Here is a 144,179-nt window from a genome sequence, read left to right on the forward strand (position 1 = left end):
TTTAAGTTGTTGGTTTATTATTATTATTATTATTATTATTATTATTATTATTATTATTATTATTATTATTATTTCTATTATTATTATTAATGTACAGATGATATTTGTGATCTTTAATTTGTAGGATTTGTATGCAGTGCAAGTCATTTGTTTTCTCTAGCATAACATTCAAGGACAGCCTTATTATGCAATACTAATGGTCTATCCAGGCCAGGGTCTTATCCTTGATACTAAGGGGAAGCTATTAACACTGGGATTTTTATAGTAATCCTTCCCTAGTAGACATTCTTTGCATCTGGCATTTAGTGTTTTATAAACTTCAAGAAATGGAAGTTGCATCTGGGCCATCTCTTTAGGGTCATGGCTGGTCCTGTCTTCCCTGAAGTTGTCAAGTCCATTTAAAATCCTTTTATACATCGTCTTCCTAATGTTCTGTGTTAACAAGAGCTGATTATGGTGTCAAGAAATATTTTGTTTTGTTCATTTTAAATCAGATGCTTGATAATTACAGAGATGCCCACTGATTCCCAGATGCTGAGAAATTTAATCATTTTGTCTTTGTATTCTCTATAACACTCATGATTTTAAAGTTGCCTACCATATCTTCTCTGAGTTGTTTTCTTTCCAAGCTGAAGACTCATATACTAGCTGATCCTTCACCAAATGGAGGCAGTTTAATATATGTGTTCATCTCTATAAATTTTGTACACTTCCTGATTTTGCTGTGTCTTTGAGAGACAGGGCTCATAGTGTCCTGAGGCTGTGCTATGCGTTGGTCATGATGATATTTTCTCTTTTTATTTATTTTATTTTATTTTATTTTATTTTATTTTATTTTATTTTATTTTATTTTATTTTATTTTATTTTATTTTATTTTATTTTATTTATTTTCCACCCCCTCCTTCCCCCTCCCCCTTTTTCTCATGTTGACTGTCACTGAGCAGGGAGATAATGAAATTTTTATAACAACTTTGTGTCTATCATTACGGGTTTTTACGTGGTCGTTCTCCTCTCCCTTGCCCATGTTACATATACTAACATTAAGTTACATTTGCTCCTCAGTTTCTCAGATATTCAGTTTCTTAAGATTTTTTTTTTTTTTTCCAGTCAAGTCCATGCCCTGAGACCCTCTACAGCACCAAGTCAACAGCTGTAAACAGTGGAATTAATTTGCTAAGCTAAACACCAACCAAAAGGCTGTACATGTATCTATGTATGGGTGTGTAGGTGCTCATGCACTCTTTAAAGGATGAGACTGAAGTTCAGAATTGTTTCCAGAGGAGTTCCTTTTTAGGTCAGAGCCAGGAATGATCATAGCTTGCTCTTACAGATAAGCATTCAGCATATTTCAGAAAAATCCAGGCATCTTCCAGGAGTATACTAGACTACAAGAAATATTGAATAGTCAGGAAAAAGAAAACATAGGGAACTGCAAAGCTGAGAAGATGTAAAAAAGCATCTCCCTCTTGTCCAGCCCAGTATGGACTTGTCCAGTATGTGAAACGTCTTTCTTTAGACCTACATTTGTAGGTACTTACTAGTTTCATCCCAGTCTTCCAGTGCTATCCCATGTACTGAACTTCTGGTGAAGGCAGAGCTGATAAACTCTAGATACCCACATTGTTCAAATCAGATGAGAAGTGGCTTGTGCCCAGTGTAGAACTCACAGTTTTATAGTTGAGCAAAATTCTGCCATGTCATTTTGTGAAGAGATGGACTGCAAAGTATTACCCTTCAGTTTAAAACTTTCATCTCCGGGAAGAAAAAAAATATTTGCTGTGCTGCCACCTAGCGTTTGAAACGTGCTGCTTCAATTTTGAGTGCATAAAGTGATTTTTTTTTTTTCTTTCTGCTTTTCAAAGTTTCCTTTGTCGTGAAAAACACTGGACATATAAAAAAGCCTTTCTGTTAGTTTGAAAAATGTAAGTGAAAGTTGATCTCATTATCCACTACAGGGATAATAGAAGAAATACAATTGGAAGATGATCATGGAGGAAGATGATCAGACTCTTCTGCAAATGACCGTATAGCTAATGGGGGACAATCTGTACAATCCCAAAGGAGACCTCTTGTTCTGAAGTGATGGTTTTGGTCTGTGGTTTTCTTTTTACAGTTTTTCAATCTACTGTCTACATCCACTTAGTGAGTGAAAATGCATTCTGGATATCCAAAGAAGCAAGCACAGATGTGTTCCATGACTCTTTTGTCCTTTCTTTCCTTTTTTTTTTTTTTTAATTACTTTTTATTTTTATTTTTAATTTTAATAGCAGATACCATACAAAACAGAGCTCAAACTATTTCCCGAGGTTAAACAGAGTTGCAGAGAAGAAAATATAGAAGGGACATATAGCATATAACATACAGCAGAGTGCAGTGTTAATACAGTTTCCATTGTGGTTTCCAGGCTCTTACTTTGTTAGGGCTCAGGATAGGCTAACGGCATCAGAAAACAAAAAGACAGCCTGATCTGTTCTCTGTCTCTTGTGTCAAATCTGCTGGGATGTCCATAAAGGGTGTATGCAGGCACCTGTGAGACCCTGAAAATCCTTCTGAACTATCTTTTTAAAATTTAACAGTACACTAGGTCTAACTGCAGTTTATACTCCCTGGTCCCCTTCAGAATCATAAAATCTCAAATTGTACAAGACTGTTTCTGCCTCCCTCCTAAGAGGTCAGTAGTTGTTGCAGGAAAGAAAGGTGGGATCCTTATGGGTTTTATAGTCCCTTTGCACCTGCTGAGGTTGGCCCAGGTTTGGACCATGCCCTTGAGTACTGCTAAACTTTCAATGAAAATTGAGTGGAACTGGTGGCTACTGCCTTTTTTTTTTTCTTTTCTTTCTTTCTTTTTTTTTTTTTTTTTTTTTGAAATGAGAGAATGAGCCAGTCAAATGCTACTGCATTGTTGGAAGGGAGAAGAGACCTGGAAGGGTACTAAAAAAAAATAAATAAAGTTGAAGTGTTTTATTTCTAGTGAAATCTTCAGCAATATTCTTGCTATGTCCAAAGGTTCAGTAAAGATTTGAATGCATTGTCTACTCTGCTGGCAGCACACTCCTTCATTCTTTACCTGTACTTTTTTGGTATGTATTCCATATTCATGTATTTCTGTCTGGAATTCTGATCCCTTTATATATATATATATTTTTTTTTTTTAACATTAGTTGGAGATACATGAGAAGACCCAAGCACAGAAAGCATAAGGGATAAGTTGGTACCTATCAAATATTTTATTTGTATTTTTCTGTTTTCAGACAAAATTCATCCAGAGAGCAAACGTGTCTTTGATACTTAAAAATAAAGTTTAACTTTTTATCTCCCTGTTTTGTTGTTGTTGTTGGTGGTGGTTTTCTGGTCAGAAGAATGGCTTTATATACGTGATATAATCCTACTTGTAATGCATCCTATAGTTAGATGTTCTTATCCTATTACACTTTAAAAAATCAATAAAAGTTATTTTAAATTAGGAAAGTGAAAGGCGAAACCTTAAGCAAGACTTTTTCTCTACAGTCTCTCTGAGCAGTTTGTGCGTTCTGCTACTGATATGGACAGGAAAAAATAACACTTAAGCAGATAATGAATTATATGACTTTAACAGTTTATTAATTGTCAATATTTTAACATTTAACTTTAAAGAGTTAAACTCCACCCTTATCCTCAGGACCCAACTTCTGCTTTATGTGAACTTTTCAAATCTAAAGGAAAGGAAACATCTGGTGTATCATCTGGCCAAAAAGGCCATACACATTTCACTGCAATAAGTCATGACAATACAATTGATGTTTTTATTGCATATATGAATAATGTATATTGCTTTGTCTATATATTTGTCATTATAATTTTCCTGCTATAATTAACCCACAAATCATGTTGCAGAAATATTTATGGATGACTGAATTAGTCAAATGTCCTGCTAATAGTTTGTCATCTGAATAAGAGAGTTGAATAAGGTTATGTTTGGAATGTATTGTACCTTAATAATTGTTCATATATCTCAGATGATAAATATGGATTTATCCCGTAATGTTTTTTTGCATATCATCAGTATTGCTTCTTAGGCAACTTTTACGTCTTCTTCAACATTAAAACTACCTCATCCAGTGTTATCCTGTCTGGAATGTGTTCTTCATAGGACAAAGGCAGATTTGCCCTTCATACATTCTCATGGATGAAAAATGGGAAATTGTTCTTGTTTCTCTTTCTAGCTTCATGGATATCCACAATAAGGCCCAACAAACTAAGTCCTCTGAGTAAAAGATGTTCTGTGTATGCTTAATTAAATGTAGTTCCAGCTTTGAGGCACTTACAAGTGCAAAATATTGCTGTGTATGTATTTCTGTTGATGTAGCTTTTTTTCTTTCTGGAGACTGGAAGTTGGTTTGAATACAATGAAGCACAACTTACCAGAGTGTGGAATTTATGCACATTATGGAATAGGCCATAGTAAGCACTTCTGTTCAAATGCTACTACTACTACTAATAATAATAAAGACAAACCTACTGAAAATATTTATGAGAATACAAAAATGTCATGAGGTCCAGCCCTTTGGGCACCTGCCCTCTATCTGAACTGGCTGGGCACTTACATAAATACACAGGTCTTTGTTAAAGCAGTCTGCTCTAGATGGCTAGTAAAACACATTCTTTGTGGCCAGAAGGCCCACAAAGATAATTTTATAATTGCTGAAAATGTAGGTGCTAGAACACTGAAGTGACAGCAAAACCTTGAAGCCATTATTACTGACACAGACAGATGCAGCCAAGTCTTTCATATCCAAAAGTCATAACTAATCATTAAAGTAGCACTATTTAATTATATTTAATAACTTTTATTTATTTAGGATTTCCCTTCAAAGTGAAATGATACATTTTTTTTTGCATATTTGACAGTCATCTCAGAAACAGCTACATTCAAACTCTATTTATAAGTCTTGCAGTGGTTTGTCATCTCAAGACAGCTAAAGTAAACATGACAAATGTCATTTTGTAGTGCTTAATACTGTTAATCCTTAAAGCATGGGACCAGGAAACCCTTATTCGTACTGGTATTTGAAACCTGTAAGCAATCTCAAGTTTCTAATGCTGATTTTCTTTTTATTCCACAAAGAAAACAGTATCAAGGCCTTTTTCCTGGAATATTACTTGAGGCCATTCAGAAAAAAAAACACACAACAGGAAATTTGGCTCTTTAGCCCTAATAATGGTCTCTTTATTGAATGGAGACTTGCTTTTTTTGTTAAACAGATTTTCTTATGAAAGGGTTAGAAGTGAATAAACGACAAGTTCAAGCTCATCTGATTTCTTTTGATTTATGTTGACCTTGAAAGAGAGAGAGGTCATGCTGTTGGCAGGCAATAAGAACTAATCTGTTACTAAGTGAGTAATTAAAAGTGAGGTCTTATATATTTTTGTAATGAGTTGACAGCAATTCCATCCCCCTGTCGTACAGTTGCTGTAATCAACATGGTCGTTGCATTTAGTGCCAAATGAGAAGTTTACAAGAAGTCAGATGACAAACTCTGAAAAGTGCAATACTTTCAAATGTGCAGATGAATAGACTGACTATATCGTAAACGAGGAAAAAACTCCAATAAAAATTAATGTCAAGCTAATGTGTGCAATTAGGAATATTAATTTTTTTTTACTAATGAATTGGAGTGGATGCTTATTAGCATGTTCAAATGAAAGATGTAGAGTTGTGTTTAATAAAAAAAAAAAAAAAAAAGAAAACACTGAATTTTGGCAGCTGAGACACAGTAGGTTTCTACTATTTAACTGGAATGACTTAAGACTATTCTGATATCAGACATGGCAGTATTGACTTCTATGTCACCAAATAACCTATAGAACAGTCCATTTTTCAAGACATATTAGGGAGTCTGGTTTTTTAGTTCAGGGTAATTTTCAAAGTTGATTCAAGGTCTGGGTACTCCTGCAAAGTACTGAATGCCTTGGCCCCAGTCCAGCAAAGCATAGTGGCTATGTCTTCACTGTCTTTTAAGAGTGTCCTGGAGGCTGGGTTTGAGGCCAAATTCACTGTTCATCCATACTGTTTACTGATAGGAACTCACTGAAGTCAGGCTTGGAGACAACTGGGAAAAGAACAGGTTTGTTCACTGTGTTTCCCACCTGGTCCTGAATTTATATTGCACCACTGATGTTGGGCAGTAAGGGTGTCCCAGAGACTGGACAGGACAAAGTCACGAATGAAATCTACAGTAGAAAGATTCTACTGTTTCCTGTTTAGAAATTAGGTAGGTTTTACAAGCAGCTGAAATTGCTGTAAGAACAAAACAGACTGGCGGAGCTGGGCGTTAGGATTACCTTGGGTCTTTGACTCTTGGGTCTTTTTCACTCTGTCAGAATCAGCTATCTGAGTATGGCTGCTACTTACTTACCTATTTTTTATAATTTATTTTTCATTTTTAAGCTAATAGAACTTCCATGCAAAATGTGCACTGAGATTTCAGACACATGCCCGTATACTTTATCAAATTTGGGCAATCCTGACAAGTGTGAGTCTCCAGAATTATAGGATTTTTGTAAAAAATAATAGTTGATGGTTATCAGCATGTGCTACAGGCAGATCCTGAAAGTACCCAGCAATGGGACTGAAAATTCATTCGTTTTGTTATTGTTGTTGTTTTTACAGCTATACTTTTTGGTCTAATTAAGGTATTAACTTATTCTGCAAATTTTACCTCACCAAAAAGAGGGAAGAATACTCTCTCCCAGAGAAATGATAAAAAATATTTCACTTCTGGATCATATGGATCTGTTCTAAGTTTATCAGATACCTGTCCTCTCTTTTTTGAGAAATTTCTTAAGGAGAAAACTAGTGAAGACATAAATGCTAATAGTAATTATTTATTTAGCATCACTGTTAAATCTGGAGTTGCATCTACCTGTTTCAAAGAAATAGAAACAGCAGTCATATAGACAGTTTTGCTGTTGAGTGGGACTAAAATATGATTGTGGGTCTCATTTGGTCATTTAGCTTTGACGTACATGTCCCATGCCTCCATTAACAAGGTTCCATCCTATATGTCTATGTAATATATTTTCAGGCCCTGTGTCAATGCTTGCACAGCTGATGGTTTGTTTTCATGTTGCCTGTGACCACATGAGATTGGAATATTCAAACTTAAAGTCTGATGTTGCTGAAGGTGAGATTAGTTGAGTATCATCATTCATTGATCAGCAAAAGCTGAGGTCACTTCTTTATCTAATTTCCCTACATTACTAGACAGATTCTATCATAAAACACTGAAGCTGCAAGTGCCTATAAAGCACTTTTCCCATTATCCACTCATTGTTCATTTTGGCTGTAAATTCTGCTGTGTGTGATAAAATCTACAGAAATATGTGGAATCAGTGTGATTGGCATTACAGTCAGGCAAAAGATATTTCCTGCAAGCGACAACAGCACAATTCCATATCTCAGCCAGCTTTTTCTTGGGTTCGAAACTATTGTGAAACAGGTTGAAATGGTTTGCGAATGGGTGATTCTGCCTAACAGATGGTTATATGTAAAGGCAGCCAAGAAACCATGCATGAGCATTTTGTGTTTGTGGGGGCATGAATTGTAGCCAGAAATGTCTATAAAGAATCTGCTCTAAGCTTTCTGGTCCAAGATTAAGCAGATATGTCATTTCTAATCTAGTTTTGGGATAAACTTCTGAAGTAATAATAATAAAAAAAAAGGTTTCTGCAGCTGTTTCTGCACCAGAAAAATAAAAATATATAAATAAATAAATAAATAAATAAAAGATGTCCAAAACAAGAATTCAACAATTTTCTGAACTCAGCAAAATTCAGGGAGCTTGAAATGATTGTATTTTCAAAACTGCATTTTTGTATTTCCTAGTTAGACCCCTGAACCCAAGCCAGTTTTCTGCTGAGTAGGTTGGCAGGGTACAGGAGTTGGATACACAACAGTCTGCTGCCTTCCATGGCCTCCCCCATGTATAGTGTTCCTGCTGCATAAAGCCATTAGTGACCAGATTACAGAAAACATAGGGTTTTGTTTCATAGCTTTTATTTGTTGTTCCATTTCCTGTTTCATTCCTAGTTAACCTCTGCTCTTTCTAGTTCAGACATAGTATCAAAGTGAATTTGGAAATGAACTTCATATGGATGAGAATGAATTGTAAACTATACATGCTATATCCAATATCTTTTTTTTTTTTTTTTTTTTAAGAAAAAATCCCTTTTTTTTTTTAAAAAAAAAAGAATCTTATTATTTTTTAATAAACAGAATGTTTTCATTAATCGACAAAGTTTTAATAACAGTACATTTCCCTTCACTCTACTTTTTTTTTTTTTTTTTTCCCCAATCAAAACAATCCTCAGAATTAATTAGGAACTACATGTTTAGTTGCAAAGTCTTTTGGGGTCCAGATGCCTTTTAATTGCTTATTTAGAAATTCTATGGATTGGGGAACTCATGTTTTGATCCTCACTTAATGTGCTTTCCTATTATAAATATATCTCAATGTTTGGATACCTGCAGTATCAGAAAGTCACCTAGAGTTAGATAGAAGGGAGCCTTTTGAGAACTGCAGTGTTGGAGAGAAATAGGCAGGAGAACACTGAACATTAGCAGAAGGAAGTGCAGCTACCACTCACAAGTAAAATTTTCTTTACATGTTCCTTTTTTGCAAAGCTGAATTAAATGTGATTGTAAATTGGCATTATGGTTTTATGAATCTATCTGTTTACGATTTTCAGAGGTACCATACTGGCTCAGACGTTTGCTCCAAGGGGATAGATCTGAGAGCTGTGAGTTCCAGATGTTTCAGAGAACAAGGGGAACACCCCACAGTAGGTAGAAATAGTACCGTCTGCCACATAACTGGATTTTATTTTACTTACTATCATTTAAGAGATTGTTTAAGGCCTAAAGTGTGATATGCTCTTCATACATTTTTTAACGTCTTCCAAGGGAATTGTTTCTGACATAAATACCTAGATACATTTTCATATAATTTCTCAATCTGGTTATCCTTCTGTATGACAAAAATCCCAATGTCTTTTTTTTTTTTTTTTTTTTTTTTTTTTTAATTTACTGAAGTATTTATTTTTGTTACAAGACATGACACAAATTCCACAGGTATCTGCTACTTTACTACAATTTTTTTTTTGTTCACCTCCTTTTGAAAAAAAAAGTAATTATAGTCTTCTCTAACTCTTTTCACAGATTTTCCAGGTCTGTGCTTATTGCTGATATTCTTTGCCTTCTTTTAAATTTCACAGCCTGTCTCTTTATTCTTTTTCTTCTCACCTGTTTGTTTTGCAAGATCCCTTGAGACGAATGTTCAGAGTATATCAGATGTGACCTTGATCCTATAAAGATTGTTTGCTCTGTTCCATCCCTCATGCAAAATAGCATCTGTGTTCTTGTCTGCAATTTAGCTGAATTGTATACAGTGTGTCAAAGTGCTTTTCTCAAAAAGTCACTTTAAATTCAAAACACTCTAAAAAAATCACATATAGAGAATCTTTATTTTTCTTTTAGAGCATATTATTACATGTGGATATTAAAACTGAAATCTGTTATTTTACATTACCAGGAAGCTGAGTAATTTCAAGGTAAAAGATGAATATTTTGATTTTTTTTTTTTTTTTTTCAGAAAACTTATGTAGCCAATGAAGAGATGGGAGGATGCATGTGACATTTTTATGGTAGCTTGTACTGTTCATAGGATGCCTAGTAATATGTTTTGCAGTTGAAGCTTAAAAAAACAAACAAACAAACAAACAAAAAAACACAACATAGTTTCTTACCAAGTATAGAGGACTGGAAATAGAGTGAACTCATGCAACTTTGAAAGTGATAGTTCTAGGGATGAACAAATGCTTACTGATGTGTCTCCTGACTTGAGAAGTCCAGTAACTCTGAGAGTATTACCTGGACTGCTAGTCTTTCTCATAATGTGTCTGTAATATTTCACACTGAGTTATGTATTTATTGAATCCTGTGTACCTTTACAGAAAGAGATAAAACCTCATTGTCACTAAACTGACATTTTCAGTTCCTGGTCTTGAATCCAGATTGTGTAGTATGTAGGACATAATCTGTTCAGTGATTCTGAAGATGGTCTAGGGTTAGCTCTCCTAAGAACTTGCTCAGGAATGAAAGGTTTGAACTGTCATATCAAGAAGTGTTTTCTTATTTCTGTGTCCATTGAACGTTTTAAAGATGAAGGACGTTTTTTTCTGACAGACATGGTGACTGCTTCAAGACCTGACACACACTAGATTCCCTGCTTTGTTTTATAGGTGAGGAGAGACATGGATTTCCAGTGCTTGCTTCATGATTTCTTCATACTGCTATATTCCACTGCATAAATTGTTTTGATCCATGAGATACATATCTTCTTGTAAGTGCCATGGACAGACAGTTCAACTGCTACATTGGCGGCTGATGGGATGTTTTCCTTGGCTTGTGATGCAAACTAAATCATATATTTTGAGGAATTCATTGTATTTTATCATGCCTATCTCAGCTCTTGTTCTCTGCTATTACCATTTGAATGTAATTTTTTGTCTTCAACTGTCATACACCTATGTGGGTAATGAGGAGATAGGGAGTTTTTTGAAGTTGGGTGATGTGGTTTATACACAATAATAATGATTTACCAAATCATCAACTCCTTGCTGTGTGGATTCTATATTTCTACCATCTAAGTAGACTTAAAAGTGTCCTGCATTTTTTCACATCTGGAGTGTGTTGTTTTCCTTGAAATGAAAAAGTGATGGAGTCCATAAGTCTTTATTTGAATTATGTTCTTATTAGATTCTTGAATGTTTCTTACTGTCTGGGAGATCATTCCATAATGTCACCTATTAATGCAGTCTCTTCCTAGAACTGCAAGACAAATCAGTTATGGCTTTGGATTTCAGTAGAATTAATCTGATGCACAGCCAAAAATAAAAAATAAAATTAAAAAAAAAAATCTTGGAGAAAACAAAATTCGAATGCAAAGTAATTCTCATCATTTGATGAAACAACTCAGAGAAACTAGTCAACCAACTCAAAAGGCTGAAACCAAGTGAGAAAAGTGCAAAATCCTTCTTGTTGGACAGAGAAAATCCTACACAGAGATATAATAATAAACTTAGAAGAATAGGTCACAGTAGAACCTTGGGACCTTGGGATTATTGGTTCATTAAATTTAAGTCAAGTGTGTGATGTCTTTTCAAAAGAAGCAAAAGGAGTTCTGGAATAAATTTAGCAGAGTGGCATATGTAAGAATAAGAAATAGTTGCTTTCTTTTGGCATTGGTGAGATCTCATCTGGAGAACTGTCCACTGCAGAACATCACACTGTGAGAATGACTAGTAAAAAAGCTAAGGGTGCCCAGAGGTGAAAAATAAAATAAATAAAAGATCTAATCTCAGATCTTACTCTATGCAAGTCTAAGAAAGAGAACAATTAGGAAAGATGTTGCAATTCTTATATATTACAACAAGAAGGATAACATTAAACTGACTTTGTTTTAAACAGTAAATAGTAAATCAGTTTACACTGAAAGGAAATTGAGATTAAATATTAGGAACAACTTTATTTTTGTAGGTTATTTTAATATTGAGACAGGTAAGATTAAGATTTTGGGGATTGAGGAATCCCCATAATTAGACTTATTTATTTATTTTTAAAGAACATTTGAGTGTCAAGGATTACTCTCTCTTTTTTTTCAGAGCTGGAGATTAAAATGGATCTCCTGTGGTCCCTTCTTGCCTAACATTTCTATTGTTTGATGATCTCTATCATCTCAATGTTTTAAAGGCCTATCAAAGACTGTGCTGGAGATGTAGCACTGGCAAAAGCACGGATGTGAAAGGCCTGCTGGGTTGGACTAGAGGTGCCTTGTGAAAGTAAGAGTGAGAGAAGTGAACTTTGGAGTTTAGACATCTGGCTTCGATAACATGTGTCTTGAACTTGCCCAGAATGACAGATCTTTCTTGAGTATCTCCATTAAAGTATCACTGATCTCACCTTTAAATTCTTTATTTTATGTTTGTCTATAATTTAATGTGATTTTACATGAAATTTGTTTCTGTTGTTTAGTAAATTAATCCAGTGGTATTTTTCTTTCATAAGGGAAACCATTCTTTTTAAATGTGATTTTTGTGGAGAAGACAGATAGTGTGTTGGGAGATGTCTTGTCCTGCCCGTGTGGGGTGGAGAGTAGTTTGGTTAGTACAGGGCTTGAAATGTCATCTAGCTGGATCTCTGTGATGCAAGCTTCATTGGGTGATTTGATGCCAATGAGTCAGATGTTTGTTGGTTGCAGATCTCCCATGGATTGTCTTTTTTTATTTTTTATTTTTTATTTTTTTCTTTTTTCCATATCTGTTTCTCTTCTGGACTTGTTTGTTTCTTTGTTCAGAGCTGCACATAAAGTCAATCTTAATTTTGGGGGCTTTTTCTGTTTACAGTTTCAATACTGCTTAGCCCTTTTTATGTTATCTATTTACTGTTGACATAAATATAATCATGATCTCTTCTAGTTAGCCGCTCAGGTCTTACATTAATTATAAGTAATACATATTAAATAACTTCAGAAAAACCCACCTTCTTAAAACTAGCAGTTTCAGATTCCAATAGCTTAATCTCAAATGTGAAAACCTTTTTCACTAGAAGGTGGCTGATTATTCTGATGAATCTCTTATTAGAACTTAATTCCTATTTCTCTTAAATAATCAGTACTTTATTACCGATTTTGCAAAGCTGTGTAAAGAAATGAAAATCAGGGCAGGCAGACTGGGGAGGTGGCTTATGTAAGTGCATCAACAAGACTTCAAGAAGACTCCTCCTGTGTAAAGTAACTATGTTACTGAATGCCTTGACTCAGTTCCAAAACTACTATCATATAGTAATGCACAAACACTCATCAATATTTCAGTGGCATAAAGTGTGTTTAGTCAGAAGCTATTAAGATCAATTAAGATGTATTTTTGAATTGATCTTCATGATTTCACATCTGTCTCTCCTCTCGTTGTAACTGCATTGTTTTCATACTCTCATAGTGTTTCATAAATATCTTAGGGTGATGTAAGGCCATGCTGCTTGCAGTGTGCATGCCCACCTTTGCCCTGGCCTTGTGCTCCTTTACATCAGATCTAGAACTCGTGAGGCTGTGGAAGAAGTTGCTCATCAGGCTGGAAGTTAACTGGAAATTGAGAAGTGTTTCAAATCCAATCAGTGAGATGATCTGGTGTGCAATGAAATTGAAACATTGCTAAAGCTGAAAAAAGCAAGGACTTGCAATAGGACCTGCAAAAAAGGGTGGGACTGACCCTTTTGCAGTAGCCTGCAGGTAGATCAATTTAAGGTAGTTGTGAATTTATGTCTATAGTGTGCTTAGCATTTTACGTAACACGCTTGGTAAGTGACAAAAATTCTGTTTGAATTTTATTTCTGTGTGGGTGATATAATTGTAGATTTCTTCTGAATGTTTTAGAATATTTTTATAATATTAATCCTGCAATTTGTAAATAATCTTGCTAACTCATTTTTGTCAGATAGTTATATCTCTTTCCATGATCATACTGCTACATGGAATTAAGTCTCTCTTGTTTTGAATCTTACTTCCTTACACTTTCCCCCTCATTATTTCTGTTTAATAAAGTTTATTGTCTGGATTAACACTGGTTGTTTTTTTGTTGTTGTTGGTTGTGGTTGTTTGGTTAGTTGGTCGTGTTTTTTGTTTTTGTTTTCAGGTGAAAATGAAACAGCTTTTGTGAGAAATTGTCTCAAATTATCACTCATTAAGTGGAAGCCCGTTTTTCTATTATGCCAGGCAGGATTTGTTGCTTGGTCTAGAGAGAAAATTTATCCCAGATTATGTATACTATATTGCCCTATTACTTTGTTTTCTGTACTGCAAGCTAGCACCAAAACTCAGGAGTCTGAATAACAGCTACTACATCAGGTAATGGAAGCTCCTGAATTCTAGTCATAGCTCTGGCAAAGCAACGTAGTTACTCAGTCAAGTCACTTTCAATTCTCTTCTACATTATGTTAAATATTAGTAATATATTTTTTCTGCTATATCCGATGTTTCAGTGACTGAAAAATGTCAATGCTATGAGATGCTTTAAAGATGAAAAATGAAATTGTTACCACAACTTTTTAAAGATTTGCTTTTTAAGGATTTAAAGATCTATAATAATTAATTTAAAGGTTTTTTTTTTTTTTTTTTTTTTTTTTTTTTTTTTTTTTCCTCCCCTCTACATTCCATTTCTGTGCCTCTTTTAATTCTTCTTTCCAGATTAGTCCAAAAGAAAAAGTGTAAACAGAAAGTTAAGTCCTACCAGTATCAGTAGCAGCAGAGCAGGTGTGTAAGTGCATTGCTGGGAAGCCTCTTTGCTTGGTTTTTGCAATTGAGCCATATGAGTGCTTGGAGGGAGAAAGTCACCTTGGTGCGGGTCTGGGAAACATCACAGTGTATTCTTTAGCCAGGCTATTAAGTCAACCTAGAATGCTCCGAATGAGAATAGCATGTTTAACAGAATACAAAGTTGCATTTCATAGATCTGGTTATTTTAATTCAGAATGAGGTCATCAGTGTGAATTTTTCCTTCAATATGGTGATGACTAGAAACAATTGCCTATAGTACTGGAACTGGCCTCTACCATTTGTGGTTTTAACAAAATTTCAACATTGTACGTCTGTCCTCTTTTATACCAAATATTAAAGCAGAAGTATTTTACTGGTAATATCTGCTCACTTAGAATAAGAAAGGCCCTAGAAATTTTGAGAGGAATAATATGGGCTCATTTTCATATATATTTTCCAACCTTCAGCAAGTTTAGTATAGCATGATGACTATTAGGCATATAATTGAACTAAATTTCTGGTATCCATTTATCACCTTATTTCATGGTAATCATTTAAAATAACTCATAAGAGAAATCAGCTGAAATGAAGCTAGTTTTTAAAACAACATCCAAGCTTAAGGCCAGGAACCCCATGAATCTTGACTGTTATGTTCATCTTTAAGTGAGAACACTAGTGAAGATGAATGACAAAATTTTTATTTGGAAGTATTATAATGTTCTTGGACTCATGCTTGTGCAGTTCCTGGAACGTTTGCTCTGTGAGACTGTTCTTTAGCAACTTCTGAGTGAAAACTTGGCACTCTACCTGAGTACAGTCAAAAGAACCAGGAAAGAATATTCAGGACTCTTTTGAGTCTTCCAGAACCTAGTAATCTATTCTGAAGGAATTTCTTTTCAAAAGGTAAAAGAGACTTCAGCTTTTTCCAACAGGAAGGGGGTAGCTGAGACCTGGAAGTCATGTCTGGAACATTTTGCAAGAAAAATAGGTACTGCTTATTGAATGTCATGAATGAATAATTTGTTTTGGAGAAAGGTTTTGGAGATTGATGTTCCTGAGATGGGAACCTGAAGTGACTGTTTCTTCTTAGTAATAGTGGAAGTTGTTCTGTCTAGGCAGAGAAACTACCATGTTCTAGTCTTTCAGAATGGAAGAGATCTTGACAAGTGTAAGAAATAGAACATCCTGTTAGATTTTCAATTTGCTTTGCTTGTGAGACCAAGCCAAAAAGACTTTTCCTGTTAAGTTCATTTGAAACTATTGTATATGCACCTCATATAGGTGGTTAATTTCTTTTCCCCAGTGATTTAATCTACAATCTTCTGTTTTTACATCTAAATGACCCATGTTTCATTACATGCATCTCAAGGATTTTAAGTCTATAACAATATCTGTTTCATGTGATTCCAATTAAACCTCTTTATCCAGGGAACAGGTTTCAAGTCTTTGTCATTTTGCCTCAAGCTATTGTGTTGTGTCTTTGGAAATTATTTTGGTTACTTTTATTTCCATCTGTGTTAGGGAATGTGAACAGAGAAGCTGATACAGCTGATACAGGAATATCAACCATATCAGCTGTGCAGACAGTTCTTTTAAACAGTATCAAAGGAATAAAATTGAGGGATGTTCTTGGTATTTCAGACTTTTAAAACTAGGTTGTTCCAAATTATTGCATAGTTCAGAAGATTATGTATATAGCTCTGAGAAAGAAAATTTCCAAGTACCTAAAATTAACTCCTCATCCCAATCTCATATAATAAAAAAGCATTTCTCTCTCCATGGCTGGAACTCCCACTGTTATCTGTTCTCTGGCAGCCCCTGCACTAAGAATGAGATGTAGAACCCTGGGTGGTGACAACCGTGTGCCCACCTCTGAAGCCAAACCTGCATCTGTGGCAGCCCACAAAAACCAGAGGCTCCAAGTCTGATTTATCGGTCAGTATCTTCTCCAGATACCATTCTGATCCTGTATGATTACGTGTCCATATCACTATTTGTAAGTTCCCAGCTGAAACATGTTTCTCAAAAAAAGGAGGATTTGGCACTGCTGTGTCACATAGCTTGTTGGCCCGAGTTCTGGTTTGTTCTATAACTCTCAGTTCATTTGCTTGGATGTTACCCTGATAGTGCTTAAATTACAGAGCCAGGTGCATGAAGATGAAATGCAGGGCTTCTGATAGCCTGCATTCACATTCTTGTTTTTAAATGTATTCATGCTAATTGTGGTCAATGAAAAGTGTGCAGTTTAGCTAGTCTATCTTGCTCCCTGAATACAGACTCAGATATATATGCCAAGCTCAGTCATGAAGGATTTTTTCCAGCAACAGCACGTGGCTCTCTTTGGCAAGCTCCCACCTACCATTTTGTTGGCAGCTACTAAGTAGCCTCTTGATTTCTAATGCAGGAAGGCTGCTGATGGGCTTCTGATCTATGTATTTATATGGAAGAAGTTTAATTTGACCTACCTTTCAGTTCTGCGTATGTTCATTTGCTTTATATTTTTCTGTTTGGTTCCAAACCCCACATATGTCTCTAAATGCATATAGACCCATTTGCAATTGAAAGAACAATTTTTCATGCCAGAAATTCATGCTGTCCTTTGTCCTTATATTTTTTACTCATACACCATCTTTTCACTGTGTAAAAACTTTGTGATCTCCAGAATTCATGTCCTGTGCTCCTTTCTCTCTTGGTTAGGAGTTCTGAAAATGATGGACTAGATTCTGGCTGCTTCTGCATACTGTCTTGAGGGCTCAGTATGATCCTCCACCTTTTCTTGTACTTCTACAATGGCTAGCCAGTTGTTCCCCATGACTATTAGCATAGCTATTGATGACTAGAGAAGGTGGAACCAGAGTTAACAAGAGATTTTCTTCCTGTCTTGGTCAGTGTTAACAAGATTAAGCCTGATGGCACTGCACCTGTCTAGCAAGATGTGTGTTGTGTATCATACCCTTTTTCAGGCGACACTTTGTCCTTTCCTTCTTGGCATAGGGAATGCAAACACAAAGCTAACTGCCCAGCTCTTTCATTTGTACAAGTCTGTCAACTTGCATTTACAGTTGGCAGCCACTGCTCTGCTCTGTGCTTTTATTTGTTATTGCACAAAACATTCTCCCCATGGCTGTCTGCTCCTGCAGATATGTAAATTAAAACTGAAAATACTTCTGTGACTTAATGGAAACAACTCTAAGTTACATATAAGGGAAGATGGAAGTGCTATGGAGGCACAAAATACGTATCAGGCAGGACTTTCTGACTGGGCAGAAAAAAGTTTATCTCTGAGCAGAACAGTGTTCCCTCCATCATGTTGTGTCCCCCCCCCCTCCTCCCCCCTTCCGCGAAATAAGGCTGGCAGTCTCTCACAGTCTCTGTTGACCACAGCATAGTGATAAACACTCATCAAAAAGCTGCTATGCTGTGTCTTCCACCACAACAGGTACTTTCTGAGTCATTTTTTTTTTAACAACCGTAACATAAAAGTACTTCCACAAACCATAAGAAGGTCTTGAATACTGAGGAAAGGAGTTTCCCCAAATAGTCTCAGAGCTAACCTGTTGACTAAAGTTTGCTCTGAGTTATAGTTCCATTAACTGAAGGTAGAAGTAGCTTCTTGGGTGAAACTGAATGGACTTTTCCCCCAGATCCCATCCAGTATTGTGAGATTTAACGTGTCAATTGTAATAAATGGTATTGATGTTGATAAACGGTTTTGAATAAATTCTTTTAATTTTGTCCATATATTGGAAAAAGGGATCATGTGTGGCCTTAGATTGTATGTGCACATATAAGAAAACAGGAAATAAATGGAAAAAGCAACAACATTTTTTAAAATCAGGTATTTGGGTGGAAATTACTGCATCTTTTAAATATAGATTTCAAGGTGAGTGAGGGCAAATAATGCTATCCCAGCATTTTTACAGCTCATATATTCCTGCTGTTGACTTTTCATATGCATATAGGAGAAAAAAGTAGTTTTCCATTGGATTTTTGTGAGCTTCAGGCATGTTGCAGGCAAAAAGCAGATCTGTCACATTTCCATCCATCAATGCACTACTTCAGACCTGTTATTGTGTAAAATGTTGTTGTTTAACATGATGCTGTCAATAAATACAATCCCTCCATTTCAAGCAGTTAGTTCCCACATAGACTTTGGATTCTCATTTTATCTTCCCTACCACCACTTTTTTTGCTGGTCTGAATGAAAATATCCACATTATCATTAAAGTATTTTTACTCAAATTGAGTATAGTTTTGTGAGGTGTAAATTTTGTTTCTTATGATGCAGCAGAATTGTGCAGTTCTAGGAGTTTGGAGTGGTTTTATCATTGTAACATTCTCCTTTTAGTCTCTCTTCTCCTTTTGTGATTTTCCAGAACCTGTGCTTTGTTTCATTTTTGATACAAAGAGCTGCAAAAGCAAGTATCTAGCAAGCAAGTGAGCTAGCAAGTGTTTCCTTATAAAGGGCTAGAAGCACAACATGAGGTAGCATAGCTGAGATGATGACTGGTATGTTGTTAAACTGGGATAACTCAGTTGGTTTTGTTCCTTTACTCACACCCCAAGATTACAGGGTCTTAATATCTGAAGTGAAAAACAATTTGAATTAATAGTAAACAGTAATTTACGAGTGGAATAAAGAAATTGAAAGTTTCCATCTGAGATATTACAAAACTATCTGTACCATGCAACTTCTTGAGTTCCTTTCACAACAAAAAAAAAAAAAAAAGAAAAATGCCACACACTTGCCAGTTTTTGAAATTCCATGGAAGTAAAAAAAGCACTCAAGCTACAAAGTGGAAAGCTGCTGTTACTGTGATCATAGTGTGGGAGTGAAACTAATGGTTTAAATATGTATTAACTAACAATTACCCTGGCTTAAGTTAAAATTATTACATGTACTATATAGGAAGATCACAGATGTATGTTTCTTTTATTGATTTTGCAAATCTTATGATCTACATGCAAGCAAACATCCATGGAACAACCCATTTTGCAAAGGGAACAATCAGTCTTCTAGGTCACTGTAGTATTAAAGACCAAGAAAACTACTCTTGATCAGCAACATCTTATCTGAGGAAGAAAAATCAAATGAAGTTGGGAATGATATCATAAAGTGTTTGCATAATAATGTAACAAACAAACAAACAAACAAACAAACAAAAACAACTAACAATATAAAAATACAATGAAATAGGTGAATTATTTTCCAGAATCTCATCCCCAAATGAGTTTTCAGTAGAAAAAAAAAAAAAAAAAAGAAATGATGCTATGGAGTGTTTAGTAGAAAAAGAAAGTTTCTGAAGGAGGAAACTTAGGAGAATCGGTGATTAGGCAAGTGAGAAAGGTCACATGGTTCCATTTTGGGAATCTGACATCTTATGTTTGAAATCTGGAAGCTCTTGAAGGAAGTGGCATAACTTCTGCTGTTATTGGAAAGACTGGAATCTTAGCCACATGGCTTATTAGGCTCAGTCTTGCAAATGGTTCCAAATGAATGTGTATTCAAATGTGACCATACTGCAGCACGGTCTCTTTTTGACACCATACTGCTTATTTTTTAAGAGCAAAGAGAGGGCTGGAAGGGGAAAGGAACAAGTTGGAAAAAAAGATTTTAGTCATTCTTAATTAAAGGATTTTTGGGAGGAAGCTGTAGAATCTGTAGACCCTTGACAGAAGTTGGTCTGATAACAAAAAAACAACCAAACAAACAACAAGAGAAGCTAAAGTTCAGATTGATATCACTCAGCTAGTCAAAATAATGTCAGTTGAGTGGCTATCTGAAGAAACAATGCACAGTAAAAATTTTTACTTAATGTTTAGATGATGTTATATCCTAATGTGTAAAGTTTAGATCTTGCCTGAGAACATACATAATCAACAGCTGTAGGGTAATGGCATACTGTACACCTGCATTAGTGGAGGAAAACAGTCAGAGTTGCAGAACCGCTTTGAAAACCCATTTGGGAGCACTCTTACAACCTGGTTGTTGCCTTCATTATATTTCCCAACGGCACCTTTTTGTTGAATCTGAAGGGCTGAAAGTAGAAACCCAGCAGGAAGGAATGCTGCTATACTGAAGCTTTTTGCAGTTCATGTAATGGAGGGAGGAATTTATTAATCAAAAAGAGAAAGATACAACTACTTTTTTTTTTCTCAGGGGTATTCTCCAGAGGCTAGGACCAGGCTGTCATTAATGTGTTCAATCCGTTTGTTGCCCTGGGGCAGCAGTGGGGAAGGCTTTTTACCTTTGGTTAAAAAGGTAAATGTTATGATGAATATTCTGCCTGTAGTACTTTTCCCACTGTGCTCAATGGAAATTTCTTGACCTCACTCTAGTCAGGTAAGAAGTTAGTCTACATAGCCATATAACAGAGATACTGGCAGAGGACATCCTCTACAGCTGGTTTTACATAGCTCTTCTTCTTTCCCAAATGATTCAACTCTGTATGGAAAGTACAGCCAGGCACACCAGAGGAATGCCAGAGGAATGTTTTTTGAGATGTCTGATTGATTGTTCTTTCAGTATTTTCTGGCTGTAGAATAGAGTCCAACCAGGCTAAACATTTCCAAACAGCAAATCCTTCCAAAACAGGGAAGATCAGCTAAATGCAATTTGAAGTTGTATGAGGTCCTGGCTTTCTTGTATTTCCACTTTTCTAGAATTAAATATGATTCACTTGGACATCTGAATGAAGCAGTTCAAGAACTTTGACATTTTCCTACTTCAGGAAAGAAAAATGAAATGGTTCTCAGAGGATCCTCATAAAAACCTTGTGCAGTGTTCTTAATCGTAGGCAGCAGGAGGTGCAGAATTCCAGCAGTGCCTGGGGAGTTGCACATGTTGTGTTTTCTCTGCCCTTTATACACTGACTCACAAGCATGCACACTTCCATATCGCTTCCTGAGCACTACACTGCTACTTTATTATACTCAAATTGTCTCAGCAACAGCTGGAAAGGGTAAAACAACAACCAGAGAGATAAAGGTAGAGGACTGTTTTTAACAGTATCAGCTGATAACCTTAATTTTATGTTTACTTTAGAACTGAATTATCAAAAAGGACTTATGCTCTTTACAGCTCAGTTTGAGACATTTAGGACTTTTTAAGTTTTGTTTGCTGTTTGTATTAATTTACAGCTGAAAATTTGGGGGCTCCATATTTTTAAACAGCATGTCATTGGTGCTTAACAGTAACTAACCAATGTCTGCAGATACTGAGTTATGTATTAGCCTTTTTAATGTCTCATGATTTTAAAGCAATGTGAAGTAATTTTAAAATTTAATAATTTAATCACCATTCTTTACTAAGTTACTTATATTGTGAATCATATTTACAGTGACCCCTCACCCCCCTTTTTTTTTGGTGTTATGTTGATTTTGTTAAACATATCTGTTGAACAGATAATTACATCTTACTTGATCCCTTGGCTATTGTACTTAAAAGTGGTTGGTTTTGCTTAATTCACTTTTAATGTACCAGTTGCCTGCAGCCTACAATAAAAATGAATGCAAACTATGTTTAAAAGCTTTAGAAGGCAGATCTGACAAATGCAACATAGGATTTAGAGACAAAAGGCAATTGGCCACTCTTACCAAATCATATCCCAACTAATGAGAGGGTTGGAGATCGACAGGACTCTTTGCTAATTTGGAGTCTCCTGACAGGCAGCTAAATCTGCTCCTGTCAGAAACTGGGCACCATGTTGAAGTCAAAGAGGAACATTCTGGGAAATGTGGGAACAGAGGACTAGAAAGGGTTGCCTGGGTCATTAAATTCAGTTTCCTACTGTTGTAGATGTCCATGTTTCATAATCCCTTTCATTAAGTTACCAAGATCTATCTTAAAACTAGTTTGCCCCCACAGCTCCCCTTGGCTGGCTGTCACAGAACCTCTTTCTTCTGATGGTTTGAAGCCTTCTAATTTCCAACCTAAATATATTCATGGTGAGCTGACGCCCATTTATTCTGTTGCCAACACTGTCCTGAAGCTGAAAAAAAACTCTTCTTCACTTCAACCCCTTGATGCAGGAGATAGCATGTCCCATCTATTCATTCTGCTGCACTGTACAAGCTGAGTTCTTTGGGGTTTTCTCTTGTAAGGGCGTCTCCACTCTCCAGAGACTCCCTTCCCTGAACGAGCTGGTCACAGTTTGAGTTCTGTCTTTTTGACTATGAATAGCCAGGTCTGACCATCATGTTTCAGTGTGAGGTCTTACCAGAGCCTTATACAAAAAGAGCAGCACACCCTTTGCTTTGTTGTAAACAGAGTAAGGGTTCCACGTTAAACAGGTAACTCAGATGTGAAAGAGCATGCCTGCAGATGTGACAAAATGATTATATTTCATAAGCAGAAAGACACTGCAAGCTAAGACATAAGTTTTACCATGCATCCAAAACTTTCAGGCTTACTATATGAAAGTTTTAGTTTAAAAAATGTGGCTTTGAGATTTTTCAGTAAAATCACAATAAAATCATCATTCTAATTAAAGCTGCTGATGGATTAATTTGTCCTATATAATGCTGCTGATCATCCTCTGACAATGTGTATGGGATCTTCTTTATCAGACAGATCATATGTAGAATTGCATGCAATGAACTAATATTTGTGTAGGGTGAATAATAAACTGTTTTAAAATAAATTGTATCTCTGTAGTAGATACAATGTATTTAGGATTCAGAAAACCTTTCTTTACCAGTAGATGGCACAAATCAGCTTGATTTGGTCTCAGAACATGTATAAAGAATACATTGAACAAACACTGAATCAAAATTGTATTAAAATTCTTCTATTTATGGTGACTGGATGACAGGCAAAAATTATGATCAGGAAAGCAACATTGATATTTTTCATTATGTTACCCTGGTGGCTTTTTGGTTAAAATAATTTATCCACCAGTGCTCTATACTCTTACTCAGGGATTTTTACTTGATCTTGGCCTATTCAGGCCTAAGCAGAAATGCCAAGGCAGTCAGTGGGTTTGGATCTGGTCCTGATTTCATGAGTATGAACCCTTTTCATTTCTCTAAACACTTTGTCTGAACAGAGTTGCAGATTTTGGTTTGCTTATTTTGTTGGTAGGGTAGTTTTTTTCTTCTGAGGGAGAATGCACTCTTACACTAAATCTTTCATTCTAGCCATTTAAATACCAGTTTGCAAAGTGTTTCATCTATTAAATTGCCAACTGTTTTAATTGGGCTGATTTTAGCTCAGGGCATTTGGTACTTGGAGGATGGCTCCGTGGAAGGCACATCCTACACTGAGACGTAGAGGAGTGATTCCAATAAAACTCTTGCCTCATCCTCCACCCCTCCCTTGCCAGCCATTTGGCCATGTTTTCCATGGGGAATTCCAGCCCCGGTGACTGGACAAATTGACTCCTTGCTTTATAAAACAGGGCCATATTACAGAGCAACAAGGCAGTCACAGATCTGCTGACAGCCTCCCTGTCCTCCCATGTGTTTCCTCCATCCTGCTGGCAACCAGGAGAATCATGATCCATTTTCTCTCTGTCTCTGTCCCTCTCTTTTCTTCTACCAGGTCTCTTCACTGTTGATGTGCATCACAGCACATTTGCTTCAGGTTCTGTAAGGACGGTAGATTCTTTTTTAAAAGGCCACAGCCTCTTTATGACTTAGCTGAAGCCGTTTCTTGCAGTAGGAAAGAATGTAAGAAATTTAAAAAATCAATATGTTAATTGCCTTTATTTGAAAGTTTATTTTGCCAGGTTTATGAAATTAATTTGATTTGCTTATTCAGCACAAAAAGAATTCCAGTTCAGCCTAGCTTTCTGTTAGAGATCATCAATATTATGATTAAAAAAACAAAAACAACAACAACAACAACAACAAAAAACTTTTTAGAGAGAAAGACTTGGAACAACAACACAGGATCTGGAAACAATTTTATATTTTATTAACTGAAGGGCTAATCAATAGTTAATTATAAGAGTGACTTTCTTCCCTCATGAATAAAATTACAAAAAAAAAAAAACAACAACAAACTCCTTTGAACTGTAATGAGTCAATATAACTTGGACAGATATTTACCCAGTTATGAGCTATTAAATAAGGAGGTTTTCTTACTGGGGAAAATGGCACATGATGTTGAATAACAGAAAAAAAAAATGTTTATCTCTTATTCTCTAACTTCTTTTTATGTAATGAATATATTATACCTTGGCCAAAGAAGTCCTGGTGGGAAGGACCTGGGGGTGTTTTTGGATGTGAAATTCAACATGAGCCAGCAATGTGTGCTTGCAGTCCAGAAAGCCATCCGTATCCTGGGCTGCATCAAAAGAATTGTGACCAGCAGATTGAGAGAAGTGATTCTCCTCATCTGCTCTGTGCTCATGAGACCCTACCTGGAGTGCTGTGTTCAGCTCTGGGGCCCCCAGCATAAGAAGGACATGGAAGTAAGAGGAGGGCCACAAAGATGATCAAGGGTCTGGAACCCCTTTCCTATGAAGACAAGCTGAAGGAGTTGGGGTTGTTAAGTACTGGGGAGAAGAGAAGGCTCCATGGAGACCTCACTGTGGCCTTGTAGTACCTAAAGGGGGCTACAGGAAAGCTGGGGAGGGACTCTTTGTCAGGGAGTGGAGTGATAGGACAAGGGGGAATGGGTTTAAACTGGAAGAGGGGAGAGTTGGGTTAGACTCTAATCTAGACTCTAATAGAAGTAATTATTCACTCAGAGGGTGGTGAGGCACTGGCACAGGCTGTCCGGAGAAGCTGTGGGTGCCCCATTCCTGGAGGTGTTGAAGGCTAGGCTGGATCAGGCTTTTAGCAATCTGTTCTGGTGGGAGGTGTTCCTGCCCATGGAAGGGGGTTGGAATTAAATGATCTTTAAAGTCCCTTCCAAACCAAACCATTCTATGATTCTGTGATTTTATGAAGTCAGTGGGGAAAGCAGGAGTTAGCCAACAGCACATGAATGTAGGGTTTGAGGTATGTGCTAACTTGAAAGTTCTTTTATTCTGAAGTCCTAGAGGTAGCTGTTAGCCAGTTTGTGTCTATCAGTTGTGAAACGCTGTCCTGGAGGAGGTTAGGTGCCAATGGAGAGGTGTTCAAGACCTGTGTTCATCCCACAGTGATTCAAAAATCCCCCAAAGAGATAATACAAGCATGAGAATGCTGCTGAGAGCAATAACCTGGAGCAGCATGGATCTTCCATAGCTCTTGGAAGACCACTCAGGCTTATCTCAGCTTTTGAGAATTGGTCTTTGAATTCAAAAGAGATTTGAAACGAAAGAAGAGGGCAGGATGTGTTGTTGTAGGAGCTACAAAAACAGTGGGGTGAAAAAATGTCATCACTTATGTGGGTATCTCAGGTGGCTGCTAGATGGCACTAGAAGATGGTTGTGTTGCAGAGGTGATAGGACTCTACAGAAGGATTCTTCTGGGAATCCTGCCTGGCTTGTTCCAAAAGCACAAGGAAACCTCAGTTACATATATACAGAGATAGGCTTCCTCACTTGTCAGTGTTTTTGTGAAAGGATTTTAAGGATGGGAAAATGGCTTTTCTTTTATGCAAACTATAGCCTGTATTTTCATGTTTTGAAATTTCAAAGATTCTTTCTGATTCTTTACAGGTAAATAATTTTGTTCAGATTTAATTACTATTGTGATATTGCATAGAGTCTACAAGAAATTCTGCATGGGTGAGATTGAGTTTACACATGAGAAAAGCCCTTCTGTGTACAGCTTTGGATATTTTTATCAATGAGATTATTTTTTAAGTGCTGATAGCAAGCAGAGAAAATGAAATTCAGTTGTATGAGACTTACTATATAAATGAAGAGAGAAAATAGACAAAAAACTATCTGGATGATCATCAAAGCTTGGTAATTATTTTTATTAGTTGTGTAGCTCCACTTCTGATTACATTGGCAGGCTCAGTAAAAGGCGGTGTGTATTTTAGAAGGGATTAAGATGAAAAGAGGGTGTCTGCCTTTCCCTGTCCATGAGCTAGAATGAGTTTCATGTACAAGGAACAGCTGGGAAGTGGAGGCAGAGGGAGTTACCAAGGAAGCAGTAATGCCAGAGGCACTGGATTAATAATGGAAATGAAGAATAAGAGGAATTAAGAGTGGGGGTTTAGGCAGGGATGGACTTGTGCAGGGTCTGGAAGATTCCATCTTGCCTCTCATGTTTTCCAGACTAATGTATACTCATTTAACTTTGGCTATGGAGTATGAACATCACTCTTAAAATTTCTGGCTGTATCTGAAAGCACTGCTTCATTCTCCTTCCACAAGACTGAAAATCCAGACTAGGTTATGCAGACTAGATACTGACTTCCTTTCAAATCTGCTTCTGAGCACTCAAACCATTTTTACATACAACTTACAAACATGCACACCTTACACATGAAAGGGGAACCCATGGTACGCATGGCATCTTTGTCTCTAATGTTGTGCTCACAACATCTTTTCTGCAGTGTAATGTTCATGAGGTTAATTCAGATATTAGCTGTCTGGTTAATACAAGGGTATTTATTTAAAGGAGTAAATGGATTTACATTGATGATGAACTCAACCCTGGTCATTCACAGAAAATGATATGGCAACCAGCTTTGGAGGGTGGTTTTAGAAGGGGACTAAGATACCCTTTGGGGAGATATCACCTTTGACATTTCAGTCAAAATAAATAAATAAATATATACATATATTTTAAAAAACAAACAAACAAACAAACTTGAGTTCAAGTAACATTTAGAAAACTTCTAGAAGTCACCAAAGAATTTGTCTTGCAAAGGTAATGCTGTCTCAGCTATACTTTAATGCCTCTGAACACTTGCCATTCAGTCTTCTGCCACAGGGCAAATCTGGAGAAGCAGGATATCTTATAGCAGTGTTAAATTTGTAGCTCAAGGCTGTCTGCATGTTTTTGGGTCAGGTTTATTGTAGTTGTAAATGACAACTTGGTGAAGATACTTTAGGGTTGTCTAATCATGATAGGATGGATTTCTGTCCTTTTACAAATTGAGTACTTTTAACAGAGAACTGATACAGGATTTGTAGTGAAGTAATTTTGATGCTGTTATTGTCTCAATATCCATCAAAGAGTAAACACCATTTTCTTCATCCAGGATGGAATATCTGGTCTGAAATTCTCCATACCCAAGTAGCCAGCTAGTTAATACTAACCAGAGAAGCTCTACCAGAGCCCTTCCTGGGAAGAGAGGAAGCTGGAACTTGGTAAATGACTTCCCAGGATACTCTGACAGCAGCCTCCCCAAGCCTGTTTGTTCGTGGTCATTTGTTTTAACCCAGACTGAAACAGGGCTTGTTACATTCAAGTACTGTTTTCCATACATTTTCTCTTTCTGTGATCTCCCATCAAAATGAGAGTCTTATATGCACTTATAACACTTGGCTAGAAAAGAGTTATCTTCATTCACCTTGTACGAAAGGCCAGGGGACATAAGACACAAAATTTTGAGACATTGTTAGGAAGTTAGTTATGGATATATGTGGTATATATATATGTAATATATATGGATATATGGAGTTATTTATAGATATGTGTGGTTAAAATACTGTTTGTGTGTGTGTGTTAGGGGGATAAATATAAATTTAGAAGATGGTTCTCTCTTAAAATGGTTGATAAAGGAAAGTGTGTAGATTTTTTTCACAAAATGTGCTTTCCAAATGGTTTGTGTTTTTTCAGTTTTGATATCTTGTTTCCTTCATATTTTCCTTTCCGTCATTTAGTAAGTTGAGTATTGTCAAAAGTATGGGAGTTTATTTTGCATCCTTTCCCTTCTTTTCTTTTCCTTTTTTTTCCCCTTCATTCCTCTCTTCATTTTTGTTTTCTTTTTCCTGAACATTCTAAAGCATTCAAGAATTATTTAAAAGCTTTTCTGATTCAAGAGGAGATACAGAGAAGTAAGAGAGTATTAATTTTATAACATTCATTACATAACTTTTTGTAATTATTATATATTTTTAAACCTCTGGAAGAGCAGAATTAGTTTCTCTTTCCCTGAAGGTTTTAGAGTTTTTATTTGTATGTTTCCAACTCAAGAAAGTATTCAAAATCCATCAGCCTAAAAAAAAAAAAAAAAGCAAGAGGAAGGATGAATCCCAAAACTCATTTATTGTATCACATGAAAAAAAAAAATAGGGATGGAGAAAAGAAATTAAAAGTTAGCAATCTTTTTTTTAAAAAAAAATATCTGAAGACTTTTTAGAAAGATAATTGGTTTCACAATTGCAATATTTTCTTGAAATTACAAAATAAAAAACAAAACAAAACAACAACAACAACAACAACAACAAATAATAATAATAATAAAAAAAAATATGTGGTTTGTTCATTTTTATGATCTCTAACACTTTAGAAAAAAAAAAAAAAAAAAGTAAAGCCTAATCTATAGATAGTATTTGTAGGACTATAATATTTGTAAATATAATTTAAAATAAATGATAGTAAAATTTTGAACTGGCATATTCCAAATCAGATTTTACTTACAGTAACACAAAAATATATTTAATCCATACAAACTGTTACAAAATTGTGCCTAATCAAGATGCATTGCATTGAAAGGCTGTACTGGTACGTTTAAAACTACACCAGTTTATTTTGTGAAACTATTCATATGCTAGATGTGCTATGAATGTTCCCATGGTATGAGCACACAAGATCCTCCTGTGTAGATTAGCTGTTAAGTGTTAGGTACACACCGGGTCTGTTACTGAAGTCTAATTTCCATAAATAATTTTGTCTATTTGTCACTTAATCGTAATCTATCCAATCTTAAATTGTATTTTATTTTTAACCCACTTTTCTATTTATTATTTTTAAACTGTTTCTTATATCATAGTCTGTTTTGGAAGATCTGTGGATTGATTAAGGTAGAAAATTTCCATATTTTGTAGTATATTGTAGTGATTGTCTATAAATATTATGTGCTAATACTTAAATGTCAATACGTTTAACCAGCAGAGAATAATAATATATCTCATTGTGCAATAATTTTAAATTAACACAGGTGTTACATATAGTACACATAAAAAAAGTATTATACAATGATTTTTAGGTATTCTAATATATCCAGGATTATGTGCTAAGACTAACCATTTGATATACTCTGCCTAGTACTAACAGCAGCACAGCTGACATGTTGTACTGCTACTTGTTTATTTGTTTTGTCCACCTGTCATCTTCCATATGTTTGTTTCTAAGCTCTGAGGAGGAAGTCTCATCAATGTACTGAAATATATGAAGGATGGCTGTAAAGAAGACAGATACTTTGGAGCTGTTGAAGATGACCCTGACTGAGTCTGGGGATTGGACCAGATGACCTCCAGAGGTCCCTTCCAACCTCAGCCGTTCTGTGATGCTGTGATTCTTAGAAGAGGAAAAGTCCATGGGGATTTGTTGAGGAAGCCTGGAATATGGGAGAAAACTTAAGCAAGGTAAAAGGCAATCTTGGAGAGCAGGAACGTGAAAAGTCAAGTGCAGAAACCACTCTTAGAATTTTGTGATCGCTTTAGTCCATCAGTAGCAAAACCAAGCATGCTTGTCATTGTGCCTATCAGACACAATTCTGTATCCCAGGAGCTGGGCCTTCCCTGGCACTGTTCTTGCTCCAGAGCATATATCCAGGGAGCAAGGGATAAATACCTTAGCTCCTAGTGCCCCTGAAGTGGTGAAGTAAGGTCAAACAGTGCTTGACTTTCTGGTTAGAAGGGTTCTGCAGGAGAACACTGAGGAGCTTGTATGTAAGTCATCCATAGATGAGCAATGCCAGAGTTTAGGAATAGCAGTGATAAAGCCTTGTAGATAACCAGTGATGAGACTACGCCTAAAGAAGAAGAGAAAACAGGAGGTACAGCTGCCAACAGTATTGCTCCACCCAAAGGTTCCAGTTGAACAGGATATCCTTGAGTCTTTTCTACGCTGTATGCAACAAAAGGGTTTGCAGAACAGAGTAAGAAGGAGAATGTCACACAAATACTCAGTAGAACTCATAGGAAGTGCAGTACAAAGATTGTGCATATATGCGTATGTGAGTATGTACACATACGTACAGTATAGAGCATGGCAGATACCATGAAATCTTAAGTAAAACTGAACAATGGGTCATATGGGTATGTTTGTGTACCAGGGTTCATTGCAAGACAGGAGAACATCCAAAAAATAATTTTCACTGTGGGCACCATTATTACAGTAAAAAGATCTGCATAGATATTCTGCAGTGCCCCATGTATCCCTTCTCTCTTAAAATTCAAAATAATAGATTTGCAGTTATCTGGAAATGACAACAATTACTCCTTCCCGGTAGGCTGCTAGCAGCAGGCTGAAGAGACTTATTGGTAACATGCAAGAATCCTCGTGTAATGCCCATCTCTAATTAGTTCATTCGTATTGTGATGGTGTGGTTATCCAAATGGCAACCAAACTACACGTGCATGATCAGCATCTTCATTATTGTCTCTGCACTTGTGTTGTGGTCTAAACTCTCATGCCAGATCAGATACAGGTTTCACAAAGAAGTACGTATCAAGTATTGAATGAATGGTGAGAGAGGAGCCTACTTCTTGTCCTTACTGTCCCTTTAAAAGTCTACTCTTTTGTGGGACTGCTTGCTGAGCTTCTGTTTGTTAAGGCCATCTTATTCACTAGACTTCTGCAGTACAACTTCTTTTCTTATTGTTTGATGTTCATGCATCAAATGGTTATAGGGAACCTCTTTCTAACTAATGAAGATTCCAATGTAGCTCTCTTCTTCTTATCATAGTAGTCTAGCTGATTGAGCTGCTGTAACTGAGTATCAGACTGGGCGATGAGACGCTGGAGAGCAGCCTAGAAGAGAGGGATATGGGGGTCGTGGTAGACAGCAAGTTGAATATGAGCCAGCAGTGTGCCCTGGCAGCCAGGAGGGCCAACCGTGTCCTGGGGTGCATCAAGCATGGCATCGCTAGTAGGTCAAGGGAGGTGATTGTCCCGCTCTACTCTGTGCTGGTGCGGCCTCACCTCGAGTACTGTGTGCAGTTCTGGGCACCACAGTATAAAAAGGACATGAAACTGTTGGAGGATGTCCAGAGGAGGGCTACAAAGATGGTGAAAGGCCTGGAGAGGAAGACGTATGAAGAACGGCTGAGGTCACTGGGCCTGTTCAGCCTGGAGAAGAGGAGGCTGAGGGGAGACCTCATCACAGTCTACAACTTCCTCGTAAGGGGGTGTTGAGAGGCAGGAGACCTTTTCTCCATTAACACCAGTGACAGGACCCGCGGGAACGGGGTTAAGCTGAGGCAGGGGAAATTTAGGCTTGACATCAGGAGGGGGTTCTTCACAGAGAGGGTGGTTGCACACTGGAACAGGCTCCCCAGGGAAGTGGTCACTGCACCGAGCCTGTCTGAATTTAAGAAGAGATTGGACTGTGCACTTAGTCACATGGCCTGAACTTTTGGGTAGACCTGTGCGGTGTCAAGAGTTGGACTTGATGATCCTTAAGGGTCCCTTCCAACTCAGGATATTCTATGATTCTATGATTCTATGATCATCCTTTCACCTGCTAGTGGTTGGATGTAGCTGCATGTCCTTTTATCCTTTGGGAAGAAAAAGGACCTTCAGAAAGTGATAGGAAGTTTGTAAAAGTGGCCAGATCCCTTTTCTTACTGAAAGGAACAGCTGAGAGCAAGGAAAAAGGCAAGTCTTTCCACTGAAACTGTCTTACAGACCATCTTCCTCCCTGTTGTCTCCCAACACAGCTTTTTCACACAGCAGTCCATGGAAAATGACTGGCACCAGGAAAGCTGATTTTCTTCCACTTCTACAGGTGAAGAAGTAGTGAAGCAGTATGATAAACAGTGAGCCAACACACAGGGAGGAGAATATATTAAAAACAACAGATAGATTACTCTTCGGTTGTTTTCATGCACAAATAAATCTGTGGTGCATGGTGTTTATATTTGGTCAGTTCATTTTCTTTGGCAGACAGGAGACATTGAATAGATACTTTTTCAGCAGGTGCATGCAAACTATTTGACTTAATTTTGTGCATGGTAGGTAGCTTTAGCTCAGGAGGTCTGGTTGGTTAAGATGTTTTTGTGTACCCAGGATAAACATCAGATGGTGACAGCAGTGATATGGTGTTTTGATAACTGTATGGGCATAGCTCTTATCACCAGACTTGACTTGTTTCATGGCTTTTGATGATATTATCAACAAAGGGAATGCTGAGAATTGCAAGGTTTTCCAACAAGCATTGTGTGATGCACTTGAAGCATTTAAACCTCCATAGAAATATACTCCTTTCCTCTAGCAGATCACATTCTTCCCTCACCCCCAATATTTATGACATATTCTCAAATGAATCTGTAAAGCACTAAACATAACAGCTTATTTTTTTTTTTTTTTGGAAGCCAGTGGCAGAAAGCCTTTGCCTTTATATTAGAAGCAGCATGGAGATGGCACACATTGCTTGTTTGCAGTTTCCAGCTCACCATTCTCTGGGAGATGAGAAAAGAAAGATCAGGGAAAGCAAAGGACAGGGAGACATTTGGTTGATGTTTTTTCTGAGACCATGGTAAATTAGCCTTAGGACTCCTAACCATCCCAGATGATCACTGTAGCTGCAATAGGTTCAGGTCATCTTTCCTTAACTCCTGCAGTCTAAGGCATAGCACAGAATTTAGCCCTCTGCTCTTAATCACAATGTTATTCCTTGGAATTCAGTAGGTTTACATGTATATGCCTGTGGTGGGTGAATTAGGAAATAGGGCATGTTAGCAACTTGTGCACACATGACTACCTTCACCAGTCGGTTGTGGAGATTTTGTGCCTTACACACCATAGTCTGGGAGAAAGCTGGTGTAACTGGGCAGTTTTCACATAGCTGACAGTGCATGGGCAGTCCTTAGGTAGTTTTTCTGTGACACTGATCAAAAATCTCTAGAGAATAAATCTTTTTTTTTTTTTTTTTTTTTTTTTTGTAGTAGTAGCATAGTAGTAGCATGGCCTTCCTTGTCCCCTGTATAATCATGCATTGCTGAACATGAGGATAGTGTATAAAGTGATGACTGAAGACAACATGCTGTTTCATTTGGGTTAGCGAGAAATCAGAGACTGAATCACTCTTTTTCTCTCTTAACTTTTGTGGTATTCCTTATTTTGTAGATTTTATGCCCCACATATGATTGGCTATTGACTCTCTTCAGGAGACAACAGTAGACCATACACATTCTTGTCATGGAGAACATTGCTTCTGGAGGCCTTGATGGCCTAAATAGATGATTCATTTAGCTTCTATCTGATTTACTTCAAGTAGAGGCTTTGATGAAACCAGTTTTGTAACTAAAGAGCCTGTTTTCTTAAAAGCGATTAGACACACCATCTTGTTGGTTGTTTTACATCTAACTGACTAAGATAAAAGGTACATGGAAAAGAAGGGACTTTCCTGGCATTGTTGGTCAGATCTTGCATTCAGATACTAGTTTCTATAGATCCTGTATAGTGGTTGCCTGCTGTTGAGTGAAGCTGCAAGCTCCTTCTGTTCATTTCCCATGTTTGTTACAATTCTGTACAGACTTGGTGCTGTCACAACTCTGATCATTCTATGCATGCACAATGTTTTAGTTCCGTACAGTGAGATGACAATGGGTACCTTCTTGGAATCATGAATGCCTTCATTATGTTAGTAGCCCCATCACTGTTAAGAGCACCCTGGGCTAGGCTAATTATGACATTGTCATTCACCCTTAATTAACTAACGTATTTTCAGGTGGAAGGTGGGGGAAAGGGAGGGGATAAACCACATAAATGCTGACTGTTACTTTCTGAGCGCATAGCACCTGCAGCATCATTTAATTTTCATTTATTTATGTTATCATGGTGATTGATGTTTACCATTCCCATAGAATAGCAAGATGCACAGAGCACTTGACTGAAGTGCAAATTATCTGACCCAATAAATTTGTAGTCCAATTTAAGGCATGTGCCACAATGAATTAAAATAAATAAATAAATAAATAATAATAATAAAAGATGAAGCTCCATGTGATGTTTTGAAGAAGCTTTTCCATGTGTGCTTCCTTCTCCTTCTCCCAGTTTACTTGGATAACATAATAAAAAATGGGGCTGTAGAGAGGGTCTAACTGAGCAAAGAGTATTGTGTTGAAAAAGGATTACAGTGAGATTGCATTAACATTCACAATGTGAAAAACAGTAAGATTATAACATAGCAAATAACAAAATAATTAGCAGACCACAGTGGAGAAGAGAGTGCACAAGACTCAGGGTTGTCTTGGTGATCTGCTGCAGCAGTATAAGAACTTGTCAGGTTCCTGTGTCCTTTGGCTGTCCTGCGCTTGCTGTCACACCTCGATGAGGACGGAATTCTTACAGATGTTTGTTGAAGAAGGTGGTAATCACAACAGCTACCTGTAATATTCTTTATCAACAGACAGGTAGGAATGAATCACAAAGATGCTTGCTCATCTGAATGTTGTTGCTGCTTTCGAGTGTTTAAAGATGCCATCTAGCAATATTGGTATCAGTTAATTTCCCTTTCTATCTGCAGTGAATCAGTCAGGGTTCTTGTGCCATATATGTTTAGTGTACTTACACAAATCAGTTGCTTCTAGTGCATTATATGTAGTAGTATCTCATAACTATTGTGGTTTTGACTTTGCTAATCACAAATGCATACATACAAGAATGTTCATGTTATTCAGACAAGAGAGGAAAGGTGAATGTATGATGATGAGTAGCAGTGGCAGCAATGAGATCCTACTGCCTAGTATGATTTAGAGTTTTCACTCAAAATCATAACAGTATGAACAGTGTAATCACTTTTACAACACTACCTTAGAAACACTGTAACAAAGGAATGCATAAAGAAGATTTAAAGAAGAATGCCTAAATGTTTGTTGTGTTTGATAATTATAGGGAACTCCCTCAAAACATTAGTGTCAAGATGGGAGATTATATGAAAGTGCTTGTTTGAAAATTTAATGTGGGAGTGACGGGGAGGGGCACAAGGGCTTGTCAGGGGCAGAATTTGTTCTCTTGACACTGAACAACAGATTTTGGGAGCAGAAAGACTGTGAAAGGCTCTTAAAGAGAAGACAATCATTTTATATTTGGTATAATTAAAAGAAAGAGAGTGAAGAGATGCATAGAGAAGAATGGTGTTACTCTCTGGAAAAAAAAAAAAAAAGAATCTTATGGGATTGCATTTCTAAGGAACAGAGAAACGAAGTTGGTGGTATACCTGAGTAAAATTACCTGTGTGCATGGACAACAAAGGCAATGTTATGCTAAAAAAAAAAAAAAAAAGAGAGAGAGAGTGATCTCCAGGACTTAAAGTGCACTGCTTGTGAAAGTCCTAGGGAGATCAGAGGAAAAGAAGCGGATTATAAGTCTTACTAGCAAACAAGAATTAGATTCTAATGGTGCCCAGGCACATATTTCCTGGGACAAAGGACTAGGGCAATTTTAATCTCCACAGTAGTTTTAGCTTGCATGGTGTGTGCTTCCATCTCTCCCAGTAGAGTCTTGTCTTCATGGCTGCACAGACATTTAAGACTATAGCTGTCCCTGCCCTGGTATTTTCATGGTAGGCAGTAATAGAAATTTCTTTTGAGAAACATTCTAGAGTATTTAGTTATTTTTGTTGCTCTGAGCTTGATGTGGAGTCTAGACAATAAGTCAGAGAGACAAGGTTAGATTCCAAATTGGCTGAAAAGGGCAGATCTCACATTCAGTAGTAGTGTATCTACTATTATTTGTGAATGAAATATCCCATGAAAAGGCACAGAAGAGAAGGAAAATTAAAGCCGTTACTCTATAAAATCCGTATTAGAAATTGGAAGGGTGATAGTATTAGGTCACAGACAAGTTCCTCAAGATAAAGTGTTTCCTTTATATCATGAACTCCCTGAATTCATAACTGAGATTAAAAGGTTTATTTTTAGCTAAGTGGTGATCAAGATCTTCCTGTCTTTTCTCTGAATTCTTATGGGGCTCAGGTTCTTAGGAGTGATGGCACAAACACAGTAACAGAGGATGGTTAGACAGAGTTAATATTAACACGCTTTATTAAAATCCACTGAATTAGTTTCAGAGACCAGCTTTCCTGACAACAAATTTACTTAAAAATGCTGTAGGAAAGATTTTAGAACACTGAGTCATTTGGAAAATGTGGAACAAATGGGGAAAATGAGTGGGAATATCACCACACCTTCATCCAAATACAATCCTAATCTTTAAAGGGTTTTGTGTAGATTTCTGGGAGGATGCAGGAAAGTGAGCACTATCAAGTATAAATTTTATACCAAGCAAGTTATTAGAAACTATAAGACAGGATAAAATTAGCTGACATATAAATAATTGGGATGCTTTGTGGAAGAAGCAGTGTGGTTTATTTAAAAGTGAATCATGTTTCACAAATTAATACATCTGGTTGACGTACTGTATTTGAACTTCTAAAATGTATGTGACAGTCTCTCAGTAAAGACATTCATTTTCTTTAAGCTATTGTCAGTTAAGAGGTCTAGGTAAGGTCTTTCATGGTTCAGGTCTTTCATGCAGAAACTTACGCAATGAAGGAAGGGGAAGGTTCAAATAGCTGGGAGGATAAGCAGGAGTGTAATCTGGGAGCCATCCCATTTCTTCCACTCAAATTTCTCAGAATATCTTTTCCTTTGTATTTTCTCTACTACAAGAACTAAAGGTAACACAATTAAATTACTAGGTGCCAGGTTTACAATCAAAAGGAAATAGTTCCTCAGACAACATGGAATTAAATTGTGAACTTTCTTGCGACAGGAAGCCAGAAGTGTAAATGGGTTCAGAAATTCTTTGAAAAAATTCAGATGCTTTTCTTCTGCCAAGGACTAGTCAACTCTGGTGGCAACCCCTGACTCAGGAAATCCTTAAAATACTGATTGCCACAAGGTGGGAGGATAAACCAGGAAGTGTTAGCATTTATTTGACCTCATTCTTATGTTGTATCTCTAAAGAGCCAATGCTAATCATAGATCATAGTAAGAGAAAGAGTAGTTAGTTGCCTTTGATCTTACAAATGGTCAGCTGTATATTCTTATGAGAAAGCAAATTCAAGGATAGGTTGAAAAAAAGAATTCCTGAAAACAAATGGAGCTGTTTTCTTTCTCTCCCTCTCTCTCTCTCTTTTTTTTTTTTTTTTTTTTTTTTTTTTTTTTTTTTTTTTTTACAAGAAGTGCTCAGGTGTTCACTACAGGATAAAAGAGCTTTGGTGAGCACAGTTGGACTTTCTGGAGTTTCTGAAAGACAAGGAGAATTAGGAGAGGAGTCACTTTGTTTAGTTAGTTTTTCTTAGGATTTATAACCTTTGGGTGTCTCCTGATAAGCAAAACAATGATGTGTAAAAGCTTAGTGAAACACTTTTATCTTTTCTGTCTCTTGTTTGGAGCAAAACTGCAAACATAAATACTTGTACTGCCAGTAGGAATCTGTAAAATGGTATCCTTATCCTTACGTAATAGAATAATTTTAAAGGCATGTACCTTTGGGACAGGCTAGTGAACTGTAATGCATCGACTAGATTCCTCAGGAATTTGTTAAGCCAAAGATCTAGTGTTTGTGACTACAAACATCAATTTAGTAAATAGCCAAAAGCAGATGTGAAGCTAGATTTTGTTGTAGGATGTCTTTGAGGGACATAGTGAAGGAGTGTTCAAGGAGGTAGGAAGAGAACCGGGGGAACTCAGAGAAGTCCAAAGAGAAGATTATCTTTTGCTCTCAAGCTGTTCTGACTTAGCTAAGTTTCTGCAGCTACATGGAACCCACCACCCCTGTCAAGTTCCCTGTTCATTACTAATGTCAATCTATCCAGCCTCTAAGTCTGATTTCCTTCCTTGAAGGCCTGATTTCTTTTGTTCTCCTCCTGGGGATTTTCCACTCTGTATTTCATGCAGGGTAGTTATTCAGCTGATTTCGTTAGACTTCATCCAACTAATTGTCCTAGGGTTCTTTGAATAGGTTATCATTAATGTTATAACAACCCATTATTGTGCTTTGTCTGGGAGGGATGTGATACAGCCTTTGTAAACAAATGGTGGATTCCCTATTTAATGAGGCCTTCCATGATTCAAGAGTTTCATAACAACTTTATAGCATCAAGTATAAGGTACACAGATTCCCCCCACCCCCTTCCCACAAATCACAGGTTACTGATGTACTTCTTGACTACAGAAGTATTATTAAATTTTCTGGTAAAAACAACTTCAGTTGCAGAAGGAAGGAGTGACACAAGGAGAGAAACCACCAAGTAGAACCAATAAATGTTTTGCTCTAAAAGCTTCAAAACAAACAAACAAAAAATATGAAGTGATAGTGATGAAACAAGCTGGCTTTAAGTGGGATGTTTTTATAATGGGAGTGACCAAAGCAAGCTCATGTGAGGAAATAATTGGAAAGAGAGTGAGAAGTTACATGTGATAAATGGGAAGTGATGAGGAAGAATTTGATGGGGATCACAGAAGACCATGCTATAAAAGCAAATGGAGATAGGAGCATACAGGAAGAGGAAGCAGGTTTCCCCAGCAGTTTTTTTGTTCAAGCTGACCTGGACAGTTTTGTTTTCTCTGCTTTTGGAGTAGTACCCTTGTCTCTCCAGGCATACATCAGTTTTCACCACAGTCTTGTTGGTTTGGAGTTATCACTTATGGGAACCACGAATTCCTTTATTAAGGAACATACAGACTACTTTTCTGTTACTGTATTATCAACAGGCAAGCTACGGTCATTTACTGCGTCAGATGATGTCTTTGGGCCTGATGTTGGTGCCTTACATTGCTTTATCTCATTTGAAGTTGATAGTGGCATTTATTTTTACCATTTGTTTCTATTACAGGCATTATCTTGTGGCTTGACCTCTTTTCATTTTCCTTGGGCTGTGCCTTCACCCATGACAAGTGTGTGGGCAGGCCTGTTAACTTGTGCCATAAACACATTCCTTCCTTCAGGGTGGTACTGAGAATGAGGCAAGAGTTTAATAGGAACTTCTTCAAATAACTATGGAGTTTTGTCTGTCGGGATGCGTACTGTGCTGTTGCATTTATCCTGCTGTACTGGCCCTGCATGCCTCACTTAAGTAAATCTCTCTCCAGTCATTGATGTTGGGTGTGTCTCTCTCACTCCTGCATCAGGAGGGAGTTATAGCTGATCCTTTTGTCTGTATGTAGGGATTGCCTGTCTAACTGTAGAGCCTGAACCTGGCTCTTAGTTTGTTGCTTTATACCCTTGTATTGACACAAAGCAGATGATTCTAGCTTTGTTGAGGTCATGGCAGGTTTTGCTCTCTTTGGCCTTCCATACTATGGATCTCCATGTAGTTCAAAGTAGTTATTGTGTTTAGAGCTATTGCATCATGAGGTTTCCTGAATGACCAGACATTTATTTGCTTTTCAAGCTACAAAATTCCAGCTCAAAAAGAGAGAGTTCTTGGAGCACACGAAACTAATCCTCATGGAAAAAAGTCAAGTTAACAAGTGAATGCCATGATGTACTTAGTCAGACAGTTTAAGACTGTGTGGGCTGGAAGATTCAGGTATTCAAATAAACACTCTTTTACTTTTCTGCTAATCCTTCTCTGTTCCATCTTTTATTTTTCCTGACTTCCTTCACCCGTTAGCTACTAATTGGTGTAATACTATGCATAGTATGTCTTTGATCTGAGATTTATGTTGAGGAAGATAAAACACAGTATCACATCACTCCAAAACTATATGGAGTGGTCTTTTTCTGTGACTCTACTGTCTTTTCTACCTAAAAATATTCATTACAATTCCTGCAATTCTTACTTAGCTGAAGTAGTTGCTTTCTCAAGGGTAGAAACTATCTAAAGAACTACACACTGTTAAAAGACTGATCATGGGAGTTTGATTTTTAATGGGAAAATGATCTTAGAACTAAATTTCTGCAGAATAAAACTTAAGATAAGTATATCAACAAGACATATACATGTATAGCTTTAATTGCAGAGTGAACATGAAACACAGAAAAATGAACACATATACGAACACATATACTGATAAAGGTACTCATTTCATACATGTCAGTGTTGATTTGGAATGCTCCACTTACAAATTAAACTATGTTTGAAAACTAGAGTCTCTTTTAGCTTAATAAAGTTTAGTTTAAAAAAAAAAAAAAAAAAAAAAAAAAAAAGAATCAAAATAGTCCCAAACCAAAAAAACACCCTCTCAGATCTTTCTCTTTGGGTCATTTATGTGATAAAATATATACACAAATCATAAGGAAAAAAAAAAAAAAAAAAAGAAAAAAAAGAAAAAAGAAAACTGTATGGTTTGCATAGTTAACAGAGTTCCAGAATCCCAAACTCTATTTACACTACGTTTCACTACATAGAGTAGCGCTAGGCCATTCAGGTAATGACTTTGTTTCATTTTTTGAGAGGTCAGTCCTGAGGTCCTTGCTCATCTTAGCTCTATTTCATACAATGGAGTTCTGAGTTCAAAACTATTTTAAAATCAGACCTTTACTTTTGAAAATTAGACCATGGATTTCTATTAGAAGAATTTAAAATCAGCACTCATTTTTAAAAGAATAGAAACTAATCTATTGTTTTAAATAACTCTGCTTATAGCTAAATTTTTCAAATATTGTTTCTAACCTTTCAATTATTTGCAATAATGGATTATCTTGTATTTCTATAAACATTTCATTTTGTCTTTTACCAGGCAGAGTTTCCTTGTTTCCTTTAGACAAGGAAAGGATATCCATCTCCAGACTACCAGAGGAATACCTGCATGGATAAATTACCATGAGGCAAGTTGGGGTGTGGATTTACAGCATGTTACGTACTCCACCCAATGGCTTCTCTTTAAGGTACATGTAAGGTCTTTGCCACCCATCCATTGAGGTGCAAACTACATTTCACTCAATGGGGGTAAGATTACATGGGCATTCAAGCAGCTGATGTTAATGTACCATAATTTCACAATCCATGTTATCTCTTAGCAACTTGTTTGTGTAGTATACATTTACCATAGCAAAAGGTTGTATAAACAGAAAGGGAACTTAGAAGGGTATTACTTACAACCCAGTACTCAGTATCATCTTAATAAAAGGCAAAGTGTTAGTGTATTCTTTACTGTGAAACTCCTTTGTGTCATGAAATATCCACCAGGAGTATTTGGAGATGAATGTTTTAGACAAATATTATTTTGTGTTGAATTTTTACGGAAATGTTTTTCTGCACTTAAGTTGGAGGCATCACTGATTTATTCAGGAAGACAAAGGAAGTAGTTAATATTATACTTCATGAATTATTGAAAGAATCAGAGGGAATTCTGCCTCTAAAAAACAAAGTGACCTTTAATTTTATTTTTATCCTCTTTTAGAGAATTCAGCACTGGATTTTTTTTTTTTTTTTTTTTTAAGAAAGTAACGTAACTATGAATAGTTTGATGTTATTGTGTATAGACAGAAAGTTGACTGTGTGTACTAGGTTAACATATTTAACTTCTTTTTGCAAAGCTCATTGTCTCCTCTGCCTTCGAACTTTTCCCTTATTTTTCTGTTATTCACTCTGATTTGCTATTGCTCACTTTTTCTGGTAGTTTCACTTTGTTTTCATCTGAATTGTTTGTATACCACTTGCCTAATGTTGTTTGATTCATCAAGCAAGAAAACTGAGATTTTTGTTGTTAGTGCTGATATATCTGTATCTGTATCTTTTGATTATTAAACCCTTCATACTGCAGGTATCTAATTGCTAGAACAGTATTTATAATTTCAATTTTCCTTTCTTTATTACATTTTTGTTCTCCTTTACTTTTGATAGGCCGTAATGTGCCAATAAAATATTTTAATATTTCAATATTCAATTCTTTAAAAATTGGAACTACAGTTTTTAAAAAAAAAGATTTTTGAAGACTTTAATGGATGTAAAAATAATTGTTATCTTTTTCTAAAGTACTCAAATTGTCTACTAGCCTGCATATACACTGCTGAAACTCAAATATTTTTGTTTTATTTGCTGCCTAAATACCTTTGAAAGTGAGTATCCTTAGAACTTCATTCACCTTTAAATATGGACATTGATTCTGAAAACATTTTGGCTTTTCTGAAAATATTGTCTTACGCCTTCCAATCAAATTTTATCAAGTTGAACCAAACTGCAGAAAATCACATTGAAGGGACTGCTGACAATGGTTGCTCTATCTGGAGAGTGTGTACCTTGGCAAGCACAGGTCTTTCAGCAAAGTACAAAAATTTGAAAGGTATTTTTAGAAGAGTTATGAAGGGAATCCCATCAAACTTCCAAAGCCATCGGGTACGTACTTTAAAACTGGCTGGAGTAAAGAACAAAATGCATCTTTTAGAGCTCATAGCTAGTTGAAATTTAAATTAATTATGACTTGATGTAAAAATAAATAAATAAATAAATAGTGTTACCATAGCTTTTTATGTGTGAATGTACAACTCATTTTCTTCAGGAGTCAGTAAAAACAAAACCAGTAACTCCAGAACTGATCTCACCACAAAAGCAGGAGCTGGTGCCTGCTTTTTCTCTGTGTTGTATTGTTTGCCTTGCAATTTGAGAGCCACCTTATTGGACACTATCCAACATATATTCACTTGAGTGCCCACTGTTACCCTGCAATAATTGAAAGGTAACCTGCTCCTACATGAAAGAGAAGTAAATTAGTGCATTTTTACTGGAGGATTTGAGCATACATGTAGGGAATTACAGGAGAGTATCCAGCACATACAAACCTGCATCCTTGCTTATCTTGCAGTAACCTGTTCTAATTCCTGTAAGTTCAGAAAACCATTGCAAAAGGTAAAATTATAAAGAAAGATTATGAAATATGAAGGAAACTCCAAGCGGTTGGAGCTTGATTCCCTTTATGAGCTTGAAAAAGCAACAACTGGAGTTTTCTTTGCTGACTTCATTTGTGTTTAGATTAGGCCCTTTCTTTTGTCCTTCAGTAACAAAAGTAGGCTATGGCAATCTTGCAGGAATTTAGAGATAATGTCATGATATTGCATCAGGTGATGCAAACTGAGGCAAACATAAAGTTTTGGCATCATTTTGTCATTGCATGAACAGTTTTGTGAACCTGTAGTTTGCCCTGAAGATGGTGAGAAAGCGTGGTGGGGTGCAGTGGGCACTGCAGCAGGGACCTGATCTAGATCCCACTGAAACTGGGAAGGAAGGCTCCTGTTGTCGTTAGCTTGCTTGGATGAGGCTCTTTCCAGGAAGCAGCAGCTGGTATGGGACCAATCCAGAATGAGAGTTCCTTTATATTTTTTGTGTTCCATGGTTGCCAAAGCTCTTCCTGTTTTAGTAGCTATTACAAAGTGTCTCCTCATTTAAGAGCTCTTGAGCAACTGTTGATTTTTTTTCTTTCCTTTCATGCCACAGCCCATTATTAAGCAACTTTAAAAATGCATACATATATATATTTAATATATACATGTCTTCAATGACTGGCTTGTACATTGATTGAAGAGGCAGAAGTGACACGTGTCTGTGGGAGGTTTCAGTCTGGTTATGACCCGAGGAAAACAAAGTTACTTGCTGTTTTCTGTTTTCTTTCTCTAGAAAGTATGTCTTTTCCCCTTATGGTGCTGTTTCATTTTGTGTTGTTTTGTTTTCCTAGCGAATCAATATTTCTGGTATCCACGTGTGTTAGTCTTCTACAGAGGGATAAGATTCATCCTGAATCCATCAAAGATGTGCCACACAGTGGGCTGTTCTGTATCATGCTTGTCAGATAGAGGAGCTGAATGCTAAAGGTGCCATATGCCCAGCTCAGTGAGGCAGTACATATGCGTGCAGGATCTGACAAAGGGCATGCTGTTTGTGGAGCATCATGTCTCCACAGAACATCTTCAGCCAACTTATATTCTCATGTCCAGTGTTGATACACTTACAATCTCTCTGCTTTCCAATAGGTTTGAAGGAATATTTAGCTTTTGAAGGTTTTCATAGATTGCTGTCAAAAAATAAAATAAATGTATAACAATTGAGCTGTATCATTTGGAGTATATACCATCTAATGTGTGTTATGTGGCCGTTAAGGTGAAGGCAATTCCCTTTTATTGCCACAAGTGGTAGCTCACACCGATTCTCCAGTGATACACCCCACACTATTTGTGTCTACAGAGCTGAACCCATATGGGTACAATTTTCAGCAGCTTTTATCCCCACCTCAAATACATTAGCCATGCAGTGATGTTGCAGATAGTTCCAGTTACCCAGAAGCAGTTTAAATGGACTGACCAAGTTCAGTAAATCTCTGTTGTGCTTTGCCTTCTGGACCTATAGCTCCCTCTTCCAGTACCAGGACTATTGATTCTTGTTGTTTATTGTCTTAGAGCTCATTTTTTTTGCACTGTGGTCAACATTGCCTAACAGAAGCCTTTTCGGGAAAAGCTTTTTTTTTTTTTTTTTTTTTTTTTTTTGCTAAACAGTGCAAGGTCAGAATTCAGCTTTTCAGTCTGTCAGAATGGAGGTAATGGAGTTTAGCCTTCTGAATACAACTGCAAATATTTGCAATAGCGTAGCTGGAAATTGTGTGTTTGCTGAACAATGGGCCCAGTGCAATGCACCAATAGAACAACTACCTGTGCAGCTGCAGTATTTCACCCAAAGACTATTTTGCAGAAGTGAAAAATAATCATTTGAAACAAACAAACAAACAAACAAAAAACAATCTTCACCTGCATCTTCCCAAAAGGGAAGAAAGTGCTTGCTGAAGTATGAAGTGTGTCCTGTTAAGAAGTATGTTTATTTAAGTCTGAAGTATGTCTGGTTGAGAGGTCGCTTCTCAGATCTAATCTGTATTCCAGTGAGAGCTCTGTTCTAGGAGACACAATGAAATTTTTTTCTCAGTTGTTCTGTCCTATTTCCCTTTCCAGTTCACTTAATTTATGAGACCAAGGATATGATATGTTTTTAAAGATTCTACTTTCAGGAAAGAATACATTATTTTTCCTCCATTTATTTATCCATACCTCTACCTCTAATTCACACAATTTCTATTTACACCAGCTTCTTGGTGTAAAGTTTGAATTTTACCTCTTCAATTTTCACTATCCATAGTTTTTTCTTTAGTTGTAATTTCAATCTCCATGTGTGTCTGTGCACCAGGATCCAATTTACAGTGAGCGACAACCTGTCTTCTAATTATCAGTAATTCATCTTATGGTGCAAAGTTGTCTAGTGAAAAGATATTTCTGAATTACTCTTAAAGAATGAGGATCTTACTGTACTATACAGCTGCTGTGGCTTGTAAATTCTTCCAAAGCAGTTTATTGGTTAAAATTTTGTTTCTTTTTTATTTATTTATCTATTTATTGTATAATAACATCTGTATTGCTTTGGGCTCATGGTCACAAGATGCATCATGAGTTACTCTTATCAGAGTTGCTTACTTCCCAGAACTTGCCTACACTGTGCAAAGCAGATGTTCACAGATGTGTCTAAGGCAATCCTGGATGAGCTAGGTCAGATATCAGAAACAGTGGAATCATGTTGCTTGGAACTCTGTTGCATGCTTCTTCCCAGGATGTGTCTTTCTAGTTGGACCTCATTTTTTTGTTAGTACTCTGGATTCTCAGGCATGTCAGAAACAGAGTATGCAAAGTACTGTTTGTGTTTTCCAGCTTAATTCTGGACCGTGCAACTTCCTTTAATGCAATGCTGGAACTGCTGCCTATGGCTAAGTCTCAGCTCTCTGAGCTTTTTGTGCATATTGAACTCCACTCAGAGTTGTGGGTGTTTTGTGCTGCTTTTGATGAGAGAGTTGGTGTTTGTGATCAGTTTGTGCAATGTTAAGTCATGCTAGACACCTAAACTTGTTCTGAATAAACTGGCATGAGTCTATGGCATACCAATATGCTGTGCAGAGCTGAGTTGTCATGTCTGAACAGTAGCACAACAGCAGCACAATTAGCTTGACTTCTAGAAGTCTGCACCACTTCAGCGTTGTGTTGTCTGCCTCACTTATCTTGCTCTCGGTTCTGGTGCCATCAGGTAATCTGTTGCACAACATAGCAATCTCTAGGACTAGCTCCCAAAATGGAAAAGTTTGCTTTCCAATCCTATTTTCTCACAGCTCTATTTTCTTTTTTAGTTTTATCTTCCCTTTGATCCCAGAATGAAAATTCTCCTTTCCATGATTAAGTTATACATGAAGGATGGTGGCACTTACTTTCTGAGACTGCTTAGTTGCCCTCTTCAGTCTACAACCTCTGATGTCTTACTGCCTGTCTAGCTGGAGAACCTTGAGAATGCATGCTGCACTTTATGAACTCTTAGGTTCTCCTCCCTGCTCTCATAAGAATTAACTAAATTGTTACACCTGCTGTCAGAATATTTAGGTAACTGGTAGTCAGCAGTATTTAGGTAGCCCAGTATTTAACCAAATGAACCTGAACTTGATTTTGTCCAATAATAATCCATAAAACAAACAGTATTTCTTCTGACAACCGTCCTGTCATCCTCTTTCATGGTTTCTGTTGTTTGTACTGACAACATGCATGTTTCTGTTTACATGTTCTCTAAAAAACGGACGTTGATGTACCTTTGACAACACGAAGCATGTTGAGATTTATTGATGAAAAATGTGTTAGTGTCTGGTGCCAGAATAAACAATTTTTTTTCTTCATGTACATGTTTCAAGAGTTCTACAGCTTGGATTGTCATTAATGAAGTGGTGGATTCACCATCCCTGGAAGTCTTTAAAAGATGTTTAGATGTAGAGCTTAGGGATATGTTTTAGTGGGGACTGTTAACGTTAGGTCAGAGGTTGGACTCGATGATCTTGAGGTCTCTTCCAACCTAGAAATTCTGTGATTCTGTGTGATTCTGTAATCTCTATCTGTGTAGGACATGAAATTCTTTAGTTTTGTGTATTTTGAGACATAATGCCTTGCAGAAAGGAGATCAGCCCAGGGAGGAGGAAGTGAAAAACAAGACTGAAGACATTATTGGGATGGTTGCCTATGTTTATGGTTTATTAATTTAATATTGATTCTTTTTTCTTTGTGCTGAACTGTGAATCTCATTTTAATATAGAATGATTTTCTTTTCTATAGTGTTTCTACCTCTTCTTTTAATTAAAATTTTAATAGCTGGTGATAAGGACTGACCATAGAATGTCAATAACCTTGATGTCTGATGTTCAAGGTGTTAGTGTTTTGAGACAATGAGACGGCTGAAGCTAATGGAAAAACTGAATTATGCCAATTTTCTCAGCAGGCAGAAACCTAAAAGCAGTATAATTTCATAAAAGATTGATCAAGGAAAATTTGTAAGGGCAAGCCATTAAAATGGCAAAAGTTATGAAGTGTGAGACAGACTGCATAGGAGGAGAAAAAAGAAAGGAATTTTCTTTGGTAGCAGGAAACTCATAAATAGCTGAAGGACCTGCTGAGGTAGATGGGAACTAATTCAGAAGAAGAAATAATTCCCTGGCTTTGAAGAGAAGCCATGAACAGTAAATTAACACCAGAGTTCTTCAGAGTGATGGTTCTTCAGTTTTCTTGAGATAAACTGCTATTTACTTCTTGTCCTCACCTCTTTGTCTCCTCTTTTCCTCTCCTGTAGCCTCTTTGATTCTAAAAGACATGCTGGAGGTGAGGGCAAGAGGTGTTAGTGGAGTGGAGTTACTGGAGTGGAAGGGGACTTGGAAGGAAGGGACTTGGAATGAAGTCATTTGAGAAGGTGGTGATTGTAAAGGTGTTGTGCGGAGGACTTGTGGTATGGGGTGATGGGTTTGAAGGGGCACAAGAAAAGAGGGCTAACAGGACACTGAATTTCAGGGTAAGGTTGAGTGTGAGAGACTGCCCTCTAACTCAGGAGGAGAGGTGTTGCACTGAGGAGGTCTGTCCTATCTAACATTTTTGCCTTACTCTTCCTGCTAGCTTTTCTGGAGCCCTTACTTCAGGCTAGGAAAGCAAGAATACTTAAAAGAGTAGAGGAGGCTCAGGAATATGATATGGCTCTGTTGAGTCAGAATGTTTGAACCCTCAACAGAAGGGATGTCAGGAGAAGCTGGGTGGGATCTTTCCCTCCTTTCCAGCGAAAGAGAGAGGTGGGGAGCGAGGCAGGAGGGAGAAGAGCTACGAAACCACAGCCACTTCTATCCTTTTCCTGAAAGGTGTTCCCATGTCTGAAGAAACACTGTTAGGTTTGAGGATAGCAACCTCAAGAAAAGCTATTATTGAAAGACTTACATACATCCATGCATTCCCAGTTATAGGTTAGGTAATAGTAAGTATTTTTAAGGAATGCTGAAGAATAAAGTGGGTCTACTTATTTGTGATTACCATCGGCCCTTGGAGAGTGAATTAGGACAGCATGTGACTTTGAATCTGGGGCTCTGGAGAAGAGGTGCTCTAGAGGGGAAGGAGATTGAAAGCTGAGATATTGACCAGGATCTTGAGGACATAAGATATGTGGGTTGCTGTCTGTTCCATTGGCAGATGAGAGAGAGAGAAAGACTGAGCAAGATATTTGGAAATATAATTAAGATGTTGAAAGAAGAGAACAATTTAGCCTTTATTTATTTATTTATTTATTTATTTATTGCTTTTTTTTTTTTTTTTTTTTCTTTCATTTTTTAAAGGCAGCTTAGTGTATGCAAATCCATTCTACTGTACTCAAACACTGAATGCTGGTGACACTACCCCAAATTATGCTGTCCAGCCTGTGATAGAGATCTGCCCCATAGCTTTCTGACATTTTAAGATATTTATGGTTAAATGTTTTCTTCCAGGTGGACAAACACTTCAGATGATTTTGGGACTAGCTGTATGCTTTCTGGAATTGCCAGCCCACTCCAAGTTATTTCAGTCTTGGTGAATTCCTCATCCTGTTTGTTGTGTAGTGCAATGGTAGGAACTAAAAGGATTATTGAAAATCCCAAAACTAAACAGAGATGCCTTGGAATGATTTCTATCTATGTAGGTCATCACTAACAGTGCTCTACCTCCTGAGCAATCATTTTTGAGAAATCCTACAAGCTCTGAACCACTTTTAAAAGCCAGTATTTTTGCTGTTGCAGGGAACTAGGTGTCCTAAATTAGGTGTAACCGTACAGATTATGCAGTCTATATACTCTAAATCTGTTAAATTTTCTGGAGAAAGTACTGACAGTTCCAGAAAAGTACAACTTAATATGAATCTGTTTTCCAGTCCCCGTTGCCTCCCTTTTTAATTATGGTGCTTCAGTTTCAATGGGACAACAAATTAAGAGATTCCTCTGTCCCTTTGAAAGTATATACGCACCTGGTATCTGTGGTTTAATACAGGCTAAAGAGAGGCTTTCGGGCCTTGTTTATGAAGTAGAATTCCCTACTCATGCTACCAGTGGTTGCTGGGTAGCAGAGAGGACCATAAATAAACCTCTTGATTTCAATATCTTTGTTTCAAATAGATGTATTTACACTAAATTTTGCCAGCAGGTGCTTAATAACATATAAACAATTAAGTGCTAGCTCTGTTAGGAAACGTGGGGACTTTTGAAAAAGCTCCAAGTATAGATGAAACAATTTCCTCTTTCACTATCAATATCACATCTTCAACACATTCATTATTACTCTGGAATATCCCAGTCTTTGAAATTGAACTAAATGGTTGAATTCTTTTTAAACCAGTGTTCTGTTTATTATAAAGATATAAATAATTGTTTGTGGTTCCATTTTTTTCATCAAATACAGAAATTATACAGTTGGGTTAGAAACTGTTCCTTTATATGAAGTTCTTTGATAGCTTGACACTAGAAAGATATGATAAACAGGTTTGGACATTCTTTAGTACTAGTGTCAAGAGATTTATGTTCTTCATATATATATATAGTGTCAATCCTGTATCAGTTTTCTTTGCTTTCTTTCCAATTGTAGGGCAGGATTTTCCATGTCCACTAGTAGGCTTTCTCCTACAAGTGTCCTGAGGTGTGGTCTAGGTGTGTTCAAATCTAGCTTAGTCATTCATCTGTCACCTTGTCATTAGCATGGCGTCTGTATTTAATTGGGCTTCCTTCCTTCCTTTCTTCATCAGAAATCAGTTTTCAAACACTTCAGCCCATTATTAAAAGGTAGTTCTAGGTGAGATTCTTGACTCTACTAGAAACATTGAAAATAATATATTAAGTACTCTTTCACATGAGTATTATGCCTAAAGAATAAAAAGAATAAATTATCTTTTCGGTCCAGTATATAACCGCAGAGCCTTCTATTTCTCAGACTTTACTTTATACACCACCTGTTTAAGAAGTTTTTTTTGTTTGTTTTTTTTTTTTGTTTTTGTTTTTATTTTCTTCTTCCCCAATCTACGAGTTGCTTGATAAGTGGTAATCATCAATGACTTTCACTGGTTGCATCTTTCCTCCCAGAAAATGTTACTGAGTTATTGTTGTGGTTAGTATTTTAAAGGTGTTTAGAAACACCATTGAGATCAGCACTCAATCTATTTTGTGCGTAGTAAAGGTTAATCCCTGCCCTAAAATGCTTGCTTCATTATGAAGATCATCACCAACAGGTCGTGATTTGGCAATGCTTCCCCTCTGCTTGTGCACACATTTGAAATGCTGTGACCAGTGCTGGGCTCCCTAGTACTAGAAGGACATGGGCATACTGGAGTGATTCCAGTAATGGTCAAGAAAGGTGATCTGACATATGAGGAGAGTCTGAGAGTTCTGGAACTGTTTAGCTCAGAGAAGAAAAGGCCTGGGGGGATCCCACATAATAAATACCTGGTTGGTGATGGGAGGAGTATAGAAAGAGCCAGCCTCTTCTCCGTGGCATCCAGTGACAGGACAAGCTTCAATGAGCATAAATTAAGATAGAAAAAATTCTATTTAAATATGTGAGAAAACCTGTCTTATTGTCAGTGTACTTAAACACCGAAACATTATGCCCAGAGAGATTGTGGAGTCTCTGTCACTGGAAACAATCAAAACACTACTGGACACAATCCTGAGCAAACTGCTGTACCTCCCTACAAGCATCAACCCCCCTGCCTTGAGCAATGGGTTGTACTACGTGATCTCCAGAGGTTTCTCCTTCAACACTGCTGTCACTGTGCTCCCACTGGCTTGCCACAGCAGTCACAGATTACTGTAGTGAGTAGGGATGAGCTCAGGATACCAGGCTGTCTGATCTGACCCAGCTGAACTTGGCACATGATCAGAGGGGCCTGCTCCCCACATGCCAGATCACAAGATATTAAGCTGGTCTAAAGGCTTGTGCTATTCAACACCCACGTTCCCAGGCTTCCACCCCCTGTCCCTAGGCCATACTTGTAACTGGGATCACCTGCATACAATGGCATCCTGGCTGCATTCCTTTTCACTTGGGCACACGGCTGTGCAAGTGGCCCCAGAGTTGCTATAGCAGCTCACACTGCTAGCAGTTCCTCCATGTGGGAGTGTATAGTGAGGTACATTTATGGCTGCATTTGTTAATGTAGCAAAACAGTGTTTTAAACCCTGCAACTATTAGAATCATCACTGAGATCATCCAGAGACAATCATGCCCAGGCATGGATATGCAGGAGACAAACAGGCTAGTTCACACACACACACAAAAATAAAATAAAATAATAAATAAAAAAATTGTCCCAGTGCATCAAGCCTAGTTCTCTTACCTTAATGGCACAAATGTTATAGTGATTGGAAGTTGTACTCACGATCTATCACTGATTACTATTTCTGGTGACTCTCTTGTTCATAGAAAAAAAATAAATTTTGGCAATTGAGCTGTGTATCAGTGTTTGATATTAACAAGCAGCAGGTTCAGTTTGAAGAAAAGTGGTTTGAATCTAACCAGGGTGATCAGATATTCATGAATAATAAAATGTCACATGAGACATATATTCAGCAAAGTTAGGTGTCCAGTAAAACTAGTTTCAACGTTGTTTGCTCTGCCTAATCTCTAAAATTATAATGTGTGAGTCACAGCCCTTAGATGATCTTAACCTTTACTAGAGGATACCCTGCTTTGTGTTCAGCAGCATAAACAACTGAGCAAGGACCTGTGCAGACCTGGTGAACACAACAGGAGACCCTTTGACTGTACCGTAAGTCATGCATATTTTTTGCTGTGGAATTACTGTCAACTGTTACAACTGTTTCTAAATAATCAATTGATAAATTGTATTTTCTTATTCAAAATACATTTTAAAGCTTTTTGCATTTTTTTATTAGTTTATTTTTTAAATATTAAAGATATACCCTCTGTGAGGGCACATTCATATAGCATAAGCCTCTTTTGGAAAACATGTTGAAATGTTTGAGAGAGTTAAATGAAGTAAAGGTGTGATAAATAGCAAATATGGTGCATGAAATGAAGCAGAAGTGGGGATTTAAGTATTACTTTCTAAAGCTTCTAGAGATCTCAGGAAAAAAAATGGATAAAGTGAAAGGTTAAAAGAATTAGAATAAGGGTAACAGTGGAGCAGGTCACAAACAAATCAGTGTACAGTTTTAACTATGTAGATATAAAAACAAACTTTCTGAAAGTGGTTTGGCAAGGGGTTCAGGTTGGAACAGATGCTCTTCCTTGCAATAGTAGTATTGTTATAACCATAATATTCAAAGAGTGTCGATATATAAACGTAGAGATCCGTATTCTGAATTCACTGAATATTGGAGAACCAAGACATAGGAAAGTGGAGAATGCAAATGCAGAGTCATGTGGGAGCTGGTAAAGATTCAACAAATCAACATGATTTTACAAGGCATGAGAGTCTAAATATAATTTCACTTAGGTTTTCCATTTCAAAATCCTTTTATTTTATTCTAGGGAGTATTTTATTTTATTAAAGATTCTGTAGGTAAAGCAACATACTACAGGAGGATGTTCTAGATTTCTAAATATGTTCCACCTCTTTACTTTCTTCTGTCTGTTGACAAAAGTTGTTGAACTAATTAGGGAACCATTAATACTAATTTCTAGAGTTAAAGGTATTGCTACAGATGTGAATGGATTATTTTCTTGTTAGTTTGGAAAAGGCTTTCCTGTTCTGTGGGTATCTTTTAGTTTTGTTCCTCTAGATTTCACTCATTCATCTTAACATTTTGCCATTGCAGCCTTTTATCCTAAAATCACCTCTTACTGGATTTGTGATGATAAAAGCATGATTGGTCTCGTGTTTCCTCTATCTTTTTGTTTGTTTGTTTGTTTTGTTGATAATTTTCAGTCACAAATCTGAAACTTTGCATGCAGCAGGCACACTTGATTCCATTTGCTTTTCTGCATAGTTAACTCAATTTCCCTTTTTTAATAAACAATATTGTCTTTCAATGGTCTTGATGATTTTCTAATTGCTCAAAGCAGATTTCTCTCTTTCATTAGTTATATGGAAGTTTATTTGGTTGCTTGCTTTTAAATAGTGTTTATTTGTTCAAGCTTTATGGAATTACTGTGAATTTTCATCTCTTCCTCATTAAGAAGTGCATTTACTTTCTCTCTGGTGCCTCTATGTTTACCCATAGCCCATTTGAAAATGTGTGTAATATTTTGATTGTCACAATGGAGGAATACTGTGTGTTTCTTTCACTTTGGTTATTTATTTATTTATTTGTTTATTTTCATCTTGATAAATTTAACTGACTAGTCTTGACTGGCCCCCTTGCCTGTGTATAGACCTGTACTTTTGACTTACATTTTTTTTTTTTTTTTTTTTTTTTTTTTTTTTAATCACTTGAAACCACATTAAAAACAGAACTCTGGGGAGACAAAAAAAAAAAAATGTTTCAGAGAAAATGTAGCCTAACCTTAATGAGGGTGCTTTTCATATTACTTCTCTTTGCTTTGATTTAAATTTTTATTCTTTCATAATTTGTTCAGTAAATTGAGTAATATTCAAAAGCCTACTTCCTTGAAATGGAAAGCTGGTATCTCTGAATTCAAATGGCCTGGAATCACTGGTACTGAGCTAGTTCTGTACAGTGAAGGGGCTGACTTATTGCAAATTATGAGGTAAAAAGATCTGTAAGCCAAGTGTTATTTTTATTTTCTTCTTTTACAGATTTATACAAACATGAAGCTGTTTTTCCTGTGCCTTTTAATTGTTGGGATTCATTCCAACAGTTATCTCTATGAGCCTAATCGCCAAGGTGTAAGAAACCAAAATCAAAGAGGCCAAGAAAATCGATATATGCTGCAGCAGACTGTAGGGAACAGCGTTTGTCAGTTTGCATGCTGTTTCTACAAGGAGATTTCTTCTCGTGAAAACAGTGGGAATATTTTCTTTTCTCCCTTGAGCATCTCTACTGCCTTTGCAATGCTGACTCTCGGTGCCAGATCTGACACTCTGACACAGATTCTTAGGGTCCTTAGTTTTAACCCACGTGAAATTTCTGAAAACCAAATACATGAAGGTTATCGTCAACTCATGCAAATGGTAAACAGAAAGAATGAGGCATTACAACTGAATATGGGAAATGTCCTGTTTGTGCTTGACCAGTTGAAACCACAAGATAAATTTTTAAATAATCTCAGAAACTTCTATGAAGGAGAAGCTTATCCTATGAACTTCAAGAGGGCTAATCAAGCCCAGATGAAGATCAATGAATATGTAGCAGGAAGAACCAATGGGAAAATCAGGGACCTCATAAATAACCTTGATCCACTTACTGAAATTCTCCTCATTAGTTATATTTATTTTAATGGTAAGATATACATATCTTATTCTCTTACTTCATGTACTATTTCCTCAGGTCAGTCTTCGACTTCATCACCTTTTTTTGCAATATGTTTATCATAGGGAATCATATCTTGTTTTACTTTTGGTCCTCATTCATGTTTAATTATAAACAAAGCTATTAGAAATTATTGTCTGCTTAATGCTGATGATAATTTTAGCAAAATTTAAGGCAAATTTTCCACATATATTTTAATGTATACATTTCTTTCTCAATAAAAAGTGAAATATACTTTCAGGAAGGCATTTCTATGCAGTAAGGTATGTAGTCCTTTACAATCTAGTAAGATTTATTTTTATACTAAGACTTTTTCCTTCTCCACTTAGGATTTTTGGTTTAACACCTTTGGAGATAAATTTAAAGAACACTGTTAAAGTAAAACAAGATGTTACGTAAAAGCAAAGCCATGCACTTACTCAATATTTCTGCAGTTACGGACTATAATTATGTATCCAAAGCTAAATGTGTAAAAATAGTTTTAGTTTCACACTGATGTTCTGTTTTCAGTATGCCTTCAATAATAGTGTCGATTTTTTTTTTTTTTTGATTTGCAGATCCTAATATTTTCCAGTGAAGAAATGGACTCCCCTTCCCCCCTCCCCCCCTCCCCCCCTTCCAGAGTATCAAATACAAGCCTTCTGATAATAAGCTTGTTTTTCTTAAGTAACTTACGGAGTTTGCTTAGATACAGTCTACAGATCTTTCCAGAGCTTTTCAGACTGCTATAATGAGAAGAAGAGAAGCAAGGTTGTAAGGCTTAAAGAGTTATCTAATAATAGATACTGTATCTTCTTTTTAGGAGCACATCTGAAATGCTTGTATCTCAACGCATGCAGTATGAGGAACAAAGGAAATGAACTGGAAGCTTTGGTCCTCTCCTAGAGCTGTGATATCATTGGTATTAGTGAGACTTGCTGGTATGAGTCCTACAGTTGGAGTGCTGTGATGGAGGGCTGTTCAGGAGGGATAGGCAGGGTAGGCGAAACAAGGCATTGCACAGTACGCAAGAAGGAGATCAGAGTGGATAGCCCTTGTACTTAGAGATAATCATAGAATCATTAAGTTTGGAAAAAACCTTCAAGATCAACTACTCCTTCTGAGAATAAATTTTTCCTAATTTCCGACCTGAAATTAGGTTGGAATAATGTGGTAGAGAGCCTCTGGATGAGGTTTTATAGGGATGGATAGCAAAGCAGATGTCTTTTTGGGTGTCTACTATCAACCACCCACCCAGGATGATAGCACTAATATCATATTCGCTGATTCTGTAGGTCTTGGGGGAGATGTGATGGTATGTGGCTGTCTTGACCATGGTGGTTATGAAATAGTTGAGTTCAAAATTTTTGGTGGCATGAGAAAAAAAGGTCAGCAGATTTGCCATCCTGGACTTGAAGAGAGTAGACTTTAAGCTTCATAACTGGTGGCCTTTCCATTTGTGGTCACCAAAATTGCAAGGGACTTGTTCTATCAGCTGAATGTTCATAAGTTTGTGGGGCCTAATGTTCACCCCAGTGTACTGAAAGAGCACTGAAGAAGTTAGTGGATGTTATAGCTGGACCCCTCTCAACAATTTACCAAAGGTCATGGGAGTTTGGGGAGGTCTCTGATGTCTAGCCATTACACCATTCTACAAGATGGGCATGAGAGAAGCCCCAGGAAATGATAGACATCAGCTCCTGGAAACGTCATGGAGAACATTGTCCTGAGTGTTATTGAAAGTCATTTAAAGAATGTCAGGCATAGTCACCATGGATCATGAAGGGAAAGTCCTGCCTTAGTAGTTTGATAAGATCACCCACTTAGCAGATGAAGGGAAGGCAGTGGATGTAATCTTTCTGTATTTCATTAGGGTCTTTGATACTGTCCCTCACAGTATCCTTCTGAAGGTAATGTCCAACTGTGAGATAAACAGGTTCATGCTGTACTGGGTGATGAACTGGTTCAATGGTGGAGCCCAAAGTGTTGTAATGAATAGAGATAGCAGATAGTCACTATTCTGCCGTATTTATCACCAGTCTTGCCTCTCCTTGAATATTGTGTGCAGTTCTGGGCTCCACAATATAAAAAGGATGCTAAGATACTTGAATGCATCCAAAGGAAGACAAAAAAGCTGGTAGAAGAGTCGGAAGACAGGTTGTATGGGGAGAGGTTGAGGACACTTGAAATGTCTGATCTGGAGAAGAGGAGGCTCAGAGGTGATCTCATTGCTCTTTACAACTTTCTGAGAAGAGGAAGGGCTGATCTCTTTGTCTTAGTTACCAATGTCAGAATGTGAGGGAACTGCACAAAGTTGCACCTGGGTAGGTTCAGACTAAGGAAAAATTTCTGTTCTATGAGGGTTGTCAAACACTGGAACAGGCTTCCTAGAAAGAGGGTTGATGTCCCATGCCCATAAGTGTTCAGGGGCATTTGGGCGATGCACTCAATAATATGCTGGAACTTTTGGGTAGCCCTGAAGTAGTCAGGAAATTGGACTTGACAATCTTTACAGATCCTTTCCGACTGAACTATTCTAATTCTATTCTAATTCTTTCAAACCTCTCTCTTACTCATTTTATCACATTCTGAAAACTAAGCAATTGCAGAAAAATAATATTATGCAATTTATCTGCTAAAAATATTGTCAAGCTTTTAAACTGAAATGGAGAAGGCATGCATTAAAAATTATATTCTTTCAAAACTATTAACTTAGGTGTTTCCATTCCTGTCCTCAGTATGACAATTCCCCCCAAAGTAACTCATAATCAGATTTTTATTGTTTTACTTTTCATCTGTGCCCCTGTTCCTTGTGTTAATCTCTGAAGGTTTGGCCAGAGTTAAATGAAGCTCTTTAGAATCCATATGACTAGTATTTCTTAATTCTCTTGAGTACATACTCTTTTGTCTGAAATAACGTTTTCAAGAGAGGTTTTTAAGTACCATATGTCATGTTTTTAAAAACTAGCAAAAAAACAACAAAACAAACAAACAAACAAACAAAAAAACCCCACATTTTTTTCCCCTGAAAGGTGTTTGCAAACAGAGCAATAGATTCAGTAAAACCTCAAATGTTCTAAGAGGGAAAACTTGATACACAATGGGGAAAAAAGCCAGAGAAATTTCGTATTATCAAGACTCTTCTGGAGTCTTGTTCTCTCTATATACATTACAGCTTTCCTTGCACAGTACTGGTGACTGTCCTTTCTGTTTTTTTTTTTTGTGGTATAACTTAGTTTAGAAGTCCTTCCCTAAGGACAAAAGTCTGGAAATGTTTTCCTGTTTCTCAGCCAGTGGACATGCTATTCTACCACAGTACATGGGTCCCTTATCATTCCCTAGTTGAGCAGATCACCACAAAGTATCATACGGTGAGATTAATTTTTCCACTTGAACTCTGTAAAGCATTTGAGAAAGGTGCCATCCTAGAAGGTAACCTCATAAGAAAGAGGAGAGTGTAAGGAATGAGAGTTCCTATGAAAGAGGAGGAGAGGATTACTGAATATCATCTCTGTCAAACCTGTGTGTTAAATTCTAACATTCTACTCAGTTTTTAATCAAGTAAAGCTCATTTTGAAATCAGTGGGTGTTTTCCCTAAGTTGAGCATTGCGTAAAGGTTGTTGGAGTGTTTCAGGAATTGTGTCATTCACATTTTTGTGATTCTTTTTTTTCCTTTTTTTTTTTTTTCTTTTTTCTTTTTTTTTTCCTTAAACCTTATCAAGACAAAAATCCTGCCTGTTACATGTTTGATGAAAGAAGTCAGCCAATAACATCAGAATTGTGTTATTGTGGTCAGTACTAATGAAGAAGCATGAAATCAGTAAATTTTCTTGTCTTAAGAGTAATGATGGTTGTCAGTTTATATTTTTGTAGCCCAAGACATGCAGTAACTAAATCTCATTTCACTTTTTCAAAGTAGGATGTAAGTGCTGTTCATGGCTATTCTGCAGATGGTAGAGACAGCAGGTAATAAGTTCATTTATACTAAGCTGCCTAGTAATCATTGTTCAAGCACAAATCAAAAATAATACCATCTTGTTTCATGATTTTCTTGGTGGCACTTCATTTAATATTGTGATTCTGCTTTTGCCTGCTAAACTTGATCAAAAGTGACCTTTGTTATTCAAAGCAAAATTTACTACAGAGAAATGCCTTTCTTTAAAAACAAAACAAAAAGCAAGCAAACAAACAAACCAAACAAGCACCATGAAAACCAAAAACCTTCTTCCTCCTTTTTTATATCTAGCTCGGCCTCTGAAATGGATGAGGTGAGTATCTAGAATTCAGTTTAGAAATTTCTTCCCAGTAATAATCCTTCAAAATTTCAATTTAGACAGTTTGTTTCACTATGACTAAGTGAAAAGCATTTGGAAATTTAATGTTTTGAGTTTATTTATTTATTTTATTTTTTACCCCAGCAGTTTCGTATGATTAGGTTCTTTGTGTTTTTAAATACAATCAGGTAAAGTGTCATATGAAACCCTTCATTCTGGAAGTAACCTGAATCTCATTATTTCTCTAGAGAATTTAACCCTCATTTCTCCCTCTACAAGTCCCTTTGGTGGGAACAAGCAAAAGGGACAATCTTTCTTCTTAGCTCCTGTTTAAAGGCTGCATCATATGAGGGCTTTATAGGCACCTTGAAATGGTTGTTTTGAAGGAAAAATGCACACGTCCCTTTACAGATTAGAATATTTGGTGAGAAATTTAAATTAAGTACAATCAGTCCTGCTGAAAGAAATGAGGGGGTTTTGTACATCACAGTCTTCTTCCTATTGAACTATTATGAGTATTCAGTAAGACCAAGTGCTTGTTGCAAACTGGTTTATCTTTGAAGCTGATCCAGGTGTAACAGTTTCTACTTCTATGAATGTGTCCTATGGTTTCATGTGCTCAAAATATCCTATAACTCTGTGTCTTGTATTTCAAGCTGAATGGGAAAAACCCTTTGACCCAAAGTACACTAAAAAGGAAAAATTTTTTGTGGATGGGAACAAGGCTGTTGAAGTCCCAATGATGTTTGGAATGGGCCTGTTCAAGCATGGCTATGATGAACAGCTGTCTTCCACAGTCGTGCAAATGGATTATAAAGGAGGTGCTTCAGCATTTTTTGTTCTGCCTGATCAAGGAAAAATGAGGAAGCTGGAGAAAAAATTGTCTTGTGAACGTATGGCAAGATGGAGGACATTAGTCTCAAAAAGGTAAAATTCTGAAGTTCTTGGGTCAGAGAGTAGGCAAGGAAGCCCATCAGTTTTAATCTGCTGGGCTACGATACAGATCAGGATGTTAATTTTAATTCTATTTTAATCTGTGGAAGAATTCCCACAGAAGGCTGAAATTTGTCTCTCTGGTGCTCCTGTGGTTTTACATTTAGTACTGCATGAATTGGAAACTTTCACTGCTATGGGACTTTTTTGATCCTGCATTTTATTTCGTGTTTTCCACTATAGCTGCCAATTCTCTGTCTTAATACCTCTTCCATCTTTTTTTCTTTTTTTCTTTTTTTTTTTTTTTTTCCCCCTCTCTTGTCATCTGCTTCTGTCATCTTCTGTTTACAACTAAACTACTACCATTTTCCTTCATTTTTTTTTTATTGGCTTTTTCTTCCTTTCTCTCTGCATGTTTTTTGGTAATCACACATTAAATGCTGAAATGGTACCTTCCATTTGGCCATTGTGCGGACAAAAGTAAGTGATAAGTGTATAGAGCATCTGACTTGGCAAAGCCAATGTATTCATGCTCTTTGAAGACAAAGAAAGGTGATATTGTATTAATACATATCTGTTTCAAGGTAACTTTGAGAGTAGAAGACAATATATATATTATTTATATATCTAATATATATATATTTATATATCTAATAAAATAGATTCCTGCTTCATTAGTTTCACATGTAGGAGTAACCTTTGATAGGACAAAATATGTGTACAAGTGTAGGCAAAACTTTTACAAAATTAAACCCTTGTGTTCCTCAGATTTATGAATACGTCATGTAAGAGACCTTCACACATTCACATTTGGAAATGGTGTTTTAAATTATCAGTTTTCAAGTTGCAAATGACATCCTAATACGTCAAATTGTGTCATTCTCTTTACTCTGATTCACAGTCAAAAATTTTCAAAGAATTCTGAACTATTTTACAGAAGGGAAAAAAAAAAAAAAGACATAAAAAGAGTGTGTGATTCTCAGTGTAGCTTCACAGTTTTTAATTTCCTTGGAATAGCTATGTGGTTGGTCACTAAAAGCACTATAGGACAAATCAGAAGCTGAATCAATTTACTTATGAATCATTTCTGCCAAAGAAACACAATTTGCTTTTAAAACCAGCAAAAAAGTGCTAAATACAAATGAGAGTTTTTGCTTCCTCTCCCAATCCTTCCCCCCCACCCTCAACTGAAATAGATGAATAGGCGTACACCTTACATTATAAAAAAGGCAACTCTACCAAAGACCTTGAACTTCTTTCACACAGGTCCCCATTTTTCATTATGCTACCTCTCTCCTGCAAACTAATGAGACAGACTTCTCCTTTTCCCTGTAGTTTTCAAAGCAACTGATGGCATTTTTTTCTATCCTTTGGAGCCTATGGGATGTCTCAATAAATGGCTTTAATGGTAGAATGTGGAATGATGTAACAATTTGGGGCAAGTTATTTTTGTCCCTGTTTCTCTACCTGCAATCTGATGTTGACACAATTTGCAGAAGTATTGTGAGGAACATTGTTCATTATTGTTGAGTTTGAAATGTGAGATAGTGCCAAGGTATTGACACAGCTGAGTACAGACAGCTTGGATCTATTTGATGGTTGAACTGTGGAGAAAATATTCCTTTCTCTTCTCAAAAGTATATCGCAGTGCTTCCTGTCCAGTCACATTGTTGCTATATGCTTACAGCTTTCCCTTTCCTGCATGTTGAAAGCAAGTGGGGGCTTGTAAATGAGTGTCTTTATGTAATAGATAGACAGATGATGCAATGATTGTTGCATCCTTACTTGAGAGAGCAATCAGTGCCATCACAAATTAAGTAGAAGAGATCAGCAAGCCATTATCAATCCACCAGCACTCTCATTTTTGGCTACCAGCCAGACTTTGAATTAGATATATGGAGATGCTGTGCTGTGAAAGTATGAGCCCTTCACTTTCCACCTGCCCACTGGATGACTTGCTCTTTGGCAAATTTAATTAAGTACTCCACATTCTCCTTTCCCTGGAATCCTGGACAGTTTTTCTGGTTTCTAACCAGAAAACAGTACCTACAATCAACATCGTCATCTCTGTCTCTAACTCAAGTGCTGCTTCTAGCTGTGAATGTTCCTTTTAACCTTAGAAAAGAAACTGTTAGATCCTTACTAAAAGATCAAGGAAGAAATTAGTCAGAAATATGGGGGTTTATTAATTTATTGAAAGCATCAAACTAGTCACTTTCCCAAATAAAATAAAATAACTTCAAGTAACTCAGACACCAGACTTGACACAGATAAATAATTATCTGTTTAGTAGCTGGACTCTGTCAAAGTGCTTTTGTTTGTTATTTTGTCATCTGTACAATCTCAGCCACATATTGTCCTTCTCTGCTATATCTTCACTGTCCTTGATTTTGTATTATAAACTTACAAGGCCAACGTTTCTTTCAAAAGTGATCAGTGAACTTGGATGTGCTGGATTTTCTGTGTCCAGCCTGGGACACCTGAAAGAATATCTTTTTCACAAGGTGAAACCTCTGCATCCTCCAGTAATGGGGCATGTTTAAGATCTTTCCAGCAGAATGCACAATGCATCACTAACTTCTGAAAATGTCAGATGAAGAACATTAAAGAGGTACATATGTGCTGTTGTGTTGGCTCACTCTGCAGACTAGAGACCTTAGCCTCTCAACTAGCCTAGCAACATCGTTATAAACCTTTTCTTCTCCCCTAATTAATGCTATATAACTCATGACCTCATGATGTTCAATATGGTCAAATGCCAGGCCCTGCACCTGGGTCAAGGCAATCCCAAACATGAGTACAGGCTAGATGATAAGTGGCTTGAGCAGCCCTGTCAAGAAGGACCTGGGAGTGTTCATTGATGAGAAGCTTGACATGAGCCAGCAATGTGTACCTGCAGCACAGAAAGCCAACTATATCCTAAGCCGCATGAAAAGTAGCATGGCCAGCATGTCGAGAGAGGTGGTTCTCCACCTCTACTCTGTGCTCATGTGCCCCACCTGGAGTGCTGCATTCAGCTCTGGAGCACCCAGCACAAGAAGGACATAGGAGTATTAGAATGAATCTAGAGGAGAGCCACAAAGATGTTCGAGGGTCTGGAGCACCTCGTCTATGAATACAAGTTGAAGGAGTTGGTGTTGTTCAGCCCTGGAGAAAAGAGAAGGCTCCAGGGAGACCTTATAGTGGCCTTCCAGTACCTAAAGGGGGCTACAGGAAAGATGGAGGGCGGGGGGAGGGGGCTGGGGAGGGAAGCTTTTGTCAAGGCATGTAGTGACAGGACAAGAGGGAATGGATTTAAACTAAAAGAGGGTAGATTTAGATTATATATTAAGAATAAATTGTTTACTATAAGGGTGAAACAGGTTGTCTAGAGAAGTTGTGGGTGCCCCATCCCTAGATGTTCAGTGTCAGGTTGGATGGGCAACTTGGTCTGGTGGGAGCTGTCCCTGACCATGGAAGGGGGGTTGGAAATAGGTAATCTTTAAGATCCCTTCCAACCCAAACCACTCTATGGTTCTGTAATCTCCCACCTAGGCTAGAGAAAGCCTGCAAGCAAAATGAGTTGTGTTTCAGGACTGTGTTAAACTGTGATATCTGACCAAAAGCTTCATCATACTCTTGTGCTTCTTTTCTGGCAGCTCAGCAAATTTTTATCTTCCGAAATTCACTCTTTATGGGAGGTATAACCTAAAAAATATGCTATATAGAATGGGTATCATGGATGTATTCACTGATAAGGCTGATCTCTCTGGGATCACTGGACAGCCCCAGCACAGAATTTCCCAGGTAAGTCATACTGCTTTTTATTTTATGGGCCCATGGTTGCTGATGCTCACATCACTTTACTTTTAAACACTCATGATGCAAAACTCACATAAGAAGGGTTCACTTCACATGAAAAGGCAGAATTTGACATGCAGAGTATTTCACCCATGTTACTTGGGCTGTCATTCACATTGCAATGGAGCAGGTAACAAGTCCATAACTTTTTAATCCGGGAGTTATTTTTGTTCTGCTGGGAACCTCCTTATAAAACAGACAAGACCAAGTTGTCATCTCCCCACACCTTGGTGCCCTCATGCACTGTGTTGTTACAGTTCTGTCTCTACTTTCTTTTGCCTGTCTGTGGGTAAAAAGGGACTGTAGGATGTATTGTTGCTTGTGTTTTATGGTAGGAAGGGGAGAGGAAAAACAATGCTTGTTTTTAAACATTTTGGGAGAAAGGAAAATGTATTTCCTGAAAACAATTGGCTTCAAGCCTGTGAGCAATGAGTTCCATTAGTGTCAGTTTCAGGCAAAAGCTATAGATAAGTTATACTTCAAGATAAAGAGAGTTTAAAGTTGACAATCAGCACTAACAGGCAGTGCCAATTTCATTGTCTAATATGAGAAAAACAACAAACTGCAGGTGGAAGTCAATGAATTAGGATTTGTGAATGCCTTGATTTTGGAAATTAAAACTTGAACTTTTCTCCATAAGTTTCAATTTGCAAAATCAAGACATTCAGAGATCCTAATTCATTGACTTCCATTTCTAGCCTCCTCCTTTATTCCCTTTTTTTTTTCAAAGACATTAAAGAACATGAAAAAAATAATTTCAGGGTGCTATTCATTGTGTTAAACTGCATGTTAATTCTTCAACTATATGAACTTGTCAAAGACAATTAAATGTGATTTTGCTCTCTTTTAAGCTTTATTCTAGCTCCAATGATCTGCATTAGAGACAACAGGAAACAGGAAAAGAAACAAAGCAAAAGTTTTTATGAGCAGAGAGATGTTCTTACCTCAGAGTTGAGCTCTCTAAGAAAACCATGCTTTCTGGTGATAATTTCTTACTAACATCTTCACAGACTTCTAGCTCAAGTTCTTGTTTAGGTAACTAGTTTTGTGCCCCATTGACTTGTAACATGTCTGCTTCTTCACAGGCTATACATCAGGCTGTGGTGAAGGTGGATGAGACTGGCACCGAAGCAGCAGCTGCCACAGGCATGGAAATAGTGCCTATGTCTGTTCCAGTTACTATTAAAATGAACAGGCCCTTCCTAATGGTCATAACTTTGGAGAACAATATACTTTTCATGGGAAAAATTGTGAACCCTCTGAAAAAAGATTAAGTTGATGTACATATTAGGTACGCAGTTATCAACACTGTTAAATCTAACGTTTCACCTGATGAGTATAGCATAGCTACAGAGAGGTCTCCACCTCTTAACTATGTTATTCACTGTTTTTTTGTAGATGAGACACTTCAACAATTTGTAATAGTTGCATGTTTGTTTGGGTCTTTTTTTTTTTTTTTTTTTTTTTTTTTTTTTTTAATAAGTTTAAATTAAGGCAAAACTGTCATTAGATCTGGAACAAAGTAGGCCTGTGTAATACCGACAGCATACATACATTTTCTAGCAGGGAAGATGAGGAGCATATGAGCATGTGGGTGGAGAGGATTGTGTAAGCCTGCTTCTTCCCTCATGGCTGCCTTCTCACTACTATTTTTTTTTTTCATTGACTAACAAATGGGTGCAAGTTATCGCACTTTATTACTTGTTCCTGTTTTCCTACCAACATGAAGTTCAAATTTAGAATAGATTTTAACATACATAGTGCTTACTACCTTGCATAATACCATTGTTCAGTGAGTCTGTTAGCTCCTTGCCTTTCAGATGTTCTGGCATCTAAGCTGCTGCAAAGGGGGGTCATAGAGAAGGTGTGTTTTTCCCTTGCAGATATATCCTTTTCTATCCACTGTTTCTGTAAGAGTTCCCAATCCAAACTCATTCCAGAGTAGATGTTTCAGAATTGGGTCTAAGAAAAGAAGACATAGATCAAATCTCTACAGCTTCCTGGATCAGACCTTTGTAAATCAGATATAAAGCTTAGAGCAGCCAGAGTATCTTCTGGCCTGTGCCTGCACCTAAACCAGCTACTAGAGGAAAAGTATGCCATCTCTTTGTGGTGCCAGTGCCTGTAGCATTACCATCTGGCTCTGGGAGATTACCCATGGTAGTAAGCACCATTGCAGTATTGTTTGTAGGACTGAGCACCCTACCAGTAGCACCTTATACCCCATTGGTGACTTTTACCATGTCTTGATATAACCCCTTCTGTTCCCGGACTGTCCAGTAACACAACATTGGTATTCTATTTATCATCCACTTCATAGTTAGTATAGCAGCAATATTATAGGATCTGTTTTCACTATTAGGATACACAATATCAAAAGCCACATTCATAATGCACATGCTTATTTATTTTTTCTTAAGTTTACTTTCCTATCTATTTTTACTTGTTTCAGAACATCTATCAGTATTTTATTTCTGTGCTCATTTTCATGATATATATCTGATTTCTGGTTGCAGGAGGGGTAAATTATTGACTAAAATGGGTTAGTCTGTTAATGGGTGTTAAGCATTAACAACAGTCTTTGTACGGTCTTGAAATACACAGACAAATGTACTATGGTAGAAGAACAACAATGAATAAATATGTCATTAAAAGTTTCTAATTTTGATATTTTATTTCTGTAATTTAGAGTTAAGAATTAAGAAGCGTGGTTCCAACATTTTTTTTACCAGTATCAAGAAACATTTATATATTGTTCATATTCCAGTATATATTGCTCAGCATGATAATGCCAGTAAAAAGCTTCAGAAAGCCCTCTCTCCTTGGCCTGAATATTAAATCTCTTTCAGCATATAGCAGGTTATTTCTGTTAGGAGGAGCAGTTACTGGGAAGGTTGGGCATTTCTTTGATACATCAGTGTTTATTTTAAAGGCTATACAAAACATATTGCTTCTACTTTATCAAATGTATAGATTCGTGTGTGTCCCTCATCGTCTCTGTTCTGAAAAGGTCTCACTTGACTCTGATTGTTATGTTGCCAGTCTTGACTTGTGTTTTGTGCTGCAGTTCTTGTTCCTTCAGCTACTTTATTCCATAAACAAAATATGTTTGCTCCTAAATTCTATACTGAGTGATGGAGAGATATTCTGTCAGCCACCTAGATCATACTTTTTTTTTTCTTCTTTAATAGATTATGACAGAAGAATGAAAGAAATACTTAGAATCTATCAGTTTTTTGTATTTCCATGTAATATCACAGGTATACAGCAGAGAAGAAAAACTCATCTGTGTGATATTTAAATTGGGCACTAAGGAAGAATAAGCTCATTATCTCACACATTAAAAGTTAGATATACTCAACTTGTTTTCATTTGTCTTTGACTACATCACTGCATTTACAGCAAGCCTTAACAGAGGACATTTTTCTACAGGTTCTTGCAGACCTTTGTATTCTAATATAAAATATTCTAATTTTGAAATTTGTATTCTAATGTAAAATATTATTCCAATTTTGCATTCTAATCTCATAATATTTATATTCTAATATAGAATACAAAGAAAAGAAGGCTCTGGGGAGACCTCATTGCAGCCTTTCAGTTCCTAAACAAGGAACAAGGAAACTGTGTACAAGGAAGCAGAAGAGGTACTCTTTGTCAGGGAGTGTAGTGATAAGACAAGAAGTAATAGTTTTAAAGTAAAAAAGGATAGATTTAGATTGGATATTTGAAGAAATTCTTCACTATGAGGGTGGTGAGACACTGGAAGAGGTTGCCCATCCCTGGAAGTGTTCAAGGACAGGTTGAATGGGGCTTTGAGCAGTGTGGTCTAGTGGAATGTGTCCCTGCCCATGGCAGGGGAGTTGGAACTAGATGGTCCTTAAGGTCCTTTTCAACCCAAACCATTCTGTGATTCTATATTTATCTACAGACACTGCAGACCAGGTCACAGTGTTCTGACACAACCAGATCTTCCAGCTTTCTTTCCTTAAAAATGTGCAGTAGGAATGGATGTACATCCAAAATATCTGACTTAAAAATGAATGGCAAAAAAAAAAAAAAAAAAGGAAAAAAAAAAATTTGGCATGTTCACATGACAAAGTAAATGAGAATTATGAAGAAAACCTTCAGAAAATGGAATACCAAATCATTAAATAGAAAACTGCAGTAAGACAGGACAAAGACCACTTTGAGAAAAAAAATAAACTGCATAAGTTTATTAGCTACCATAGCAGCTAAATAATACATTTATTTTCAAAGAAATCAGAAACCTACCAGAGAGCCTGAGGGGTCAATTGATGTTCAAAGTGTAAAAGGAGTGCTCAAGGGGAGTAATGCCAGAGCGGGAAAGCTCAATCCATTGCACAAGTACTTCTTTTGCAGTGGTTGAGCCTGAGGAACTATTTCAAGTTGAAGTAACAGTAGAAGAGATTTTAGGGAAGAAAAAAAAATAAGTCAGAGCAAGAAACAATGAAGCATCAGGACTGTTTAGTATTCAAGCAAGAGCTCTGAGCTGTCTCAAGAAGAAAAATGTTAAACCTTTCACTGCGATGCATCGCTTAGACTGGTCACTGTATTAGAGTAATAAGAAGTTACAAATGTGACACAATCAAAAATAAATAAATAAATATGCAAGTAATCATGCAATGAATTGAAAATCACTTAGTCCAACCTCAGAATTTTGGAAACTGTAGAATTTGTAGTCATATGAATACACATGACAAAATATTCAAGAACTAATATGGCTTTGCTGAAGAATTCCCTGAAAGTGCTGTGGAGTGTGTGAGAGGATTACAATTTGATTCGTATATAACACAGAGAAAAAAACAAACAAACAACAACAGCAACAACAAAAAAGACAAGAAATCTTCCATGAAGGATCTTTAAAAAGCACACAAACTAGCAGGAGAGGGAAACCCTTTAGATGGGTTTATAAGCAATAAGTTCAGGCATGTGTCCTTCAGAGAATTCAGAGATGATTTGGGAATGTAATGTATTGTGAGGTCATATATTTTTCTGATGGTCCCACCTTGTTCATGGGTTTTAAAAAATTAACTGTGTGTAAGGACCTCACTGTACTAAGTGACTGACTGATACAGTGGCAGTGGAAAATGGCTGTCAATAAATAGAAAGAAAGAATATGAGGAAATAAGCCCCTGTTTTATATGGCATGGTGGTCTCTTAAGTTATTGCCATATATTGTGTGTATGTACCCAACTCAGAGCCAAAACTAAGTGTTTATTTCATTTTGCTGTGCCTGAGGGTGTCCAAGACAACAGCAACACTTCTAATCACATCAGTGATTCAGTAGGAAATAAAAATCAAAGCTGACTTACTTGACTGCTAAATTTTTGCTAGTTTACATGCATCTTTTCATCACTTTTGTTGAATGATTGAAGTAGGTGAACTTTTATTTGTATGTTGTTTTGTTATTTTTGTCTTTTTACAATTCCATGTATGATGGCTTTGCTATTTACCAGTGTATGCTCACAAAGAGAGTTTAACCAGTCCATGATCTCTCTTAATGTTTCTGGGTTTAATTCTTTTATTTATGTCTTAAAAATTAACTTTTTTATTATTATTATTTTATTTTTTAATTGGAAGATTTCATTACCAGCCTGCCCCCTCTGCCACCACCACAGTTAATGTGAATTAACTGTCAATATACTCGTTCTAAACTTTTCCCTCTACACCCTTGTTTTTACAGTATATGACAGATCTACATTTAAGTCATTTTAAAAAGGCAAATGAAAATAAAATGCTGTGTGCCAAAATTATATCTTTCTCATTGTTCAGGTCCACTACAACTGTTGTAGAAGATTTTCAATCCTGACTTGAAATAAATTCTTGATCTAAACTGTACTAAGAACAATGGCTGTCTCTCCAGTCATTTTTTTTTTTTCTACAGCAGTGTATAGATAATGATCATAGTCCCATGTTTTTATTATATGTATTTCTAATGAACAATGTTTCTAGCCCAAGAGAAATTGCAAGATGTTAATTTTTCCAAAGATGGGGCAAAAATTTGAAGTCTCAACAATTCTCCTAAAAATTGTTTTGAAACTGTCTTCTTCCATTTTTTTTGATAAATGGTAGAAAGATTTTTTACTTGGTAGCATCTTACCAAAAAAGTCAGTGAGGAATATTTTCATAATCTCTGTTTGAAAATGCTGACAAAGCCAACACATTCCTGAAAATGTTCTGACTTCTCCGAGTCTGCTTTTTTAAATAAACATTGCATGGCTCCCTCAGACAACTTCCAGTTTTTTTTCTGAGAAAGGACTATTAAGGGAACAATAATGGGCAATAAGGGCTACAGGCACACTGAAGACTCTGTGTGCTTGCATAATCCCTGAAAGTATCTCAGATGCAGAAGAAGTTGAAGTTTGTGACACATTTTGGATTCAGTGAGTAATTTTCAGATCACACATTTGTAGCTCAGTTATAAGCCTACTACCATAAAGAAGGAGGGACCAGTATCCCCAGGACTGATGGAGTTGTTAGCTTTGACTTTGCACTGTGCCCCCATAGAGTAATAGTAGAAATAACTGTTTTGATAGTAAACTATGAAGGGAAGTGTGTTTAGAACATGCGAGTAAAAAATTTCGTCCTTTGGAGACCGTGAATCCTCTATGATTTATTCCTGGTTTCCAGGATTTGGTTTCTGGTAAGGAGATCCTAGCTGTTGTGTTTCACAAGTTACCTCAGCAGGGATCTCAATAGTTCAGAGATTTCTGAAGAGCAAGTGATGCCAAGTGTCATCTGTTCTGTAATATTTGGGTGTTGGGTTTGAAGTTATAGTAATTATGAGTGTGGAGGCGAATTAGAAAAACAAACGTGTTTGTTAAGAGATTAATTCAATCATCATTAGTAGGAGAGCTGGAGCATTCACAAAGGCTGGAGACCAGTTCGAACTGGTTTCCATAATCCCCACCCACCTAAGCTCAACCAAAGGCATTAATTTAGAAGAATTGCATCATCCGGGGAAAAAAAAAAAAAAAAAAAAAAAAAAAAAAAAAAAAAAGCAACGCAAAACTCTCACTGCTTGATCAATGAACCTGAGAGCAGGGCATAGTCACCTAGTTCTTGTGACCTGATTAACCTTTTTGCTCTTTATGGCTGGGCTCCGTTCTTGCTTACATCAGCCCTAAAACTGCTGTAATGCTTTGTTTCTCTGTGGAAGATGATACCTGTTTTTTTATTATTATTATTAGTAGTATTTGTTTGTTTGTTTGTTTGTTTGTTTTCTGTGGAAATCATTCTGGGCTTTCCGTGGTCCCCAAAGGTTTGCTTTTGATGAAGGATCTTGATGTGAGTCCTTTGGGAATGCTTCCTCTCTTGATTCTTTATCTGTCTCTATTGGCTATTTCTCTCTAAAGTTTGGAGGGAATGGAGAGGAGAGGCCTGATGTGCCAAGGAGATGAGAATGGTTTGCTGGTGAGAATCACTGTGGATGATGTGAGAAAGGCAGAAAGAGAATGTCAGAACAGATATCAATATGTAAGAACCAATGCCAGATAGGGTGTAGGGAAATTTGGTACCTGTACCAGAGTAGTCACAATTCAAAGGGTTTTCTGTTACAATTAACCAATATGAGATGTTTGTTTAATAGTTCAATTCATGAAAAAATGGCTCTTGTTATGTGTCTGTGCATAGATCTGGAGAAGGATTTCTTTATAAGCCCTGTGGTGTTGGCCTAAATCTTCCTACATAGTTGAAAGCAGCAGTCAGAACAAAGCTTAATCTGTGCTGTATCTATACAAAATAAAGCTGAGATCTGTTTACTTTCTGTGTTTGTTACTTAATAGACTCTTGGTTTGGTCCCTATATTTCCAACTAAGCTGTTATGTATGAGTAGAGAGACTGACAGGGAGTAATAAGCAAGGCAAATTGCCTCTGTTGTTTGCAAGACCACTCTCTGGGACCTTTCTTTGAACATTAGCCAAAATCCATATTGTGTGCTTAGGCAGCTGTACTTCTGAGTCACACAATAATGTCATTACAGTTTACTTCAATCTACTTTGATCAGCTGTACTTGATCAGTTGCATGGCTAAACGTAGGCACTTGATTTGGTATTGCTCAGAGGTACAGAGGAGGTATAGGAAACAGTTCAGCTGAGATGGTCCCAGATAGTAGGGTCAGTAGAACAACTGGGAAGATGAAGAAGAACTTTTTAATGAAGGCTTTTCAAATAATTTAAGTTGCTTAAGCCTTGAATTACTCATTGGGATGGTTCTTGTTAACTATATTTTCATGTTGTATAGACACATATTTATTACAATTTTAAGTACTATATTACTGTTTGAAACCCATAATTAATTGATTAATTTCTTTCTTTCTTTAACGCAAGAACATTATTAAGAAAGAAGGATGGGCCAGTGGTTACAGCATTGGGCTGGTACTTTGAAATTTCTGCTTCCCTTCCCAGCTCAGCTACTGATTCAGTTCATATAAACTTAGCTTCCTGTCTGCATATAGCTATCAGCAGAGGGTGGCAGTCCTTTCGTTTTTTGTTTAAACAGTCAGCGGAGGGTTCCAATGCCTAAACATAGATAAATAATATGATTTTAAAAGTAAAAGACCTACACAAGTCTGGCAGTATATGAAGAGGTTCAGGTGAAATGATCCCAGCTTTCAAGGTCTTTGTGTCAAACTGGAAGGTGAAAAACAACTTTTTAGTGAGCACAACAGTCATATTCATCTTTATTTTCTCATACAAGATACTTGTGCTTTATGAACTGGCAACATATATTTAACATTTTCTGGTCATGAAAGAAAAAAATGTCTGGTAAAAGCATTGGCTCAGGCAGTGTTGTGTGATGCATACAAATAATTAATATTTTCAATTTATGTGTGCTTAATCTCCTCTTCTCACGCTATAATGTCACTAGCACCTCTTGGATGCAGGTACTAAGCACATCAGAATATTCCCCTTTCTGTTCAGAGCACTATTTATGGAAATTTGCAACTCAAGAGCATTTCTAGCTCCACTTTGAATCTATATAAATGAAGCTGTAGTCCTGCAGACCACAGATTTTCAAACTATGTATAATTGCTACCAAGGGAGGTGCCATGGTCTGAAACAGATTAAAAAATAAACCTGTTTTCATTAAACTCAGAAGTAAAGAACTAAAACGGTGCTTGAGTCCACTGAGGGTAACATTGTATTTTCATTTCATTTTATATCAATGAGGAAACTAATGTGCTGTTTTTATTTTACAGATGAAAAAACTGAAGTCCAACAGACAATGTTAGTGATGTTCCCAAGGTCAAAGCTGAGCTGCTCAACAGAGCTAATAATATATCCTAATTTTTCAAACCAGTTCTTCATGCATCAGGCAGTCCATTCCGTTCTGAAGTCATTCCAGTATTCTCAACAATATTTGGGCATCCTTATAGTCAGTAGGATTTCAGCATATTTATGAATTCAGTATGTTTATTTCACCAATTGTTTTTTTTTGTTGTTTTGTTTTGTTTTTTGTTTCTTCCTGTCTTGAAAATCATTTGAATATGAAAATCTCAAAAGACTATTTTGTTACTAATATTTGTTTGTTACTAAACTCTCAAGTCTGAAAAGAAGCTCCACAGTGAAGCTGTTACATGCAGAAATAATGAAAAACTGGCCATCTTTTGAAATAACCTGGGGTCTAAATAAAGGTTTCTAATGTTAGAACATATTGCCTAGTCTTCTGCTCTTTTTTCAGGAGGATTCCTGTTGTCTGTAATTCCTGTGTCATATCTGCCAACCTGAATAATTGAAGCAGCAGTAGGAGGTACAGTTGTTACTCGTATACCACACATGTAAGACACCTGTTATGTTTCAGTAGGCAATTTGTAACTAGTATTGTTCTTGTAATTTAAAAATGAGGATTACTGTAAATATTGATCATCATTGGTATAGTATATAAACATATTAAATTCTAGTCCCTGCTGTCTACATAGTTCTTACAAGTGTGATACCAATTCAAATGAAATGAAGCTCTCTGGGCAGAACTTTGCTTTTCCAGTGAACAGCCTTGTCACTGTATACAAACTGTATTTCATCCCCATTTCCCATTGCCCCAGATGCCCATTTTGCCTTCCTGGCAGGACAGTGGAGGAGGTTCTCCAGGAAGTACTAAGGATATGGTATGGTCTCTGAGTGAAGATTAAGTCTTTCTTCTTCATTATATATGTTATCCAGGCTAGAAGAACCATAGTTTACCAGACATGCATACATCTTTGGTCTTATTTTTCCCACAACTTTGACTGCCTGATCCTTCCCAAAGACTAGTATAACTCAAAACTATCAGGGGAAAAGAAGGCGAAATGCATGTTCATTTCCCTTCCTCATTCCACTCTCAGTTTCCTTCACTTTGCTGCTATGTCAAAATATCTGTGGGCTATGCACTTTATATTTACAAAACCTTGTGTTACTTATGATGTAATCGACCCATAGTGAAAAAGACTTTTTGATAGTGGAAGTAACTTGTCTGTCTGTGAGTCATAATCCCAGAACAGTTATTATTGTTGCTAAATTAACGTTGAAACTGTAATTATCTGACCTACCATGCAGAAACATAACAAAAACACTAGACAAAATGCATGATTCTGTTGTTGTTGAACAAGTTTTTTATACCAGCCTTTGTTTAAGGATTCTTTAAACCTGCTTTGGAAAGATTTCTTCAAAAAAAATTTACTAGCAAGAAGCAGTCTGCAAAATGTTGGTAAATACATTAAATATATGGTTAAATTTCTCATAAAGTCAAAGTGTGAGATGAACTATGGAATATACACTGATCTACATGAAGTACCCAGCAATAACATAGAATTAGGTTATGTAGAATTAATGACTGGTAGATTATCATCTTAATCAACAGAAGTAATAAACCACATTTGATTTTTTTTTTTTTTCAGTATTCTGGACTTTAATTCCTGTTAAAGATAATTATTAGAGAAGCAAGATCTAGTTCAATAGATGAATGACCAGTATGCATGTGGTAAATATAGTTTCATGACATACTTTGAGAGCTCAACTTGTGATCAACAGAAAGATGGGACTGTATTTGGCTCGTGGCAGTGTTCATCATTTTAGCTTAAAGTTGGTGTTGCACCTTATTTCTGCTGCCATAATGAAATGCTAGGGAAATGCCTTGTTGAAGTGTAGCCTAACATCATTATAAACAAAGCAGTAATTACAAATACTTACAAACATAAAGAAAACGAGAGGCATATAACCACTTTGTAGCACAGTTTGTCCTTGACCACTATGACCTTTCATTTATCTAGGCTTTGATGAGTAAAATAATCTCTGTGCTTGTGACTTTTTACAGATTTAGAAGGAACAAGTACATAAAAAAATAAAGGGGGGGAGGGATGGGAGAGAGGAAAACAAAGAAGGGGCGTGTCGAGGCAAGGTTTGTCTATGTCTTGTCTCTATGTTTATATATGTTTATAATGACAAAATTATGCATGTTAGTAAACAAGTATAAGAGAAAAAGACTCACCACAAATGGGAAAACATATTTCATGTCACTGCTCAATCAAGGTCTTTGTTGCTAGCTGGAATAACGTTGTCAGCTTAATCCGCTAGCATTTTATTCTTATTGGGAAAAAAAATAATAGTAACAAGCACGACTTTTTCCCATTCCAGTAATTTCAGCTTGTGCAAGAGGGGCAAGAAGTGGGTTTGCACATACTGCATGTGCAGGAGCAAAGGTAACAGTTTGCTACTTGTATTCCCACCATCTTCCTGGAGCAGTAAGCTCACAGAACAGAGATATGCAGGGCCCACCTCAGCCAGAATAGGAAATCCGTCAAGGAAACATATCTACCATACATCCTCTCAATGGCACACAGCTAGAGTCAGATTGAGAAGGTACAGGTAATTTGGAGTCCATGTTCAGGTTGAGAATCAGAAGGAAAATTTGGCTCTGGTCAGACTTTGGAAGAGTGCCAAGCTGCCACGTGTGGCTGTCAGCTCTGTGTGTGCTCCAGCACAAGGGCTTTTGCTGCCTGTTGGCACCAAGTGTTAACATCTGTTTCCAGTGGTTCCAGGCACAAACTCATGGTTTCCAGTAGGGTCCTAATTGCACAATATTTGCACTAAGCTTCCTTACATGGTCAGAAGTAACAGACAGAAAGACACAGCTACAATTCAGAAAGTCAAAGTTTATCAGCTCCATTGGCTGAGTAGCAGAAATGATCTTCAAAAAACCTATTTAATCAATGTTTGCTCTACCCCACCCCCCTTTATTTCCCCTTTATTTTTTTCTTGGTTTGGCTCTATGCTTTATCAGGTCTGTTTAATATTTAACAGTGGAAATTAAGCAGAAGATGATTTAGCTTTATAAGTAACAGTGTGGAGAACAGCATGGTCAGTTGAACACTGAAGGGCTTCTGGTTTTGTAAGTACTGCAGAGGCACTTTTCTTAGAGACTTGAAAGTGATGCTTTTTGTGCTCTGTGGAATTGTCGTGTTAAGTTTATTTCACTCTTGTACTTGTAAATTTGTTGTGTGGGGATGTTGATGTGAAATATTAATTAATATGCAAGGACCAGTGAGATCTGCTGTTCTGGGGGAATATGGTTATTCTCAAATTTGAATCAAACAACCATTGAAGTCATGTGGACTTTTAAAGATGTTTGTAAAGAAGAATACTGATGAAATCCCTTTCAGGTTGAAAATAGCCTTCAACATGACTCAAAATTAATATAATCCCAGTAGTGACTGAACAACCACATCCAATTTATAAACTCTTCTGGTTACTTAATGTATAAAACAACTATTGAATTGCTAAGGACAGGCTCTCTAATTAGGACTGGTGTGAGTGTAGGGGGTGGATGGATTTAAATTTAATTGCACCTATTATTCTCACAGACAATTTGATCTGTGGCTTGGCACACAATTAATTTCTGAATTTCCAATTTGCCTATAAATATATCTCAGATATAATAAAGCTTTTATGGTTACCTTGGCTTTGACATATTAACCAAAAAATTTGGTGTCTGGAATTTTCTAATTTTAAAATATTAAAGTTAATGTGGTTAACATCTCTAAAGAGAAAAGGGTGCAGTGAAAGCTTGATGGCAATATTTCAGTGTTGTCCAACTTATGGTAGAAGTACTTCTCTAATATTTCTGTAGAGAGCTATAATGATAAGAGAAGGTATTGAAGTGACCTGTTAATAGTGGAAGTTAAGAACAGAGCCATGCCTAACATAAGCTTACTTCAGGAAAACCATATTCTTTGCTTCAAAAAGTCTTTAAAATTTAGGTTAAGTTCTGTTTGGACACAGGAACTGGTCATGGAAAATCATTCTGTTCTTCACTTAAGAGTGCAATATCTTAACTGGCTAAAGAAGAATAGTCTATGAGATGTTAAACAACAAACACTTTTACAACACCCTCTGCACTACTTTGTTGTTTCATTTATCTGGAGTACATAAGGATTTATTATTATTATTATTATTTTCTGGAAGGCAGAGGGAGAATTCTGCTTAAAATAAATTCAAGTAGTTGATTCATATTTCCATCTAGGGTCAGACTCCATCTTTTAGTTTAGGGACATTAATATTTATTACTTCCTGTTCTTACTAAGGTCACAACAGTTACTGTCTGCTCTCACACATACTCAGCATACTCAGATCATGTCAAACACGAGATCACAGGGCTAGTATATTCATAACAAAGAAACAAACAAAATGAGAGACAACTATACAAATAAAGAAATAAATCAGCTGGCTTATGACCAAGAATCCTGGAATTTGGGCTAAAAGCAGAAACTCTACTTAGATTTTATTTAGATAGCAGGTGCAATGATCTTTTATATCCAGGAATGAACAAGAGACAAAAAGAACTTCACCTTATCAAGACTTGTGAAAATACATTCACAGAAGAGAAGAATACAGACAGGCTGTGTTTGCTGGAAAATGGAAGAATAACCATATACCAGTAGACAAAATCTAGAAAAGTTTTTATGTAGAAGCTGTGAAGGCAAAAATCTCATTTGCCTGGTATGCTCATTTGTGAAGCAGGTTTATGTGAGATGTCTCCACAGGGAATTAAATTCAACAGAGCCTTGTTCCAGCTCCTATGGAGGGCAGAAGGCTTGTATGAAGCATACTCTATCAGTATTAGAAGAAGAAGCCCCCATAGGGGATTAATCTAGAGCATCCTTTGATTTCCAAATGGGATCTGTGCTCCTCTTCTCTTGTTGGACCCAGGTCCTTTCTGCTGCTCTAGGGGGAGCCACACATTCCATCCAACTGTGGCTGTATTAGCAGGTTATCTCATGGTGAAGAGCATTGCACCATGTAACAAGCTACAAGCATTTGGTGCAGCCCACAAAATGGGGGCTCTCTTTGTTCCAAACAAGTCCTTCATCATCTAATGCAAACCTTCTGGTTCCCACATCTTTATGCCCACTTCTGAGTGCCACGCTGCCATGGCACAGGTTGCTTCCAGGCCTTTGCCTTGAAATTTGCCTTGAAGCTTATGTAAATGGCTTTCATCCATCACTTATCAGCTGTGGCTATTGGATGGCCACATGAGTAGTAAATCACGAAGTAAACAGGGCTGTAAATGTCAGGTGCACTGGTGTAGTGAGTTTACATGGCAAGATTTTGGTAGTGAGGGGCTGCAGAGGTGGCTCCCTGTGGTGAGGCTCACCTGCCCAGATGAGTAAAACCACCACTACTGGATAGTCCATGACAGCTGTTTGTCTGTGTGTGCTATGCACTATGGCAGTGAGTGAACTTATACCACTTTCAGTGAGAAGCGAGCTGCCTTGAGATTCCTCACATTTTCCAAACTTCACTTGGGCAGGTACCATGGAATATGCAATGTCTTTGACACCCCCCACCCTTTCTTACCTTATGGTAAACTTTTGGTTTAGCTGTAGCCGATATGATCCAGGGAAGCAAATGTCATTATAAATAAGGATTGTTATGGACTTTGACTTTATATTTTCTTTGTCAAAGAGGGAGAGAATTGCCTTTTCAAGGAAGTTACAGTGGAATATTATAATTTGATTGTCTGATGTTTTAATTAATAATTTGGTTGAATTTATTGGAGACAAGACATTGTTTGCATGGCTACTTTAAATGTTCTATGTACATTAGATATTTACAGTTGCCATACATACTATTTATCATAACAAACTATTCATTATTTCTTACTGCCAAGCTCATCATTACCTTCTGTTCATCTAATGATTGTTTATTTTGTGACAGAATAATCTGAAAAGAGGATGAAGTGTCTTCTGTACCTGTGTTTACTCCTTGCTGATCTTTGTGCCACAACACAATGCCACCACAGAGATGTTTGCCATGAAGTCAATAACACAAATCTACATGATGGAACAGAGAATTTATTAAAGCACAACTGTCAAGACCAAGGCTCCAGCTACGCAGATTTTGTATTTAAATTTTACAAGCAGGCTATAACAAAAGAAGTTGATAAAAACATTTTCTTTTCTCCTATAAGTATCTCCACTGCCTTTGCCATGCTGGCTCTTGGTGCTAAGTCCAGCACCCTGACTCAGATTTTTGAAGGACTGGGCTTTGACAGTCCGACTGAGACACGTGTAAATGATATACATGAAAGTTTTCATAAAGTTTTAGCAGTACTGAACTGTACTGATGTTAACATCACTTTAAATATAGGAAATGGCCTTTTCACTGCTATTGGGTATGAACTTCAGGAGACATTTTTACAAAATACCAAACAGTTTTATGATGCAGAATTTTTTACTAGCAATTTCCATGAACCGACAGAAGCTAAGACACAAATCAATAATTATGTAAAGGAGAAAACCCAGGGGAAAATACCCGAACTAATTGGTCATCTTGATCCAAATACTATACTGGTTCTTGTTAACTACATTTATTTTAAAGGTAAGACACATAACATAATATTACAATGGATAATTTTGATGCAAAAGAAAGAAATTGTAGCAAACTCTTGATGTTTTATTAGCAGTGTGACAACTTAAGAAAGAGCTAATCTGTGGAGGAGTTTCGAGATAAAGTTTAGATGTGGCCAGAAGCAAACTTTCTGATTGTTAGGAATTACTGATTGATTGTGGCCTAATTTGCCTAAAAGTTATGGACAGAGAAGTCCCAGTCTGGTAGGTTCCCTAACAGACAGGAATGTCTCATAGCATGCAGACTCAGTAGTCTGGGACAAAATGACTAAAGATGTTTTGGAAATCTCTATGCTATGCCAATGAAACGTGGAGGAATTACATGCTTGCACTTCCAGGGTCCCCAGTATTAAAGTATATCTACTAGATATGCTGTGTAAAAACTTGAGACCTAGCATTTTGAGGGTCTGTGCATCTGGAGCCCAGATCATCTGCTTGGATGCTAGGATCCTTTATTCTGTTGAAGAATTCCTCATCGGACTGAGGGCAGTCAGTCTGCACCTGGTATGGGGCATCCCCTAACACGGGAAAATAGAAGTGCAGGAAAGGCATAGCAAGATCCTGTGGCAAAATCAAAGTAGATTAATTTAGGTAACATAAAAGGCACAAGAGAGTGATGGGAACATATGGCTAAAAACTGAAGCATGACTCTCTCTTAGTTAGTCCTCATCAAACTTTCCAGCTAAACTCACTACACAGATAAAATGCTTCATAGTGTGTTATGCAGGAAGTTGAAGTGATCTGGTAATCCTTTCCCATAAACAGTGCTCCAGCATACTAACGTTTAAATCGGTCTGATTTGTATCAGCCATTTTTATGATCTTCATATATTCAAATGAAACTTTGTCTCCTTCCCCCCACTAGCTGCCTGGGAAAAGTCTTTTGATCCTACACGTACATATGAGGATGACTTTTTTGTGAACAAAAATACACCCATTAAAGTCAACATGATGCAGTGTGACAGCGACTATAACAGTTATTATGATCAGGATCTATCTTGTGAGGTGGTAGAGCTGCCTTACCAGGGCACTGCACGAGCATTGCTCATTCTGCCTGATGATGGGAAGATGAAACAAGTGGAAGATGCTCTCTCCAAGGAAGCTGTTTGTAAATGGTATAGCAAACTTGAAACCAGGTAAATCTAGGTAGATGAATTACTATAATTTCAGAAACACTATTATTTTTAAGGGAAAGCATTAATTTCAGATATCCTTCTCCTGGATTTCATGTACTGATTTCATAGAGCAGGGTTTTAAATGATTCCCAAGATAAGCTAGAGAAAAACATTATTGATAAGCAACTACAGGCTTTCTGACCTGACGGAAGTGGACACAACATTGCAAGAACTACCTCAAGACTTGGTTGGCTACCTTTTGGATACCATACCTCTTTTTTCACGTTGCTAACCTAATTCATTTGCTTCACTGTATCCTAGATTTTATCTTCCTTTACCCTTCTTTTAGGCTTTCCACAGCTGCTCTGTTTACTCTCTGTAGACTTCTCACTACAAAATCCTTCTGGGTATGCATGTCTTGACACTGGGATGAAAGAGTAGCAATGAAGATTTTAGTTAGTTAGTTTGTTTGTTTCTTTAAGGATAAATAAATCCATTGAAAGAGTGTATGTACAAGAAGATGGATTTGGGCATCTGTCTGGATGCCCAAATACAAATGCTGCCAATAAGCAGATTAGCAATCAGAAGAATACCGACAAACATAATTGAATTGCATACTATCCAGCCTGCTGGCTGAAACAAGACTGCTTTTTTCACTGCTGTTTTTTCTCTGTTCAACAGAAGAACAGATCTGCACTTGCCAAAGATTTCTATTAGTGGGTCTTATGATGTGAAAAGTTTGTTCAAGGAAATGGGCATTACTGATGTATTCTCTAGTAATGCTGATCTATCTGGAATTAGTGGCAGCCGGGATCTTCAAGTTTCACAAGTAAGTGGATGGACAGAGCTAGTGTTGGGGTGGTTGTTAGTTTTTATGATCAATTATATTTGGGGTTTTTAATGACTTGCTTTCCCTCCTTGTCTTACTGAAGTTATAAACAAAACTTGTGATGGTGTCCACAGGCTTACTTAATAATTGTGTTTTTCTTCAGAGAGGGTCTGATGTCTCACCTTTGAATTATTTTAATTAATAGGCTGGATATTAAGTCCATGGAAAAGTTGGACAAGATCTGAATGCTTTTTTGGCACTGTAATACAATAGTTTATATGCAGTTGTATCATGAAAACTACAAATGAGATGTGTGTTATGATATTTGTGTTGATAAATACCTCATTTTTAAAAAATATTTTCAGTTTCCAGGAAACTTCTAATTTACAGTAGCAGAATTTCACCATGTCAGCTTAAGCTACTATCTAAAGTCGTAGAGAAGACATAGACTGCTCCTAATTTAGCACTTAAATAGCAGGCTTCCATAAACTTTAGAACAACAGAGAAAGTGTTGCTAGTGGAAGTCTAAACCATATAAGAAAATAAACCCCCCTCTGTTATTTGCTATCAAGTTGTTATCCCCCCTCTGCTCAGGACTGGTGAGGCTGAATCTGCTGTGTGTCTATTTTTATTTTTGGCCATTTAGTCCTGGAATAGAGAAAACACTCCTTGCAAGTTGTTGGAGATTTACCATACAGGAGTTTTGTTTGCTGGATTTTATCCCTTCTTCTCCTAAACATTCCATAAGATGAGAGTTTATCTTTACCTCCTTCTTTTTGTCACATATAGCAACTACATTTGCTCCTTTTCCCCACAGGCAATTCACAAGGCTCTGTTGGAAGTGGATGAGACTGGAACTGAGGCTGCAGGAGCCACAGCCATAATCCTTACCAAAGTTTTCCGTCCTTCAGTTACAATCAAATTCAACAGGCCTTTCATTATGTTGATTTCTGACAAAGCAACCAGCACCACACTTTTCATGGGGAAAATTGTTGATCCTACTAAGAAGTAATTGCTGAGTTACTGGGCATGCTGGACATGTATTTGGCATGGCTTATAATGGCAGCCATGTTTGCACATGTGGGCTGGTTAGTGCTCTTATAACTGCTCCATAATTAAGGGATATTCAGAGTTAAATGTAGAATTTCATTATCAAATTAGTAAGAAAAAACAAAACAAAACAAACAAACAAAAAAAAACAACAACAAAACAGACGGTTTAAAAATGTAACATTTTCACAGTTGAGTAATTCAAGTTATTAATAGACTTTCAAAATTTTCCTTGGAAGAGAGTTCTGTTGTTTCTGTAAGTGATTTCTCTCTGCTAAGCAGTTTTGCCTAGACTGTTTTAAGTTCTGGGTTACTCAATAAAAGCTTTTTCCCAATGGGTAACAAGTCTCTTGTCATTCTGTTACCCCTACTCTGGGACTTGCTGATGATCAGTGCTCACCTGGGTCAGTCCCTACAGGGCCCTTTCTCCCTTACATATATCTTTGCTGCCTAGTCCATTGTTGTTAACCTCAATCTACCTGTTCTCCTTTCTCACATGCCAAATCTTGGCCTAAAATCTTTTTAAAAACTTTGAAAAAAATAGAAAAATTCTGAGACAACAGATTCATTCTGCTTTAGCAGAAAAGTGTCTTTCTGCAGCCCAAAAGGTCAGTAAAAAATAGTGAAAGACAATGACATTAAACATGAAGTGTTAAAGAATTGTCCTGCTACAATATCCTTCATCAATTACTACTATGGCTAATGAATAAGATTAGCATTATTGTTTAAATCTGTCACTTACAGACTGACTTTCAGTGTCTCTGGTATCTTGCTATAAATCAATTAACAAAAGCTTTCAGTTACTTATTAACATAGCAGTCTGTCTGTAAAATATGTTTTAAATGCTGTTAAGTGAATCCATATTTTCTCACATGGAGACAGCAATTCTTTGTACTTTCTCCTTATGTGCTTTCTTGAGTAAAACCTATTTTCAAGAGACACATAAGCACCCTATTGCCATTGCAAATCTGCAGATCTCCCACTCTTACTGCAGAGGAGCACTGGGGCCTGGTGCTCAGCCTTGCTGACCTGTATAGCAAACCCTTTATTGTGCAGTTGCAGTCTCAAGGAGAGGCTGACTCCTGCTTTGACAGCTGCTCTCCCACTGCACTACACCCTTTGATTCATGCCATTGCATAGTGACCCTGGATAAATGTTTTGCAAGCAAGGTTTAGTGCCCATCCCTTGGAAGATGGTGTTCCGGAATGTACATTGCTTATTTCCATTGTGGGTACATTGCTTATTTCCATCGTGGTTCTGGCAATGTGCTGTAAGCACTGAGAAGACAATGCAAGTCCCAAATCAACAAAGAACTCACGACCCCTAACATCACTCTGGCCCTCAGACTTATTCCCCCAAACTTGTTCCGACTTTTTTTATTAGGACCCATCTGTGGCTGTAGCATGGGTTTGGGGTGTGTGTGTTTGTGGGGTGGCTATGCTTCTGTCTCAGAAGATTTGGAGACCGCTTTCTTGTCTGGGAAGAGGAGTCCCTTTGCTCCAAGCAGTGAGAATTCAGTGGAAGCCCTGAGCTATTGCTTCTGCCAAGGCAAGATACCATCACTCAGTGGATCGGGAGATACCAACCTCTGTGTGAAGCAGCGGCTTTTACAGAGTTGAGATCAATGATAACTTGCTGCGGTGGAGGTGCTGTTTTGTGGTAGCTGTTTGAACTCAACAAGAGCTGGGAGCAGTTCCAGTGAGATCCCACCCTGATAAATCAGTGCACCAGTACTGATTACAAGGTAGGATGGTGAGATTTCTATCAGAGCAGGGTGGCAGAAAAACAGGTTCCGGGCCTATTGCTAAAGGGAAAGAGGTTAGGAAAAATCTCACAGTTGCTAGGACAGAGCAGAGGCTTTAGGAAATAACAAGTGTAGCAACTTCCTGCCCCATCTTCCTGCCCCATCTGCCTCCCAGGCCTTTGCTTTTGAGAATGGAAGCAAGGAGCTACAGGAGGAAAGCCACAATGGGAGTTTTCACACGGTAGTGAGAGGAATAGGGTGCTAGCCTGCCCCTGGCAAAAGTCTGTCTTCCCACAAGGAGGCTTTGAATGATGGGTTTTGAAGGAATCTTACCAGCATGTGGGGTGTCACCACAGTTGTCCCCCAGTGGAGGTGTTTCACAACCAGAACAGCAGGTTAACTTGAGGAGTAACATGGTCCTGGAGCAGGAAGAGGGATTTTCCCAAATCTCCCTGCTAGGGAAGGATATGAGGAGGACGGGTAACAAACTAGTCATGTGCCATCCATATGTGGAAGGAACGAAAATGCCTGTAGCTCACAGTGTGGAGATCCACAGAGCCTGGGTACTTAACAAACCTGGCTGATCTTATACTCACCATAGTCTTGATGACCTTCTTTAAGAACAGAAACAATTCTGTCAGGTACTGGAGAGGGGTCCTTTCATCCTAATTGCAGAAAAATCTGACCACGTTGATCTTCCCTGCATCATTTGTCCTTACTGCTTTTGTCTGTCTTAATGGGTGATAGGGAACAATCTTATTCATGCTATCTAATTATAGTTATGGTAAACAAGGAAATGGCATTCTTATAGACTAAAATTTTCATTTAGAGATCATGTCTTTATTTTGTCTGTGGTATTTTATGGAGTCTTTCATTCATGTGTAGGTAATTTTAATCTTCCACTACAAAAAAAAAAAAAATAAAAATCTAATTGGAACAGATGAATTTCATACGTACATTCCCTCAGTCTATGCAACAGCTGGACCCAGACTAAGCCCTGAATGATACCTAGAATTTCTTTATGTCCTATAAAGTGTTGTCCATTTGACTTCTTTCAATGACAGGCAGCAGAAGGGCAAGTACAGCTTATAGTGGAGTATGCGACCTCTTACCCTACAATAACTGTCCAAGACAGGTGATCTGCTGTGAGTCTATTAGCCCTTTTCTGACAGGAAGCTCAAAGAAAAAGGACTTAACTAAAGAGAGCTTATCTCAGTTGTGAGTCCCGGCAAGGGAAAATGGACCCACCGGTCTCTGAAAAGCAGCTTATCTGTGTCCAAGCAGCCAAGCTTCCCCTGGCAGTCTCTGAGCCATGTGGGGGACAGCAAGTTTGTTCTGCTTGACCTTGTTTATGGTCCACTGGGACTGTTTGTTGATGGGATAGTTTCTGTCAGTAAAGCTCTGTTTGTATTTCCCTGTGGCAGGATCTATGAAATATGTTGTCACAAACCATGGAGCAGTGTGATTTTAGGTCTAACTCAGTATGTGTCCAATGCATTTTTTACCTTTCATCAGTAAGAAAAGGAGCTGACTCAATGCCATAAGGCACAAAGCAATGATCTAATCACAGAAATACCAGTTGATCCAATAAACCCTGCTAATCAAATGCTACAAGTACTTTGTACTTTCATTTCTTCACAGAATCATAGCATGCCTTGGGTTGGAACAGACCTTTAAAAACCATCCATTTCCAACCTCCCTGCCATGGGCAGGGACACCTTCCACTAGATCAGGTTGGTCAAGGCCCCATCCAGCCTGACCCAGCTAAGCAATTTGAGGCTTAACTTTGTTCTCCAGAGAGCTCTCCCTTGAACGGGCATAGCAGCTCTCTTTCTGCATCTGCATCATCAGTTCAGCCCTTAACTGCTGTTACTGGTTTGAGGAAATGGGAATTTGGCCAGACACAAGCCAACCCAATTCTAATTGTTTCAGTAGAACAAAACCAGCAGGCTTTTTTGTTTTGTTTTGTTTTGAACCAGCAAGCTGAGAATCATTAAGGTCTTAAAAATCAGTTGACTTTGATAGTTCCTGGGCAGGGTGATTTTGGACTGTGGATTCTGAGAACCAGGCATACCTGTATGGCAGCTACAGGGCAGCCAGTGCCTCACAGCCCAACTCATCTTTGACATGAGTCTAGTAGCTTTTGGAGATATAAAGAAAGCTTATAGCAGTGTTACTCCCTCATCCAGCATTGAAGTCTTTTCTCCAAAACACAGAGGAACCAAAGTTTCCCAAAAGAAAACAAATGTGCAAGAGAAATGTGAGCAAATATTTCACTGAAAACTCCAAATATTCTCTGCAGTGAGAGTTTAATTGGATGCAAATTCTCAAGAGGGAAAAAAGCATGAAGATCACCATGGGCTATGTAATTCCAGGTCCTGTGAGATGTCTGCAAATTTTATCCAACCACCTAGCAGTCCGTTTTGTAGTGCACCTCTGCCCTTACTCACAGGGGGGCTGCTTTGGTGATATCATCCATTCTCTGTAAAAAGTTATCCAGCAGTGATTGATCTGGAAAAAACCTTTGTATTTTCCCAGTCCCAGGTTTTACAGAGAATCCATTTTTAAATAACATGCAATTTGTACTTTCCTTAGACTAACAGTTTTAAAGAAAACAATGTAATTCATTCATTTCATGTAGATGTCCTTGACTGTGATTAATAGCCTAGTTGCACAAACTCAGATCAGCACAGATGTTGATGCAAATGACTTTGCTGGCTTCTTGCAAAAGAGAATTTCCATGATGAAACTAGCTTTTCAGTTCAGCCCTACCCCTAGAGATGAATTTATCACAAGTGAATTAACCTGATTTATACAAATGAGTCTTATTTATTTCTCTTATATCCAATTGCTTCCAGTTTCTTTTCCATAAGCCATCTGGAAGTAAAATACTTATGATTTATTACTTTACTAAAGAACATATCCTTTGTGGCTGGAAAACTTCTGTTAACATCAATATGATGCTCTCATGGAAGGTCTGATGAACACTGGGCTTTGCCTGACTTGTGCAAAAATCTTATTAAGGAAAAGATGTTACATTGTTTATCCTTTCTCATGTGGGAAATATGGACCAGGTGGAAGATGCTCCACTGAAGGAAAATGTGTGAAAGGGAAAAAGAGCACAGAAAAAGATAATTCACTAAGTTTTGCAGTCGTCATAAGAACTTTGATTGCAGCCAGGAAAGAATCTTAGAGCAAGAGAAAACATCTGTACATGGTTGTGATGAAAGATGTAACAAAAAGTGAGTCTTAAAATACATATGAATGCAAAAGAGAGCATATGCGTAGACCTCATTTAGATATGCTGCTCACACAGATTTTCCTTTAGCCAGTAAAAAAGCCATACCATACCTCACATGTTCAAGAAATAGACACAGTGCAATTTGATTTTTTTTTTCCTGTTCCTGAATCTTTTATTTTTCAGGTCTGAGCTCTGTCCTTCAGGCAAATCTTATAGAAGAAATTTTAAGACATCTCGGGATCCACCTGCCTCTAACAGAGGTTATTGCCTTGTGTCAATGCTGGACATTGCTGTGTGTCATAGTCTTGACATACTCAGAATTTTAGCAAGGGTGATTGAGAAGAGCCATCGAATAGAGGCAAATACACTCCACTCCTAGGTGCATCTAGGTGGGCAGGGTAGAGAAGATGGTGCTGTGGTCATGTGGCTGTACCACATAGGTACAACCCCAATACCAGAGTGTTTTATGGTGGCATGTTAATGGAAATGGGGTTTTGCTAACCTAAAAACATGAACATTAGAAGCTAAAGGCAAACACACCATATTTTCTTTTTCATCTGTTGAAACAGGGAAGAGAACTGTCACAATAAACCATCTCATGGATATGTCAGAACATCCCTAAAGTTTAAAGTGTCAAAGAATTGTTTAAGAAAATGGAGCAATTGAATCATATCATAAACTTAATTTAATTGAATATTTTTTATTCAAAGCTAGCTGCTTTAACTTCTGATTCTTCACTATGGCTGACAGTATTAATCTATTAAATAACAAATGATTAAAAGTTTAGTCCTAATACTTTCTACCTGGCTCTGGAAGCAAAAATCTTCAAGTGTAATTCCAAGATATCTCCATAAAGGATTTGGTTATTTCTTGTTCGAAGTCATGTTTGCACCAGAAATTTAAATAATGTGAGACATCTATTTAAATTTAAATTTAAATTTAAGTAGCAATTCCAAGAGGTTTCTCTGTGTAGGCAACTTCATTCCAAAATGAGAACTTTTATTCCCTGTTGAAATTGTCATTCTATGTTGCCTGCATGAGAAAGGTTCCTTTGCACCAGGATAATAAAGTGTGTGGGGCAAATTCTGCTGGTAAAAAGTTCTCATTTCAGTAAACCAGTTATGGCTGGTAAGATCTCTGCAAGAATCCAAGCTTGTATTATGAATTTGCAAGCCTGTTTTCTGCGGGTACATCCACAGATACAGAGCCTCATGTTCTGGAGATTATGGGAAATGGAGCCCTGTGCCACCATCTTCTGGTAAAATCAAGGAATGGACATGACAAATTTTGTCATGTCTTGAAGCCTGAAAGAGCACTATATTTCTGGCTTAGTATTGCTGTGTCAGTAGGGATTTTGATTTTCTTTTTAAGTTTTACATGCAGGATTGGTAAATACTATACTTGAACTGACTAGCTACTCAGGAATACATCCTCAGTGTTATGGTAAGTAGTTTATGTACTGTTCAGTTCTGTAGTGGGGTAGGAGGCAAATTAAATATTAGAAATTATTAGAGGGAAAAAAAAAAAAAAAAAAGAGCAAATCAGATAGGAATATTGTGCCACTGTTTAATTATCTGGATCATCTACACATCGATTAGAGCAGGTAGTTCTGCTCCTGTAATAACAAAAAGAATATATGAGAATTGAAACATCTTTAGAAAAGGGTACTAAGGGTAATCAAAGTTTTGAAATAGCTCCTGTTTGAGATGAGAGATCTTTAGCTAGGGAAAAAAATATCTTGGGGGGAATATAAACGTGGAGCAGAATATGTGGATGAAGACTGAAAGTTTACCATACATCTAATGCAGAAGCTAGGGGCGTTCTTATGCCCCTAGCTTCTCATGGAGGAGACAGCTTCAAAGCCAAAGAAAGCAGATGGTTCTGCATACAGCTAGTGGTGTATGTAGAGTGGACATTGCAGGATGATCCTGCAGTCCCAAAGATCTATCAGTCCTGTACATGCTCCACATGCACCTCTCCCAGTGCTCCACTGCGCAACAGATCACTTTTGGGGGAGAGTGCTCAGACCCAGGACAATGAGACTGAATGGAAGTTCTTAAGCTCTCAACCATCTTTTGCACTGCAAACCTCAAACTTTTCTTGTTGAGAGAGGATAAAATCAAATGGAATAGGAAAAGGTCAGAAAAGACCCATATTTACCCAGGTGCATTGTACAAGCTCTCTGCTAGAGGCTGAAGTAACCAGCATGTTGTCCTTCTCCCATTACGTAGCACTGGCACGAGATAAATCTAACTTGTAAGCAGGTGCCTTCTAGCTTAAAAATATATTTGTCTGGAGAAAGTGAATTTTCAGTGCTACATATCCGTGACTCTAGTTTTTATACTGAGCGTAAATCAGTGGAAACTTAGGTCATCTGCATTTCTTTGGTAAGCAAATAACTTTCAGTCCAAAGCATACAATGAACAACAGTTCAAAGATGCATCATTTCATCATTTTCCAGTTCTGTAATTCACCATTCCAAACTTGGAAAAGCTTTTCCAAAGTGCTTCCGCAGTAGTCTAGTTTAAAGCTGAAAGTCTCTTAGAAACAATTTAAATTTGAAGGGTTTCTTGGCTGATTTGCTCCAGATTGGTTATATATGGAGTTATAGTCTGCTCGCTTTTCCAAGGTGGATTCTTCGTAACGATGCTTTTCAGTCACTATTCATCTAAGCAATTGTATTTTATGTACCATGTTTTTACCAAGAATTTTTGCATTTGCTAACTGCATATTCACTCAAACCAATTTTATTACAGTTCTTCAATAAGTTTTATCAGGTAGCTAGTGTACATATGAGATTCAGGAGTGTTAGGCATTTAGGAATTAGTGTTAAGTGTTAGGCAATTAGGAATTCCCTGCTTCCAAAGTATCTATCAACTAATGCCACAGAAACTGAATTAAAATATAAGCTTCTTGGAGAACACATATAAGTAAAGCTAGGGATAAAAATGGAGTGACATATTATTGAAATGTAATATATATAAAATCTATTTTTTTTTTCATAAGTAAATGTAAGGATGATGAAAATATTCATGACAGATAATGAGAAATTGAGTCACGTGAACTGTGTAAGCTGAGAAAGTGTGACTCTTAACCTCAAATGCAAAGAAAACAAAACAAACAGCTTGGTTTCCAAAGGAAACAGCCTCAGATTTTCATGTCTGTAGCCACTTGCCTTCTCTTAGCTAACCTCCATAACACTGCAGTTCATTGCCAAATAGCAGTTAGGCTTACCAGAGAACTAGGAAATTGAAAAAACATTATACTATCATGTGAAAATCAGTGAAATCCAAGTTTGTACCTGCTGTGGGGATGGCAGGCAGGTCTCAGCTGCTGTAAATTTTGCTCGCAGCAGCCAGCAATGAGCACATGGCAGGGATCCCCCGCCTAGGAGTGCAGTTTGTGGGGAGAATAATGTACACGAACATTTGTACTATGAAAATTTAATGTGATGTGAATCAGTACCATGCACTGACGTTGTGCTATTAATCTTCATTAGAACAGAACAGAGGGATAAACTCAGAATTTTAATCTCATTAATTTCTTTGGGCTAGTTTATTGGCTGGACGCTACTGAAGTTGATGACAAAGGGATGGTTTGCCTAAAATGAGGAGCTGGATACTAAACTAACATAAAACTATGAGATCAGGTAAAGACAAGTTCTTCTACCTCACCACAGCTTGCTGAAAGGAGTCTACATTTAACTAAAATATAAAATAGCCATATCTAATGGCTTATTCCATTCTGATGATGATGACTTCTCTGAAAGAGTGAAGGTCTCTCAGCCTGGGTATTTACAGCCTAATCAGCTTATCTCCTTGCCTCATTTTTAATATATTCTGTTTTTTATTCCTTTCATTTACACTTGATGTGATTTTCAGGTCTTTCAACAAAATCCTAATGATTAAGCTTAAAATATTTTTACATCACTTCATAAAATGGTAGGAAAAATATTTTTGCTATTAGCAAAAATTGGTTTAAAGAATGGGAATTTCATAATATAAAATCCACAAAACGTGCAATTTTTCAAGTGCTTGAAGAAAAGGTCTTTTGTATTTATAGTTCTGTTAATAAAACTTCATAATTAGAGACAACATTTCTTCAGTTTTTGTCCAATTCAAGTCACAATGCATTAATTTTTGCCACAGGTTCTGATTTAGCAGCGATAATGATTATCTTTAGCAGAACTCCTCATACAATACTCACACGGTTAGAATTAGTAACACACATCTTGTGCGATCAGGTATCACATTCAAAAACAATTCCTAGGGGCATTATTTCTTATGTGTATTCAACAACATGCTTGGGTAGTTCTTGGATAGAAATCTAAGGTTTTTTGTCTCCCAGGCTTGTGCCTGCATTATTAGGTTAACATGTCATAGTAGTTGATCTTTCCCCAGCCATATGAATACCTACGGATCTATTTGTATTTCTACACGTACATATTGTGTGTGTTTCATAAGCAGAAAAATCCAAACAATTATCTGCACAACTCATTTAAGTATTTTTTAACTTTCATTTTATTTTTAGGAAAAACATCCTCAGAGGGAAGACTGGGCACTGTTTTCCTTTCACTTTCTTGTCAATCTCTTGCAGCCTGAGGATTAGCTATTCCCCTGCAGTATGGGTTGTTTGGGTCTGATTTTCTCAGGTTGAACTGTTCATAAGATTTGAGGGTCTTGTATCCAGATCAAATTATCAAGTGCTCCAGTCACTTGGTCAGCAAACATAAGATTAGTGTTGCCGATGTCAATAAGAAAATGTTGTTCCCTGCCCTCTTTTGCTGTTTGACTATAGAAAAGAAAAGTCTTGCCTGTCTTTTATGGTAAGGAAGGAATTATGTGCATTATCTTTTATATATTTGTGTTTTTTTTGGCATAGCGAAACCTAGAAAATGAAGTCTTCTCTGTGAATGGCTTAGATACTTGCTAGGCAACACGATATTCCTGAATTACTATTCCTTGATCTCACAATGTCTATAAACCACAATAAATTAGTTTTTCTTTGTTTGTTTTTGTTTTGTTTTTGTTTTTGTTTCTATTGAAAGCAACATAAACATTCTTTCCTGCTTTGTGTTCTTAGATAGCATCAGAAGGTACCTTACCTCCTCATTGCCTTCCCCAAGAAGGCAATTGCGTTTACCAGAAGGTACCAAGTAGGTATTCCCACCACAGCCCTGTCACTCATTAAAACATAAGGAACTTGAGTATGTTTTGGGAGGTGTCAATACAATCAGGTATGCATAGTCTATACGTTTTTATCTGGCACATATTTAACTGATCTCTTAAACATGTCTGTGTTCCCAGGATGGAATTTTTAGCTTATCCATTGTTGCTCCAAAGAAATTAGAATTGATTTGCTGTGCAGCTGACCAGGCACCCAAGTCTCTCCTGGAGCTAGAGCTCCAGCTGTCCCAGGCCTTTCACAAAACAAAGCTGATAGAAGAGAGTTTTCTACCAAGTCCCTATTCCTTCCACATTTTTTTTTCTGTCCTTGCACTTGCTGTCCTGTTGTTGTTTTGGTTTTGTTTTGTTTTGTTTGTGGTGTTCTTATTGGTGTTGTTTCTAAAAGGATGGAGAGAATTTAACCAACCACACCAATAGTCACAGGTGATGTCCAGCAGTAATGGGGCAGCAGCTGCACTGACTGGCAATGTCTCCCAAGGGTGGTAAAGCCACATTGCCAGCTGCTGTTATTCACTAAAGAAACCTAGAGACCATCACCACTTACATACAGTCTGCTCCCCTGAAAAGAAGCCCCCAGACCAGTAAATATGGAGTCAAAAAGGGAGTATGGTAAGGCAGAAGGGATTTATAAGATTTATAAATCTTTTTTTTTTTTTTTTTTTTTTATCCTGTTTTGAAATCCTGACAAGAGGAGTTATGTGTCTGGCAGCACCCCTGTCCTGTTTGCTGTCCCCCTGAGACCAGGCTGGGAAAGGCAGGCAGGCAGGCAGGCTGCACTTCTTGGGGAGCTGCACTGGGACCTTTGTCCCCAGGAGCCAGACCCAGGCTGCTATGGGTGGCCTTCACGTGAATTCACCATGTTCTTCTCCAGCCACAAAGGGCACAGCTATCCCACCAGACCCACGCAGAAGGCTTGTCACAGGAACCCACAAGCATGGGAGCAGCAGGAGATGTGTTCCCTATCATTCAGAACCCCACCATCCAGCAATATTGGCTTGGACAATTAATCTCAATGAACTGTCCATAATATCTATGCCATTACTGCTTGCTGTGCATCCTCACTGGTAATTTTTATTTGAAGTAATTAATGATTAACGGGGGCACTCCGCTTAATCCTGTTTAATGGTACTGAAGGGAGCAAGGAGCAGACAAGATCAGATGAACTCATCAAGGTCCTCTTTGTAGCACTGTAAGTACCCTTTCAGCTTTCTCTTGGATCACTTGGACACATCAGTTTGGGGGGTTATGTTGTTGCCCGGGAAGGAGCGCTTTTCACATGTAAACAGAGCGGTGTGTCTGTTATGCAAAAATTCAAAACATGTCAAAAAACAGCAAGAACTGCCTGCTAACAAAGAAGACACTTTAAGTAATCAAATAATAATAATAAAAAAAAAATTATTCTGGAAACAACAAATATCTATAACGAGATTTCACTGCCACAGTGACTCAATTTTATCTTTGAGAAAATTGTATAAGCATTTTGTAATTTGTCTCCTAAAAGTATGATCTGTGTTTATATTACATTTTTGTTTAACATGTATGTAACTATCTATTTATTTGATTAAAAGAGAAAGACTAGTAGTGCTGCAACAGCCATCCTGCAGTATCAAGAGTAAATCCAGCTTCCACCATTTTCTCTGGGGAAAAGGTCAAAAACTTCCAGTTATTTGCAATTTAAAATTAACAAACCAGCAAACCAAAAAACAGTTTTATACTATTTTTTTTTAAACTTGTTATTATGAACAACATTGCATCTTTTGAGAGAGTGCTCAGTAATGCACATAGTTACCACACATTCTTTCTGGGGATCACTGGCATCAGGAAAGTGAAACAAAAGTGAGAGATTTTTGAGAACAGGTATGTTCTGAGAATCTCATTTTACATGGCTGGAGCACACAAGGATGAAGAAATTAATTTCCCTGCCATATTCAGTGTGTCTATCTCTTTTCCAGGAGGGGTTAAAAGGAAAATGAAGCCCACCTTCTCCTTGTGTTTATTACTGGCTGGTTTGTATGCTGCTGCCCAGTGTCATCAGCACCCTCACTACCGCAATAAGCAGGATGATCCTAAAGGAGTATATTACCCAGGTCACAGTTCTCATGGGGAAGTAGCTTATCCAGATAAAAACAAAACTTTTGTCAAAATAGCTCCCAGCAATGCTGATTTTGCATTTTCATTTTACAAGCTGGTTGCATCCGAGGCAACTGATCAAAATATTTTCTTTTCACCCATAAGCATCTCTGCTTCCTTTGCAATGCTGGCACTGGGTGCCAAGTCAGCAACGCTGACGCAGATTCTGGAAGGGCTTGCCTTTAACCTGAAAAAGACTCAGGAACAGGAAATACATGAAGGTTTTTGCCAGCTTCTCCACATGCTGAACCGTTCAGATGGTGATCTCCAGCTGAGCCTGGGCAATGTCCTTTTTATAGAAGACATGTTAAAACCACTACAGAAGTTCTTGGATGATGTCAAAAGCTTTTATGAGTCTGAAGTCTTTTCTACTGACTTTAACAACTCCTCTAGTGCAGAGAACCAGATCAACAGTTATATTGAGGAAAAGACAAATGGGAAAATTTTTAAATTAGTGGAAAATCTTGATCCTCTCACTGCAATGGTTCTTGTTAACTATGTCTTCTTTAAAGGTAAGAAATATCAAAGGGTGCTAAGGTTGTAACTTAGATGCTTACTGCTTATTACAGGAAATGAAAATCAAAAAGAAAGAAGTTATAGTTTCTAGTAAAAGGGTGTTTTTGTTGTTTTTTGTTTGTTTTGTTTGTTTTTGTTTTGTTTCTTTAGTTGAAGGAACCCATGTTCACTATCTGGAAATTATTCCTATAAAATCATGTACATGTGTAGTCAGCATGAATGTCTGTGTCCTCACTTGGTTGAGTAAAAGACTGGATTTTTTTAACAAACATATTTGCTGTGCTTGGTAAATTCTTTAATGTTTTGATAGACTCATGCTCTAATGAAAGACGATGTTTTCAGTATTATCCATAATTGCTTTTAAGCACCTTGGAAATAAAAGCTGTGATACTGGAACAGCTAAGGGTGCAGTAACATGAATAAATAAATAAATAGGTTTGCTCTAACCAAAGGAAGACTGTGAGACTAGATCCTGTTTTATTCATAGTGACCATTCCTCTTTGTATTTTACTGAATTATTTTTCTTTTTGTCATAAGCCCATTGGGAGAAACCCTTCAGTGCTTTATATACACAACAAGAGGATTTTTTTGTGGATGAGAAAACAACTGTAAAAGTTGACATGATGTATCGGAAGGGTTACTACAGAAATTACTTTGATGAAGAGCTGTCCTGTTGGCTGGTTCAGATACCTTACAATGGAAATGTTGCAGCATTATTTGTTTTGCCTGATGAAGGGAAGATGAAACAGGTGGAAGATGCTCTCTTGAAAAGGACCATGTCCAAATGGGTAAAGTTCCTCCAAGACAGGTAAGAGATTTTGCTAGGGTGAGATGTGACCATGTTATATCAGTAATGTAACCATGTATACATTAGTAATGTTTGTCTCACCAAGACAAAACATTAAAGGGCAGGTTATTTTCTTGAACTCTGTTCACTTATTGGTCCCTCTCTGTGCATGACTTCCCTTTTCTTAGTTGAAAAATGAAAAACAGTTCTGGGTAGTGAAAACCAAGTTGCTTAGCACCAAGTTGACGAAGTTAATAGGCACTTATCTCATATGGGCAATGTGAAACTAAAACGGAATTTTAGTGTGTTTTTATTATTATTAATTATTATTATTATTATTATTATCTTTATTTCTGAAGTGGGTATTGGGGTGTTGAGAGCCAGGTGGTATCTGCAGTATTGTGTGTAAAAGGAAATTTTAATCATTCACCATTACTGAAGCTGTTTTTGTGGTGGCCTAGGCCCTGTTCTGTATTCAAACAGCCTTAGGTATAACATATAACTAGCTATAATCTTTTGAGGAACACCTGCTTCCTAGTGAGGCTCTGTTTGCAGCAGAATTGATGGGGCTGTATCGCACTGGGCAACTCTTTGAAACCCACTGTGAAAGTGAAGGTTAATACGGGCTTATACTGCTCCAACACTTTACATTACATGGATATACTGTCCAGAAGTGTTATTTGAACCCTGATACTGCTTTCAGTTTAACTTATAACATCTAGAAAAATAAATGAGAATTGTCACTAAAGTGAAGCTATTGAAGAGCATTACCTAGTTGAAAATTTGTCCTTATGTATGTTATTTTTTACAGAAAAATACATCTGCACATACCAAAATTTTCTATTTCTGGTACCTATGATGTGAAAAAGATAGTCAAACAAATGGGTATGACTGATCTATTTACTGAACATGCTGATCTGTCAGGAATTACTGAGGAGCCTGGACTGATACTTTCAAAAGTAAGTCAGCACATGAAACACAGTGACCACATGATTTGCCTGTTCCTGGGAATTGTCATTAATATTATATGAAAAGATTATCCCAGTTTCTCTGAAGCAAAATTTAGTCATCAACAGCCACTAGTCTGGAGGCAAGGGAAGACATACCATTGCTAAAACTGAAGCCACACTTGCACAGAAGGGGTTATGCACACATGGCTCAAGGATGAGGAAGAAGACTTACATATCATTAGATGTTCTTTTGGCTACCAAAAAAAAAAAATTATCTAAAGGTAGCATGTTAACTTTGGTAAAATATCCTCTCACTCCCCTTAGAGAGGGTAAAAAGCTATTATTCCTGCCCTTCTTGTGCTCCCAAAAAGTTATTTTTTTCAACTAGATGATAGGGTAGATTCCTGATAACACATGAAGCTGCCAAATGCAAAACAAATGTAGGCCAAATTACCATGTTTCTTTACTACCCAAACTTCTTGTCATCAGTCATCTTGAGTGCTTTTTGGCTGTCCGCTGCTCAAGAGTTGCTCTCTGCACATACAGCTAACAGAGGCTACCAGGGGTGGTGTTACAGTTGATGGTGCTGTGGTGGGAAGGGCAGGGCTGGTGATGGCCTTCCCCAGGCTGGTGCTGCTGGGTTTCAATCCAGGCAGAGTTCTCTGGCAAGACTAAAGAGGGTGGCGGCCTGGCTCCCCTCCTGCTGCCATTCCCAACCCTAACCCCCACCCTGGCCCTAGTGGGGCTTCCCTTCCCCCATCCCACGGTGCCTAGGGTGGGTCTCAGCTGCCACATGCGTGTCTGGAGAGCTGGCCCAGGTCACCAGAGGAGTTTCCCCTTTCCAGCTTGTCAGCTGGAGGTTGTTTTGCTCTGTGTCCTTGCAGGTGATCCACAGAGCTGTGCTAAGTGTTCATGAGAATGGCACTGAAGCAGCGGGAGCCACAGTGAAGGAGATCACCTGGAGATCTGGCGATTTTCCCCGTCCACCTCGAATCAAATTCAATAGGCCCTTTCTCCTGACAATTGTGGATAAGTATACCCGCACCGTCCTCTTCATAGGGAAAATTGTAAACCCTCTGAAAAGTAACTGATTGGCCAGAGGACATGCACTTTTTCACATTACTGGCTAATTCCTGTGATACAGTAAAACATTTCAGTACACCACTGTGTACTAGTGCTTGTTTTACAACTGTTATCATTATGTACATTTCTAATCCCTTACAAGACAAAAACTATTTTTACCTTGTCCAAAAGACACTGGTATTTCTCCCCTGCCTACCACTGTATACAGCTTGTAGTATTGATGAAGTACAAGTCCCCTTTCCACCTTTTTTTGTAAGAAGCCCTTCCTGACATGCTGCAGTGGGGTATGTGAGGTGGTCTGAAGTCCCTTGGATGATGTAGCTATTGCTGTACACTCAGATTTTGTGTGTGGGAGGGCAGGAGAAGGGAAATGGGGAAAAGGAAATGGGAGATGTAAGTCCTGTCAGCTTAACCCACCAATCTTTGATAACTGATTTAAATGCATATTTCCTCAATATTGGTATTTTGGTTTTTGTTTGTTTGGGTTTTTGTTTGTTTGTTTGTTTGTTTGCTTGTTTGTTTTTATTTTTAATGGAATGACGTTGCAAGATCACTTACTGAGGAATTGGAATACGCTATGATGCAAAGGGTTGGCCAGGGTGGTTGTTTTAGCTTGCTTCCCTGTCTCCTTTGTGGAAGCCTTCCTCATGCAGACAAGAAAGTTGGTTTGTTTTACTGGGGTATTGCCCTGAGATAAAATAAATGGTGGGGCAGTCCGTGTAATAGCACTAGTTTTCTTTTTACAGATTTATTGTTACTGTAATTTCTCATTTCTCCTACTGATGCTGCCTTCACTGTCATGCTTTCCAGCTAGATATGGCAGATTGTGGTAGAGGAGGAATGAAAAATTGTAACTACAGAAAAATTTTATTTTCTCACTGGGAAGAATAATGCTTTCCTAGGTTCTGTTAACCTGCCTTAAGCTCAGAAAGCTATCATAGACACACATGCAAAATGCAGGTAATATTTGATAAGTCACTTTCTAAGCATTAACAGTGGATTACTGTATAGAATAAAGACATACAGTTATTTGAAATTTATCATTTTTCATTCAAAGATGCATCAGCCTAATTTATTGCTATTGTATTATGTTGCTTTATAGTGATTCTTGGTCAATAGAATTTTAACATACCAGATATGCTAGGTAGTTGTGTGATTATGAAATGAAGGAAACACAAAGCAGTAAATATTTAAATTATTTTATTTTTTGCTTTTTAAAATTAGCATCTTTAACACATCCTATTAAAATAAGAAAGCCAATAGAAGCACTTAAATTACAGATTGATTATATCTTTTGCTATAGAATAACTCAAACTGGTAAAGATAATAAATAATAATAAATAAATAAATAAATAAGTAAAATACAAATGGAAAATTTTTAGACTTTAGTCTCTTAAAATGTCTGTGACAAAAATAAAAATTATAATATTTCTAAAACACGGTTATCCTGGTTGAAGATCTTTATTTTCTCTGACATTAAATTAATGCTATCAATGTTAGTAATTTGTAGGTGTAGGTATGCTGATAAGCAATAGAAAAGTCTTTTCCATGTCAGCCGAGCAACATTTGATGTTCACACTCAAAATTCTTTTCAAAATCATGTAAACAATGCTAAAACTTCCTTTCTGATAGCTGTATTTGGTCTATTCAATACTTAGTGAAAGCTGTTGGCTTCAGACTACTAGACATATATACATGTAAGTACTTAATCTTGGTATAACATGCATAAAGAAATTCTAGAGAAGATCACTTAAAAGTTCTGGGCAAATTTTAGGGCTAATTCAGGACAACATGCTGAAGTCCAGCTTTGCAATGACAAATAACTCCATAGGCAAATACCAAGAGACACTATGTTTGTTGTTCCTTGTGAACCCCAGATCAATAGTATCTATTTGCTAGCATTGAAAAAAAAAAAAAATCAAAATGATATTTTGCTAGTCAGATTTTATTTGAGAAGCAGTCTTGATGCTTAACCTACTTAAAAGTTATTGAGGAAAACTCAAGCTGCATGTGGGAGAATGAGCTGTTTTTCTTTGCCATTTAGGTATTAAAAGACACTACAAGATATATTGTGAAACTCTAATAGAGTGTGACCTTTCCCTACATTATTTTCCCAAAGGAAGCATAAAGAATAAGTAGGATGCTTAATTAGAATTTGCATAGAACTATGCTTATATAACATAAATTGTATATTTTATTGAATTCAGAAAGCTGTTAAATTCCCCTCCTCCAATAAAAGTGCAATCTTGAAATATGTATAACCTATTCCCCCCCGCAAAAAAAAAAAAAAAAAAAAAAAAAAAAGTTTTTAAACAATTGTATGCCATTCACGATGTCATATCTTTCACTAACTGATTAAATTTTGCATTAAAATATAGGGGCTAGAGGCAAGGGTGTTTGTGTTTTCATCCCTGCTATTCTCATTGTTATAAACCTTCCTTTAATTTTAACTACAGTTTGCTTCTGGACAATTTAAACCCTTCCATTTCTTATTCCACTCTTGTTTGTCAGCTGAAATACCTCTTCTTTTGCAGATGTTACCTTCTCTGTATATACAGATTTCATTTTTATCTTCCCTCAGCCTATGCTTTTTACCAGTCCTGGCTCTTTTTCATCTTCTCATTGCCTGCGTGTTCCTAATATCATCTTTTTACACCTGTTCCAGCTATAATGTACCTTCCTTGAAGTAAAAGACCAGAATGTTCCGACAATTTTATATAATGTCTTCAATACTTACAGCTCTCCAGTATGTCCAAGCAGTGTGTTTTCCACTTCAAAACTATTTAATATTTATGAGCTACTTATCCTTTTATTAGAATCCTTAAGGCAATTTAAAACACCTTCTGTCCACATGCACTGGATTGTCTTATTTATACTCTGAGTTTAGTCCCTGGCTTTCTAGAAGTATTAGGTCAGCTTTCAAGATCAGATAAAATGTAGCCAGGATCCAAGCCCTGAATAAAAGCATACCTTGATCATGCTTTATACTTGGGAAACCTTGTCTAAAAATTAAATAAGACTATGTGAATTTTAGACCGTCTATCATTAGAACTCTCTGCAATACTAAATTATCACTGATTTAATTGGATATCCAAAAAGTATCATGAAATTGCTGTAGGTAGCAAATCATCTTCAGATAGGAGTAGGAGCTGTATACAGGTGTATTCCTTGGTTCCCTGTTTGTTTCCTCAAAGATGAGGAAATTACTCTTACTGGAAATATGCAGCAGATGGCATATTTGGGTGTTAAATAATGAGTTAAATAAAGAATTGAATAAAAGCCCCCAAAACTGTCAGCCTCGAGGTTGTTACAAATTCAGTGTAGTCATGTTTTGTTCAGAGAAGTGATTCTTCTTTCAGTCAACTATTTATTTCCTTCTTCTTTTATGGATTTTTTGTTGTTGTTGATTTGTCTGCTGACTGAATATCACAATCAAGAAGTTTCAGTGCAAGAGGGGGAAGACTTTTCTTTGAGCTACTTAAGAACTTCTGCTGTTCTTTGCTAGTGCTGTTTCATACCACTTAAATGCCATGACATTCCTTGAGGATGGAGCTGGTTTGATGGACCACCTAAGGGACAAAGTGCAAGGGACATTCTCTAACCCAGCTTACTCTGAAGCCTGCACACAAATCTGATGTGGAAGCACACACAGCCATGTGTGTGCCAGAGCCTTAGCCTCAGTGATGTGTATGTGGACTCAAAGAAAATTGTGATTGTATGACTTTGTAGTCTCCTCTAAAGGCTATTTGGGGTTAACAGTCATAGAAGAATGCCAGTCCAGCAGAAGCCTTGGTGCAGCACACACTGAATGGCTCTCTGAAATAAGAAGAGGAAAGAAAGCACTGTGGGAATAGCAATAAAGAGTGTATTTGTTGTTTTGTCATAACTAGTAAAGAGTTACCTACAAAAGTGAAGCAAAATACAAAAAGATAAATAAGGAGCTCAAAAAACAGGACTAATCCATGGTGGAGATGCATTTAACCTTTACCCACAAAATACATTAAATTAAAAGGGATTTGAAAGAAAACCAACAGAAATTGTGAGTAGTTCTAAAGGTCATAAAAGAAGAAAAAAGCAACTAGAAGAAAAGTGTGGGGGCAAAGAGGGTAATAATATACTTGAAGTAAATCGAGGAAAATAACATATTTCAAACAGCCAGTGGTTAGTGCCAATGCACAGGTCTCTTTTCCCAGTGCTGTGTGGCATCAGCTAGGAAGAAACTAAAGGCATGTAACATAGCCAACAGCCTTAAAGGTCAGGGTCTGAAAAGCAAATTGCATATTCTACTGGAAAGACTGATTAATGCTGTGGTAAACGTAAGCACAAATAGGAACCCATATTTTGATAATGATAGAAGGCAGAGACTGCTTAAAGAAATTCCTGTCAAAGCTGAGGTGCATACAATGTCAGTGTATCCTCATCAGACAGGAGATATCACAGAATCATACCACAGTTAAGGTTCTTTACAAGGTAATCACCTTTGTAGTTGTAACAGTCACATCTTGTTAGTGTTGTTTTGATCCTGAATATTATATTCCTGTACAGCATGGTACTGTTCTTTCTGCAAGTCATTCTCAGGACACAATAACAAAGTAAAAAATTAGCAAGGTTTATGAAGTTCTGGCATGAATGGACCCTATGATACTTCAGGGATGGTGGGGTAGGAGTCTTTGCTTAATGCCAACATGTCTTGCTTGGTGTTGATCATTGATCAGCACACCCACAGCATCTTCTTTTTGGGAAAAAAAATCATCCCTGTGAAAAAATAATTTGTTGGTACCAGTCATGTCCCAGCCTCATCTCTTGGGGGTGTCTGATTTCTCTAAGTCAGATATCACATATTGCATTATATATTCGGAGAGTCTAGCAACTGTCATTGTAACTAACAGTCATTCCTAGGCAATATTATGTGAATTTCTCAGCTCTCAAAGAACCTGGTGATTTTTCACTGCTGGGAAATCAGTGGCTGCTAAGAAACGGCAAAAGCCAGAACAAAACAAATGATGCACTTCACAGAAACGTTTCCAACCCCTTTGAATGGAGATTCATAATGTTAACTCAGTAATTCTTCTGTACATTAGAATCTTGGCTTATACTCTGTCATCTGGCCAGGAGAAAAAATATCAGTAGGGCAGGATGGAAGGTCTGTGGTTATTTGACTCCTGCAAATCCTTGGCAAAGAGTTGTATGTCTTTTCTTCAAATACAACATTTTAGTCTTTTTTGTCTTACTTATTTCATGATATTTTTTCTCCCTATGGCTCCCTGCTACCAAAACCTTGCCACGTAAACCCATTACAGCTTATGAGTGTTATAATTATATGTTGATGCACACAGACAATCACTTGAAGTACTGTTGTGTTTCACTCCTAAAATCTCATTTGAAACTTCTTCCCTCCTGTGCATGCTGAAGTTTACCTGGTCCAATGCTGTCTGCAACTTTCTGCCAAACAAAGATTCGCAAGACGTTTTCCTGAAGATCAGTTTGATTTCCATGAACTGCTTCCTGATTATGTCCTCTGAGGCTGGTTACAGAGCTTTCAGCTCTTCCTACTTCACCTTTCCAGGAATAGCAACATGCTTCAATGTCCAAAAATCTGAGATCACTATAAACCGGAAACCATTTTATGTCAGAAACAATTTCTGTCACAAATCAATTCAGTCTGTACAGAAAGAAGGTTTACACTGTCCATCAGAAATGCATGGCTCCGTGAACAAATCATGTTTCAGCTGAGGCTGTTGGCTTTCCATCACATTCCTCATATCTCTTATTCTCTCTGGATAGCTGGCTTTGACATTTATTATGAGATTTCTCCAGTTTAAGCGGACGTGAAATTTTTTGTTAGGAGTTAAGTGAAAAACATGTCACAGACTATTATCACAGTATCTTCAACAGTATGCAAACCACTAGATGCCTGTATTTAAAAAATAATAATAAAAAAAAAAATAGGGGAGAGGGGGAGAGAGTTTTCTCAGAAGCTGATATACAACCTCCAGGATTCTTTTTGCCTTCTTATTCTGTATGGAGTTCAAGCAAGACAGCAAAGAGTAGAAGAGGGCATAACAATTGTGCTAGAGCCCATGTTATCTGTGTTACTTGGGGTACAGTTTCCTAACAGTTTCCTATTTCCCCTTTGTAGGGGGGTGGTTTTGACAATGGTGTAAAGGAAAATAACCTTTCTGCAGAACATGAAGCAGGAAACTATCTGCTCTTTTGGAATTGTTAGTAAATAGACGTGCTCTTTGAGTTTCTGTGAAGAAGCATGTCATGTCTTGAAGAGCACAGCTCTTACATGAAAAAAGGCTGAAGTCTATTCTTTACTTTTGGGATGTTTGCCAGGTTTACAGCAGTACAAGGGAGCAGGTAGAAGGGGGATTACCATGATGTCCAAGATGTCCATGTGGTGCTGTGAGGAGCAGAGGCACAAGATGAGATTCCTCTTGCAGTTTCTGTGAGGTAGGGAAGCAAGAGCAGCCAGCAGTACGCCAGAGCTAATTAGCTCATCTGCCTGGGCAGGCCAGTGTGCAACATAGACTTTAAGTATTCTAATGCTTGATTGGAACTTAATTTGTGAATGTTAGAGCTTTTGGCATAAATAAGACAAAAAAAAAATGATGCCAAAGAAATCAAAGGAAATGATTGCCAGGAAAAAGACTTAACATTGCACTTTTCACCCCAACCTGTTAGATGTTGTTTAGTCACACGGTACATGTTCAGATCAGTTGCCTCCTGTTTGATCCCCAGGTAACATAGGTGCCATATTCAGCCTGTCATATTCCTACTGACCCAGGCTCCTGCCCAGCAATTACACAGGGACAAGGAGAGTGCCATGAGATGATTCTCCTTGACACAGGCTTGCTCTGGCTGAGACTCTCACTTGCAAATGCAGTGGTGCTGTTGCTTCTCTACTGCTTGGATTGCAAAAGTTGGCTTGGGTTTGACCCTCATGCTGGATATATAAGGTCTTTAAAGCATTACAGCTTGGGAATGTTCAGAATAAAGATTCTGACCCTTCTGTTAACTGTCTAGGATTTCTAATTCTGTGTCATTTTTATATGACACTTGTTTGCATTGTCTTTTATTTGCATACTGTATGGCATATTTAAGGTTTTGGTTTTAAGAGGTTTTAATCTAGCTTTTGTATATCCTTGAGTCTCTGGGGCAAGCTTCCTGAACTTCTTTCTCCAAGGCAAGCTCATGCATAGGAACTGGCAGCTGATGTGTCATAATTGCTTCTTGCTCCTTCTTCCTTATTTTGGAATTAAGTGGAGGAGTGTACTGTGTGGGGTGAGGGTGTGGGGTGTGTCTTCTGCACCAAGTTGTGCTGCAGTTATAGAACACTGCAGCAAATGAAGTTTCTCTTCTGAGACATATTTATAGCTGTTCTATCTGCCAGCAATTGCCACCTCAGCATCTGCTCAAGGCCTGTTCTCTGCCAGGCTTGAGGAGGTGGTGGTTACCTCTCTTTGACTTTGTAGATCTGGTACAGTGGAGTTAGACATAGTGTTTAATTTAGACTCATTTGCATCCAACTCATTCAGTGAAGTCCTATGAATTATAAATGAAACTCAGAGCTATTCCAATCTCAGATGACTCACATTTTGGCCAGTTTTTGGGTAGTATAACATGTGGAGGTTGCCTACAGCAATAATTCACTTTCTGCACTAAAAAGAAATGAAGAAAAATAGAAGGACAAAAACACAATTGGGTAAACACACAAAGTTTTAATACTAGCTTCTCTTTTAAAAACATTCCTTTCTGTAGTTGTTCTGTACAAACTAAAACATCACAGATAAAAATCTTAATTTAATTCAGCACAGCAAAATGCAAATTAGTTCAGAGGCCATAGAAAGGATCTGATATGTCTCATCTTCCTATTTTTTAACAGTATTTTATGTTTATTTAGTTTCCTTTTTACTGACATTTATTCCAAAAATGGTTCTTCCCATGATTCCCCAAGAATTCCAGCTCTGTTTTCTTTCCAAAGCACTACTTTGGGATTTGACATGTATGCTTTGGATGGAGGTGGACTTTGGGTGGAGAAAGATGATGAAAGGTCAAGAGAAGTTTAAGGGGAAAACAGCCTTGCTAAACACTTCGGTATTCATGGAGTTTGGCAACATTGAACTAACCACTGAGACCTAAGCCTTGTATCTCATTTCTGTGGGCATAAATGAGGAATTATTTTTGGCACTCTGTGGATTTAATGGCTGTTCCAGTCTTTCTTTAGAAAATACTTCAAAGACATTAATTAAACCTTTTTTCTCTTATTGTTTGCATGCTGGTCTTTGAGCTCACTCATACATCTGAACCACCATAAAATTAACCTCCATAAAAAAATATTGATGATACTTTATGAAGTGATGGGTAATTCTCATGATGCTTTCTTACCAAGCTGTCAGTTCCATTCCTCATTACCTTGTAAATGGCAGCCAGTAAACAACAGGTCCTCTATGTGATTAGGCTGCACTCCCACATACTCACTGATTACACCAGTGATTAGCACAGCTTGAAAGCTGTAAGATACTTTGACAACTCCCTAGAAAGCAACAATTTAGTTGAAACCTGGCTCATCTCAAGGTAGCCACCAGCAGTACTGACTTTGCATTAGGTCTTACAGGAGGTCATTATCTTTTACAGCAGAGGAAGGTGGCAAGAACAACTTATTCTCTCTTTTGAGCCTCTCCACTGCCTCTGCAATGCTCTTCTGGGGCAAAAGCATTCACGTGCACTTTGCTGCACAAAGGTCTCACATAAAACCTGGCAGAGACAGAGGAGCAAGAGAGCCATGGAGGTTTTCCTTCAATTCCTGCTAAGCAAGGTCCAGATGAATAAAGGCAATGTACTGGCTATAAATGACAATCCAGAAGTTTCAGGACAATGCCAAAGAGAAGCATGATGCTGAAGTGGACAGAAACTGAAGAGAAAATCAATGATCAATTTGAATATGGAAAATTCTAATTAGGAACTTTTTTTTTTTTTTTTTTTTATCCATGAGTTAAATGCCAGAAGAGGATGCCCAAAAAGGTTGTGAAATCTCCATCCTTGGAGGCAAGTCCTCAAGGAACCCTACCTAATTAGACATGTTTTGAGAAGAGGGTTATATTAAGTGCCCTCTGGATGTTCCTTCCAACCTAGACTTTGATTCTAAGATTCTATTTCATAGAGATAAAAATGTGGGAAAAAAACACTTACACACTTGTTGACTATGGGTAAAAGTAAAATATTTGTTCAGAGAGACATAATTCCAGAAATATCATGTCTTATTATTTGATTAAGATCCTCAGGTTTTAATATGTCTTTGCCATTTTCATTGGCTTAAAGGTTGCTGGAAGAAACTATTTGCCAACACACCTGGACAAATTTTGAGCTTTTATTACTGAGTGGATGCATGTGTGTTGTTAGAAAAGCACAACACTCATATCTCTTTCTTTTCTACTTCAGTATTTTTCTGACAGTTCTATCTCTCTGCTCTACGCTAGGTCTTTTTCCAGGCCCCTGGCTGAGTTTCCCCCCATGCAAATGCTCCATGGAGTCACTCCATTGGGGATCTCACTTTACACCTCTGACTTCTTACTCCTGTTTCTATGAAATTTGCCCACTTTTTTGCATGACGTTCACAAAGCTCATTTGAATTTTGCTGGGAAGCACAGAAAGGCTGCACTAGCCAGGATTATTGAATATGGGTTTAGTTCTTATCCTTTCTCTGTTCAAATTACTAATTGTAATTGTGGGTTAAACTATCCCTATCTAAAAATGGGTAAACCTTGGCTTAGAAATATGGGTTTGGAAATTTCATATAAGGCAATTTCCTACTCTTGTTGAAAAACATTGACATGTGAATAACAACAACAACAAAAGTATAATTTCTGAGTTAAAAGTGAAGAAACTGTAAACTTAGACCTGTGACTATCTCTGTGCAGGCCTAACATTGCCTTGAGAAGCCTAGCTCTGTGCTGTGCTCAGGGTTTTTTTTTACTCTGACACAATGATACGTGTTGGAGTTATTATAGTCTTGACCATACAGATTGTGGTTACTTGGATGATCTAAACTTTTCACGTACCTAGGCAACTAGAATATTGATTTGATATAGGCATTACCAATGTTTGGCTTTAAAACAGCCTTTATCAAAGTGCAAAATGAGGCACATTTTAATCTTATTAACTGAGACCTGTTTTTAAATTGGACAGTCAAGGGAGACAAAGTCTGTATGGGAAAACAGTTTGAAATTGCAATATTTAATCACTGTAATACCTGAAAATCAAAGAAAACTTAGAAGGAGTGATCTTTATTTCATACACATACATGCATCGCTAACCAGCTGTACTAACAGATAGTGTGCCAGCAGCAAACTGTCAAATTAGATGGGGCTAATTAAACCTTATTACTTTGTTAGGCATGGCTCGTTGAATGGCCACTGTGACTGTTTGCAGAAATTTGCCAATTACAGCCCTAATGAAACAAAAACATGAGACTAGAGTATTCTCTAAAATCAATTACAAAATTCAACATGGTTGTCTCCCAAAGAAGTATAAACATGATACATCAGATAAGAGCAACATGCAAGCTGTGTTTATATTAGAGCTAAGAGACAAATAGTATTTCTTCAGCAAATGTGCTAAAGAGAAAAATGGAGCAAGCAAGCCAATGAGACATTTTAGTGCATGCAGAAATTGATCCAGTGTTTGCATGCCTGATGTAAAAATTTAAGCTGCTGTTGTAAAAAAAATATATATTTTTTAAAGTCAATCATTACTACCCTAATAAAAGGTGAAATTACATATAGCTAACACCAATAAGACCTTTCTATAGTTGAACTTTCCACTATTGTAACTGTAGTTTTCAAATTTGGATCTTTAGAATTATACACTTTAAGCCACAGCAGGGCTCGTGGTTAAAAACATGAATTGGCCCACAGATAAGGTGCTTGGCACCTTAGCATTTCTTTCAGGCATCTGCCAAGTCTAAGCATGAAGTACAGATGAAGACATTTTTGTTTTGGCTTATAAACATAGATATAGAAACTCTGTTTCCAGCCATTCCAGTATAATAATTTTGCCTTCTACATGACAGAGATAACTAGAAATATTTCAGTTTTTATAAATATCAGTTTTTCTTTGAATCCATAAATTCTATACATGGTTTAATGAATGAAAGAAAATGAAATTATATACCTTCTTTACTGAGATTTTAGAGACAAAGTATTATCTCTGAAGCTTTTCAATGTCAAAATTGTAATACAACATTTTGTCTCATCTCTTTATAATAGAGTTTTGTTTCTCAGTGTGCTTCTCTGTTTGAGAGTGATTTTTGGATAGGTATCTGTTAAGAGAAAACTGAAGTAAATTTTGAATGCATTTTAAAACTATGAAATATGAAATTCAGTATCCTGCAGACATGATTTTAAGGGCAGTCAGGAACTGAATTCCTGCTGTATTATGTTTGATTGACATACAAATCCCAGTTCTACCTGGACACAGTAAGAATCATAAATCTAAGTTCCTTCTGGATAATTTGACAATCACATTTAACAATCACATTCATAATCTGTAATTGCCATAGTCAGTTTTTGAAATTCAAGTTCTGCAAGTTATTATATTAAAGACTCATTCAATTAGCAATCTCCTGATTTAGAGATCTCATTAATCTCCAGCTACAGCATAAATGAACATGCAGGCTCTGTCAAACAGGATAACATGGATAAGACAAATATTTTTAGGAAAAGAAAAGCAGGGAAGATTTTTAAATGAATCATCACCAGGTTGAGTGTGGTATATCTTCCATGAATCCTCCTTCCCTTCCGAAGGACTGCAGACTTGAAGGACAGGGGCAGGCAGACCTTTTAGTTCTGTTCTAAGAATCAAAATTAATGGAAAAATCTGACTACAACCATGTATACAAGACATAGTCCAGGTAGGTTCTTCAGTGTAACACTGAATCCTGCTCCAGGGTCCCCCTCAGTAATCCCACATTGGCTGAATACTTTCAGCAAATCTCCAGTTTGGTGTTGGGGTAAGTGTTGGTAAACTATGGCAATGTGTATACTGTCTTTGTGGACAGAACATGAAGACAGCCTTGACCCCTTTAGCCAGCTGATGGAAAGTGGCTCATATTCATACTAGATATGTGATATGAATGTTATAGATCTTCTGGAGTAGGGTGGCTGTGTCTGCTCTACAGGCCCTCGCTCCTAGTCCTCCTTGGCAAAGGAAGACATTTTGCTGCCTTGAGACATCATTTTTGTTTGTTTGTTTGTTTGTTTTTCTTTTCTTTCTGTGTCCAAAATAACAGGAGAGTTGTGTAACAGCCTGAGGAAATGTTTATATAGAGTGGTTCTGGGAGTGGACATTGAATTCAGCAGGGTGTAGCTTGGGCTGCCAGAGGTTGCAAGGCTTGCTGGGCTTTTGCTGATGAAGGGAACTAGGTAGCTTGTATTAGAGCTGCTTGGAGTATGTGTGAATGGCTTGAATGTGAATACAGTCATATGGTCAGGAATGAACTAAGATATAAATCTAAGTGTCTTTGTAGGCACATTTTGCAGGTTCACTCTCACCACATATGGGCCCCTCTAGTGGACCAGCTGCTGGCTTGCAGAACTCTTGCTGACCTCCTTGTACAAGAGACTTCAAGCCAGCATCTCATGAAAACAGTGGTAACTGAAGCAGAAAAGCAGATTTTAAAAGTTTCAAAACCAATCCATGTTGATTTTCAACAAGAGAATAATACAGATGAATGCCTGAACAGGCAAAATATTTGCATTTGTGTCTCTGACAGTTTACTCACAGTACTGATGCTTGGTTGGGTTTACTTTGGTCATACAAGGAACCCAGAATTACTCCCAGCCCTTGTATACAACTCTTCTCTACAGCACTGAGTCTCTTTCCTTCTATCTTCTTTTTCAGCTGGCTGTGTTGTTGCACAGGTTTCCTGCTTGGGAAACTCTAAGTTTAACACAAAGAGGTGTGAAGATCTGTACCACAGCCCATTTCATTCTGGACACTGCACATTTCAAAGCACTGCTGTCTTCCATGCACTACTGTAAAGCACGTTTGCACTGCGTGAGACTCCTCAGTCTTAGAACCTTTGTAAAGGTGGTGTAAACTGTGCATGGCCCACTGAGTTCAGCCTCACTGTAAAAGTAACTCACCTATTCCCTCACCCAGATTTTTTTTTTTTTTCAGTTGCACTCCAACCAGCAAAAAAATTAAGTAAATTCCTTTGTATTTGTGCACAAGAATCTTTAGTCACTGACTTCTAGCAACTTCTCCAGGATGTTGCCACAGTATAATGACTCACCTTCACTTCCTGATAGACTCAACAAGAGGATGCATCTACATCTTCCAAGAACGTCCTTCTCTGGCACCTACAACCTAGAGACATTCCTCCAGGGGCTGGGTGTTACTAAGCTATTCTCCAACCATTCTGATCCACCAGAAATCACGAAGAAACACAAACTGAAGGTTTCAAAAGTAAGTTTGTTAAGAAAGGAATGGGATAGTATGGACCTGAAAACCTTGACCAAGAAAAGGTTTAAGAAGGCTCCCCATAGTCAGCAAAGTTAGTTGCTTTTAAACTACCTTTAATCACTTTTGCTACTCAAAAGATTAGGTTGAAGAATAAAGAAGTAAATCAGATAGATGTTTATACTGGAGATACTTCTCTCATTAAGCTGATGTGTCTCATTAGACTTCCAGCATCCAGGTACACTAACCTTTGTCTTACCTATAGGACTTCCAAGTACCAAAGCTGTGTTAAACAGCTTTAGAAGCTGCTAAGAAAGCTACATGTTCTTTCCCCATGGAGAAGAAACAACCTTTAGGACTACACTGTTTCAATATTCCATAATGTGCTTATTCTTCAAGGTGTAGTTGTACCACAGACCAATTTCATCTTGAGTAGTAGTGAAAAATAGTGGATTTCAGATTTCTTTTGTGTGGAATTAGTGACCTGTCTGTTTAATTCATACAACTCAGTCATCTGTCTGTGCAATATTTTCAGCCACAGGTAATGATCCTAACAAACCCAAAGGGATGTATTATTTTTTCAATGGCTTTTCATTAATCTTTTCTCTGGGGGGGGGGGGGGGGGGGGGGGCGGAGTTCAGTTTTTTTTTTGTTTGTTTGCTTGTTTGTTTTTCTTTCTTTCTTTCTTTCTTTCTTTCTTTCTTTCTTTCTTTCTTTCTTTCTTTCTTTCTTTCTTTCTTTCTTTCTTTTTTCTGACAGCCAGGGTTTCTACATATTTATTTGCATCATGGATCTTTATCCACTGTTGAAATTGAAATGGTTACTTTCATCCCATAGAGCCTGTCCACAAAACCCTACCGAATATGTATCAGAATATCACTTTGTCTACAGAAGTTATTTCTATGGAAGTGGCTCTCACTTCTGCTTGTTCAGTCATTAAATTCATCTGTCCTTTCCTCTCATTGATTGGTGATCAGCATACCCACAACATCCTCTTCGTGTAAAAACTACAAATCCTGCTGATGACTAAACAGTCAGAGGTTGTTTCTGCTCTAAACACTAGTCCTACTAATAGGTAGATTTCCATGTGCTGATATATTCATCAAAAATGTATTTTACATGCCCAGGAAAATAGTTGATTTGGACTGTTATAACTTCTGGTCTGCAAACTATCCCTTATTTCTCCACTTGCCAGAGAAAAGAATAAACAGAAGATATTGTTACAGCCTCTCTGGGGGGGGGGGCAGTTTGTTGAGCCATTTTTAGCTGGCTATTTTTAGCTGGTATCCTGAAAGCAAGATACGCACAACTTAAAAGTATGATGCAACAATTTATTAGTTATAACAGACAAAATATACTTAAGAATTAGCAAGCTCTCAGGCAAAACATCTGTATTCTACTCCCAGATTCTGACCAAAATTCAGGCAGGGGAGGATCAGATTCTGCAGCTCCCAGGTGTGGCAAAGCATCATCTGCCAGCTCCATCAACACTGATGACAGTGTCACTTCCCCTGATGATCCAGCGATTCCTGGGTGACTAGCCCTTGACTAACCCGACTAGCCTTACTATTTTGTTTTCTTTGTTTTTTTTTCCTTTAGGAGATTAAACCTTTCCATACTGATGTTTTCTTGTTGAATCCCAGCAGTACTGCCAATCTCTGTCAATAGTTTTTATCTGTATCTGTAGTTAAAGTGCAGTCATTCGTTCTAGTAACAGGCAAATGGAAAGCTGTGTTTAGCAGTATTGTCCCTGTTTCTGCCATTCCTGTAATGCTTATTCCTGTTCAGACGAGAACCACCTTTTAGAAAACAAAAACAACCCGACTCCCCCCAAAAACACACACACACACACAAAATAAAAATAAAAATAAAAATAAAAAATTGAAACCCATTTCAGCCTCTGAGAATTACATAGAAGAATACATCCTGTACAAGATAGTTTATATCCATCTATTCATCAGACGATATTGGCCAACAATACTAAGGATGCTGAATCTGTATGAATGAAAAATAAAATGCCCATTTTGAAGAGAGCAGAGCAATTGGCTAGAAAAATTAGTCACACACATTTGCTTCATTAACTAGCCTCACACAAGTTATTGAGCTTTCTGTAGCAGTTGCTGCCTGAAAGCAGGCCTATGTGGTATTACACAGCACGTGTGATGCCAATATGAGTCTGTGTGAGGCAGCTCCATTTCTGAAAGGATCATGAGGGCATCACTGGGAACTCTGAGAAGAAGCCAAGGGTGCTTGTGTCCGCCAGGAAAGTGCAGTTACAGGAGGTGGTAGTTTCTCACAGGCTGTCACTACTTCTAAAGAGCACCATCAGCTACTTTTCAACCAGGGGTGCTCTGTGCTTTGGATACCAGCTGGCTGATCAGGGAGGATCAGAAGTTCCTGCAGCAGGTGGTAGGGTGGAGCCCATATAAGTGCTGAGATGCCACTAATGCAAGACTGTAAGCTCTCAGCTATGCTGCTCAAGGGGCAGGTGGAGTTTGGGAAGTGGGGACTCCCAAGGGTGGTGGAGGCTTGTGACTTCTTATGACTTCTGACACCAGGAGGATAGCTCCTACAGAAAAGGTCAGTGTCCTGGTAGCAGCTGTGGGGTAGGGAAATGTATCCAGTAAGGCAACCAAGCTGGCTGCTTATAAAGCAGTACTGTTATTCCTCATGTATTTTTCCCACTTATTTTTGTGGGGGCTAGAAGGACTTCTTTCTCTCCTTTACTGATGTCCTTCAGATCCAACAACTGTTCTGTGTCCTTTGTTCTATGTAGTGCCTCTGCTGTGTGCAAGTCAGCATCTCACTATGCTATCTCTTAAAGAAATGAAATTCCTCTTTATTATTCAGACCTGTACGTACCTTAAGTTTCCCTCTGTCTCACTTCTCAGTATTGTCTCTGCTTTTGACTAGCCTGACTCAGAGGACTGCCAGATATTCTGGTTTTCCACTGTTGAAAAGTAAATGATGTCAGGTACAAGTAGCATTTCATTGTCACCTAAACTTTGCACACAATAAACAGCTAATCTAGTCAGGAATTCACAAAGTAAACTAACATATCTTTTCATATATGCAGGTTATGTGAAAATTCTGCATAGCTTTTTATTGTCATACACTTCAAAAGCACTAAGATTTAGGATTTATTCTATGTTGTTTTGTGTCTGTATCTGAAGACACACCCTTCAAGAAAAGGATACAGCTTAGCATGGACCTTCCCTCAAACCCCGAGAGGGAGAGGAGAACGCGGATGTGTGCTTCGTTTCTCTCCCTCTCTGAATGTTTGGGGAACAATCACTAGGAAGAAGTTCCACGTTCCTTCACTCTGACAGCAGGATTCTGAAGCCCTGCATGCAAGACCTTTGACAGAAGGTATTCTCTCAAAATACCAGTGCATATAGGAAACATAGCTGAGCTTGCTCTGTAACTGGAGGCTGAGCTAGCATGCAAGCAAATCCAGTGTTTCAAGCATGCTAGATGCCTCTCTTCAGAAGTAGCTTACAGCTGCTGTCCAAAGAATAACTACATGAGGTGAAACATGGTATACTAGGACACTTCTGTTTTTCCCGAAGACTTGTTGGTTAAAGACAATATGAAAAGAAAAAAAATAACTTACTCATACTAATCAATTCTCAGTGAGTTTTTCCTCTGTGACATTATGCAGCTGCTAATAGAAGCTGTGTCAACCTTTAGTATTTGCAATGCCTTTTAGCAAAGAGCTCCACTGTTTAACATCTGGATGAAAATCTGGTTATTTTGAACATGGTATGTTTGTTTCATTAGATGCTTTTCAGATTTGTGCTCAAAGATACTGCTTTGTCATCCACTATTCATTTTTGCTCATCAGTCATGTACTATTCATTTTTGCTCATCGGTTGTTTTTTTTTTTTTTTTTTTAGTAATTTCAAGTCTTTGGTCTTCCTTGTTATCCTTCTATATAAATCTTCCAATTCTATGAAATTCTTCCTGAAACTTTGAGTAAGAACTTCATGCAATCTTCAGGATGTAAACACATCCTGCAGCTGTACAGAGGCATACTGATACACGTTTTGTTCCATATTTCTTATTTGTAAGTAATTCTTAGTATTGAATTTGCTTTTTTAAACACAGTTGAACAGCAATCTGACCTTTTCAAAGTATAAATATGATACTTTTCTAGAGTTTTCTAGAGCAATGAAATGACTATATAATTGTTCACATCCCCCTACACTGGTGTTTTTCATCTTTTGCTGACATGTATATATAGACATGCTGACAAGATATAGGCATGTTAATTCCAGTATTCTCTGGGTTACTAATCATTCTTTTTGTACTTCAACAAAAATGTTATCGTTGGGAAACAAGGAAAGTATCTATGTGAAGGAACCACGTATAGATATTGCTTACACAAAAACCTATGACTTTGTGTCAAACTTGGCTTATGAGCATAAGTAGAAAAGGTGGAAGTTCATGATTTAACAAGATGAAATATTGGGAAGACTTGTTTCATAAAGATAATGAATATCTTCTAGAAGAAGGTGCCAGCTTTATCTCTGGCTGTATAACCAAGGTTAAACATAGAGGTGATATTGTAATACTATCTTCACATTGTCTTTGGTTTCTGGAATGGAAAAATGATAGTAAAATGAGTGTGCCTAAGAAAAATGAACAAACTTATCTGGGGGGAAGGGGTAGCACAGCTCATGGAGACAAGGGGAGAGTGAAGGAGCATAGTCTATTTGAGGTAAAAGTTTTTTCCTTTAGCAGAAAGAACTTCAGAGACTTTTAATATGTTCAGAAGAGAGAAAGCAGTGTACTACCTGGAAGTCTTTCAACCCACAAGGGCAGAATATTAAGTTCTTAACACACTGCCATAGCTGCAATTAGAGTCTAGAGATGCTCAGATATGGCCTACAGATTGATATTTAGTGGAGGTTTATTAAACACAGGAAGGAATACCACAAGACACTTGCTCATCTGTTATATTATTTCAAGATTGACAGTCAATCTGTGTTAGTTTAATTTCAGAATATATGAGGGTCTGTTATAGGAACTACTGAATGAAATTCTAAAGATATTTTTCTTTAAGAGCTCTGGTGAGCTTGTTGCAAATGTGGTCCAGCATGTAAAAGTGATAAGGAATAATAAACTATACAATACTCACTATCGTTGTAACTTGTCTTTGTTCTTTCTCATCAGAAATGTGTTGGGTACTGGTGCTCTTTAAAGCCAGTGCTCTGAATATTGGATTGTTTATCTACTCAGTCCAATTCTATTGCGCTTGTATAATGTATTATGTTTGTTTGGTCACAGTAGGTGCACTTAAATATTGGGATTGGTAAGATCTACAGAAACATTTAAAACTGTTCTGCTGAAAGAAAGAAATGCTGAAAATGAAGTTTAGCTTTGGAAATTATTAGAACCTGTTACCTGAAAAATTTGACCAGTAAAGAGCTATGTAATTTCTGTATTTTTCTTAAGAAATGAGTTTCTGGTGAGACTAGGTATTTAACAAAGAGGAGATTTATAACAGTAGTAGGGTCTTTAATCCAGTACAAAAAGAGACAGGTCTAGGGGATGTAAATTGAGTCTAGGCAGTACTTGGTAGGAAACACAAGATGATTATGCCACTATGAAAGTAGGTTGCCATTGGAATAATATATGACTACAACATTCTAATACAACAACAACAAAAAAAGATAATCTAGTAAGGAAATAACATAAAGGAAAATATCTTAATTCTACTAGAATGTTTCTTGTAACTTAAGCAGCTGACATCAAGGTTTGGATGTGTAACAGGGTGGGGAAAACAAGGGCAATGCCCTCAAGTGAGAGTCCCATGACAACTGTCAGTGGCTCTAGGAGGATGTGTATATGATCAGATACTCAAAGAAGTTACCTTAAGCAGAGTCCAGTAGGCTGGGTAGCATGGCTGATAACAAGAGGTGTTCCCCAAAGCTCCCTTGCCCTGCCCCTGGCTGTCAGAGCTTAGTGCTGGGCAGAATTCACATCTTCGGAGGAAGGGTAATCTCTGTCTCAGGTACTGCATAGAAAAAAGCAGCTGCCTTTGGCACCAAATCTCATTTTAATTAATACTTGTTTAGGTGTTGCTTACTGTTTGGGACATAACATTCCACTTTACTGACTGGCTTGGTCTGATGGCCTTCGCTCTGTTTGGAGTAGAGATGTGGACACATGAATATGATAGCCAAGAAAATTAGCTTCATCAGCATTTAGCTTTGTCCTTCTAGATAATCTATATTTGAGGCTATGTAATGTTTAACAGAGGAAAACAGCAGTGTGAGTAAAGCAGCCAGGAACAACACAACCTGTATGAGTGCAGAACCCTTCTGAATGCAATGTAAGTACCCAGATATCTTTACCTTAAATATTTTGGTGCAGCTATATGGCATTTAGCTAGTGAGTCATGAAGCACATCTGCTTTCAAGGGTGAGACCTGGTTTCTAAGCACTCAAATAACAGCAGAATTTAATTTCAAGAAATATTGAATAGCAACTTGTAGGGGTATATTATAGCAGTTCCACAAGTATAACTCTGTTCTGAATATTTATCCAAAATAGTTCTTTCACATCTAGAATAAACCTGCTTCATTAACAAAAGAGAAAATATTCTTACTTCCCAACGGTCAGTCTAGTTTGTTATCTTTAGTGAGACTCCCTAAAGCTTACAATGAACCAAAACTCTGGCGGGCATGAGGTGTCTTATTTACACCAGTGTGGTCCAGGCAGGATTCATAAAGCTAATTTTGCTATGCCAAGCTCCCCATAAGTCCTGATTTACTCAGATCTCACAGTAAATCTGCAGAAGGACAATCTGTGTCCTTTTCACCCAAATCTGAGTGGACAGAATGCTGATGCAGGTTGGTTGAAATCCGAAGGAAAATCCCTCCTGCTTTTACTGAGCCTGTGTTTCTGGGTGCCTTAGCCACCAGTTGTAAGGTGATCATGTAACTCATGCAATCTTCTTCCCAAAAGCTATTCCACTTTAAGTAAGATACTAGATGAAGTCTGTTTGGAGTTGCTTTTCTAGTCTTTAGTACAAATTTTAACTGGAATAGCTCTCGTCTCTTATTTGATAAAGTCAACTTTCTAGACACTATGAAGGACACTACAAAGCATACCTGCAGGTTCTTAGTCTAATAGGTAAGAATAGAAGTCATCAGCAAACAAAAAATGACTGCAGTTGTCAGAAATAACAAAGATACCACAACCCAGACTCTTTCCTGAATGACTCTAGCTGAGGTATTATGTGCCTCATGGAAACAGCCTCATGCTATACAAAGTTTGGAGAGACAGGAGGGGCCAATCCCAGTGCAGTGGCCTCACCCTCTGGCTGTGCTGGGGCTGTACAAACAGGGAAAGCCATCTGAAAGGTATGTGCATGTGGAATGGTAATTTAATATACTAAAATAAAGCAACGTGTTCTGATCTAACCAGGTATTGAAGCAGAAAAAGTTACTTGCTCCCTTGTAATTACTCACTTTTTATGTTAAAATGAGGCAGGATTGGGGGTGAAGGGGAGATGACACATGACTTTTGGCTGTTGCAGTCTTGTATTTTTTTCCATTGACATAGCTTGCTGATTTGACATAAATATCATTCAGGCACTAATATGATAATTCTCAATTCTTTGAGGTAAACATAGAAGTAAGAGTAGCTCCCAATGTGTTACCTCACCATAAAATGGAGATGAAAAAACAACCAACCTTTTAATTTCTCTTCCTCTGATTTTTCTTTAATACTCCTGTGCTTTTCTCTCCACAAGCTTCCAGTAACAAAGGACTCCTGCAGCTGGAGGAAAGCAGAACTGAAGTGGGCAGTACTGGATAGGAATTACATCTACGATCAGAAGCAGCAGCATTTCAAAACACTGCCATAGAAAAGGTGAAGATCAGGAGATTAATGCCAATTAACAAATAGCTGTTGAAGGTAGTAGCAGAGAGAAATAAAAGATGAGATGTTGACTGACTGTTCTACAGGATCTGAAACCATTTCTCTTTGTCTCCTCAGTAACTGCAAAGGATGATGAAGGCCACCCTCGCAGTATCCTTTCTGGTGGCTTTGCTTTACCCTGCTGTTCACAGCATGATCCAGCCTGACCACCGTGATGATGAGCCCCAGGCAACTCACCTCCAGGAGCGGCATTCCCATGAGGGAGATCCTCTTGGGTTCTGCCAACGGATAGTCCCCAGCAACACGGACTTTGCCTTCAGGTTTTACAGGCAAGCGTCTGCCCAGTCACCTGGCAAGAACATTTTCTTCTCCCCAGTCAGTGTGTCTGCTGCCTTTGCCCTGCTGGCCCTGGGCTCCAGAGCTGCAAGCCGGGTTCAGGTGCTGGAGGGGCTGGCCTTTAATCTCACCAGCACCCGGGAGGAGGAGATACATGATGGCTTTCGTCATCTCCTCTCCTTGCTGAACCGTCCTGGCAGTCAGGTGCAGCTGAGCATGGGGAACACCCTGTTCATAGATGAACACTTGAAGCCACTGAAAACATTTCTGAAGGATATCCAAAAAACATACAAGGGAAAAATTATTTCTAGTAACTTCCAGAATTCAACTGAAGCTAAAAAAGTGATCAATGATCACATAAAGAACCAAACTCATGGGAAGATAAATCAAATACTTACAGACCTTGATCCAAACTCTCTAATGGTACTTGTTAATTATATTTATTTCAAAGGTAAGTTATACAGATGTTACTGCAATACTTCAGTTTGGCCTGGACTGAACCAAATATCCCAAATTAATTCTGAATTATTCTTAAAAGAAAGGACAGTGTTAAGATTAGGCTATTATAAGAAACATTGAAAGTTCTCATTCGTTGAAGCTTTCTAAATCTAATTTTTTTCTAAGCTTGCAGACACAAAAGTTCACTCTGCAATTTTCAAGTTTTATGGAAATGTCAGACTGCAAGAGATTTATGCAATTATAAATTTTTCTACCAGACTTCCTAGACTTTCTACTTATTTCAAAAATTATTCTGCAATTTTTTTACATGCTGTATGAAGTAGAAAAACAAAATCCAAGGAAGTTATCAAAAATTGCCAAACACTTTAATTTACAGTCCATATCTGTTTGATGTGTACATACCTATGTAGTTGGGCTCTAAATGACAGCTTGTCATCCCATTTTACTTATAGATAGATACACATACATACACCAAGAGGTACTTGAGAATGTACTGATTTGTCAATGATTAAATTACTCTTAAACATTATGTCAATTTATAGCAGCATGCAGGACATAAATTGAATTTACCACCCAGAAGGCAATGTTAGAAAATAGAAGAGCATTCAGTAAAATAGATTTTACTTCATGTACTCTGTTAAATCTAGGTACCCTAGTCTCAAGTGCACTAGCCTGAGGTTTTTCTTTATGATGGGACAGACAAAAGATCAAACTTAGAAAATAACCATGGTACAACAATGTTTACATTTTATTACTTATTTTTCAATTTTAGTTCTATTCAGTACTTAAAAAAACAACAAAACAACTACAGAATGGGAAATTGTGATAAATTGTGATCCCTGCATTGGAGATTAAAGCCCTGGAAACTCACTTTGCTTACTGTAGTGGAGTTATGATCAACTATCAACATATTATGATATGGCCCAAAAGTTCAGGTTCTTGCATATAAGCTTTTCCTTTGTGTTACAAGATGAAGAACAGATGAAAAAGCATGGAAGGAGATTAATGTACTACCTTTTAAAAAGGAAAAAAGTAGTCATCTGCTGTGGAACTTGCTTTACAAGCAAAATTATTGTAAAGAAACTCATTAGTTTCTTGTCAACCATCACTTTTCTCAAATAAAAGTTTATGATGAAGTTACTGTATTTAATTTATTTGACTTAGGAAAGGTATTGTATGAGTCCATATGAACTTTAACCTGGGATATTTGACTGTTGAACACATTACGGCAAAGGTCTTGAATGAATTTTGAATACTTCTGATCTTTGAGTATGAGTGTAAATCTTCATATATGGATTTATCTGTTGTAAATTAGTCTGGACTATACTAATATATCCTACTTAGAATACAATTACATGTTTATTTTTTCTCTCTTGGTTTTAAGCCTACTGGGAAAATCCTTTCAATGTGAAGGGGACTCGCAAGGATTATTTCTATGTGAATGCAAAGACCTCAGTTGAAGTGAAGATGATGACTCGAGATAGCTTTTATAAAATGTATTCTGACAAGATGCTGTCTTGCAAGGTGGTGCAGATTCCTTACAAGGGAGATGTTGCAGCATTGTTTGTCCTGCCTAATGAAGGAAAAATGAAATGGTTGGAAAATGCCTTGACAAAAGAAACTGTGTCTAAATGGGAAAGATTACTTGAAAGACGGTAAATTCTAATTTGATGCTTCACAGTAGTCAGAATCCAAAGTCTAAATACTATAATCAAGTTTTATAGTTATTAATTCAAGTGCTCATTGAAGAATTATGTATGGGACAGATATAAAGGAACAGGTCAAATGACTTTGATTTGGTATGCTTAGCAACAATTGGAATCAGCATAGCCTTTTGATGAGGGAAGAGCTCTGTGACCTGGGAAATTCACCTTCTTCATGCATTTGTAGTTAATCTTAAGTTTCTCCACTTCTTTTCTCTCAAATCCAATGTGTTAATATCAGTAACATAGCAATATAACAGCAATAAGATCCCTCAGGGAACGGGGTGTGATTTACAAAAGAAAAACCTTCAGGGCTAGAAAATTAACGCAAATGCATCCACTAACATGCTGGCACCACTGCTGCTTGTTGTCCATTCAAGTGGTGGTTGTGGGATTAAAAAAAAATCCCATCTTTCTCCTACCACATTTTCCTATTCTCCAGACCATTGTCTTGCTATCTTGTATAAATCTGAAGACTGGCTTCTTAGCACAAAAGAATAACCAGCAAGTTGGGAGAATTCAAGACATACTTTGGTTGCAATAACTACCATAATTTTCTTTTGAATTAACAGGAGGGTAGAAGTGTATATTCCAAAGCTATCTATTTCTGGTACCTATGACTTAAAGAAAATGTTCATGAATCTGGGTGTAACAGATGTGTTTTCTGACTGGGCTGATCTGTCTGGAATAACAGGAAAGCCTGATCTGAAGATTTCAAGAGTAAGTCTATCAACAGAAATGATGGCCTGTGGATTCCTTGATAACCATTTATCTTTAAGTCATGTTGTGAAATGTTTCTTATCACTGGAAATGGTTGGCATTTTGTGAACTAGAACACTTTAGCTAGTACAGTAAGTTCTCTGAGATTTTTACAAGATCTGGAGATAAGAGTACTGTCTTCCTTCTGACAGGCTGAGACTCGTGGCCAAGCTTGGAAGGGGTATATCACTTGTCCCAGGAACAAAAACAGCCTAGCTTCTGCATGTGAAAGGAGCCTCCATGGATACCTGTTGGGGGTGCTTTGCATGAATTTACTTAGCAGGAAAAATAACCCTTACTTATAATGTGTGCATTCTCTAATTTAAAGGATTTTAAAACCTTTTCCATAGAAGACAATGACAAGTGCTAATCACATAAGATGGACCAGATTTGAGGAAAGCATCCCACTTCCTGGGAGGAAAAGATAATGTGAAGAGATGTAATTACTGCTTTCATAATGGCTGTTAAATTGTTGACAACATAGTATTATGGGGTTAGAGAAACAAAGCTTAGTACCAACAATTTGATATGAAGATTGATTTTTCTACTGCGGTAGAAACTGTGGTGAGGAATACTGAATGGGAAAATACTTGCTCATTAAGACAATGTTGCTAAACACCTTTTATGGGCTATAGTTGTGTTGTTCATGACCTATCAGCAATTCTGTGAAAGGCAATAGCTCAATTAACTTAGTGCTAATTTTAGTCATTCCACACCTGTCCTGTATGTATGCTAATTCTTGCTGTGTTTTATTGTAGGCTATGCACAAGTCACTGCTGAATATTCATGAAAATGGCACAGAGGCTGCAGCAGTCACTGGCACAGACTTTGCTCCTCATTCTGTTCCTCCTGTTGTAAAATTCAATCGTCCATTTTTGTTGTTGATTGTTGATCAATATACTCAAAGCATCCTCTTCATAGGAAAAATTGTGAACCCTAATGAAAAATGAGTGGTCCATAGCATGTCTTTTTGATTTTAACTGCATTCTTGATGCATTTATAGTCTGCAATTAAAACCATATCAAAGCTGTTACGAACACTTTCTTTTTCCAAAAAAAAAATGATTGATGCAAGAATACAGTCAGTATTAAAATTGTTGTTCTTCCTCCCTTTTCCAGTAGAAAAATAATTACCAAGATATACTTATTAGCGAATTATGAAAAAGTGTGTATACTAGTTTTCTAATGGCCACTATATGTTATCTTTGAAAAACTAGAGAAACAGTTTAAATCCTTTTTAGTAAATAATGAATGAACAAACAAGCTGTTCCTGAGTAGTGAGTAGGAAGCAAGGAAAACGTTAATGTTTTCTTCAGCTGCCTCAAACTCTTATGTGGTCTTGGAGAGATGATGTGAGAAATTAACATTTAAATGCAGTTCACCCAGGGATGTCTTAGGCTTTCTCTTCTGTGTGGATGTCTTTTATGGAAAACCATAGAATAGAATAATAGAATATCATGACCCGCAAGAATCATTGGGTCAAACTCCTCACTTCTCATCGGACCATCCAAAAATTAAAACATATTAGAGTGCACTATCCAACCACTTCTTGAACTCCGGCAGACTTGGTGCTGTGACCACTTCCCTGGGCAGCCTGTTCTACCACCACCCTCTCAGTGCAGAACCTTTTTCTAGCACACAGCCTCACCCTTCCCTGTCCCAGCTCCATGCCATCCCCTTTGGTCCTGTCGCTGTCCCCAGAGAGCAGAGCTCAGTGCCTGCCCCTCCGCTCCCTTCATGAGGCAGCTGCAGGCCGCCATGAGGCCTCCCCTTAGTCTGCTCTGCTCCGGACTGAACAAACCAAGGGGCCTTAGCTGTTTCTCATATTCTTCTCATATCTTTCTCTCTAGACCCTTCACCATCTTTGCATCCATCCTTCAGATGCTGTTAAGACTTTTATGCCCTTATAGTGTGGCATCCAAAACTGCACATGGTACTTGAGCTGAGGCTGCACCACTACAGAGTAGTGGGGACAATCACTTCCATCTACAGGCTAGTAATGAAAAAAAAAATTGTGTGAGAAAATGATTGTTCAGCATTCTGAGGATGTCTGTGCCAGTTTGATATCTCTTGATGTGGCCTTATTGATCCAAGGTAGTGTCAAAATCCAGAGTCAAGACTTGGCATTTGTTAGGGTCTGCAGCACCAAGAAAAGAGATCTGCTAACAAATACAGCTGGTCTTGTGTGGTATCAACCTGATATACTGTTCCATCCCTTGGGTTCAACAGCAACTATTTAAGAAGGATAAATGTATTTAACATTGGTCAAGTGCAGAACAGCCCTTTTCAGTGTGTTGTATCTCATTCATTTTCTTTAAATATATGGGGCTGGACAATTAAGAATTTTTAGTCAATAGGTCATGAGGTCAATTTGATAATTGTAATTAGTAGCATTAGAACAAATCTCTTTTTGTAGAGACCAACCTTACTAAAACAACAGTATCTCCCAGTCCTCCCCCCCACCCCCCATACACCCCAGTGCCAAGTCTTTGCAGTTAGAGTGTTTTCCTTAGATACTGGCTATTCAGGAATACTCATGTTCACATCCCGCCCTTTCCTGAAGGCAGACAATCATGTATTTCCAACATCCTGGTCAGGCTGGACCTGCAAGACTGCTAGACCTCCAGGTCTATTTAGCATTAGACCTGGAGTGCTGGTGAAGATATTTTCCTGGTAGATTGAAATCCATGTTTACTCCTCCCTGGGTGGAGAATGGTTTGGAGTTGGATTTGGCAAATAAATCCTAATGAACTCTGCAAACCACGCTGGTGAGTGAGTGATGGATGAAGCAATGATATTTTGTGACATTGGAAGGTCTCATAAGGTAAGTGAGATGTAACTTAAGGTTGTGGAGGGGGTTAATCACTTTCAGACCTTGGAAGGAGGAGTCCTTTCCCATACCTTCCTTCCTTTACAGCATTCATAGCTGATGGCATGAATGTCCACTGCTGTCTACTTTGTGTTGTCTTCTTCAAGTTCCCCTTTAAGATAAAAGACCTTTAACAAGCATCTTAATGTGGAAGCAGTGGCTAAAACATACCTAGGGGATATTTCAGTTGTCCCAACACCCAAAAAGTGCTTGTGTTGCAAGATTATAGATTAAATATAAATTAAATCTTGTGCTTCATCAAGAAATAATGGTTCAGAAAGATATGATTAACTGGAAGTGGTAAAACAAGCACTGAGATTAATTATATTTCCAGAGTTTACATCTATGCTTGATAACAAAGTGCTCCAAGGTCTATTTGCTGGTTCTGAGCTCAGCTGTCTCATCACAGCCCATTTTGATGTTGCTTAACTCTGACCCTGCAAGACAGCAGGGCTGCCTATTGGAAATAACTCCTGGCTTTGGTTAACCCTGAAAATGTGCATAAAACTTGTCTGGAAGGATTGGCATGCACAATACCTGTATCAGGAACAGTACTAAAAATGCAAGAATGAGTAATTGCAGGCTTAAGGTCTGTGCTCTTGTGCTGTCTGGTATAAAAGTACAAATGGAGACAGCATAATCAACAGGAGTGGGAAACTCCCTCTGTCATTCAGCCCTATAAGCTCTAGCACAGTTTTTCTGAATGCTGCTTAGTCATGCTGGAAGGCCTTCACCAGCTACTTCCCAAAATACAAGAGAACTAGAGGTCCTTCCCCCTCTGTGGACCAAACTAAGCAGTTCAGGAAACACTTCAAAACCAAAGCAGGCTGCAAACTGTGGGACTCCCATGCATTTGCTAAGGATGTGTTTTGACAGTTTCTTCTGACTGGTGCTTTGTGTCTGCTGTCACAATAAGTAAATGGATATTTTCAAAAGGCTTCTCTTCATCAAGGATTTGTCCTGGTCCTCAGATAACACAGCAATAATCTGATGATGCAAACAACTGAAATACCTCACATCTGAGCATGCAAAAACTTTCATGAAGTGGAAAGTTTGTAAATTGAATTCTGTTCTATGAACTTAGATATAGTGTAAAATATGCATATATGCATAGCCACTGTCTGCCCCCTTCCCCCCAAATAAATAAATAAATAAAATCTTAAAATAAAAAGATTTTTTTATTAACCAGAAGGTCTGTATTTCAGTCTTTCTGAAAAAAGTGTTTAGAGACCTGACGGTTTTTGACTCTTGTGCAAGCCCTTTTCTGGTTGCTGCCCTGACTCTTCAAACTGGATTAAGCTGTCAGGAAAAGGCCATTGGAGAGTTTCCCTTGGCAGATGGATCACTGTTGAGAAAGGCTCAACATCCAAGGACAATTGCATTCAGCTCTCCTTCCAGCAGGCATGCAGAGCTGAAGGGGATGAGGTGCACAGGTCCCCATTCCTCAAATCTCACAGTGATGTTAAATAAAGCAGACCATGACTGCAGTAATACAAAAGCCAAGCTAGCACTGAATCAGAGATATATGTTCCGATCCCCCATGGTCACTTTACTCTCATAGTGTTGGGCTAAAAGGGAAACTCGTAGATTTTGATTGCTAATTGTTTTTAGAAGTGGTTTCACTGACTGCTGAGAAAGACAAATGTTGATATAATCTGATCAAGTAATAACCAGAGGAGTTCTCAAAAGGCCAAATGAATGAGCTGATTCTGGTGTGGCAGACACACAAAATCGATGTACTTCAAGAAGCCTTGAATTTGTTTTTATATCTTCTTGACATATGACTGCAAGTAATGTTCCTTTGTTGCTCTTGAGACTGTTATTCCTGGCTCTCATCAGTCCAGTGCCACAAGGAGAACAAGAAAACTACACACCTCAGGAGAAGCATCAACATAAGGGACGTCCTTTGGGGTCCTGCCAACAGGACCCTACTGTTGTTTCCAGCAACGTGAACTTTGCCTTCAGATTTTGCAGGTAAGTGGCCACCCAGGCATCTAGCAAGAGTATTTTCTTCTCCTCAGTCAACATCCCCACTATCTTTGCCCTGATGATCCTGGGCTTCAGGTCTGCCTGTTGTGCTCAAGTTCTTGCCTTTACCATCATCAACACTTGAGAAGGTCTAACACCTTCTTTTACTATCATTTATTCCAGCTGCTGCATGTTTTTAAAAATTATGAGCATTACATGTCATCTCTAAGTTCTTCTATACTTAATTAAATTTTTGGGCCAACAGTCATAACTACATGAGTTTGATGTATCTTTTGGAAAAAAAATAAATAAATTTGAAACTCATATTTTGGTTCTGTAGAGTTTATCCACAATTACTTCCTTTTTCTCCCTTTTTATTTTAGTGATTTTTTTTTTAATATATTCAGAGTAGTTTTGAAAAGCCTTTGTAATGTCAAGTGGATCTACAGTGCCTGTATCTTCATGTGGGAACTGTGGAAAATATTTCAGTAAAACTTGAGATGAGTTCTCAGTGAGGGATACTCATCTTGAACATTAAAAAGCTATTGGATTGACACCAATGCAATTCACATCAGGCCTTATAGATGCATGCTCTTGGAAATGCAGTTTAAGTGCTGGAAGATTAGGCACAGACAAAGCAGAAAACTTACAATATTGTTTTCTGCAAACTGATGAAAGTGATCATCTGAAGTTTTTAGAATCACACCCTGGTAATACAAGAACTTTATTTCCTTTTGAGATAAAACACAAAAGAAAATAATAGTATTATTTGGTTCTGTTTGTATGACTTATATCTAGCAAGCTATGAGTTCATATGAAATTTTAGTTCTCAGATTCCTATTGCATTAGCTAAAGAGGCTGGAAACAAAGTGGTCTAGTTTCTATTCTCAGTTCTGTCACAAACTTTCTCCTTAGCCTTCAGGTGTTTTTTTTCCTTCTATCAGTCATGCTGTTTTGGAATTGAAGCCAGCAGTACTGTCCCTATCCAACGAAAAAAGTCTGAATATTTGTAAGATACACGGAGATTAGAGTTGGGATGCCATTCAGAGAGAAGTAGATAAAATTACTGGGAGGAATTTATTTTTATTTCAGTTAGAGCTGTTTTGCAACGATGCTAGTCTCCTGATATTAATAGCTATTTATGTCAAGAGGTTTATTTAAATAAACTTTTGCAGACAGACCTTCAGTTCTACATCTTTATAAGGCAACAAGATGACATTTCCCTTGTTCTATCATTACCATCTTGCTGATGTTTTTCTTCCAAAAATCCTTTGCCCTGGAAAACCTAGAAATATAACTTGCAAAGCTGGTATATCATAATTTGAAGATCAGACACAGACTGGAGTATCTTACTGATATGGGATAAAACTGCTCCTGTAAGGAGGAACCAAAACACCAGAGTCACTCGCTCCTCACTTGACAGTAGGAAAAGAAATAATTAAATTATTCCCTTAATTACTTCCACATTATCAGGCCAATTGGAAAAGCACTTCTTTCAGTCATTTGTAAGAATTCCCTGGCTCCTGGAGCAAGAGTTCTTCCATCTCAGCCACTGCTTTCCTCAGATAACCCAGGGATTCTGTACACTGCTCTGCAAATTTACACTGCATGGTTCTCCTTTCTGCAAAAGTCTGCACAGACTTTCCAGCTTAGCCTCATATTTCACAGTGACATCTGTTCTGGGTACAGGATTTTCAGTTCAGACGTTTGCGCCAATGCATAGAAAAATGAAAACAAATACACACACACACACACACAAACAAACAAACAAAAAACAGCTTTATGGTCTTTGGGATACCACAGACTCTGCAATCTGGCAAGTAAGCTGGTGATACTCATGTGATGCGATTCACCTTCATTCCCCATTGCATTCAACAGGAGAGACTTGTGTTTTCCAAAAGCATCTGTTTTTTTTCTGCACCTAGTACCTAGGGGAGCTTTACACAGGACTAGGTGTGGCTGGTGCATTCACTAAACATGCTGATCTGAAAACATGGAGAAACTGATTGCTTCAAAGTTTGCAGACAAAAATAGTCACCTATGGGCCTGATGAGACTGATGTTCTCAACCTTGCCTAGGATGAGACTTGGGCCAGAGTCAGAGAAGGTCTGGGAGAAGGTCAGGGACAGAAGCAAATTCCCACTCTCTTTCCTGACACGAGTGCTACTGCATGTCCTAGGAGAAAACAGAGGAATTGCTGCAGAAGCTCTGCTCTTCTCAGCAGTTCCTCCCTGAAAACAGTAGCATCCTTCAGATGGTTAGCCAAGTATTAGGGATGGGCTGAAAGATTCATACTATCTATGTTAACAAGCCTAGACATGAGAAAAATAACTTGTCTTTGCTAGAGTTAAGCAACAGCATACATGTACTTGATCCTGCTGAACCTCGATTGCTTTAAGTGACACTGTGATAAACTTTCTGGGTACTTGTATACCTAGTGAAAAAAACTCTAAATTTGAAATTCTGACCAACTCTTGCTTGTAAGAGATAGCAATGACATAACAGTAACTATGCTGGGTAGATCCTTATGTGTAAGATGAATTGTAGATTTACTTAGCGAAATTATGTACATTGAATGGAAATAACTAGTCATTGCTTATTAGGATGAGTGCCATTCATCTCATCCTTAATTAAACTTCTAAATATTTAAGCAGTGCCTATTTACCTCAGCTCACTCTGAGAAGGATACCAATGGAAGTAACATGTAATATTTACACACTTCTTGCCTACTCTATACATATGTATCAAGGGGGTAAGATATCTCTTTCCCTCAGCTAATATTTTGCCTTGATAAAGTCTCCCCTTTTGTTCTACCATATTTTGGCTGCTTTTCAAGCCATGCTGATACATTGCTTTTCATCTAGTGTTTCTGTAGTTTCCAAAATACCCATTAAAGGCCTCTCCAAAATCTGCTTAATACTCCTCCTGACTATCATTTATGTAATAACTTAGTGAGCTCTTCAAAGAACACAAGTTAGTGTATATCTTCAACACGAACTGCAAGGCAGCATGGAGAAACTGAGCTGTTCCTGACAAAACTTGCTGCTGCTTCAGGAACTGAGTTAGATGGCATCCTGGCATAGGATGTCCCATGCAAAGAGTTTGGTAGGACACACCACCCATTTTACTTCCAGACTTTATTCAGGCCCTTTCTTAGATTACCAGTTCTTCTAGTATTCTGTTTTCTAAAGCTCATTTACCGCTGCTCTGCCACACTGCCTTGCAAAGCTCTTTTGTCCACAGTTTAGTTCAAACATAAGAATAGCAAGGCCATTGCTCTTGCTCTATTCTCAGAGCCCTAGATGCTGGCATTATTTTGTGTATATGACAGGAAAATAGACTTACAATGTTTGATGTCCAAAAAAAAAATAAATAGCTTACTCAGTCTTTACCTTGCAAATAAATCTTATTTGCTCTGTTTAATATTTACCAGTGGGCATTGACTTAATATTAGCCAGCAAAACGAAGAATAGGGAAGGAGCACCGTGAAAGAGAGATCCAGCAGACTCTTTAAACTGCACTGTAAGTACCATATTACTCTTTCTAAGAAGACTTTGAATCCTTGTTGTTTTTAATTTCTGCCATTTATTACACAATATTAATTACTGAATGATTTAATGACCGAAGTACTGCAAAGGATAGATGCAAACTATTCAGAAGGGATGGGCTAGGATGGAGAGTCAAGGGGTTGGGGAGCCTTGTAAGTTAGAGAGTTTTTTGATTGTCTAGAGCTGGACAATGGTGATGACAGGGTTGAGTGTTTATGGGTAAGAACTGGGAGAAGGCCAGTGAGGTAGATGTCATGGTGGGAGTCTGTTATAGATTGCCTACCCAGGCTGAAGAGGCAGATAAAATATTCTATAAGCATCTGGGAGAAGTCTCACAATCGCTAGCCCTTGTTCTTGTTGGGGATTTCAACTTACCAGATGTCCTCTGGAAATACAACATAGCAGAGAGGAAACAGTCTAGGAAGTTTCTGGACTGTGTGGAAGATAAATTCCTGAAACAGCTGGTGAGACATCAAGAGATGGTGCCCCGCCAGACCTTTTGCAGAGGCTGGAGGCTGTCTTGGGCACAGCAGTCATGAATTAATAGTTTTTGAACCTTGGAAAATTAAGACTGGACTTCTGGAGGGCAGACTTTGGCCTGTATAGGAGACAGGTTGATGGAGTCCCTTTGGAGGAAGTCCTGAAGGGCAAAAGAGTCCAGAAAGGCTGGACACTCTTCAAGAAGGAATTTTTAAAGGCTCATGAGCAGTCTGTCCCCACGTACAAAGAGATGAGCTGGTGCAGAAGAACTGCATGGCTGAACAGAGAGCTGTGGCTGGAGCTCAGAAAGAAAAAGAGGATTTATGACCTTTGGAAAAAGGAGCAGGCCACTCAGGAGGACTATAAAATGTGAGGCTGTGCAGGGAGGAAATTAGAAGGGCAAAAGCCTCAATCTATCTACTGGTGTTAAATACTGCAAAATGTTTTGTTTTGTTTTGTTTTGTTTTAATACATAAACAAGAGAATGAGGATTAAGGAGAATCTCCATCCTTTATTGGATGTGGGTAGAAACACAGTGACAAGAGATGTGGAAAAGGCTGAGGTAGTTGACCAATTGTTCTGTGGGTACTCAGTCCTCTCAGCTGGTAGATAGGGACAGGGTGCAGAAAGAAGCCTTCATAATCCATGAGGAAATGGTTAGCAACCTGCTAAACTACTTAGATGTACACAAGTCTATGGGGCCAGATGGGATCCACCCAAGGGTACTGAGAGAGTTGGCTCACCAAGCCACTTTCCATCATTTATCAATGGTCCTGGCATCAGGGTAGGTCCCAGTTAACTGGTAGCTAGCAAATGCAATACCTGTCTACAAGAGGAGATGGAAGGAGGACCTGGAAAACTACAGACATGTCACCCTGACATCAGTGCTGGGGAAGCTCATGAGCTCATGGAGAAGATTATCTTGAGTGCCATCATGCAGCATCTATAGGCCAACCAGGCATTCAGGCCCAGTCAGCACAGGCTTACGAAAGGCAGGTCCTGCCAGATGAACCTGATCTCCTTCTCTGACAAGGTGGTGTGTTCAGTGGATGAGGGAAAGGCTGTGGATGTGGTCTACCTAGATTTCAGTAAGGCTTTTGACACTGTTTCCCACATCGTTCTCCTGAAGAGGCTGGCTGGTCATGGCTTGGATGAGTGTACACTTTGTTGGTTTAAAAACTGCCTGGGCGGCCAGGCCCAAAGAGTCACAGTGAATAGAGTTAAATCCAGCTGGAGGCCAGTCGCAACTGGTGTCCCCCTGGGCTCAGTATCTGGGACCAGTTTTCTTCAATATTTTTATCAATTATCTGGACAAAGGGATCAAGTGCACCGTCAGTAAGTTCCCAGATGACACCAAGCTGAGCAGCAGTGTTGATCTGCTCAAGGGTAGGAGGCTCTGCAGAGGGATCTGGATAGGCTTGAACAATGGACTGAGACAGACTGTATGAGGTTCAGCAAGGCCAAGGGCCGGGTCCTGCACTTGGGGCACAACAAACCCATGCAATGCTACAGGCTGGGGGAAGAGTGGCCGGAAAGCTGCCTGGTGGAAAAGGGTCTGGGTGTATTTGTTGATAGCAAGCTGATTATGAGCCAGCAGTGTGCTCAGGTGGCCAAGAAGGCCAACATCCTGCTTGTATCAGAAATATCATGGCCAGCAGGAGTAGGGAGGTGATCATCCCCCTGTACTCAGCGCTGGTGAGGCCGCACCTCAAATACTGTGTTCGGTTTTGGGCCCCTGGCTATAAGAAGGACAGCGAGGTGCTGGAGCATGTCCAAAGAAGGACAACAAAGCTGGTGAAGGGTCTAAAGAATAAATCTTATGAGGAGCAGCTAAGAAAAGGAGGCTCAGGGGAGACCTTATCACTCCCTACAATTAACTTAAAGGAAACTCTAGAGAGGTGAGGGTTGATCTCTTCTCCCAAGCACCAGGTGATAAGACGAGCAAATGGCCTTAAGTTGCACCAGGGGAGGTTAAGGTTGGATATTAGGAAAAAATTCTTCACTGAAATGGTTGTGAGCTATTGGAACAGGCTGCCCAGGGAAGTAATTGAGTCACCATCCCTGGCAGTCTTCAAAAGATGTGAAAATGTAGAGCTTGACATGATTTAATCGTGGACTTGGCAGTGCTAGGTTAAATGTTGGGCGAGGTGATCTTGTAAAGGTCTTTCCCAACCTAGATGATTCTGTGTGATTCTGTAATTGGAAATTTGGCTTCTTGGAGCATGTTGTATTTGTCAGGAGCAGGATTCAGTCGTTGATACAGCTCATAGGTACAGTGGCAGGATGATTGGGAGATACAGTCCCAAATGCATATTAATCTTCAGTTGATTCCAAGGTGAAACACCAAACTCCTCCCAGAGAAGTAAATTCGGGTGCAGCTGAAGTCATAATGAGATCACAGGCACTTCAGAAACTTTTCAGCAAAAAGCAGTTCTGCTAAATTGCTTATTGAATGCATGGGGGCAACAGGTGAACTCAGCCATGAACTTAGAAATAACCTTAGAAATGCAATGAGGCCATGCCAAAGGCAAGGACTGTTTCAAATGTGATACCTCACAAAAACCTACACAATATCAATTCTTCTCTGGTGGTGTCACATTAGTATCTTTCTTTGCTTGTTGATTAGAAGCTGACAGAACAGATTAGAAAACGACTAGCCAGGAGGCCAAGTGGAAAACTACTTCTATTCAGAGCAGTAATCCTAAACACTGATATCTGAAAATCAGTATCTTGAATAATATAACTGCTTTAATGCAGGAAATGTAACATTCTCTACATCTAAAAGGTTTTTGTTGTTGTTGTTGTTTGTTTGTATGTTTTATTCTTAACAGAACCATTCAGAATGAAAATGAAGTCTGCACTGTATTTATCTTTGGTGCTTGTTGGGCTTCAAGTCCAGGCTCTTCATATACCCAACCGCAGTGGTGAACAGGAGGACCAAGACACACCTCATTCCACTGCTGAAGGTGAAAACTTGGCTCACCTCAAGATAGCCCCCAGCAATGCTGATTTTGCATTTAGATTTTACAAGCAGGTCACAGAGGAGGAAGATAACAAGAACGTTTTCTTCTCTCCTTTGAGCCTCTCCACTGCCTTTGCAATGCTCTCCCTGGGCGCCAGAGCACACACGCTCAGTCAACTGCACAAATGCCTCGCTTTCAACCTGACAGAGCTGGAGGAGCAGGAGATCCATCATAGTTTTCAGAGACTCCAGCTGCTGAATGATCCTCACCGAGAAGTCCAGCTGAGTATGGGCAATGCCCTGTTCATAAATAATGAACTGAAACTGCGCCAAAAGTTTTTGGAAGATGTCACAACTTTTTATGATTCTGAAGCTATTTCTAGTGACTTCCAGAATTCTGAAAGGGCGGTAAATGAAATCAATAACTATATAAAAACAAAAACCCATGGCAAATTTGTTGATTTCCTGCAGAATCTTAGTCCAGATGCTTTGATGATTCTGATTAACTATGTTTACTTTAAAGGTGAGTGACAAATGTTGGTAACAGTTGTACACAATTCTGTCCAGACCTAAGAAACAAGTTTATATATATTTCACATTGTGAATTTAAGCTATCATCTAATTTTAAATGACATAAGGAAATATTTGAAAGACAGGTATGAAGAATCATCTTCTATAAGTTAAAAAAAATACATATAAATAAATAAATAAAAATAAAAAATAAAAAAGAAGAAAAGACAGAAATAGTAATTAATCCCATATCATTTTTAATCAGGCTCTGAGCTGAAAATATTCAGAAGGCATGAGCTTATGATCATTTTTTGAAAGACACAGCTCTTTGTGCAGGACATGGTCAAAGTGAAACATGGATGGCACAAAACAAAGCAATAACCCTGGAGCCCATATAATGGGATTCACAGAGATTCACAGGATTCTTGATCAACTTAGCAGATGAAGGCTCAGGTCTTTTCCTCAACTTGTATTTTCATTGTGTCATTTTCATTTAAACAATAGAAATGATACAAAGATTCTTTCCATGACCAGGGGAAAAAAATAAAAATAAAAAAAAAAATCCTTAAATTGAGATAGGCTTGTTGTTGAATTTACTGTTCAAATCTAATATTTTGAGCATCAACTAATGTATCATGCACTTATTCATCCCTTTTTCAGTTTATTCAATTCTATACTCTTTCTTTTATCAAAAGGCTACTGGGAACAACCTTTCAAGAGTTTCCACACCAGAGATGATGACTTCTTTGTGGATGCCAAGAATTCTGTTAAGGTCAAAATGATGCGTCAAAGCAAAGTCCATAACATCCATCGGGATGAGAAGTTGTCTTGCTGGGTAGTAGAAATCCCATATAAAGGAGATGTTGCTGCCTTGTTTGTTCTGCCTGATGAAGGGACAATGAAGCAGGTGGAAGATGCTCTGCTAAAAGACACAGTGTCTAATTGGAGCCAATCACTTGAAGAAAGGTTATCCTTTGACTGCTCTTTTGTTTAAGCTTTGAACAGACCGTAGATACTCATCCAGGCAAGGCAAAGCATAGGATGCCACAAGGAGCAGCTAAACATAACTCTGAGGAGAAAGCATTGCACAGATCCCTTACCTCAAAGGAGATATCAGATTTCATACATTAGACGAACCCTCTCCTCAGTTCCTCCAGACACAGCAATGCGAGCACTGCCACCTGTGGGGATCCTGCACTTGGGAACATTGCCCCAAACAGCCCAGCTGGACAAGGGAGGATCCAATCTGAAAGGAAATTTCTCTTTCTGGAAAGCGTCTAGATGACGCGTTTCAGCAGTCACTTTCAGAAAAGAGTACTGTGTCCCTGCACCACTGATTAGACTGTGGCTGGTGGGAGAGGTACCTCATTTTCTATTTCTCTAATGGGGGATTTATCACTGTCTTAACCAGACCTAGGCTCCACAGGTAGTAGGAATAGATGTGTACCTCTTATATCAGCCCTTGTGTTGAAAGATCTTGCAATTATAATCTCACTTTTTTTTTTCTTTCTTTTTTTTTTTTTTTTTAAAGACCAATTGAACTTTACCTTCCAAAATTCTCCATCTCTGGCTCCTATGATGTCAAGAACATGTTTATAAAAATGGGTGTGACAGATGTATTCAGTAATAATGCTGACCTCTCTGGAGTGGCAGAAGGTGACCGCCTTATGGTTTCCAAGGTAAGTATGCAAGCAGGGATGGTGATCAAGAGATTTGCCTGCCCTGCTTGCATGCTGGTTTTATCTTCACAAATAGACTGATCCTACTTCTGGATTGCAGCCACGGCTCACTTATGGTGATAAAAGAAGTTTAGAGATTAGATGGTTATTGTTCTTAGAGTTAGCATTAAATTGTTTCCTGCATAACAATCCTGCAAATTAACTTTAAAGACCCTGAAGAAGTGAATGGAGTTGGAAAGGATAATGTGAGTAATTTCACAAAAATCTGGTGTAAAGTAATTAATACAAAAGTCATTATATAAATTTTAGAATGGTCTTCTTATTCTATGAATATGCCTTTCATTACTGCATTAGCTGATCACCTCAGAATTGGCATGTCACTATTGTCAGCTCTTAGCAGAAAGAGGTTTTCTGCATACACATAGATTGATGCAAAATGAAAACATTCCTCCTCGGTGTTAGATATTAAGGACAAAATCTTACTCAAAAAAACAACTGAATAATAAATGCTATCCATGCTGCTTAGTCTCTGCAAGCAGCCAAGCTTGACTCTGACAGAGTGGTAAATAAAATTCTCCCTTAACTCACAGGACAAGAGAATCTTCCTCACATCAGTTCTACATTCATTCATTCTGTGCTTTCTTTTGAAAATTCCTTCTCATAGTGTTAAAGCAAGCAAGTTTGTCACCAGCTGCTTCTCACTACTCTGTGCCTAAATTTTAATCTTTATTTCTTTTACAGGCAATTCACAAGGCTGAGGTGGATGTTAATGAGAATGGTACGGAGGCAGCTGCAGTGACCATGATAGAATTGGTACGGTTGTCTGAACCTTTCCCTCTTCCTCATGTCATCAAATTCAACAGACCCTTCCTGATGATGATTGTTGACAAAACCACCTACAGCATCCTCTTCATGGGGAAAATTGTGAACCCAACTCTCAAGGAAGGCTAGGCCAGAGCACTTGTACTCCATAGAGCAGAGAAGAGAACTTGTGCACATCCCACTGACTTCTTTGCAAGAAGAGACTGGAATTGATCCTTAATTAAAAAATAAACCAATATTACATGACGTTATTCCTCTCTTTCAATAGACAGCTGGGGACAAGTGGGAGTAGGCCTTGTATACAAAATGTCCCAGGGCAAAAACGCAGCCGTGAGATCTTCAACAGACAAATATTTCCCTACCTTGCTCACTGGTTCCACAGACCCTTTCATGAAGTTAAACCCTCCTTCTCCTGGCTGGTAATCTCCCTATGTCTCTCATGTCCAGTATGTCCAGTTCTCAGCTCAGAAACTCCACAAATCTATCACCATCATCTGAGGAACCTTCCTTTCCCTCTCTTCTGTTGAACAGTGAATTACAGAAGTCTTCTTTGTCTCTGAAACCTTTAAAGTACTCAGTGTCTAAGAATGGAAACAGAAACACAAACCCATGAAATGTTTCCTTGACCAGAGGATGGATGCTCCTAGGTTCAGAACAACCCTTTTTTCCCTCCAGGCCAGCCATTGCTTCCTACAAGAACAAATTTCTTGATCCCATTTCCATTCCTCATTAGTTTCTTTGGAAGGGGCCCAACTTTTCTGGCTGGGCAAGAATCTATCTTCTGTGCCACTGAAAGCTGAATGTCACTGCATGAATGGTCATCTTTAAAGGTCTTGTGCACATACAGTAACACCTGGGCTCCTTAGCAGAACTGGATTTACTGGGCTTTCCAAGCACAAAGCTGTTTGTATTCCACTTCTGCCTGTGTTGGTGTTGTGGTTCCGCTCGAGTGGGCAGCCAAGGTCCACCACAGCCGCTCTATCACTCCCCCTCCTCAAAGAGGGACGGTGAGAAAATATGATGAAAAGAGCTCAAAGGTTGAGATAAGGACAAGAAGATCACGCAGTAATTATTGTAACGGGCAAAACAGACTCGGCATAGGGAGACAGTAAGATTTATTGCTTATTACTAACAAGCGAGAGAAGTGAGAAACAAAGGAAAGAAACCAAAAGCACCTTCCCCTCCCCATCCACCCTCTTCCACCTCCTCCCCCCGAGTGGCGCAGGGGAACGGGGGAATGGGGGTTATGGTCAGTCTACAGCACTTCTTCTCTGCCGCTCCTTCTCGGTCACTCTCGTCCCCTGTGCTGTGGGGTCCCACCCACGGGATACAGTCCTTGATGAACTGATCCAGCGTGGGCTTTCCACAGGCAGCAGCTCTTCCAGAACTGCTCCAGATATGGGTCTGTACCACGGGGTCCATCCCTCAGGAGAAAAATGCTCCAACCTGGCTCCCCCACGGGCAGCAGCTCCTGCCAGGTCACCTGCTCCTGTGTGGTCTCCTCTCCACGGGCTACAGATCTGGCCAGGAATCTGCTCCAGCATGCGTCTTCCACAAGTGGCAGCCTCCGTCGATGCAGGTCCACCTGCTCCACCGTGGTCTCTTTCACGGGCTGCAGCGTAGAACCGTGCTCCACCATGGTACTCCATGGGCTGCAGGGGGACATCCTGCTTCACCATGGTCCTCACCACAGGCCACAGGGGACTTCTGCTCTGGTGCCTGGAGCACCTCTCCCCCTCCTTCTTCACTGACCTTGGCGCCCGCAAAGATGTTCCTCACTCTTCTCACTCTCCCAGCTGCTGTGTGGTGCAGTGTTATTTTCCCTGTCTTAAATATGCTCTCACAGAGGCGCAAAACAGCATCGTTTATTGGCTCGCCTCTGGTCAGCAGTGGGGCCCTTGGCAAACATGGGGCAGCTTCTAGATCCTTCTCACAGAAACCACCCCTATGGCCCCCTGCTACCAAAACCTTGCCACGTAAACCCAGTTGAAACAGGTGAAACCGAAGGAAGGAAGGAAGGAAGGAAGGAAGGAAGGAAGGAAGGAAGGAAGGAAGGAAGGAAGGAAGGAAGGAAGGAAGGAAGGAAGGAAGGAAGGAAGGAAGGAAGGAAGAGAGAACAACAATATCAAAAAAACATACTGCTAAATTAATTTGTATAGCCTGCTTCCTGAGGTCATCTTCTGGGGAAGCACAGGTGATGGGTGTCAGACCACAAGAATTACTTGGCAATAACAGGATGCAACATCTGGCTACCAGCTTTCCTGGAGCCACTGAGTTCTTATCTCTCACGTGACTTGTTCACATTAGTGACTCAAACACAATTGTTAGGACTTTAATAAGGTTTTGTGGTCCAGCAAATCCAAAGTTATGATGCCTGATTTAAATAGTTGTTTTTTGGCTGTAGCTTCTCTCTTCAGCTTTGGTCTTCCATGATTCAGATGTTGCTGCATGCTTGTTCTCCACCAGGTATCTCCCCTGGGAACTTCTCCTTTGTTTCCTTTAAATGTTATTTACAGCTTCCTCTGAATGCCAAAGAGCCAGAAAATCTGCAGACATTCTTACTAAAACCAAAAACAAACAAACAAACAAAAAAGCCACCTCTTCTTTTAGCTCTTCCAAACTGTTTACCTTCAAAAGCTGGATATAATTCGCCACCCAATCTTGTTGATTGAATATACAGACGTGACTGACAACAGTCCTCCCCTCTGAATGTTCTAGGTGTTCATCAAGTTGTTGAACTCCAGTACCTCCTGAGAAGGAACAGTGTGATTCCACAAACACAATCCAAAAATCACATTAGGTTCTCTAATGGTGGTGCTGTTTAACTGAAATGTAGAACACTTTGATAGTGCTGATGAACTGTCTTCATTTGTTGTTTTGACCTCTTTACTATGTCATCTCAGCACTAAGAAGTGATAGGCCACAAAATGCTTCACAAACACAGCCTGAACTTAGCAACAATACTTCCACCAACAGTTTCCCAGTCTAAACTCTGCTTTCCAGCTGAGGAGGGACAGGAATTTAAGCTGAGTTGAGAGGACCTTGGGCTTCTAGCCATTGCTGGAGGGTATTAGCTTTTGGCAAGGCTGGGTCAGAAATGTTAAATGCTTCTGTTGTTGCGGCTTGGTCTGGGAAAGTCCTGACAGGTCATATGGATGGGAGGAAACAGGAATGTGCACATATGTCGTGAGAGATAATAGGGCCTTTCATGTGGGCAAGCACAGACCTTTTCCCAGACCCACAGGCAAAAAAATTGTACAAGTCAACCTATTCACAGAGACCTAAAGATTTACTAAACACAAAATATTGTCTATAATTATCCTGTTGTCTCTAGACTTTGAAGAAAGAAATACAGTGATGTCTGAAAAATGCTCTACTGAAAATAAATAGACTGTTTTCTGGCTTAGTCAGTTTTACTTGTCTAATTCATTTTCACTCTCAGAAAAATAAAATCAATTGTTCCAACAGTGCTTGAAGAAGCAAGCCTCTGCTGCTGGAGCCAAGCCAGGGATTTCAGCTCCACACAGGGCTGCCAAACTACTAGGCTCTTTATCCAGAGCTTCTCATACAGATACACATTTATTGCTCACATGCTTTGGCAGTGGTTAGCATGTTAGGTTAGCAGTTAACTGCACTATTTGGGACAGGTTAAAAGATAAGAATGAAGAAAAATAGGTAACTTATAGAAAATAATGTAAGTCCACTTCCTGCCCTATGGAGTTGAACCAACTATTTGAGGATGGAAAAATTATTTCAGCTGAGAGGATACTGCCCAGTAATATTTTTGGAACCTCCTAACAACAGCAACCAACAAGAACAACCACCCAAAATCTTCAAAAACAGTCCAGTGACTTCTCAACTAAACAGTAAAGTTCTTTGTTGAAGAGTTAGATGGGTTTGGGGAAGGTGCTTAAAGAGTTGGAAGAGGGCAGGAGTGTTGAACAGATTCACTGAGGAATTTCAGTGCTATGGTGAAACTATGTGAATATAGCAATAACAAGACAATTTAGCAGAAAAAGTGAGAAGTTTACAGGTGTTTGGAAAGAGGGGTGGGGGTGTAAAGTCCCCCTGAAGAGGAAAAGCAACCTTTGCCCACAATTCAACATTCTGATGCTCCTCATGCTTAAGGCAGACTGACACAAGGGAGAGAAAAAAAAAAAAAAAAAAAAAAAAAAAAAAGGAGAGCAGGCACACAGAGCAGACTGCTGATCTGCTGTGCCCTTGTGTTCCCAGGGGGATTACACACCTCCCCTCGCCCTCCACCAGCACAGTACCTGCAGGTATTTAGCCAAAAGCTAGGATATGGATTTTGGTCCTTGATGACTTCTCTAGTCAGCTGAAACAGCAGACATTGCTATATATCCTTATTGTACAACTGGACTCTTTTAACTCAACAGTGTTTTGCCTCCGTTTTGCATGGATTTTGACAGGCAGGTCTCCCTGTGCCTTTACTAAGCACCACACTCTGCTACTTTGGGTGTCAAGGCCCTGTCAGAGAAAATGGGCATTACTGAAGTGCTCAGAGGCAGCACTGCTCTCGTCAGAGTCACAGGGAGCCTGACCTGGCACTGCCCACAGTCAGCCCTAAATGGGGAGGGACGTTATCTGAGCACTGATTCTGTTTGCTGTTAGTCTGACCTGCCATCCAGTAAAAATGAAAGTTGTGAGCAACGGTAGGGAATGTTGTGGGCTGCACACTGACAGATTTGAAAAGTGTATAACACAATTCAAAGTTGTACTGAACATTCTTGGTTTCCCTGAATTGCAACTATTGAGTTAATAACCACATACAGATGCCTAAGTAGAAAGGCCCAGAGAGGTTAACAAGTTTTGCCCTTCACTAAGACAAAATTGCTTTTTAAAAATGTACTACAACAGCTTGTTACTTCAGAGCCTTTTCCTGTTCTTGATCTTTTGAAGTCCCTATTTTCTGTAGGGTTTCTGTACCTCCCAGTTTACTACGGTATCACCTTTTCAACTGCCCTGCAAGGAAGGGAATGGATTTTTTATTGGAGGACCTCAAGTCCAAGTCAGTTAAAAGGACTTACATGAGACTATGAAGGAGGCCAATGCACACATCTTCCTTGCTCAGAGAGCTGGGGAGCATCCCAGCAGCTTCTTGGCAGAGGATGGTGAGCTGAGCACAAGCACTGATGGGTGCTGCTCACCCCACTCTGCCTGTTCTGCAGAGCCAGGGGACACTGGTGACAACCTAGGGAGCTGCCATTGCATGGTACAGGGCATATTTCAGCCCCAATCAGATTGTGAGATGGCCAAAGCTGCCACTGCTTTAGCAGCTCAGCAGGGAGGTGACCTGAAAGCCTCCCTTCATGGCATGGCCACTGCCCTTCCATTTCATCAGCATCTCAGGCCCACACACGTTCCCACCCATGGCTGTTAGACAAACATTAAACCATCCAGCGTTGCTGAAGATGGGAGGTCCCCAGGGTCAGAGCTTTGCTTCAGATCAAGGGACAACACCAAGCTGTGTGACTGTGGGAGCAGCTCATGCCAAGGCCACTTGCAGCACTGTGTGTCCCATCCCAGCCAGACATGCCTGGCCTCTGAGCCACCTCAGCATGCCTGAACTCCTCCAGGACTGGTCTAGAAGAGGATTTGGAAGAAGAACACCTTTTCCCTAATGACTGTAAGTACAGAAAAATGATAATAATAACCACAGGGGAAGAAGGGGAAGGTGCTGAGGAAAGACTTGAATTAAGGTCAGGGTTGGGTTTTCTTTGAATGAGAAAATTTAAGATACACTCTCTCATGGGAAAAGTACCAGAGGAGAATGAAAGACTGAGGGGAATTTATGAGACTGGGGGTCAGGAGCAAGGCAAGGTGACAGGAGTACTTGTAGTTTGAAGAAGACTAGAGAGACATCTTCGACTGTTGGATGAAAAGAATGAAGTAGCAGCAGAAATGAATGTAAATGAGGAGAGAGGATAGGTGGAAAGTGTTTTCCAGTGCTTTTTTGACTGTTGATGCCTGGAATGAAGAAGGGAGATTTCTAGGTCAGTGCAAAACAGTCCTTAAAATTTCTGTAATTCATTCTTCCAGTATTAGAGCTATACTCTTTACTCCTGAATTACAACACTTAAAAATATTTGTTTTACTTGCATGGTATTTTTAGTTTGTAACATAATCTCC

At 38.1% G+C, this 144,179-nt stretch overlaps 5 protein-coding genes and 1 long non-coding RNA gene across 6 annotated transcripts; all 6 read left to right on the forward strand.

Annotated features, from left to right (window-relative positions):
- Positions 1 to 13,135: 13,135 nt before the first annotated feature.
- LOC116490399 lies at positions 13,136 to 41,102 on the forward strand. Its single transcript, XR_004253364.1, has 3 exons — positions 13,136 to 13,391; positions 29,536 to 29,768; positions 41,043 to 41,102. It is a non-coding gene; the product is annotated as an uncharacterized LOC116490399 (long non-coding RNA).
- A 37-nt stretch (positions 41,103 to 41,139) lies between these two features.
- Positions 41,140 to 65,486, forward strand: LOC116490398 (serpin A3-4-like; the record flags this gene model as incomplete). Its single annotated transcript, XM_032189528.1, has 6 exons — positions 41,140 to 41,190; positions 52,334 to 52,399; positions 54,353 to 54,995; positions 59,936 to 60,206; positions 63,851 to 63,998; positions 65,138 to 65,486. Coding segments are annotated over 6 exons (1,368 nt in total), but the record flags the coding sequence as incomplete, so codon positions are not given.
- A 13,792-nt stretch (positions 65,487 to 79,278) lies between these two features.
- Positions 79,279 to 82,908, forward strand: LOC116489994 (serine protease inhibitor 2.1-like). The gene is made up of 4 exons (XM_032188812.1): positions 79,279 to 79,924; positions 80,818 to 81,088; positions 81,749 to 81,896; positions 82,714 to 82,908. Exons 1-4 carry the CDS (start codon positions 79,279 to 79,281, stop codon positions 82,906 to 82,908), a joined length of 1,260 nt encoding a protein of 419 aa, XP_032044703.1.
- Positions 82,909 to 94,998: 12,090 nt separating this feature from the next.
- On the forward strand, positions 94,999 to 98,590 carry LOC116489480 (alpha-1-antitrypsin-like). Its single transcript, XM_032187888.1, has 4 exons — positions 94,999 to 95,758; positions 96,300 to 96,570; positions 97,361 to 97,508; positions 98,384 to 98,590. The coding sequence occupies exons 1-4, from the start codon at positions 94,999 to 95,001 to the stop codon at positions 98,588 to 98,590; spliced, it is 1,386 nt and encodes a 461-aa protein (XP_032043779.1).
- Positions 98,591 to 120,061: 21,471 nt separating this feature from the next.
- LOC116490057 (alpha-1-antitrypsin-like) lies at positions 120,062 to 124,142 on the forward strand (the record flags this gene model as incomplete). The annotated part of the gene is made up of 4 exons (XM_032188931.1): positions 120,062 to 120,722; positions 122,115 to 122,385; positions 123,006 to 123,153; positions 123,951 to 124,142. Coding segments are annotated over 4 exons (1,272 nt in total), but the record flags the coding sequence as incomplete, so codon positions are not given.
- A 10,756-nt stretch (positions 124,143 to 134,898) lies between these two features.
- LOC116490099 (alpha-1-antitrypsin-like) lies at positions 134,899 to 138,158 on the forward strand. The gene is made up of 4 exons (XM_032189010.1): positions 134,899 to 135,541; positions 136,224 to 136,494; positions 137,060 to 137,207; positions 137,949 to 138,158. Exons 1-4 carry the CDS (start codon positions 134,899 to 134,901, stop codon positions 138,156 to 138,158), a joined length of 1,272 nt encoding a protein of 423 aa, XP_032044901.1.
- Positions 138,159 to 144,179: the final 6,021 nt, after the last annotated feature.

The sequence above is a fragment of the Aythya fuligula genome, chromosome 5 (assembly GCF_009819795.1).
Source record: "Aythya fuligula isolate bAytFul2 chromosome 5, bAytFul2.pri, whole genome shotgun sequence".
NCBI classification, from domain to species: domain Eukaryota; kingdom Metazoa; phylum Chordata; class Aves; order Anseriformes; family Anatidae; genus Aythya; species Aythya fuligula.

Excerpts from the sequence above, each read along its gene's own strand:
- LOC116489994 (XM_032188812.1), top strand. The coding sequence starts at position 79,279 with ATGAAGTGTCTTCTGTACCTGTGTTTACTCCTTGCTGATCTTTGTGCC. Across the intron at positions 79,925-80,817 it reads TAACTACATTTATTTTAAAG|CTGCCTGGGAAAAGTCTTTT; the intron begins GTAAGACACATA and ends TCCCCCCACTAG. Across the intron at positions 81,897-82,713 it reads GGGATCTTCAAGTTTCACAA|GCAATTCACAAGGCTCTGTT; the intron begins GTAAGTGGATGG and ends TTTTCCCCACAG.
- LOC116489480 (XM_032187888.1), top strand. The coding sequence starts at position 94,999 with ATGGCTGGAGCACACAAGGATGAAGAAATTAATTTCCCTGCCATATTC. Across the intron at positions 96,571-97,360 it reads GTAAAGTTCCTCCAAGACAG|AAAAATACATCTGCACATAC; the intron begins GTAAGAGATTTT and ends TATTTTTTACAG. Across the intron at positions 97,509-98,383 it reads CTGGACTGATACTTTCAAAA|GTGATCCACAGAGCTGTGCT; the intron begins GTAAGTCAGCAC and ends GTGTCCTTGCAG.
- LOC116490099 (XM_032189010.1), top strand. The coding sequence starts at position 134,899 with ATGAAAATGAAGTCTGCACTGTATTTATCTTTGGTGCTTGTTGGGCTT. Across the intron at positions 136,495-137,059 it reads AGCCAATCACTTGAAGAAAG|ACCAATTGAACTTTACCTTC; the intron begins GTTATCCTTTGA and ends TTTTTTTTAAAG. Across the intron at positions 137,208-137,948 it reads ACCGCCTTATGGTTTCCAAG|GCAATTCACAAGGCTGAGGT; the intron begins GTAAGTATGCAA and ends TTTCTTTTACAG.